Genomic DNA, 117,570 nt, shown 5'->3' on the forward strand with positions numbered 1-117,570 from the left:
GTGAGAGTAGCCAAAGGAGGAGGAGGAGAAAGAGGGAGAAAAAAGGGAAGTGAAAGGTAAAATGAGATCCATTGGGAATTGCAGGGTGAGATAGAAACAGGAATAGATCCCTTCTCAGGTGGTATTTCTAGGCCGATGTGTGTGTGTGTGCGAGTGTATTTATAGAGCTGGGGGTGGATGGTAATCGATAGGCTTATTAAGTCCTCCTGGTAGGAACAGTTTGATAGAAATGCACACACTCAGCTCCCGTCGCCGTCTTTGAACTCGTCTGCTTCCACGTGGCTGTGAGCCTCGCTGTCGCCTCGTTCCTGGAGAAGCCCTCAGTTCCGCAGAGCGGCCAACCTGGAAACATGGGAGAGAAAAAACGTGGGAAAGTTCAATTGTTTGGAGCTTTTGTGAAATGAGATACAAGCTTTGGAAAAAAAAAAAAAAAAGATCTCCCCAACTGTCAGTATTATGAACTACGGCCAAATATGTGGGCCGTGAACGCAGCACCTCTGCTACAAGGACGGCTCACACTGTTCATCTCGATTTTGGAGGGATGACAAAAAAACACTCTCTCTAGATGTCATCAGAATTAAAGTCTATCTCAACACTAAATTACATCATATTTACTTAGATCTGAATGGAAGCTCTTGTGGGTTGCCAATCAGGAAGTTAGCATCGTGCTGGTTTGCTAGACACAAAGCTAACGGGCATTATTTTAATGGGTTATGGATTATTGCAGAAAATAAACTCTGTCACAAACAAATGTTTATGGTTCTTTTGTATTTTGAAAGATAATCTTAACAATGAACCCCACTTTAGGATTTTTGAAGCTTCAATAGGATCTTCAGAAGTAAAAAGCTAACGTTGGTCTATAAAGGAACTACACCGCGGTCACATGACTTCACGTCAGCATCACTAAGATGACGTTTAGTTGTCTCGTTTTGGACCCTTTTTTAAAGAAACGTAAAAGCATGACTTATTTTTTTACCAAAGAACAAAATGTTAAAATCTCTTCAGCTTGTTTTAACCACAGAGCTTATTTCAAGGCATTTAACTAAAACACAAAAAAAGAAAAAAGCAGGCAACAACCACTTCAAAACACCCCGAGCTATCCCTTTAGAGCTTTAAGCTGTCCGCCCGCTGCAACATGAAGCCAGAACAGCTGACAGAAGCCTGTCAATAATGAAATAACAACAACACATCCATGTTCTAACGCCGCCTTAATGAGCAGCTGACAGGTTGGCATGTGAAAGCTGGTCGCTGTGTTGAGTCCTAATTATGCTTTCTAGAAATAACTTACAATAATACGGAAAGACGGTAACGACAGCAGACAACAAAAACCTTCACTGACATCAACATCAGTGGAATTATTTTGGAGCAGCTTAAAATTATTTTATCAGTCAATCTGTTGACTATTTTTGATTCATCACTTGGTAAAGAAAGTAACAGGAAATAGTGAGAAAATGTGCATCACAATTTCCCAGGGGCCACAGGGACACCTTCCTGAACCAAAACATGGTGTGGAGGTGGCAATGGGAGAGTCCTGTAACAAAAAGGCGCACAACTTCTAAACGGATTCCCATACCACGACCAAACACATGAACCGCTTAATGGTAGACTCTTCTTAGAGGCTTTATTGCACTCAGCAGAGACTTCCTCTTTCAGGCTTGTTCAAAAACAGTGTTCGGTTAATCTCACCGAACAACCGCTCAAAGTTTTTTTTTAGTTAATACAGGTTAACAAATATGTAACTCTTAGATAACACCATAAACCTTCCCCAGTTTATTACATAGATGAAGGGATTCTTTTTGTTTATTACAAATTTCAATAAGTTTCAATATGCAAATTAAATAATAATTTAAAAATATATGTGCTAATTTTCACACATTTCCAGAACAGAAATCTGAACATTGGAATAAAGCCAGGTTCAAAATTCTCGTTTCATTTTGACGACATATTAGAGTCAAAGGTTTTTAAAGAGTTTTTGGATATCTCTTTTTTATCACTCCATAAATCCGAAAAATACAGTAAACAACCCATACAAAATCTATTTTCTCCGAATTTGTTTTACTAAAATGTTGTATAAATGAGGTTATGAATGATATATGAACAAACTCCTGAGTTCAAAGCTTCAGAATACAGATAAATGAAAATGAAATGTAAAGTTTGGTGTATGTAAGTGATACGGTGGAGATTTATGGATCAGAGTCTGAACTAAACTAACACAACTAAGTTTTTTGAAATGTTATGTTTAAATATGCAAATGAGGCATTATCCTAACCCTACCCACTACGAGGAGGCAGCACAAGAAACCATTGTATCATCAGAATGTCCTTAATAACATACTGTACTACCGTTTTGACTGTGCATACAAACAGCTATCTACTCTCCTAACCACAGTCCATTTGACTAGTTTGATAACCCATATCAGTATCTTCCTTCTGTCTGGGAGATGTAGGTGGTGTTAGCTTGCTGTGTAATCTCATTTCCTGATCTCGTGCTCTGTTCTTACTGCCAGTTCATGTACTTCTCGTTAGACCGGCGCCAGAGAGTGAAAAAGAGTTCACCAGCTGAAGATTCAGTGTCTTGCTTTAAAGGCACACTATGCAGGACTTTGATGCTTACTGTTACAGAAGCACACGCCGCCCTCACAAGAACACGGCCTGGTGCACCATATGCAGCAGCACACACTGCATGGAAAGTGTCTGTGTGGTGTTATATTTACTATTTGCGTTTTTTCCGACGCAGTGTCTGCCCTATTTGCCGCCTTCACTTGGATGCGTGCTTGTGTATGTTCGTTTTTTACACTCAGTGCCCAAAGGTTGACGCCCAGAAACGTCCCGAACTATGGCTGAACCCACAGTCTGTCTGTAAGACGTAAAAGTTAACGTCGTAACGTCACCCATTGGTTTGTGCCCTGATGTTGTGCCCCCTGATGGCCAGTAGAGAGAATGCAGGTTTAAAGCACTTCAGCATAAACTTAGCTGGTCAGATTTGATGTTTTTTCGATCGTTTAATGTGTTGATTCTTTTCCCAAGTAGTTGTTTGGTCAAAAAATTGGGGAGAAATATCCCAAAACTGAAAGATGACGTCTTCAAATGTCCTGTTTTGTCCACAAATCAAAGTTAGTCAGTGTACTATCAGAGGAGTAAATAAACTAGAAAATATTCACATTTATGAAGTCGCAATCAAAGAACTTTGACTTTTTCTTTTCTTTAAAAATGACTCAAACTTATTAATCGATTATCAGAATTGTTGACGATTAATTTAATAGTTGACAACTAAATGATTAATCGTTGCAACTCTATCCCGAAAAGCAAAAGAAGAAAGAAGAAAACGCTGCCACAGACTTGTAGTGGGTCATAAATGATGATTGAGATATATTACCCTTCTAGAAAACATAGGTTTCTAGGAAAATCCTGGATAGTGTACCTTTAAGGACACATGACCCCCCCACGCAGATGTTGCCTCTAACCCGTTACCCTGCTAGTTATGTGACTCAACATGTTGGCCACTGGTCCTTACCGTCGAGACAGCTGGTCCTCCCTGTCCTGGCTCCGGGAGCTCTCCGCTCCCACTGAGGTGGCTCCGGCGGGCAGCTGGCTGAGCTGGTCCATCACCTCCAGGCCGCTCTCCTCTGCTATCTGGTGGATCAAGTCGTCCACCTGTTCCTGGGGCGTGGTCAGCGTCATCGCCGAGCTCATGGAATCCTCCATCACCTGGTGCAGGGAGGGACAGGGATCGATGGAGTGGGGGTAGGAGAAAAGGAAACTTAAGGGAGTTCAGGACTGGGTTTTTCTAAAAGCATTAAATATATCAAAATACATGTAGAAGAACAAATGCACATCTTCTGCAGTTACTCACTGAGGTGTGGACGTCGAGGTTCTGGACTTGGCTTTCAAACTTGTCCATGACAGCAGAGACCTTCTGGAGATCCATGGAGCCCAGAGCTTTGTCCAGAGCTTTGGTCACCTGGCCCATGTTTTTGGTCACCTGAGGGGAAAAAAAAGAAAACCCTTTATGACACATTTGTGTCATTCTAGAAAGACAGAAAACAACGTGGTAATATGAAAATAGCTTTTTAATCCTGTATGGGTTGAGCTGATGGAACGCAGTGACTTACCGCCTTCATGGTGACGGCGGTCTGGACTTTGGAGGCCACCGCGTCGACTCGAGACGACATGCGCAGCCAATTGAGGCCTTCATTTTTCTTCCGGATGGCGTTCTCTGCGTACACTCTGGCGCATTCCACGTTTTTCTGCTGTAAAGCCTGGCGATGAGACAAAGACTCTGTCAACGCTCAAATAGCTGCATTCGTAATTCACCTTTGGTAAAGCTCATTTAGTTAACGTGTGTTCATATGTTAACGTGTTGAGACTGACTCATCTGACGTTATCTTTAGTGTCAACATTGTACAGAAGTTTTTATACATGGAGTCAACAAAGGCTGCAACCAGGCGGCAACCTCCGATTCTGCCGAGTGAACAAAAGGCGCCATGATACAGAACCGTTTTTCATTTGGTTTTAAAATAATATTAAAAAGGTATATCAAAAAAGAAAATATGACATTGACAAAAGCAGGCGACGCTTTGCATTTGTCAAGCTGTTATCAGCATGTGTTTAGTATTTGTACCAGATAAATATATTCAACAGTTTATCAACCAAAACCAATGATTTTAATAACTCACTGATCAGGCTGTCCAAGTTGTAGCTTTTGCTGCATGATAACAGAGCAGTAATCTTTGATACCACTTTCTTTAATAATGGTTTAAAACGAACCAGCAATGCCTAATGACCTTATAGCTAAAATAGTTACCTTTTAAAACAATTAGCCGTTCATGATAACATATCATAATAACAGTGATGCATTTGTTTCACATAGCCCAGGCACTTCTTGTCAATGATAAAGTTGTACTGCCCCCTGCTGAATGATGAGTAGTACTCCCTGCTGTCATTTGACCAGAAGAATAATCAGAAATAAATAGTTAAGTATTCAAAATAGAGTGTAAAAAGAAAAACATATATTGTATTTGTTTGTATTGTGTATATTATTGTATTGAACCCCCAATCTGTTGGTTGAAATTTTTTTAAATATTTTTTTCCTTTTATCTCAAATAAGTTGCTGAGATATTAAACATAATATTAAAATAAAACATTATTCACTTTATGTTGGTGTATGTAGCTCAACAGAAAACAGGAGCTAAACTTGTATCACAATATCTCGATTTTTGATTTGATCACGATATGATTCCATTGAAAGGCAATAAATTATCGTATTAAATTAACCCCAAACCCTAAATAAATCTGGAAAACAAAGACAGTTACCGGCAACAAACCCAGACATTATCTTCACCCTATACAGACCGACTGCAAAGATCACGTTATAAAACTGATAAAGAGGGAAAGGAAAAGAAAAGGTATGACATGAAACAAAGGGCTTCCCTATACGGCATAAAACATTGTAGGACATTGTGATCACAGCATATGTATGGCATATGCATGTCAACCATTCGGCCTCCACATTAAGCTTGGGCAAGTCCGCTCACCTTCTTGACCTTGGCCTGCTCCTTTTCAGACTCCTTCTCTGCCTTCTTGGACAGTCTCTCGAGCTGCTTGGAGGTGAACTGTGAACCACAGAGGACGACGTACAGGAAATGAGTAAATAATGCACAAGTTGTTATCAAGTTTGATACGTATTTAACAGATACATACCTTTAGCTGGAAGAGTGTGTCTGTGGAGACAGTAAGAGACAGAGTTATGTGGTGCATATAGTGTCGACTGTCACAAAGGATTATTACATTACATTACATTACAGTCATTTAGCAGACGCTTTTATCCAAAGCGACTTACAATCAGTAGTATATTACATGTCATTCACCCATTCTGATGACAGGGCTACCATGCAAGGTGCCACCATCAGACTCTAACTAACATTCATGCAACATCCAGTCCACACCGATGGCAAGCCTTCGGGAGCAACTTGGGGTTAAGTGTCTTGCCCAAGGACACATCGACTGCCGAAGCCAGGTATCGAACCACCGACCCTCTGATTATCTGTCACGTACTTATATGTTAACTCTTAATTACTAAATCATTAGCTTTTCATCCTCTGAGATTGATGACAAAGTGAGAGGGAGTTGTCTGGAGGGTAAGCACATTTTCACTAAACAAGTGAAATCAACTAATCATATCTAAAAAAATAAGATGTATAAAGGCACCCTCTACTTCTGACCAACTGCCTACAATGTTACATAGAGCTTCCTTCCTTCCAGAATTGTTTTACTTAAACAACAATAATAAACAATGATATATGTTTTGCATTTCTTGTTCAATGTGTGAATTGAACTTCTGTCCCCTTGGGGCCACTTATGACTCGTGGGAGCCTCGGGTGCTCTTTATCAATAAATAATGTCGTCAAAAACTTTTATATACACAGCGAAGCAGAAGAAATTGTTGTAATTTAAAATCACAAAGGGTGAAATACAGTCAAACACAAACCAAAACTACAATAAAATACAATCCAGAAAAAAAAAGTTAATAAAGTTTTCAGTTTCTGGAAGGGCTGTTACGGTAACTCCAGAAATGGCAAAACGACAAAAAAACCATTTTAAAAACATTTCCCCATATGATTCAATAAGCTACTGGGTATTTAAGTTTTAAGCCTTCATGATTTTGTATGTGCACACCTAAAGAAGTATCTAGGAGTGTCTACGTTGGTCGAAGCTACACTAATCACATTTGAAAAGGAGTGTGACATTCCTAATGTGACAGTCATTTGCTAGGAAATGATTCAGTGACAGTCAGCGTTAAGACATAATGTTAAATCAAACCCAAGGGCAAATGTAAAGTAGGTCTACTAACTACAGTTAGATATTATAAACGAATGAAAACAGGTCTGACAGCTAACCTAGCTAACCAGCCACCCATGCTAACAAGCTAATGCTAGCTATCTGTCCTTAGAGTGGTGGTGTAGCTAAAAACAGATGCAACGCCTATCAAGATGGACCGTCCAGCAGTTCAAACACGACATACCCTCCATGGCGAGACTAATATGATTCAGGTAATCACAGGGGGGGTGGAAAGTCGGCTCCCCAACAGTCTCGTTTTGGTTTGTTTTGATAAAGCAGTGGATCCAACACCGCACTTCCTGGTCGGTAGAGTAATCACGTGATCTGAATTCCTCGTCTTGCTTCTTCTTCATCTCCTCTATGTTTCTTGGCTGTTGCCAAGCAACATTACCGCCATCACGTCGAGTGGAGGGTGGATTCGGAAATAAATAAACAAATGGCTCACTATGCTTTTCTCGAGTTGTTCTATATTCAACTAAAAACATTCTTCAACAGCTCTTCCCAAATCCGTTTACCTGAATTGATTCTCCAATGAATCAGGTGACCTTTAACCCCTAATATAAAATGATCGATCCTCCGTCTACATCAGGTCGTAGTCCTTCTGTTAATAAAAAAAAGTATAGACTCTCCCTATTAACTTTTAACACGAGCCTCTGTACATTCCAAAAATATCATCAGCAATATTGCTATCTTTAAATATATATTCACAAAAGTATATTGTTTTGATTACATTTGAAAGTTCATGATCTACTATATATACTGGCTGTATTAAGATGATATTTTTGAATATATGTTCCAGTTGTTAACTGTCCTCAACAACCTTCTAGCGCGTGTTTTCTTTTGAAGGTTGTTTCCAGGTGAGGGGCAGCTTGGCTACAAACCGCCCTTGTTATTGAGTGCCGGGCCTGGCCGGGACCCTGACAATAAGCTGTGATATTTGTTGTTGTTGTCATAGCCAGCGTCTCAGGCATGTCTCTGTTTGTTAAGCTGTTTGGAGGAGGAGAAAAGGTGAGAAAGATGCCCGGCCAACAAGAGGAGATGGAGAAACTTCCAGAGAGAGAGGAGTTACTGATGAAGAACAAAGAGCTCCTGAAGGTCAAGATTGACCAGGAGCTTCTGCTCGCCAAGAAAAACAGCATAACTAACAGAAGAGGTGGGGTTTTATTAAAGTACTATGTTAAAATGTGTTGACATATGCCATGTATGATTCTTAAATAAACATTTAAGATACTTTAAGATGAGCCAAGGGAGGTAGCGTTAGCTATTGAGCTAGCACATCAGCCAAACCATTTTAGACTAACAAAAGTTTATTATGTATTCTTCACAGCTGTGATACATATTTATAATAACCATTCAGTTTAAGGACAAGACATTTTCACAGGTCATCGGAGGAAAAGCACAGATGTGAGTAGCTAGCTCTTGATAATATAGTAAAGTTACATTTTCTGAGAAAAAAAAATTGTGAACTTTATTTTAATCTTAGCCTGCTTTTATTTTGTTGTTTGGATGTGATAAACTATTATATTATGTATTTTTGTTGTGTTTTTTCCCAATATTTTTTATTTTGTCAGCATTTACTAACTTTCTGGTAATCAGCATTGTTAGGATGGTTTGACTGTCATTTTCATGTTTTTCGAGGATACATAAATCAACTTTTGTACCATTTGAAATGAACAAATGCGTCAGTTCATGGTTGCAGGTATTGTGCACGATGACTCACTAGAATGGCTTACTGTAATTATTAATGCACTGCTGACCAAACGCTGATTTAAGATAAGATAAGATAAGATAATCCTTTATTAGTCCCGAAGCGGGGAAATTTGCAGGCTTACAGCAGCATAGAGTAAAGTGCACACAAGAGACATAGTAAAAGAAAGACAAGATAAAAATAAAAAATGAAATAAAAAAAACAAGTATTATAAATAAGCAATAAGAAACAGTAGAAAAACAACAATAACTGAAATATTATATTTACAGCTAATTAAAACAAGTTATCGTAGCGTCCAGAGCATGCAAACTGTAATATTTCACCTGAAATACTATGCCATTCGCGTACTATTGGTTTCATACTAAGGTTATAGACATACTATAAGATCTTAAATACTGTTTAGCGTACTATATAGCATGGTAGTGTGGAATTTTGGGCACAACCTTGGTTACATATGTGCTTTTCCTCCTGTGAAAAGGGTCTACAACTAAAAGGCTGGCAATAGGGAATACTGTATCTTAATATATTAGTTATATATGTTATAAATTACACTATAGTGACTGCAATGTCTGTCATTACTTTAGAATATGTTCTCAGTTTGTCAAGAAACCTGCAGACCTCCTGTTATTTCACACTTTTTTGAAAGAAAACTAATTATGTGCAGTAAAAACTATAGCTGCAAATAAGATAACATTGCTCAACAATTCTGCTCTCCTCACAGCGGCTCTGCAGGCGCTGAAAAGAAAGAAGTGGTACGAGAAACACCTCAAGTACGTCGACTGCGCTGTAAAGGCCGTGAGGTCGGCCCACGAGCACATGTAAGGGAAACGACGTCGGCATGGGAGGTTTAATGAAGTGTATGAATGTCTGAGAGAAATGGAGCAGAACAAAAAGTCAGCAGTTTTTAAGGATAATTTGAGGATTTTTCTAATGCTAAGTGAGTGTATGTCGATGTTATCTATCTTACATCAAATATTATAGCATTCTAACTGACACGGGAGCTTTCTGCTGGCTGTTTCAGAGATGTCGTCAACAAAGTCAATAACCTCATCAAGGACATTACAGAGGAGCACGGTCTGACCCAGGACATGTCAGACACCCTCCACACGTCTGTCAGCCTTGGAGTGGAATTTGATGAGGTACGATGACGGTAATTCCTTCGGGGGTTTTCTTAATTTAACTGTGACTTTTTTTATTTCAGGCATGGACGTTGTTTATTTAAAAAGAAAATTCCATTTTGTATTTTTTGTATTCGTACGTGATCTTGATCAATATTTGCTATATTATGATATATGTCAGTATCAAAAAAGTTCTTAAAGTCCCAGTGGAAACCTCAGTTAAAGCGTCTTTAGCTTCTGTCCGGTTACATTTTCCCAAGCGAAACAGAATATTTGAGTGTACAGTTACAAGAGGGATTAAAAAATCCTTCGCATGGACCTTGATGGACAGCTAATAAGTGGGCGGGGTTAGCATGTTGGGCAATACGGAGCTACAGACGACTGTGGCGCCACACACACCTCCCGTGACGCTAAAAGTTACTGATTGTCTGATGGATGGATGCATGTCATAATGTTATTGGTTGAAATTGGGTGGTACTAGCTTGAATAGCTTACAGGAAGAAGAAAAATTGGATTTCGTTATAAAAATACGAAGAAATTGACTTTTAGCACTATTGTTTTCATTACGTTTTTCGGGTTTTCAGTCTGTCCGTTCGGTCCATTCTCGTTAACGCCTGGAGGGAATTTCTTCAAATATGGAAAGGATTTTGGTGGTCAAAGGTCAAAGGTCAAGGTCACCCTAGAAAACACTTTTTTGAATATAATTTAAGAATTCATATGCTAATTTGACTGAATGGCAGAGACATATAACCTCGAGGCTAATTCCAGTTTGTTCCTTTTTTGCATACATCATCAAATATTTGTATAATATGTCTGGGGATGTGATCTAAAAGGGTTAAAAAAACTTTTTTTCATTTCATCTCGGATTTGATGTCGCAAGAGTGAGTTCAGCGATTTCAACCGTATCGCCTGTGCAGTCAGCCAAGGAAGATGTGATCTTGGTAAGATCTGTGGTGAAGATGTGTATGTGTGTGTGTTTCCCTCAGGATGAGCTGCTGGCAGAGCTGGAGAGGCTGGAGAAGAGTCTGGACGAAAGTCTCTTTGAGGGGGACAGATCGGAGGACAGAGTCCCCTGTCCCAAAGCGTCGTCTACTCCATCACCTCCCCAACCTGGTAAGACCTGAAGATCCAACAGTGTCTACTAATTCATGAGTATTGAGTCTTTTGTTTTTTCTTTCCACCAAAGCCGAGACGGAGGAGGATGAGCTGGAAGATGATTTCGAGTACCTGAGGCGCTGGGCGAACGAACCCTCACAGACACACCGTCGTCCACAACACACAAGCATCAACAACAAAAGAGGAAAGGATGGAATAAATTAGCAGAAAAAGACATGTTATAGTTCAGGAGTGTTTTGTGAATAATAATGTTTATGTAAATATTTCTCTTCTCCACATCAAAGTGTCAAAGAAAAGATTTCTTTTTTGTTTGTTTTTGTAATAACCTGTTCATTACGCATGACAAAAACGACAGGATTAATATTGCAGTAAAGTATTAAGAGCTCCGCGACGCAGTATTATTAAACTACATAAGCCAAATGAGTTCAGTTGTAGCATATATCTGACAAAATAAAATGTAACTTTTAAGTGCAAGTTAAGTTTTTAAGAAACTGGACACATTTGGATTTTTTTTTACCATACATTAGAATATATAAGGAAATGAAGCACATGGGTAAAATAATAATAACATAACAATAGCAATAAATTTGGACCTGGCCAATACATTTGTAATATATTGAGCTTATATTAATTTCCCCAAACACTACAAATAATGAATTTTCAACAAAGATGATGATATTTTTATGCAATACTGATGTATTTGATCAGTATTGAACATATGTAATCAAATAGGGATTTATTATCACGTATACAATCATACATAGTACAACCCATAGTGACATATTTTGACGTCTTGCTCTAAAACAAATCAAACAAATGGATAAATAGAATAAAAATGAATCTAACAAATAAAATATATTATAGCCACAAAAGTGCACATGACACACCTGTTGCAACTCATCATCAAGATATGTATATTTTAAAGAAATGCATAGGGAGTATATCAAGGCCACATATAGTATAATATATAATAAGTACATAAAGATGATGATGGATTATAAAGGAACATACCAGTCAAAAATATACCCTCCATAATAAAGTACTCAATAAATCCCTCTGGTAAATATACACAGCCCTGAAGCAAATACATATAAGGAAATGCAATAAAGGTGCAATATGCAGGATTCAGAGCACTAATAGGAGCAAAGAGCTATTAGCTCAATAAAACACTGTAAGCTCTGTCAGCTGGTTTGCCATAGTGTCCGCTGTAAGCACTGTAAACTGCGAGCTGCCGGCTCCCCTGCTGAAGGGGCAAATAAAAATGCGCCTGATCTCATATAAAACACCTTTAAAGCAAATGCAGGCTTTATTACAATAAATACACGAATATACAACAAAGGTACATGAAGAAAATCACCTTTACAAAGGGAATAAACTAAATATACAAATCATCTTGCCTCAAAAGTTTGTATTCCATAAAGGACACAGACCTTGTAGTGTCTAATTATTTCTATTGAAACAATGAGACAATATAAAAATATTATAATTAATTTCAAATCCTTTGGCATACATTTTTATATTCTAGTTCAGAGGTAATCAGGTGGCGACCCCTGAGGTGCCATCTGGACAAAGCATGCACAGTTATTTGTTTTTCACAATAAAACAAAGAGTTCACACTATATATATATATATATATATATATATATATATATATATATATATATATATATATATATATATATATATATATATATTTATATGCCCTTAAGCTGCAGTGTCTCTGCACTACTGCTGTGAGCAACCGCACAGGATTAACGCCCGTCACCCAGACAGAGCCGGTGACGGAGAACTGTGAAGGTGTGGCTAAAAAAGCAGTTGCCTCAGACGTAGCACATACAGGCTCTTAAATGCACATTCTAAAATTTGCTGTAGTGTAGACTGGACAAAATGTGAGCGCCGTGCATGAGGACATGTGAGGACTGTTAACACAGCTGACTGAAGCTCTAATGGGGGCTGGAGCAAGCCAGAAGGAATATTCAGGTATGGAATCAAGTGACACAGGAACTCAATTGACCTCAGTAGAATCTGCGAGCCTGTGTTGCTGCTTTAGGAATTAGTTCAGTTTTCATCAAGATTCTTCACAATATTCTGCATGTGTTTATCTTAAAGGGGCAGTTCAACCCCAAAAATACATATTTTTCCTCTCACTTGTAGTGCTTTTTGTTTGGTTGTTGGTGTGAGTTGCTTAAAGTATCTTCTGAGATGCAGATCACCACTTGTCTGTATTATTGTAGAATTAATGTTGATCAGTTTTAGTAACTATGCCAACATACTTCATTATGCCTCCGCTCCCTCATCTACCACCGTACTATTGTGTTCAGCAGTGTGAATTTTTTTTTCCAGAGCAGTTGAATATATTAAGATGCTTAATTATTAATGTTGTTGACAATAATAAATGTTATTGTGGCACAGACGCAGCCCTAACGCTCTTAAGAAATTACCACAATCCAATTTAAAGGGTGCCAATGCTCTTTATACCAAACAAAAACACTTACCACACACTGAGCGCACACACACACACACACACACACACACACACACACACACACACACACACACACTGCTGGAAATCCTCCATCGTCAGCAGGTTTACTTCACCTCACCTGACTTGCAAGCCTTGTCCCAAACCAATGGAACTCTTGTATCACTGTGAGGACTGAATCCACATGTAGGCCTATGAACATATAGATGTAGTTGAATAGCATCTTTCATGAGTTTATAGGGTTGATTCATGTTCCTCCCTAAAAACAATGAAGAAGCTGTTTTATTGGGTAAATTCTGTAGTAATATACTAACACCCTGTTAGCCAGTGTGTGTCCTCCGCCTCTGACACCCCTCCCAGTTGCAGAGAGTCCCCCCTCGTCACAGTCCAACGCCGAGGCCAACTCAGTGGGCCCCTTATCGCGCCCACCAGTCATCATGATCACCGCTCCGTCGCAAGAGGACATCCATGCCTCAGCATCTACCGTGACCATAGCTGAAGCTGCCAAGGAGCGGAAGCCGTCCACCACACCTTTTGTGGTGGGGAAGAACCAGAACAGTAACTAGACATGTCGTGCCACAGAAGGTAAAAATGGGAATCAAAAGTTTTTCAGCAACAACTCTGAAACTAAACAGTGTGGGAGGAAGTTTTCAGATCCTTTAGCAGGAATAGAATTTATTTTTCCTCCTTAAAAGGACATGATTAAAAGTATAGCAAAATTAGCAGTAAATTCTACTCTAACATAAAAAGTAATGCCCTTACTGTGCAAAATATCCTTCTTCAATGTCATATTATTATGCACATTATGTGCAGGAGTGTTTGGGCGAAGCATTAAATTAGCTAGCTAGCTTTCAGATTCCACCATGCTTTCATGCTACAGTTACAGAACATTAAAAAGCACCATGCAAACTGCTGGGTTTTGTCTGTTACTTTAACATTTAGTATATGTAGAATTCAAATACTTTGCACTCAAATGTCAAAATTTGGACCAATTTCAATAATTGATTTTCTCATTACAGAAGGACCCAAGGATTTCACAAATACTTTGTCGCCATACGGAACTCGACTGTGCAAACTCCGGGATAGCTCTTAGTTGTCCTATCGGTGACAAAACACAATGGCGGTGCCCATCCAGTTAACCGAGCTGCAGCTGGACGTTACTCTGGTCTTTTGAGGCTTGAAAACGAGCTTAATTTGAAGAATGGACGCCGTAGGAGACGACGAACCGGACCCCATAAAGCTCAAGTCTATCAAAAACAATAAAACATTCACAGTGCCTCAAAGTGATAGGGTAAGTGAATTAGCTCCGTGTTGTGGGGAGGTGGTGACGCCAGACTCTGTTTATAACTCTGATAGTTAAATTATACCCTGGTCATCAGCAGCGACACGTGACTCATAGATCACAAGTTAACACTTATCAAAACTCCACATGGCCTAGTCTGAAACTCGGCATATGTACCTGATACAGGTAACATTAAACCTTAGAGAAAAACGTCTCTGTGTAGATCTCTTCCCCTCAGTGTATATTGAAACACAATCTGCATACAAAACTGTGTAAATCTAATGCTAATAGCGAACAAGAACATTATCTGCTACTGTAAAAGTAAATATAGCATCTCTAGGCATGCATTAAAGCTATCAGCGATGGGCCTGTCAGTGTTTATTTATAAGCAAGGCAGTTATTAAAATTGCTGATATTTGATTGGAGTTTGGTATTATCTCCATCTAAGGGAGCCCGTCCATCTAAAAAGGCTCGCTTTTAAAGCATTTAATAAACTACCTGAGCTTATGAAAACACATTGTGTAATCACACAATGTGCTTTCATAAGCTCAGGTAGTTTATTAAATGAAAGCACATTGTGTGATCACACAATGTGCTTTCATAACCTCAGGTTAGTGAGGCGCCTTTGCCATATAGAGTCACTCAACTTCCAAGGTAAGTTAAGGTCTGACTGTGCACTTCACTACTTCAGTCATCGTCTCGAGCAGCAGCCAATCTCATTATTGGCTTCCAATAACACATACGCCAGCAAGTTATAGCGCCCGACTCTCTACGTCATCCAGTGATTGCTCTGTGAACCATTTTAGTGTGTCCTCTCTTCCTTCAGGGAACCTTTTTAAGACTGAGTGAACTTCTTCGCCAAAGTAATCACAAGCCGTCCCAGATTTGTTATCTGATTTGCATTGGCCCTTTATTTCCATTTAGGTAATGGCAAATTCCTCTTGGAGCTAATTCTTCTTAGTGGCTCAAGGTGCCTGCCTGGTTTGATTAATCACCCATTAGATCCCTCTGTAGATTTCTTGTTGTTCATCATTTCAACTTCACTAAATGATCACCTAAGTGGTTCTGAAAACGTCACAATTGTCACAAGGAGCTATCCAGAGAAATAGTACATCTTCCAAGATGGATGTAGGTGTTGTTTTCAAACTGCACTGTTAAATCTTCTAAACTACTCCTGGAGACAAGGGTGATGCAATGAAGTATATAACCTCTGTGTCACCTCCCTCTTTTATCTTTCTTTTTCTAGTTTGGGAGCTGCAGAAGTGTTAGAGAGTTCGAGAAATTCAACCGCATAGGAGAGGGAACTTACGGCATAGTGTGTAAGTCTGAAACAACACATTGGTTCGACAAGGAAATAAAAAAATAGATCATCTGAACTGCTTGGTGGATAAACTGTCTCCTCTCCTTGATATAGACCGAGCCAGAGACACCAAGTCAGATGAGATTGTAGCGTTGAAGAAGGTCCGAATGGACAAAGAGAAAGATGGTGAGATCGCCGCTCTAACGCGTGTTTCTTCATCATATTATTGATATGAACCCACAGTTTGTTTACGGCTTTAATTGCAGTCTAATTCCTGTTTTTTCTTATCGTTTCTGTAGTTTGCTTGTTAGAAATGACCCATAAAAGCTGTTGAACCTGTCGATACCCTTCTATCCATCCTCTGTCAGGGATCCCCATCAGTAGCCTCAGAGAGATTACCCTGTTGCTGAGGCTGAGACACCCCAACATAGTGGAGCTGAAAGAAGTGGTCGTCGGCAGTAACCTTGAGAGGTAACACATGCATACGCACACCGCCACGATGGCGTCAAGTTTTAAGCTTATCGGTGGATTCAAGAGCAATAAAAAGAAAATATTCTTCTCTGGGTGCAACGTAACTATTCAGAACCCGTCATGATTACTGCTGCCTGTTTTGCTTAACATCTTTTTTCCTGTAATTGTGTTTCTCGTTCAGTCTGTTTCTGGTGATGAGCTACTGTGAACAGGATCTGGCCAGTCTGCTGGAAAACATGCAGACGCCGTTCTCTGAAGCTCAGGTAGGACAGAGTGACGTTTCTAAATGGAAACGTTTAAATCACACCTTTGAACTCGTTTTGGGAATTCAAAACTTAATTTCAATGGGCCTCGTGCAAGAAGCACTGGTACGACCAGAGCCATTCTGCGTTCAGTGGTTTGTACCAGATGATAATCATTTACCAATTTTCTTGCATTTTTAATTTTCTCCCATGTGCAACCATAGACTGTATATAAGAAGTGTACGTTGTCATCCATTGGTTTGTGGACTGCTGTTATGAAGCCTCAAGTTCTGCAATTTTGCCATATTCGCAATCTTGGTTTATGGCCGTCGCCATTTTTTCGCAGCCAATGAACAGAAGTTACCATATTTGAATTCGGAGGAGTGACTTAGTGGCACCCAATACATCTCTGGTAGCGGTAGTGACCTGTCAATCACAGGAAGCCCGCCCTAAAGCATACCCTGCTTTATGGTCTATTTCACTCTAAATGAGCCATTATTTACTAAATGAACATCATGCTGTATTTAAGAGGTTTTCTTAGCACTAATGATTTGAGCCACGGTCACCACTTAACATCACCACCACTAAGCTAAAGGAGGACTAGTGTTCTAGTGAGGACGTTTAGTCCTCTTATTTAGTCCCTTTTTTAAGACATGTAAAAGCTTCTACCGTATATATACCGTAGAACAAAACGTTTAAATCTCTTCAGCTTGTGTTAACAACAGACCTTATTTCAGGCATTCAACCAAAATTACATTTCTAAAAAAAACAACATTGACTTTGAGCAAGGGAACAGGAAGTGATTTCCATGTTTTAAGACTCATTCTTGCAGAGCTGTATAACATTGACTTGGCCCATTGAAATCCCCTTTGTCCTGCGTCAGGTTGTGTCGTCTGCATTAAGATCTTTTCTCCTTCCTGACATCTTTTTCCAGGTGAAGTGTATCGTCCTTCAGTTGCTCAGAGGCCTGGAGTATCTCCACCACAACTTCATCATACACAGGTCGGTCACAGACATTTGCTGGAAACCCCAAAATATGGAACTCTCCAACTTTTTTTTTGTACTTAATATTCCCAGGAAAAAAAGTTCAAAATGAGATAACACACATATATTTCAACCAGCAACAGCTGCAATACAGGAACATAATACATTAGTGTTCATATCATGTCAGCTTGTTAGTAGGTGGTCAGCTAACCGTTACACACATCACGTAGATGCTAACATTTGTTGCTAGTTGTGTAATGCTAGCATGGGTTGCTTTGCTCCTGTCTGACTAGTCAGATGGTAACCATTTGTTGAGGTTTACTAAATTTACTTGAAAGTACAATATCAGTGTCTAGAGCAGCAAACTTGGGCAAAATGTCCATCACAATGTTTTTGGAAATTCATACATATTTTTGGAAAAATATTTCTTTAGGTGTATGGAAAAAATATAGAAAAAACATTTTTACCAAAATCCCATAAGCAATAATTCCATTTTAAAATAGTGAAATTGTATTTAACGCATGCCAAGTGGAGGATTGTGTTGCGAGCGGAGGAGCGTGGTATCCTCTGGATCATTATCAGTTTTAATCTTGTTATCAGGGACCTGAAGGTGTCTAATCTGCTGATGACAGACAACGGCTGCGTTAAAATTGGTGAGTCATCACTTTTAACCATAACCCCCTCTGCAGCCCTCACTATAATCCCATAATTCCTACACTGATATACATCCCAGACTCTGCCAGCACTGACCTTTGACCTCTCTCTCTGTCTCTTTTTGATTTTTACAGTAATAGGTATCTTTTTCTTTTGTCAGTTTGTGTAATACTTTCTTGTTTCACATATTACATTTTTTTGGTCATTTTCTCTTTATTTTTTAAATCTTTGGGTAATGTATTGGCAAAATAATCCTAACCCAAGGTCTATTTACTATCTGTGGAACTTTTAACTGCATCCCACCGACCATCAACGGAGTTTGAACCTAATTTGTGGTAGTATTTTTATGGATCTCTTTCTTGTTTCTACTGTCCACAGCTGATTTTGGGTTGGCCAGAATGTACGGCATTCCCCAGCAGCCCATGACGCCCAGAGTGGTCACACTGTGGTGAGTGTCTGCCAGGCCTCTCAGCATGTCTACAGTAAATAGGGCTTTAGCCTGATTCAGCTCATGTCAATGTGCGGATGAGTGCGCTGTGCACTGCAGGTAACCCTTGTGCTGCTGACGTTGTGCTTGTGCAGCCTCAGTGGAAAGTCCTCCTTTTAATCTCTCTCAGTAATCCCCATTCATTGGCTCGCAGGTACAGAGCTCCAGAGATCCTCCTAGGGACCAAGACCCAGACTACAGCGCTGGACATGTGGTGAGGCTTGATGTTCATTTAGTAAATTATGGTCCGTGTAGAGTCAAATAGACCATAAAGCAGGGTAAGCTTTGGGGCGGGGCTACCTTGTGATTGACAGGTCTCTAACAGAGACGTATACATCTTCTCTACCACAGCGTAACTCCTGTGCAAACCAAATACGGTCACTTTGGTTCACTGGTTGCAAAAAAACAAGATGATAAAACAAGATGGCGACTGCCAAAATGCCGAACTCCAGGCTGCCAATTTGGTGACATCACGAGTAATAAGTCCACATCTTACATACAGTTTATAGTTTTGTTACAGTCAGAGATAATGCAGACTTTCTCTCCCACCTCATAAGGAGCCTATGGGAAAAGTATACAGGATAAGTTGATAAAACTGAAAATTCCTTGACGTTTTCTTGTTTGTTTCTTCACAGGGCTGTCGGCTGCATCCTGGCTGAGCTGCTGGCTCACAAACCTCTGCTGCCTGGAACCTCTGAGATCCAGCAGGTGGACCTGATAGTTCAGCTGCTGGGAACACCCAATGAAAACATCTGGCCGGTGAGTACTCCGACTCGCTATATGTTTTCGGCATGAATTAAACCCTCTGTGACGCTGATGGTAAAGGAATGGGCCAAACTGAGTTTGTGTGTGGTCCAGGGTTTCTCTCAGCTGCCCCTCATCAGTCAGTACAGTCTGAGGAAGCAGCCATACAACAACCTGAAGAATAAATTCACCTGGCTGTCTGAGGCTGGACACAGACTGCTCAACCTGCTCTTCATGTACAACCCACAGCGCAGGTAGAGACGCACGCACACGCACACGCACACACACACACACACACACACACACACACACACACACACAATGCCTCTTTCCTCATGAAACATCTTTTGGTTTTCATGTTTTTTCACATCACAATGAGGAAAATTGGAAATTCCATTGACACGAGTTCCAGTTATGATTTCGGCCATATTAACACACATTCTACCCAAGGGATACAAGGGGGGGTCATCACCATTCATATCTATGCCAGTGTTTCCAATAAGTTACCTAGACTGTGGCGGCCTGCCAAAGTTAATTTTGTGCCGCCACAGTTTTATAAAGATCCGAAAATATTTTTACACTTCTCTTCAGGGGCATTTGTTCTAGCAATGGGCAGCTAACGGCTCTAGCTTGTGGCTCTGACCTTGAGCTTTACGCTCAACACCAGCGCGTTATTTCCCTGGATTCCATATCATAAGGCTTTAAAAGTATCGGTATATTTATCAATAACTGTTTATCGTCTGTTTTTTGCTGATCCAGAGCTACCGCCAAAGATTGCTTGGATAGTTCCTACTTCAAAGAGAAACCTCTACGTGAGTAAAAAAAAGTATTTTTTGATATGCATCGCACCCCGTCCTTTGAGGCACTGTAAGTCATTATCCTTGACCCTCTGATTCTCTGTGCAGCCTGTGAACCAGACCTGATGCCAACGTTCCCTCACCATCGCAACAAGCGAGCCGCTCATTCGGCAGACAGCCACCCGAAACGGATCAAAGTGTGACAAAGATGGCAACGATGAGGCTCGAGACGACCCCCGTGGTGGTGGCGGCGACGACATTCTCGGGAATGAATGTTGGTTTCTAATCAGGAGGACGTGTTACCCTAGGATGTTGAGCAAATGCGAACTAGTTCAATTAGCATCCATTTCAACACAGCTAAAGCCAACAAACTCAAAGATCATGTAAAAATGGCTGTTAGCGCACATTCTCTAGTGCAGATCCAGTTGTTTGCAGCACTGTTGCAGTGTTTACAGGTTTTCAGACTTCCTAATATTCGTATTGAGGACAAAGTTGCCTTGTCAAATATGCTGAGGCGTTTTGTCCTTTTGTGTCGTATTTTAGATGTTCTATAAGAACCGTCTCTGCTATTCTGTGATCAGTTTGGATTCCTAACATCAAAACGATGATAAATGTAAAAGTAAAAGTAAGTAAGAGTAGAAACTGAACCAACTTACTTGAACTCAGCCCACAGTTCCATTGGGTCTGTGTGATGGCCTCTCTTAAGAGTTTTTTTTAAACCGCATTGGTGAAAATTTTGTCTTTACAACTCAAAGAAAACCAGAGTTTGGCAAATGGAAGCCTTGTTAAGATCGTAGGTTTGGTATTCGCAGCCATAAGCGTGTGTGTACGACCAGCTGTGTGCCCTGTCAAAGTGTCCTTGAGGTGAAATGCTGAACCCCTGAACTTGCTAGCTTATTGTTAGTTAATTTAGGAAAAGTTAGACTTTTTTTTTGAAATATGCTTATTTGCTTTTTTTGGAGTTACATGAGAAGATTCAGGGTTCTCACCCTTTTCTAGAGATCATTTTCCGGGACACTTGTCACTGACTCTTTATCAGTTTATCACAACATACTTTAGCCCCTTTACTAGTCATAATATGAGTCTTTAAGAAGACTATTCACTGCGAGCTACTGCTACAAAATTTAAACATCTCATGCCATTTTATGGTCGTATTCACCTTCACAATGCAGCATTGTATTTATAGAGACAATGCTGGCACAGTAAAAAAAAAGTACCATTAGCCAGTATTTAGCTGGTGTTTTGGGCTCACATTCATTTTTCCCATTCATCATTATCCAACTCTCTCATCACATTTGTAACAATTGCTCCTATTTAAGTTGAATCATAAACCTTAAACCTTTGCTGGCAAAACAAGCAAGCAAGCATATCAACTTTTAGCAAATTAACCTAACAATGCTATCGTGAAGAGACTTGTTTCTACCAAAATACTCTTGAGCCATAAACTACCATTAGAACGTTAACATGATCCTGAACATCATTTTTACTCTTTCAGATAATGTTATCTGTTTTGGGGAGCTCTGTTAGTTAGCTTAAAGCTATTTATCTCCTAAAGGACAGTAGGAGAATGTTGAAATCATTTTCCAGGACAACACAAGATTTTCCAGGACATTTGACTTTTTACTCTTATTTTTCAGGAATTTTCAATGACTGAAAAAAAAAATGTGTTAACTGTTTTCTGGGAAGTGGGGTAACCCTGTTGATACCTCTCAGATATTAGCAAGCTAAACATGTAGCTGAAGCTGGTTTCATTAGCTTTCTACATAATGTACAGACATGAGTTGTTTCAATCTTCTCATCTAACTCTAGGCAAAAAGAAAAGTGAATGTTCTCAAAATGTCAAAGTATTCCTTTAACAGCCTGAGCTTCAATGCCTATAACGTACTGTAGCTGAACATTAGTGTAAACCACGGAGTCGTTACCCGTTACAATGGCAGTGATTTGGACTGATACTAAGTGTGTGTGATAAAATGAAAGTGTAGAGCCTCTAAATATGTAATAAACATGTACAACCAAAAACTGTGCCTTTCTTTTCATTTTAAATGTTTTATTAATGCAGGTTAAATTAGTAGTAATGGTTACATGGCCAGTGACAGGTTAATAAGCCCCTTACAGGGACGTTGATAACTGACCTCCCACTGAACCAGTACGTACCTTCACAAATACAATACACGACGACGCAGAGCTGAGCTATCGTGTCACTTAGTTTAGCAGACAGTGAGAGGTCAGAGTTGTTGCAGAACAAACATCCAATAGCAGATTTTAAAAGATAATTTTAACCTGACTAACTGTGTCGTCCTGCTGCTCCATAGCAAGCGGGGCTAGCTTTCCCATGTCTGTTAGCTGACAACAGGACAAATACTATTTACCCCATGAGAAGGAAAGCCAGCCCCGAACAGACAGTAATGAAACAATATGGTGGCGTCTGCCTCGGAGTAGAACTTGGTGTGTACATTTGAATCCCAAGAAAACAAAAAAATACTTCATCCTGAAACAACAAAATAAATACTTCAAGTGTAAACATACCATATCTCCATTATGGTCAGTCAGTTGTATAAATAGTGTTCAGTAACACTGTTAATGGCGGGGCAAACTAAACAAAATGCTCACACTTAAAGAGATGGGCTTGATCGATTCTCTTAAACGGAAAGAAAAGGTACTTAGGTTCTGAACAGACTGCAACAAACTTCAATAACAAAAAGGGAAGATTTCACAGTATGGCTCACACTCAACTCACAACTGTATTCTGGGAAATGGAGTGCAGAAAGCTGATTTAAATAGAGTAACCGGAGCTGAGATTCAAAGTTCATTCTTGACCTTGGAAATGGCCTTTGAGAAAACAATCCTTGAGCTTTTTAAATCAAATCACATGGTCTCCATCAGCAGATGGAGTTTGCATGTCATGGACAGCTTGTCATCCACGTTATTTTAGGAACTGTGGTGAGGAAGATCATGTGATAAAATCAAAAGCTTCAGAATAGCTACAAAATGTTTCTCAACCTCAAATGTTAAGCCAAAGTAGTTCTTTAGTAAAAAATGGTCATTTTAACATTCACAACACCATGACATATTGGCAAACCTCATCTGCTGAGGAAGATCATGAGATATCCCAAAGCTCAAGGATAGCTACTAATTGAACCTTGTGGTGAGATGTTATCTCAAGAGCAACTAGAGGTTCACAACTGAGTTTTTAAATAAAGTTTATGGATTGAGGAAATGTTTTGTGTCGCTCTTAATCAAGCACATCTCTTGTATTGTAAATATGAAACATGACTTCTGCTAGCACAGAGGTACAGCCTGATGCAGACACACAGAGCTGTGGAGGGACACTGAGGCAGTGATGCTTCAATAATTTAACTCTTCATCAAATAACAAAATAACAGGGCTCTCGACATAGAGACAAATACATTAAGACACAAGTTTCATAAAAACACTGAAGATGCATTCACACACACGCATGCCTGGCAGGAGAACTGTCTTCTTCTTTTGTTCCTTCTTCAAACGTCACTGTCCTTCATTGCGACCCAAAGCAAAGTGCACAAAGGCAAAAAACAACAAAAAGTACAGTCCTTCATTCTGATAGAATCGGCTCAGAGAGGGACAAACTAAATGCATTTAGAATCAAATGCAGCTTTCCTCACGTCAATGCAGGTTAGATAAAAAGTTCTTGTAGTGAATACACTGTAGCGGCTGCTTTGTAATGCAACATTGTCTGAAATGGGGGAAAGACTTGGACTCTATTGTCCATCTACCAAAATCACACCAACATTTTCTATTGTAGGATTTGGTCAACTTCCTCCAAGGATTCAAAGACTTCTGGCTCGTATGATGAGAAGTCAAACAGACCGGTCCTTTATTTTGAAATCAGTGAGAGGCAGTGAACCAAGCACTCAGCTGAGAGATGAAATCCTACAGGACAGTACAGCAGTTAGGGGGGTGGGGGGTTGATGGTGTTGTTGGGAGCAGTTTGACCCTTCTCGTGGACCGGGGAGAGGTGGGGCTCCGTCTCTCAGCCCTCCATCCCAAAGTCGTCTGTGAACTTCTTGACCTTCAGGAGATCTTCAGTGTTGACTGTGGGACGGGTGGTGGACAGAGAGCGCAGCATGTCCGACTGCAGAGGAGAGGACATACAAGACATTATACGCCTTCGTTAGTTATATTCAATTTCTCCTCCATCCAGGGTCCAAGTTTACAAGTGTGGACTCTTCTGTTGCTGTGTGTCATGCTATAATATAAACATGTTGACTGATAGGAGCACTGTGGAACAACAAAGATGAGCAGCATGGTATGACATCATATCATCAATGTGGAGAAGAATTTGTTGGGCAAATATTGTTCCACATTAGGATTAAAATGGGATTATTGTGAAAATACTGTAATTTTTTTTATTTGATTTGAATCATAAAAATAAAAAAATCTAATCCAGGTAGCATGAACAAGTGCAAAATAAAACAGACGAACAGACCTTATCAACCATTAATTTGTTCCTTAAAGCAATTTAATTAAAAAATATATACTGTTAGTTACTCAGTTATACAGTGTTGTGTTTTGCTTGGATTTATTCATAACAATCCATCTCCCTATATAAACTTAAATGTAATCCATTTGTTTTTTTAGACATGTTTAAAGTTCAAAGCGCATATATTTATTTATATATATATATATATATATATATATATATATATATATATATATATATATATATATATATATATAAATTTTACATTTGTATCATGATAATGTTATAATTTCCCAATATCATTTTTTACCGAATAGAGCATGAACGCATCATAATAATAATAATTAAGCCTTTATTAGTCCCACAATGGGGAAATTATTTCTCTGCATTTAACCCATCCCGGAGGAGCAGTGGGCTGCAATGAAGCGCCCGGGGAGCAACTTGGGGTTAGGTGTCTTGCTCAAGGACACCTCGGCATGTTGCCGGTAGAGGGGTTTGAACCACCAACCTTGTGGTTACGGGACAAGCGCTCTACCTCATGTGCCACAGCCGCCCCATCATATTGTAACTCAATGCAACCTTTGTCAACACTAGATGTTAGCTCCGTTATTTAGCTGAGCAGGACTGTGCTGCAGACCAGCTGCTATCAGCTAACGCTAACTGGCTTTCCTCCTGCTGATTTATTGTTCACAATGAAGCATTATCAGGAAAATATAGGGTCCATGTACTAGTCTGCACAGAGGCATTTCTGATACTGGTATTGGATCGGAAACATTTTAGAAACGACAAGCTGCAGCATTTTTTCATTTCTGTGATGCTCATTCAAATGTGTGTATCTCACCATGCAGACTATGGGCTCTAGTAGCTTATCACTAGGCACATCCATCCAGGTCAGCTCTATGGCAGCGGGGTCACCAGGGGAACAAGGAGTCAAGAGGTCATCCACCATCAACTGGTTGTTGCTTCTGGATGGACCGCGAACCTGCAGGAGTGAGAACAAGGAAAAAAGAAAAAAGCTCAATAGTAACTGGAAAATAATGGACAATAACAGAAATATCACTGACGAGGGCTATTGGAGATCTAACATGTCCGTCCCCCGGATTTCTAATGAGCTCACCTTTTTGAAGTGCGTAGCAGACTGGACCTTCCTGACCGGCTGCATGAGAGCGTCCCTGACGATGATGCTGATGTCGGCGCCGGAGTAGCCGTCTGTTTTGTGGGCGAGCTGCCGTATGTCGGCTTCGCTCAGGCTGTGTGGCGTGTTGCCCAGGTGAAGACGAAACATCTGAGACCGAGCCGGCTCCTCCGGCAGAGGGATGTAGATACGCTTCTCAAATCTGACACATGACAGAGGACGAGATCCATTCAATCGCACATTAATCAGTACGTCAATCAAATTATTTCTTTCAACTGATTTTATTCATTTAAAGGTTAAATTAAAATGATTTAAAGGGCCAGTGTGTAACATTTAGGGGGATCAATAAGCAGAAATGGAATATAATATTCTTAAATATGTTTTCATGAGTGTATAATCACCTGCATTATCGTTAGCTTAGAATGAGCCCTTCATATCTACAAAAAGGGGCGGGTCCTCTTCACGGAGTCCGCCATGTTGCCGCGCCATGTTTCTACAGTAGTCCAGAACAGAAAAACCAAACACTGACTTTGAATTTTTACATTACTTAAAGGCCACCGTAGTTCTCCAACACACTTGTGAAAATGTGGTAACGTAAGCTGTATAGTGTAAAACTAAGGCACCTGTTGCTCCTTAAGTAGCGTTATTATGGTATGGATGTCATCTGAGCGAGGCAAACGACATTACCACGTTTTTTCCTCAGTTTGTTGCAATCTGCAAACCTCAATGCTAGACAGGGCTGCAAAGGATCATAAAGCTCACGGTTCGGATCGTGTCACAGATCTGATCAGCACAAAATGAAAAAAGGAAGATACTGCCACCGATACTAATTGCTGATCATTGATGACCCATTTTGTCAGATAGAGATTGATTTTGTTGTTTTGTTTTGTTAGAGCAGCTGGTCTACAAGACTCAAGACACCCCCCACAATCACAAAAATCCTTTCATGAACTCAGTTCAAACATTTCTAAATGGTATCCTTTACTTTGTTATAGTCATCTATTCTGTGTTTTGCATTAACACAACATTCAAATGGATAGGGAATAAAATATTGTATTTTTATTGATAAACATATATGTATTTTCATTAGTAGTTTTAATGTTGGATTATAATCTGTTTAGAGTTAGTGTTAGGAAATTAAAAAACTCATAATTCATATCTGATATCTACTTATGTTGCTGGGAAAACATCTCCTTTAAACTATTGGATTTAATCAAGTTTCTCACCAAAACTACATTTTACAAGATTACATGTGAACTCATCATGATAATGTTAGAATATGCATTCGCCAAATAATAATTTTCATTGAACAGAGCCTGAACGCATCATAATGTAACTGAACAGAGACTTTGTTTGTTAGCCGTTAGCTGTGCTCCTGTCAATCTAAATACAGATTGGTTGTTTAGTTTGTCTGCTCTGGGCTACCGTAGAAACATGGCGGACACCGTGAGGAGGACCCTTCTCCACATGTAGATATCAACAGCTCATTCTAAAATAACGAAAACACGACGACTCTTCTTTTCAGGGGATTATACACTAAAGAAACAAATCTATTAAAATAATATTAAATTTATGGCAATGGTTCCCCCTCAATGCTACACACTGGACCTTTAACTTAAAGACTATGACCATGCTCCAGTTGCCCTGAATTATAATGTATTTACATAGTGTACAGTGAAAAAGCTTCTGACTGACAGAGAAGAATGTGCTTCTCTTAGGGAAACAATGAGGTTATTTAATAACAATTAAACAAAGTCAGGGTAAAACAAACACAAAAAAAACATGAAGTATTGAAGTGACCTCTGACCTTCTGCGAATGGCAGCGTCTAGCACCCAGGGGATGTTGGTGGCTTTTTCGTTTGACAGGTCTATCCGGAAATTTCCCCCACTCTCACAACCAGATGGTGAGCTCCCAGCACCAAGATACCATCGTTGTTGTTTCCCACACCTACAAAAACAGAGAGCATCAGTCAGCTCTATATGAGTCTTTTCTGCTTCCATGTCCATCCAGGGTTAAGTATTTGCATATTTAAGATGACTTTGTAGTTTCTATTGTCACTTATACAGCCTGTACAGAATATATTGATCTCATTTTATTTGGCTCACCCTGCATCTGGACCAGGAACTCCGTCTTGATGCGGCGGGCGGCCTCACTCTCGTTCTCGTTCCTGGAGCCGCACAGCGAGTCCACCTCGTCGATAAAGATGATTGAGGGTTTGTGTTGGCGAGCCAGGTCGAACAAGTTCTTCACCAGCCTGGGAGACACAGGGAGATATGGAGACAATGAGAGTCACATGGAAGAGACAGGTGGACGGCTATGTTAAAGGAGGCGCGCTCCAAATTAGTGACAGCGAGTGAAAAACTGTCTCCCTTCAAATGGAGGAGGCAGTTGAGGTTCTTGTTGTGCCTTGTCTGTCAGGGAGGTGCTGCTGTGTGACCGGCTGAGGTCATGAGCGATGTGCACATCAAGAAACTTTGTGCTCTTGATTTGCTCCACAAAGGATCCAGCGGTGATGGGTGGAGGGAGCTGAAGTCAACTGTCATCCCTTTCGTGTTATCGACGTCGAGAGACAGGTTGTTATTCTGGCTCCACCTCCCCTTTGTTCTGTCTCATCATTGTTGCTGATGAGGCTCACCAGTGTCATGTTGTCTGTAAACTTGATGAGATGATCAAAGTTGTGTGTCATTAGTGCGAACAGCAGTGGGCTGAGTACACATCCATGGGGGGCGCCGGTCCTAAATGAGGTGTCTGTGGAGGTGATGTTCCAGATGGCCACTGTCTTTCTCTCTCTGTGAGAAAGTCCAGGATCCAATTACAAAGGGAGGTGTTCAGACCCAGGGGGCCCAACTTACCATAGCAGCTTCTTGGTGATAACTGTGTTGAATGGCGTTTAATGTATTTTATCATGATTTACTTGTTATAAGTTGTAAACTCCTAATAAAATCAACATCTAAAGCGGATAAAAAAAAATCACAATCTGCTATATTTGTATTACTAAAATACACTTGTCTTTCCCTGTGTAAAGCACAGCTTAAGACAACAGAAGAAAATACGTACTTCTCACTCTCTCCCAGCCACTTGGACATGAGGTCTGAGGAGGAGACGGAGAAGAAGGTGGAGTTATTGGCCTCGGTGGCCACGGCCTTAGCCAGGTAGGACTTCCCCGTCCCTGGAGGGCCGAACAGCAGGATGCCTCTCCACGGAGTCCTCTTGCCTGAGAACGCAAGAGACCAGAAGTGATGTTGGTCACATGATGTCACACTGGGGTACAAATTCCCAAGGGTACTGTCCAACAAAGATAATGCAAAAATGCTATTTAACAGACATTTCAAAATAACTAAAGTGGCTTTTTAAACTAATTAGTAGTGATATTGAACTAGGGCTACAACTAAATCTATCTATTTATCTATCAATTCATTTTTTTTGATTGATATATAAAATCACAGAAAGCTCTGACAAATGCCCTGTCAAATATTCGTAGAGATCAAGCTGACATCCTTTAATCATTGTTTGTTTTGTCTGACCGATAGTCCAGAATCCAAAAAGATTGAATTTACAATTACATAAAACACAGAAATGTATCAAAGTAAAGTAAGAGAAAAGTAGCAAATCCTTACATTTGATAGCCTGGAACTAGAGAATTAATAAATAAATGACTAATTTGTTTCCAAAGAATATTTCAGTTTACTTGTCAGAGTAACATTATTAAGCTGTATTTTTTTTTTGCTGTAAACCAAATCAGAGTGGGTACCGGCCAGCAGTACCTGTAAAGAGGTGAGGGAATTTGATAGGCAGGATGACAGCTTCTTTCAGAGCTTCCTTAGCTCCTTCCAGTCCGGCCACATCGTTCCACCTGACATTGGGCTTCTCCATCACAATGGCACCTTGACGCAGGCAGAGCATGATGAAGATTGACAACGCAGATGGAAGAAACTTATTTAAAGGTGATTGTACACGTGTAGCCCCAGTACAAATACAACCTGCCAACCCCACTGACCCCCAGACTACTAGCAATATATAAATAAAAAATTATGTAAAGTAACATTCAGTCAACACCTTCATTACAATCTTTTCAGTTAAAGATATAAATAAGCAGTGTGGGTTTTTACACAACATTTTACTCACCCATAAGTTGCTCCTGCAGCTTCTTCTTCTCTGGATTTTCGCCCTCGCTGTCGCTATCACTCCTAAAGCGGAACACAAACACAGAGTTTGACACAAATACAGCAGAGCCCACAGACTATGAACATGTTTTCCTAGACGGCGGGCGTAGGTGGCGTACTTGTCATTGCTCTGAGCCTCCTTCACGGGCTTCTTGCCCTGTTTGTCTTTATTCTTCAGATAGTCTTTCAGCTTCTCCGCCCGGTCCAGGTACTGCATGCATTTTGCTCGTATGCTCTCCTTCGCCTTGTCGCTGTGGGCCTCATCTGAAGGGGGCAGACCAAATTCCAAACAACAACATGATTGAATACCCAACAATGTTTGCACCAACAGGAGGGTGGAGCGCTTACTCAACTACCCTGCAGAGGCTGCAGCACTTACATTTGATAGCATGTAGGAAATACTCCACAGCGTGCTGGTACAGTCGCAAGGCCTCCTCATAATTCTTCGCCTTGTCTTCCTCTGTGGCTTTGGTCACAAGATCAATCGCTTTCTGCAGCAGATGCAGAGGACAGATGTGATGTAGATGTGATATGGGTTGAGGGTGGAGACACAGAAATAAAGGGCAGGTCAGTCATCCTCACATGGGTCTGCACATGTCAACACTGGAGCATCAATTAAAAACAAAGCAAAAATTACAAATCTAGCAAAAATAGATTTTTGTGCAAAGGGATCCTAATAGTTTCACTGATTCTACAACAAAATATCACTGTGCTGAGGCTTGAGGCAGTTATAGATACCAGACTGAAACGCTCCATAATGTATATCTTTATTGTTTCCATGTTCCTATCTGCCAGCTGACGGTGAGAGCCTGATACCGTTAGAACCGTTCTCCAGCAGAGGCGAGACGCTAGGTAGCCAAGCACAGATTCATAAGCCACACCATAATTAGAAATAGTATAGTATTTATTCTATATAGTTAACCAGTATAGTAACGTTAACAATAGATCGCTAACGCTACTTTTATTTTCAAGGCACTGTCTGTCAACATTAGCTTGCTTTAGCGTCAGCTAGCAAAGTGAGCTGGGCGACGCCAAGTTGTGGCTAGCTAACGACAGCATACCTGTAATGTTGACGTTGTCATTTCATCTCACTCTTAAACTCTCGCACTCAGATTGATATCCTCTGACTCTTCCCAGAGGCGGATACGTGAACAAATCAACCCGTTAGCAGCCCTGTGTTGCGAGGGGACGGGTTGCTCTTGACATGACAAACAGTGCGTTAGCCAGCTAGCGGCTAAGATGACAGCTCTGCCCCGACCCAACAAAACCACAGCAACAAGGAGGCTGCAGGCTCCTTCTTCTTCTTCTTCTTCTTCTTCTTCTTCTTCTTCTATTAGGTTGGCAGCGCGCAACCGTTACTCATGGGATGAATACCGCCACCTACTGTACCGGAGTGTATATGTTTATATATATATATATATATATATATATATATATATATATATATATATATATATATATATATATATATATATATATATATATATATATATATATATATATATATATATACTGTATATATATATATATATATACTGTATATATATATTCTATATATATATATATATATATATATATATATATATACTGTAAATGTAATATGCCAGGCTAAACACACATTCTCTTTGTTTGAATCTTTTCATTTTTTTACTCTTTTTTTACTTTTTATTCTCTCAGGCAAAGTCTGCAGAAGTAAGGCCCAATTCCAATGTCCCCCCTAAGGCCTTAAACCCTGAACCCTCAGGGACTGAACCGACATCGCCTGTTAAATGGTTGAGTGTGAGAAGCTGTAAGGGCTTAACTAGTGTAAATACAAATGGGACAGCACTTTGCTGCTACATATCACGTTACCTTGACAACTTTGATTTGAACACCTTCCAGGCTCTTTTCTAACAAGATGAGAGGTAAATGTCAAATAATCTATTTACTGTCAAAACAGCTTTAATACCAACATTATCTTTCCTTAAATTCTTCTGCTATCATGTGTTTTTATGGACCATCTTTAATCCTTAATGTTTCTGAGTAACTTTAATATGCAACGCTGAACACCCATGTGCCTTCCTCTTTGTTTACCTCTTTTTTTTTTTTTTTTTTTTTTTTTTTTTACATCTCAGGCTGCCCCTGGTACCCCCAGTGTTTAACGTCACAATGCTATGAATTGTGGGAAATTCCATAAGATAAGATAAGATAAAATAATCCTTTATTAGTCCCGCAGCAGGGAAATTTACAGGATTACAGAAGCATAGAGGATAGTGCAAACAAGAGACATAGTAAAAAAACAAGATCAAAAATAAGTATTATAAATAAGCAAATGAGCAATAAAAAAGCAGTAAAAAACAGTAAAGAATCCACAGTAACTGAAATATTATATATACAAAAGGAAAAGCTCAGAGGTGAGCAGGAGTTGCTGTAAAAGGCTGCCACTCACACGGTGCCGGAAGTAACAATCAGGCAAAGTCTGCAGAAATTAGGACTTACAAAAACTGTTCATAAAGGGCTCAAAATGTCTGGAGAGAGCCCTTGAGCATGCGAAGATTTGACAGAAGGACAGCCCTAAACACTCACGGACTTTGCGAGGAACGCAGCTCAAAGTCTGTGAGTTCTTGAATATGGACATTGAGATTTTGGCTTTACCAAGGCCCACACTACATCTCCCAGAATACCTCACCCCTGTCCACGGGTGCAGGCGCTTGAGCCTCCTAATTGAAGCAGCACTGAGGAGCTGCACAGAGGGACAGATTCAGGAGGACAGAGAGCACAGGGCTGGAAATGGAGCAGGGAAAAAACAGATTGTGGACTGCCCACCATCATTCAGGAACATAGTTGACACTTGATGTTGAGCACTGTTGTGTACATTTTTCCTCCTCTGGGAGCCTTTAGGTTTGTAACCTGAGTTCCATGTAAACACCCTGACTGTAGAATAATGCTGCCACTTCTTTTGAATATTCAATTTTTACCTGTTTGTTTTCTTTCAGTTATATTACACTGACTAATGAGATTTTGTGGGGCCACCAAACAATGTTTTGGTCAGATTCAGATCAACTTTATTATCCCCCATGGAGGAAATTCTTATTTTTCTTTTCTCTTCTGAGAGAGGGGACGACATGCAGCAAAGCCACCGCATTTTTGGAACATTACATACTAGGGCCTTTTTTGACTTAGACATTGCAGTCTTTGGGTGTTTCCCACTTGGTGTCTAGCGTTTACCATCCAGAGTCACAAGGTACACTCGTTTGATGGCATCAGACTCTGAAGTCTATGCTAAGAAAGTACTGTTATGACACCGGGAAAGACTGGAATGAGTGTGTACTTTATGTTATCTATGCTATTTGTGATGTAAAGCAAGAATCCTTTGGGTTCAGTCCATCTGAACTTGTGTTTGGTCATGAAGTACATGGCTCATTAAAGTGTTTAAGAAAAAGTTGCTGTCTAGGTCTTCGCCCTAAACTGACGTTTGGTGGGGGAAGCCCTTTCCTCCTCCCAGGACAACATGGAGAGAAGGTTTGACTGACTGCTGTTGTGTGACAGTTTAAGCCTGATGATAAGGTGCTAGTTCTGTTGCCATTGCCTGGTTCTGCCCTCTCTGCACGATTCTCAGGTCCTTATGAGGTGGAACGAAAAGGGTCCGACACCAACTCTGTCATCTGCACACCTGAGCGCAGAAGGAGAACACGGTTGTGCCACATTAACATGCTCAAACCTTATCTTTCCAGAGAAGTTAACAAGGGGGAGCCAAAAATACTGTGGAGACTGCTGCCTGTTTGCATGTTGCATTTTTCGTACCCTCCCGAAAGTCAGCGAGTCGATGTGAATCATGTATGGTGTATAGATATGGGTGTTTTTGGCCAAACTGTGGTTTGGTTTTCTGGGAGGGGCTGTTTTCTCTCTGCTCTCTGTCTCTTTTTTTTTTCTCCCCAGTGTCCATTCAGGTGCCACCCTTTTCCCTTACTAGCAGCTGCAGAGTGTGAGCCTACTCGGCTGGGCTCAATCAATGATCATGGTGGTTCAGAAGCCAGGAGAAACAGAGAGACAGCAGTGGGCCAAGTGGCGTTTGTGTGTGTCATAGAGTTGGGTGACCTCCTTTGCTCAAGCTGTGTGGGCTTGTGTTGTTACCGTGACTTGATAGTTAGTTTGATATTGTGGTGATCTGAGTTACTTTGGTACTTCTGTTAATTAGTGTCGCTTTTCTTTTTAAGAAAGTCGTTTTCAGTTGTTGCATTTTGAGCATTTAAGTTTGTCGTTAATAAAATAACTATTTTTCTTTATTCATCCGTTGCCTATGATTCTTTTTCCTTGGATTATTTCCATTGTTACTCCCCATATCCCATGGACCTTATTGGGGAACGTAAAAACGACTATACTATGACTTCTTTGACTTTTTTCAAAATACTATTCTATGTGTATGTCGGTAAAAAAGAATTAACATACAATACTATACTTTTTTTTAAATACTATACTTTGTCTTTTATTGTCATTTTATTCAACATTCTTTTTGTCTTTTTATGACTTTCAACAAACAATACAATGACTTCAAATGTACTTTTTACATACTATACTATGTCTCTATTTCTTTTTTACTTTTTAAAAACATTCTATACCCAAGTTCTTTTTTAAAAACTTTTTTCAACATACTATACTATGGCTTTTTATGAATCTTTTTCACATTTTATGCTCTTACTCTGAAATTACTTTTTGATATTCTTTATTATGCCTTTTTTTAGACATACAATACTATGGCTTTTTCTTGAATAATTTCAACACACTACTACATCCTTGACTTTTTTTTAACATTCTGTACTCTCTTATATTACTTCGATATTATGGCTTTCAAAAGATTTTTTTTCGATATACTATAATATGATTTTTAAATGACTTTTGACTTGTATACTATGGCTTTTGTTGAATATTTTCGACATAGTACTATACTATGACTTTTTCATAGTTTTTTTCCCCCATGTTATACTATATTTTTTATTTCCTTTTTCAACACACTAAGCTATGACTTTTAAATTACTTTTTAAATACTAAACTATGACTTTTTAGATAAACTGTACAAAGGCTCTTTTTACATACTGTACTATGCTATTTTTTTTAGAAATACTATACTGGTGCTTTATTTCTTGATGTTTCTGATAAATTATGTTTTGTCTTTTTAATCACTTTTTCAACATACTATACTCTGACTTTCTAAATCCTTTTTTTCATACTTTACAATGGCTTTTTAATGACTTTTTTGCATAATATACCAAATTTTCTTTTTGAAAAATTCTATACTATGGCTTTTTCATTGCTTTGTTTTTCAAAAATGTTCTTTATGAGTTTTTAATTACTTTTTTGCTCTAAAATTCCCACTTTCCAACTATTATTAATGCTTTAGCTGCTTTTTAATGCAATTTCACCTGTTATCTACTGATTAATACTCCATTCTAAAATAAAAATGTTCCACATCTTTCATACATTAGTTCATACTCCTTCAGCTGCTTCTCTATCCAAATTAAAGCCATCATTCAGCCTTTCAACAGCCAGCATTCACATTATTGAATTTGTATTGTATTGTATTGTATTGTATTGAATTTGTATTTGTTTACAATCGTCTTCAAAGACAATAGCATTTTCTAGTGTTTACTGATACTTTTAGTTAAGCCTGACCGATGGCGAAGAGGGAGATAGATCAAGGGACTGCTGCTGCTCCCATCTAGCAGTCCTATTGGTGCTGTAGCAGTAGTACTATGGATGTTTGAGTAGTACTCCCATAATTAAAAAGACACATATGTCTAGAATACATAAAATGAAAAGTACATTTTGTCTATATTAAAAACATCAAGCCTAGATAAAATCTCCACAACAAACCACACACCACTTTAAGTTTTATTGGTAGGTATTTACATAGGAGAATATAACATTGTTATCATACATTGTATATGGTATCTTGGAAGGAAGTCTAAAATACTTTGCATATGAAAGGTTGTTGCAGCAGTGCTTTGTCCCGTTGTGATTCATCAGTTCAATGATTGTTTTTGACGCAAGCTGCCACAGATATTACCTTTGGTTCCAAAAACCCCTTCTTTGAAGCATTGCTTTGCATAGACAGGATAGCCTCAGATCATAAGGAGGTGAAAATGAATCATTGAAAAGGAAGAGGAGGAGAGGTGTACATTCACAGATTAAAATGGGTTTGATTGGTTAGTGCATCAAGCTGAAAGAGGGACGGCCTGCAGCTTGTACAAGGTTGACCGACTTAAGACAATCAGATCTGTGCACTGGGTTAGATCTACAGAAAATGGAAGCGTGGTGAAAAAGTAGGATGATGGAGTGCAACACAGGAACACGACATACCAAATGTAACTTTTAAAATCATGACGTTTTAGGGAAGTAAAGTCTGTCTGTCCTTTTTGAGCTCTATAAACTGTAGCAACTCTAAGAGAACACATTTTAGCTCTCATGAAAAAAAAAGGCAAAACAAGTTGTTCGGACCCTCACAAGGACATCAGAGTCCAAAAACAGAATGAAGGCCATTGTGTTCCTTATCTGAGGACAGAGGGGATATCTTGTTCTCCTGGGTTGCACAGTCAGTGGACACAATGGTACTTTGTGTCCAACAGAGGCTCTACTGAAGGGAACGGTTGCCTTAGCGACGGGTACCATGAACCGATTGAGGGTTATGAAAATGTGTTGATTACAGTCACGTTGAACCTCGTTAACGAGTCGAGTCGCAACACAGGCACTGGACAGATGAAATAATTAGGTAGCTGACTTCAACCCACCTCCATTTATGTGACAGCAAAAACAAATTAATTTATGGGTTACTGTACCTTAAAGCAGAGTGTGAAATAGATAAACGGCTGTTTTGACGCTAAATACTTTTGACAGAATTTCACAAGATCTGTAATGTTTTTTCTTAAGAGCATAAAACTTTCTTCTTGAGCTCAGAGAACTGTAGTTTGACATAAAACCTCAACTCTAGGGTCCATTTGGCTTCTTCCAGAGCTTTCAGCTGCATATCACATGACATCGCCTTTGCTACTTCGTTAAAACAGCGAGGCCTTCACATCCTTCACTCTTACTCCTACACGCAAACTTAGACCACTTATACTAATAAATCTGAGAGAGCTGCAAAGATTTTTCTAAGTTGGTTTGAAGTGGATCATTTAAGGCTACAGGACGTCATTATATGTTAGCAACATGTATGTAGGTATGAATGGTTCTTTTAGCCCGTTTACTTTTCATAACTTTATTTATTTTTCTCAGGGCTGTAAAACAGCTTGGTTTTTATTTTGTAAATGTTCCTTTCCTGCTCAAGTTTGTTTTAATTTAATTTCCATTTCAGCCAATTTCTACCTTTTTAACATATAATAAAAATTATATAAATATTTTAAAGTGTTTTTGAAAGTATTTAAAAGTTAATCGCTACTGGAAATGTTTTACACAAATAAAATTAACTTTTAAAGTTAAATTGTATTTTTTTGCAGAATGACATACTGCTTCATTGTCTGCAGGAGAGAGCTGAAGCACTTGATCTGACAATGGGACGGCCCTAAACTTTGTGGGAACACGCTTCAAAACTCCTTGAATGTCAATGTTGGGATCGGGCCAAACACCAAGGAGGTCACATCTGCTACCAGAGACCACCTCTCCTAATATGCAAACACCTGTTATGCAAGTTACATTTCATACTAAAGTCACATGATGACAGCCGAGTCATCTCCACGACGTCAGAGTCCGTGAGATTCTGCTGAAAGCTCCAAAAGGAAGCAAGTTGATTGAGTAAAGGTTATTTTCTTAAACGTTCACGGCTTTCTAAGACTTCAATGGAAGTAAAAGACCAGAATACTGATCCGTAGCCTCTCTACTGCAGAGGTTCATAGGAGGTGAGACGTATTTGACCATCACAGATCATTCAAACACGATGGTACTTGTGTCATGTTTTGGCCCACATAACAGTCATTAGCCAGAGAAATGTCGCTCTAGGAATGGTAACAAGACACCGGAAACCTCAAGAGAAGTGGAATGAGACGATAGCGACGTGGTAGTGTAGGTAGAGGAGGGGGAAGTAACACATCGTCATATATCATTATCTGATACAGAGTTCACTGTCAGGAAGTCATGCTATCATGAGATACACACTTAAAAAACAAAGTAACACGGTTTACACTATAAGAGTAATACTATTGCTTGCACATGTCGAAAGCTTAAAGTTCTCTTATGGTGTGGAATTAAAAAAACAAAAGAGGAAACAATACAAAGAGCGTCTTGGACTACAGGTCAAAAGGCACAGTTGGCACTCCTGATTACAACAGTAGTTTGGGATAATGTGCTAGAAAGGTGAGTCTGTCAGACGGCAGGCACGCTATCAAGCCTACAGAAGCGCGTAATACACACACACACACACACACACACACACACACACACACGCACACACAGACCTTTCTTCATTCACACAATCTCTGCTCATTAGACTGCATTCTGACGGTGAAACGCCGTCTTTCACTCACGTGTCTAAACAAACGCATTACGAAGAGCCCATAAGTACATTGGAAGGCTGTCGTGGAATGAAGGCATAGAGTTCATAACAGGGAGCATTCACTGATCTGTTTTTGTATTTATTGTCTAAATTGCCTTCCTTTCCCTAATTATATTCCAGTAGCACTTTGCTTGATAGTCATGGAGTCTTTAACATCGTATCAGATAATCATACAGAAATTCAATGGAATGTTCTTTTATTTTGTAGTACTTTTTTTTTGTGTAACCGTCTCCAGACACCTCATGACTTCAAGCAAAGCGCCACTTCCTTTTTCCCGACCTCGCCATACAAATGACCGCAAGAGGCCGAGTAGAAGTTGGAAGAGAAGGCACAATTTAGAGACAATCAACAGTTGGACTCTACCTACAGCTTCAGCGGTGAATGGAGAAATTGGAAAAAAGGGAAATTGAGAATCAACCCCCGGTATCAGCGTTTTGGGGGCGTCTCCCCTCCCCCCTCCTCGCCGTTTCACGGCCCGTCCTCTCTCCTCGCCCATCGGTTGTTTCACGTCAGCAGGCCCATACGGGTGAGCTTGGCTGACAGGAAGGAGTGGAGGACGAACACCACCGGCTTTGGACCCGAGTGGAGGTCAAACACCTGGAGGACGGAGAGAGGAGTTGAGGGAGGAGAAGTTGTCATGATCTATTCCCCTTGCATTTGGGGAAAGGAGATAATTTGCAATATGTTATCCCCCCACCCCACCCCACAATTTAAGCAACTGGTCATGTGATCCCAGTCTGTAGTTGTTTTTGTATGTTATTATCCCCCCCATGCTCTTTTTCTACAAATAAAAACCTATGCCAACAGAATAATTCGCTAGAGTGAGATGCTAGAAACACTTAAAAAGTCATGTAACAGTCTTTCGTTCCATTGTCTCACCATCTCTCCCTCTGGACCCCCAAAGTCAAGGTAGAGGTTGCGTATCCCATCGTCAGCAGACATCTTGAGCTTCTCGTAGGGGTATCTGTACAGCACAGCGCCCCCCGCTGGTTCCGCCGGCTCCCTCATCACCGTGAAGCCCTTCTCATAGTGCAGCGTGAGCCGGATGTCCTGCCTGTTCAACGTGCAACCTAGAAGAAAGAGAGACAAATGAGCTTTAAGTAAAAGCAGAAGTACAGGTCAGTGGGAGGGTGACTAAATCTACGTACTAATTACTTACACAAATGGCCAGTGTGTAGCTTTTTGGGGGGATCTATTAGCATAAATGGAATACAGTATTCATAATTATGTTTTCATTAGTGTATAATCACCTGAAACTAAAAAAAATTGTTAGCTTACGATGAGGACTTGGTCCACTTCACGGACTTAGACGTTTTGCACCCATAGACTGTTTTTAAGAAATGGACGTGGTCATGGTGACATCACCCATTGATTTGCAGACTGATGTTTTGAATCCTCAATTTTACCTTCGCCAGATTATGGCCGTTGCCATTGTTTTTTGCTACCGATGATCGGAAGTGACCATATTTGGAATGTGGAGGAGTGACGTAGAGACGACTTATACAGCTTTTGTGGAGACCTGTCAATTACAGCAGCAAGCTAATCCTAAATAATACCCTGCTTTATGGTCTATTTGACTCTAAATGGACCATCATTTACTAAATGAACATCATGCTGCATTGCAGCATCTCATAGACTTCTATACAACCAGAGGAGTCGCCCCCTGATGGCCAGTCGAGAAAATGCAAGATTTAATACACTTTCACATCTGCTTCACTCGGCAGTACAGGAGTGGTTGCACCGCGATATTTCTACAGTACCCCAGAAGGGACAAATCAAACACTGCTTCCAGAAAGAGTTAGTTAGTTCTAAGTTAGTTAGTTCTCTGATGCGATTGTGAAACCGCGGTAACATGAGCAGCCGAGGCAAACTCTTTTACCATGGTTTCACACTCGGCGGCTAACAATACAATCTGCAACCACGGTGCTAGATGTCACCAAATCCTTCGCACTGTCCCTTTAAATAACCCAGAAGTCACACCATGCGTTGACAACGTCTGATAGGTATGTTGTGAACTCCCTTTAATAACAAAAGTTCCAGCAGGGACTTATTCAAGTCTGTCACCTGAATAATATCTTACTCAGACAAACTTATTCCACAGCATCTAAACAAGAGCCTATCTTCCATGTAAAAATCCTGCTGCTGCAGCTTAAACCGTCACGTCATTTGATCCCAAAGCACATTTCCATGTGTGTTACTGTAACGTGACTGGCTTTGAATGTTTCTGCACAACTAAGGACGAGGGGGGGGGCTTTCCAGTGCTGTTCTGGCAGCCAACCATTGTTCTGCACAGAGTGGAAACATTCCCCTCTGCTGGCTCCTACTTCTGCTTCTCCCTCACAGAGCTGCTGCACACGACTAACAAGCCAGTTGGTGTCAGGAGCTTCCTGTCACAGTCAAAGCACTCTGACATTTAAAGAAAACACATTTTTATCTACACTAGCTTACCTGGAACTTTTTTTTATTTCCAACCATCTCGTCTCCAAATATGGGGTTCAGTTTGTTATTTTCTCGAGAAAATTCATTAGAATTATAGTTACATGAATAGAAAGGTGAACCCACATCCTCTGGTTAAGGGTCTGCTGACTCACTGCTGCTAACCTGTGTGTGCTGACTCGTACCATACACGAGCACACACACATTTGTATGAATGTGTGCTATCACATATGTGGTATTGTCTGAGATTGTAGCCTGTGGTGTTGTATTGTATCGCACCTCATTATGAAATGTTTCCTGTGGACTAAAAACACCAACACTTGGAATGACCTTGAAGCTAAAACACTTGGAATGACCTTGATAAAAACACCTTCAATCACAACATTTTATGTTTATGTTTATATATATATATATATATACATACTATACATATTTAAAGTACAGATAGTTTAAGGGTATATATACCCTTGAAATGGCAAGCCCAACTCTGTAATGGTTTTCATTTAACGGGGATAAAGTAGTCAATACCAATCTATAACAAAATGATACGCTTATTATATACAGACTATAGCTATAAAAAAAAAAATCAATCAAATGATTATTTTCGTATTTTCTTTGGTATTGTCATATACAGTGACATGTCATATGCAGTGATGATTGCTGGGTAATATGTATGTCAATGTTGTCAAGCCTCTATTTAATCATGTAGTAAAAGACTTCACAGGTGATTATTAATTCTTATTTGATTGTTATTGTGTGAGCAGCAGCATTTAAATATTGGAGCTCATCGAGGGTGAGCTAATTTAACTTCTTTATAATACTGCATGGAAGTTAAACCTCGAGCAGTGCATCATATTTTATAAACTGATCCATGTTTTGTATGAAAACTCTTACTGGGAATCCATATCAAAAGTTAGACATAGCATAGCATTGATTTACCGTTTCTGTCTCCACTACTCATATCTCCACTAATAACCGACATTACAGTAGCTTATAGTTTCTAACATTCCTGTATTAAACATTTTGTAATCCAATGCTTCCAAACCCCATCCGCTATGCTCTAAAACAAACCAAAATCGTATTCTTTTTTGGCAGGCTAGGCTCTACTTCGGCTCTAGTTTACTCGAAAGTCCCAAATCTGAGCTGGCAGAAAGCCAATCATAACTCAGGATAAAGAGGTGGCCAATCAGATTTTAGTCACTCATTGAGGTAAAAGTGAAAATACTTAATTAAAGCACAAGTGCGTTAAACTTCTGCAATGAGCCTACTTGGGAAAACCAATGTCCACAGGGGAGTTTGGTACTGACATTAAACTCTTACTATAATCACCTATTGCAAACACACACGCACACGCACACTCACACTCACACACGCACACGCACACTCACACTCACACTCACACTCACCAATGGAGACTTCTTTGATGAGCTCAGCAGCAGCGTGTGCCCCCTGCACGAGGGCTCGTGTCCATGATGACAGATCCCAGTGGGTCTCCACTCTGAAGATGTGGGACTCGATGCCCCGCCCAGTGCCCGTCCGAGTGGCGAACACCAGGTCTGAACCCTGGGCAGGCGAACCCCGGGCGCTGCCGGAATGAACCAGTCTGGAGGGAGAGACGTGAAAATACAAGTCCTTTAACGTTCGTGTTGATAATCTGCATTGGCAGAACTCCTAAATGAAATTGATTAGTTTTAGCTGTTTATTAGTTGGCGAGGGGTCCTGGTCTCTGATGTGACCTACAACCTTGGCTGGTCTAGTTAGTGTCATTTTCTAAACGGGAAGAACTGGGTGATGCCATTAGGGTTCTTTCCCTTAGATGGGGGTTTCCAGTGCAAGTTCCCCCCCCCAAAAAAAGCAAAACATTTTCACTGTAATTTTAATGGGTGCTAATGTAAATTTCCAGGTACTTACCATGAATTACACTTTGTTGAACATATCTTGGTGGTAGATTTCATGTACAGTACAGAAGTAAAAGCATGCTAAAAAGGTTCCTTTTACAGTCAGCGGCTGCCTTGCAAAAATGGCCAATCCAATTGCATTTTATCATAAAAATATTTAACCATGAAGAAATTATAAACCTTTATGACAATATTGGTGACAGTGGACTGTTCTGAGCAAAACGGTTAAATCCTTAAACGAGTAATGTTTGATAAATTTTCTTGTTGTGACTTTGATTTGTCTCACTGTGTCATTGTGAGATGTTTCCTGATAGACAGACAGAGGACCACTCTGGTTAGATATGTATTCTGGCTACAGCTGGGTGACCCCTCTGTCTGTCGTCCTCACCTTGTGGCTAGCAGCGGGTGTGTGAGCAGAGGCATGGACCAGGACTCTCTGCTCCACGGCACCGATTCAAACAGCAGGATGTCCTTCTCCGTCAGAGCCATGACCACTGGTTTGTACTGCTGCCGTCCTCCTTCCAGCTGGACCTAAAAGAAGAAAGCCAGGTGGAGATGTCAATACTCAAGGTACTGATAGAACTAAATAAATCTCCTCATGACATTTTGTACAACATGTTCTGTCCACTAATTCTACCATTAGGTTTATTGCAAAAGTCAGCAATATACACAGTTCCCCAACCACTAGTCAACTTCCTCCTCCATCCCTATGAAAATGTTTTTTTTTTTTTTATTATAGGTAAGCCTGTGTATGTTAGAAAAGTAAGCAGATGTGTTCTCTAGTTCCAAAGTGGATGACGTATTGATCTCATTACTCACTTTATGTGTAAAATATAACAACATTACTGAACAGACAGAGTACAGGTTAAATGATGTAGTTAGACAGGGTACAGGTGGTGATGTAGTTTGATGAGGTACATTATTAAAGAAATTCCTAGTACCACCTTCCCAAATAAATTGAGGTAAAAACAACATCACACGGGTGATTGGTGAATTGATTGATTCAAATTTACCTGGTTATTGAAGCTATGTTAATGACTACGTCTACATGAATTCTTAAGCACATTCAGAAATAAACAAATAAGTAGCTTTGTAAATATTTTTTCTAAAATTCTAACTATTTGGCAGTGCGGACCACTAGAAGGTGTAGTGATATTCTTTAACAGTGTAGCAGTATAGTGATGTTCTTTAACAGTGTAGCAGTATAGTGATGTTCTTTAACAGTGTAGCAGTATAGTGATGTTCTTTAACGGTGTAGCAGTATAGTGATGTTCTTTAACAGTGTAGCAGTATAGTGATGTTCTTTAACAGTTGATGTTCTTTAACAGTGTAGCAGTATAGTGATGTTCTTTAACAGTGTAGCAGTATAGTGATGTTCTTTAACAGTGTAGCAGTATAGTGATGTTCTTTAACAGTGTAGCAGTATAGTGATGTTCTTTAACAGTGTAGCAGTATAGTTATGTTCTTTAACAGTTATAGTGATGTTCTTTAACAGTGTAGCAGTATAGTTATGTTCTTTAACAGTGTAGCAGTATAGTGATGTTCTTTAACGGTGTAGCAGTATAGTGATGTTCTTTAACAGTGTAGCTTTAACAGTGTAGCAGTATAGTGATGTTCTTTAACAGTGTAGCAGTATAGTGATGTTCTTTAACAGTGTAGCAGTAGTGATGTTCTTTAACAGTGTAGCAGTATAGTGATGTTCTTTAACAGTGTAGCAGTATAGTGATGTTCTTTAACAGTGTAGCAGTATAGTGATGTTCTTTAACAGTGTAACAGTGTAGTGATGTTCTTTAACAGTGTAACAGTGTAGTGATGTTCTTTAACAGTGTAGCAGTATAGTGATGTTCTTGAACAGTGTAGTGATGTTCTTTAACAGTGTAGTGATGTAGTTTGACGGGGTACAGCAACAGAGGACTTAAGTAGCTCATCCTGACAGTCTGACCTAAATTTTGATAGCATTGTGATAAAAATAGGGTGGTGTGTTTTTGTCTGAGTCATGGCTGGATAGAGTGCTGGTGGAGTTACAGTGAAAAGCAACGACATCTAAACCAGACGGTGTGTTTGTGAAAGCGGCCATGGTGAGTAGGTGGGCTCTACAGGAAATGGCGCGATGCAACGGAAACTTGCATCCTAGTTTCCTGTGTGAACCCGGTCAAGATAAACACAGCCAGACATCCATGCATTCAACATGACTTTGAATGAGCACTTCATCAAAGTGAAAAGATATTATTCAGAGTGAATTAAGAGTGGTTGACTTTTCAATAGACATGTTCAAATTTAGGAATACAGCTAATTCAAGAAAACACACTCTTCCTGTGTGCTGCTGCAGAGCAGAAATGCCAGCTTATATGTTTGATGTGTCTGTGCAGTGATTTAGGAGCAATGAAACAGGTACTGTGGCAAACTAAACGGAAAAAACACTGATACCATTTCCTGTTGAAAGCAACCTGTGTTTCAACTTTATTATTATTTATGTAACCTGAAAATGTACCGATGCATCAAAGCATGTGCTGATAACCAAAAAAAGTACTTATAGTATCATTATCTTGGCCAAAAGTTTATCTTAATATGTATAAATAACATGTTTTTTAATTATTAATATAAATAATTAAAAAAAATTGTGTCTAAAATAAACAAGTACTTCATACAATCTCAAACCAAAAGATGCCTTATTGACACTTTGTATTTTGTTTATGAAAATATAGAAACAGAAATGTGTTTGTTTTGGTTGTAGGAACATCTTTGTGTTGGAGCTCCGGTATTTTTTGACCGAACTGGAATCGTGGCTGTACCTGGACCGTGGACGTGCATCCTGCTACGGCCCTGCTGACACCGACTGCTACCACCATTATTATTACTAGTCACATTACCATTACTATTACCTGTACCATTTTTTAAGCATTTTAGCTTTACTTCCACCCTGAAGCCCTTTTGCTTTCTCGTTCTGCAGGTTTCCATGAATCGTTGTGGTACCTGGACCGTAGTCGTGCCTCCTGCTGTGAGCCGACTGACACCCACTGCTACTTCGATTATTATTATTAGTCACATTACTATCCCTATTTTCATGGCTATAATTCTACTGTAATAATTGCTGCTGTTATTATAAGTAGTCTTATTATATGAATCATTTATGTCATATACATCGAATGTGTTGTATCTCTGTTATGCTGCTCATTCTGTACACATGACATCTATTGCATTCTGTCCATCCTGGGAGAAGGATCCCTCCTCTGTCGTTCTCCCATAGGTTTCTTCCTTTTTTCTCCCTGTTAAAGGGGTTTTTTAGGGGAGTTTTTCCTGTGCCGATGTGAGGGAAGGACAGAGGATGTCGCATGTGCACAGATTGTAAAGCCCTCTGAGGCAAATTTGTAATTTGTGATTCTGGGCTATACAAAATAAACTGAATTGAATTGAAAATGGCTATGTGCAGCATTCCAAACGGTTGGAACATCATCAAAACACAATAAGATAGATAGTTTCACGCAAGAAAAAAATATTTGATCAGAGATTTGTTAGCCTCGGCGTTTAGCAAATGCAGATCTAAACCTTCAACCAGATCTAAAATGAAACAAGTTGTTGTTCCCCAACTTTAGTCGTGAATGTATCAATAAATAGCTTTCCAAATAAAAATAGTTGATTTCCTGTTGAAGTGTATGTGAATGACATCAGCTGGACAGCTAAACACAGAGCCAAGCCATTAAACCAAGGTACCTGTTCGGCCAACCAGCCGATGTGTTTGAGGTGGGGGTGCGTGGTGGACGAAGACGTGGCCCCCAGGTAAGCGTTGACGTGAGCCAGGGTGTGCGGCAGCAGAGCGGCAATGTTGGTGTGGACGGCGGTGAACCAGGAGTTGGCAGTGGGGCCGTCTTTGCAGCGCAGCACTACCGTGTGCTGGCCGTCCGGGGAGTGGAGCTCCAAAAGTCTAAATGGGACATGCATGAACTGTATCAGCAACCTCCACACAGGAACGACACTAAATAATGTAAAGTTCTCACTGAAAAGAACCAACCACAATCCAACAAGGTCATTATAAAGGTCAGCATTACTCCGCTTTCTGAGGTTTTTTTATGAATTAAATATCTTTTGGGGTATATTTAATTGAAAATACATTTTATTCTTTGAAATGTACTTGAAACAAGCTATATCTAAGCTATAGCTAAATATATAATTGTTCTATGTAATCTCCTTTGACCTTCCTCTGTATCCTAGTACAATGAAAGGAAATGATGGAATATTAAAACTTGACAGGTTTAACAATTCATTTGGGGCCTAAAATGAATAGGGATGCCAGATATTATTTTCAGAAGTCACCCTGGAATGCAATCATTTGGAATGTGAGTGGTACTGAACATATTCTGTGACAGTTTCTGTTAAAAAACAAAAAAGTTACTAAAAAGACATTTTCATAAAAGTTGTCACTGCTTTTGTCATGGAACCGATATATATGTATTATATATTGAGGGCTCCGGACTAACATTTTCCACTGGGAGCAGGAAAACTTTAAGGAAGGAGCAAGCACAAAATGTAAGAGCACTAATTCACTGGCATTCTACATTCATATTTTTTTCCACTGTGGTATTCTAACTGTGTGACAGATAATAATTGGTATTAACTTGCGGTTTTATCTTTAAATGAGGGGACATAAAGTGAAGTAGGGCTTTTGTTAACAAATATGAATAAATTGTGCAGTCGAGTCTTACGGCTACTCCTATAAAGGTTCTATAATTGTAATCGATCGAATTGATTACAGTAAAATAATATTTAATTAATATTTTGGCATCTTGTTCCATCAGTCTCTCCAGAGTCATCCAAACTGATCTATCAATTAATTATTAATAAAATCATGTCTGTAATCTTAGCAGTGGTGACTCTTTTTCTGCATACATTTATTAATTGTACTTTCTCTCTCTCTCTCTCTCACACACGCAAATACACACTCACTTTCTCTCAAATAGTGTGTTTTAAAGCTGCAGACCTGCCAATCAAAAACCTGATTTGACATGTTAAATAAAGGGTTTAGATAATAGTGACAGCAAATGAAAAATATAAACAAAATGCAATGACAAGAGTTAAAACTAACCAACAAGGATATGACTGATATGTCATATGGCTACATATGGCTTGGCATACTGCCACTGGGAAATGTAATATGAGCCACCTGTTGTAGAAATGTTTGCAAAGGGGATTTCATTCAAATTTAATGTCCTTTATCAAAATGTGCTTATGTTATTTAGCCACTTATGCATCACTTTTTGTATTTCTTTGATCTTTTTCATGTATTTAATTTCCACAAACAACAGCAATTCCTGAGGATCATTATCTCTTAAAGAAGTTAAAATACAGGGGAAATAAAACAGCTACAACTCCTACACACTCAGCTGTTTCACACCAACGTCTTCACATGGTACCTGTTCTCCAGGTCGGGCATGGTGAGGTTCCTGCTTATGAAGCACATCTTCAGGCTGATGACTTTTCTGTCCTTGGAGGAGGAGGGACCGCAGTGTTTGGGCGACCCGGAGTCCTCGCTGCCGCTGTAGCTGGGCGACTGCGGTCGGACGCCGTCCCACGGCAGGTCGGCCACCAGGGACGGCTTCTTGAAGAGCGGGGAGACCTCGCGGATGTACTTCACTGTGGGGGAAAAAGAAGAGGATATACTGTATATCAACCGATGTACATCAGAAACTCGGCCAATACAAGGTGGTTATTGACACAAAATAGAATATCAGAAATGGTATTTACTACAGAATATGCCATCGCCCTGTTGTTTTTGTGCAACCAATAAACCATATTTGGAATGCGAGGAAGTGACGTAGAGACACCGTGTATGTCTCACAGTAGCTCCGCCCTAAAGCATACCCTGCTTTATGGTCTATTTGACTCTAAATGGACTATCATTTACTAAATGAACATCATGCTGTTTTGAATAAGACTTGAAATTAAAGATTGAGACCATAAACTCATGTTTACAATGTTTACTGAGGGAATAAATCAAGAGAGTAGAGTCATTTTCTCATAGACTTCTATACAATCAGAGGAGATGGCGTCTGGTGAAAGTTAGAGAGAACTTTTAAGACTGCATTGGCTCCCACCAGCAGAACCGTTGGTTGCCGCCTGGGAACAAAAGAACACATGTAGCTTGCTAACCGATCCAGATATCCGTTACTCCTCATGTGTAACTCTCAACAGGGCCGAGAAGGAAGCGAGGTGGCTCACTCGTTAGCCACTTCCATCGTGTTTGTTTTTCCCACTAACAACGATGTTCATTAAAAAAGATGCTCTATCTGTGATATTTAAAAAAAAAAAAATGTGAAATACAATGATTCCAGTATTTTTTTGTGTCATTTTAAGAGTTTTAAGCATATTATGATGATCATCGGAATAATATTGTTAATCGTAATTACTTTTGGCCAGGATGATCGTGACATTAAATTGTTTATAATGTCCCAAGCCGAAATGGAAGAAGCCTAATTTTGTAAAGCTACAAAAGAATGAGAGTGACAGTGAATCCAATAAGTTTTTCCTAGGTACAACAATCCTCCTCTGAACCGGCCAAATCAAGCAAAAACCCTTTACAAATATGTGAGATCCAAAGATATAAGTCTTATGGTAGTAGAATAAACACGTCAGGTTGGAGTAGTTTGTTAGGACAGCTGTTAAACATCCACGGATCTTGAAGGAAACAGCGTGTTGATAGTTTTGACCGTCAGTGGGATTCCGCCCAATAACACCCAGTCACTCAGGATATATGGTGCGGCCAGCCGTAAAAGCAGGCCATAAGGAAACACTCTGGGAAGTTTTTCTGGAAGAAGGCGGCCCTTAATCTGCTTTTAAATACACTTTGGGGCCCCGGTTGGGGTGAGACTTTTCAAAAACACGGTTGCAGAAAGCTGTGGCTCGATTCTGTCGGCACTGAGCTTGTAAATTCAAGTGGGACAGAAAACAGATCTTGTGTTTTGTCCAAGCTGAAGTTTAAATGGTACCTCATTATTCATTCGACAAGTTATTCGGATGGGAAGAATACTGGTCACGTTACGGCCAAGAACTCGGAATGTAAACAGTTCCTGCTATCTTCCAATAGGTCTTAAAAGGACATAGTGGTCCCCTGTGTGAAATTATCTTGGAAAATACGAGTGGACTTGGCCGTACAGCTGTGAGCTTGGCGGGTCGGCTCCGAAGTGATGGATTCACTTTCCAAATTTGGTCCTGCAAGCCCCCGTTGCACTCTTTTATCCTCCCGCGCAAGTGCCCACTTCATCTTCTCCGTTTTCTCCGATGCACAACGTCACATTCTACTCGTGTGAGAGTGAATACAACAATTGAAATAGATTGTCTGGATATGTGTGTGTGTGTGTTGGACCGTCGGTCCTTATATGAAACCCGACTCTCAAGAGGTGATGTCACTCTCTAATGACTAGGGATGCCCCCCCGATACCCGGTTCTAAACCGGAACCGATAAGAAAGTAGTAAATAGGCGGGGTATCAATAACAACAACAAAACCCTCAAAAGTACCGGAGGAAACACCAGCAATCTGTCAAAACATTTGGCAAACACACATAACATAAATGTGCTGAAATGTTTTCTGTTTTGCTAGCAGTCCATCCTCGTCCACTGCAGATTACGTTAGCGATGTCATACGGAGTATGATCATAAGAGCTGGCTAATAAATGAAAGCTAATCGCTGAGCTGATTATCAAGCTGTGCCTGTATTTTGGAAATGTTTGACACAGGAGAGGCTGAACGAGTGTCACAGTTACACAGTTTATTGTGAAAGGCCTGCACCCATTCTCAACAGTGGAGTCAAAGGGATTTGGGTAACAAGTCAGTCAGTGTATATTGAGTTGTTTGATGCATAGTTATTAATAAGGGGAGCAGCTGTGTTGTTATAAGTTAGTGTTATAAGTTATAACACTAACTCATTACAACACAGACTAGCAGCTTTTAATAAAGCAATGTCATTCTTTTTTAATTAATTGTCATTTTTTTCACACAAAATAATTAAAAAGAGCCGATAAGTAGTATCGATAAGGAACCGAACCGATAAGCAGTATCGATAGTAGTACTAGTATCGATAAAAACCTAACGATACCCATCCCTACTAATGACGACCTGGACATTAGGTTTGCCGTGTGTGAGCGTGTGTCTCTAGAATGAGCTCAGCAAACACAGTTCATGAGTGAACTTAAGAGGGGGAGAGGCGACGCATGACTCCCTGCATGCTTCGTGTGTGTACATTACACTGTGTATGACTCAAGAGTTAAAGGCGGGGCTGGTAGTAACGCAGAGGCAACCGGCCAAGAAATCAAAAGGCCTGTTTCAGCGGCCCTGACAAATGCTACGCCCGCTCAGACAAGGTCTGGGATCATTTCTGCAGACGTAAGTGGTTTTGGGTAAGTGAGTGAGTGTGAGAGCATTCCTGAATGCCCATGTTCATGTCTGAGGATCGTACTGAAGAGGATGTCTCTGCTGCGAAGCTTCACTTTCAGCCTAATAATTTGATTTGCCGCAGAGATGTTCTACCGAGGTATTTCCGTCCACAGCGCAGACCCGGGGCTTCTGTGGTTGTGCATGTTTATATCTTCACATATCAGATGAACTGCTCCAGAGCATCCCTGTACGGTGTTCACGTCCTCTGTTCACAGGTCTGCAGTTGTTTGCAAAAGTAGTAATGATCCTCCTCATAAAACTGTCTCAACGTTAATGACCACACTGTATTAAGAACTGGGATGTAGTTTACAGGGAATGAAGAAATAATCAATCCTAGCAAATGTCAAATTTACTACTGCTGCCCAAAACCTTAAAGTTACTGTGAGGACTGTTTATAACTGGTTATGAAACAGCCTAAATGTAATACTGAATCCTCCTTATGACCTACATAAGTAAACAAGATCATCAGCGAGAAGATTGTCTATTGCTATTAAGCTGTTCTTAACGCCACTGGGTCCGATTCACTGCTAAGATTAACGGCACCCTATGTTTACATTTTCACAGGCAAAGTTTGGCAGTGAGTTAGGTAGATAGATACTGGGGCATTATCAGCAAAGAGAAAAACGAGAATTTTAAAAAGCTTAAGAAAATTAAGGGATTTGAAATCATAACTGATCCTGACCAGGCAATCTTCGTCCTAGCCTCGAATGTAATATGTCGATTTTATCAATGAAATACATTGGCTGTGATTTTTCCAACAGTAGGGGGGAGGGGAAGGTTTTGAGTTTGCTGATCCCAGACCGCCTCATCAGATCCAGCCTGTTATGATGGTGGAGATAAAAAAAATGCAGTAAACAAACAGAAGAACGTGGTAGAACCCAAAATGCTCCGGCTTTCTCCTTCCTGTGGACAATGCTTGGTTTTGATTCAGTTGGTTTCAACATGGTGGCTGGATCGCAAACATTCTCATTTTACGGCTAAACAGTACACTAAATTATGTTTCTGAAAACCTTTTAGGTGAGATATAAACAAAGCACTAACCAGATCTGGATTCTTATTTGATCAGCTCTGCCTAGTTTGACACTTTGATCTTAGTTTCTCGATCCACCGTGTTTTGCGATGTATGGACCTTATTCGCATAAAATTGAGATTGAGTCATGATTATGCAAATTCAGTCACGGCATATGTGATTCTGTGATTGAGCATGATGACCAACATGCAACAGGCAATGACAAAAGTGATGATACTGCATAATCAAGTGTACTGAGAAAAGAAGTAAAGGACCCAGAGTGGCTCCCTGTGGGACCCCATTGTAGTAAAATAACCTCTCCACATATGAAATCAAATGCAGGCTTGTGACGTTCATTTCTAATATCTGTGCCTGGTAAATTAGCTCAATATGTGGTAGATGCAAAATTCATCACATTATTTGTGTATGTAAATATCTAAAGGTCACGAACTTTGTTTGAAAACGATGTCTGGAAAGTTATACCCATGAGACATAACACATACACGGTACACCTACACTCTCCGCAGCCATCTATTTAATGTCAGTCCTAACTGAGCTATGGCTACTTTAACTACGTACAGACTAATTTGAGAAAAATAGAGTAGAACTGAAAGCTGCATGTGCATACATGTTAATGTTTTACAGAACAAGCCTTCTAATCAGCGGCACAGGGAAAGAGGATATGGGAACAAGTCGTTTCCCATTACAGGCAGGGAGTTTCACAATGATGGTTGTTTTCTGTAAAGGGGAACGTGAAAGCAGGCCATCATCATTGTTAAGAGTGAGCACTTACAAACTTCATATGAAGAGTTGGTTAGTTTTTCAGAATTCATAAATATTGCCACTGGATTTTCTGAAATTGTTGGTTGGCAACCTCCAGCTGATGATTTCCTAACTAACGTTTACAGGGGTTCCACTGAGTTACATTATGATGCTTTTAAGCTCCATTCAGAAAAAAAGATTGCATTTTGTTTTTAACACAACGGTATCGTAACGGTACTCGGTATCGGCCGCTATGCAAGTTCACGTATCGGAATTAGCATCAGGAAGGAAAAAATGATATCGGAAAGTCTCTAAATGTGACACCATAAATAAGGTGCTGACAAACTCGTCCACAATTTTCTCCATTTCTCTGGCTCTATGATTTTAAAATAATATTTGCAAAAAGGTTATTATCATATCTTTCAGTTTATGTTGTAAGATAACTCCACAAACAACAAAAATGTTCTGCTGCCGTGGAGCTCGTGAATGCTCTGTTGTGTAATGTGTTGTTGGCAGTGTGGACCACTGTACATCTGCTCCTATTCAAGTTTTGTTTGGCTAAATGAAAGGGCTGTGAGCGGTCGCAGTCTTTGATGTAGCCACAGAAAACAGATCCTTCGTCATGGGATGTAGCCTCTCCTAACAGCTGAGATGCTCCACACACCACAGGGTTATCAATTGTCCCTTTTCTAACGGCTACATTGTCTCCATTTTCCCACTAGATAATAACTCATCTTCTTCACAGTCTCTAAATCTGAGATAAAATGCTTTTTTGGCCCTTTCCATCCTCACAGACAGATTTAGTGCTTCCTGCTGGCATCACATCTCACTATCTCTTCTTACTTTGGTGCTGTAAAATGAAGTCATTAGTTCTGTCGGGCCTTTCACTCAGCTCCACTTCTGCTTCTAATTAGGTCTGTACACAGAGGACTACTGGCTCAACGTGTATGTGTGTGTGCTCACACACTTTTGCCTCTGTGTATGCATCGACAAAAATGTGTGAAAAGGAGATTCCCCAGACATGCCAACCAACATCCCATTAGGCCAGCTGTTCTGCCTCCCTTCTGTTGGGTTACCTCTGTGTCTTTATAATGCAACCAACTGAAAACATTTGAGTACAAAATATTCCACACTGAAATAAATAAATAAATAAATAAATAAGGGTTGACAGTAAAATTATAGACACTGCAATCAAAATAACGTAGTATAGATGTGCTTAAAATTTATTAATGCCAAAGAAATAAAAATATTGATTCTAAAATGATTAAATTAATTTAAAAAATGACCACATCTTTCAGTTTGGTCTCGCAAATCAGATTCAGCTCAACAGCAGATAAAACTTTTGGATAAACGTTAATACATTTTAATCACAACCTCGTTTCACCAACAACAATAAAAAAAAATGTTTGCAAATCCAAAATTTGCCCAAAATACTGAAAAATCAACGATTTAACACAAAATATTGATTAAAATACGTATATTTAGTATAAATATATTTATATTTTTGTAAAAATGTTCTGGTTGATGTATGATAAAGACACCATACCCTTCACACCTCTGGTTGCAGCAACAGAGGGAGAGAGGAAAACAGGCAAGAGGAGGACGGACAGAAGAAAAAAAAAATTTTTACATGTAGAAGAGGAGGAGTGCAAAAGGCAGAAGAGTCTGACTCGACACATATTTGATTGTGGTGTTAGTCGTGGTGAAAAGCTATCCAAGAAACTACCCGCCTTCCACTCTCGTCTCTCACCACACACACACACACACACACACACACACACACACACACACACACACACACACACACACACACACACACACACACACACACACACACACACACACACACACACACACACACACACACACACACACACACACACACAATCATCTCATGGCATGGCCAAAATAACGAAATAATAGCTTGCAGAGCAGGGAGTGAGGCAGTCAGACCCCAGCCTCTGTATTTTCCCCCAAAACTGCCCAGAAATTCCCCTGTGGTTTGGCCTGCTGCTCTCTCCTCACTCGCTTCTCTCTCACTCTCCTCCCTCCTTTCTACTCTATCGACAGGCCTCCGTCTCTTGAGCTGTCCACCTATCTCTCATTTTCTTCATCCCTTTCCTCCATCCTTTCCCTTACCTCTCATAAACTCCTACCTCTGTCTTTTCCTTCTTGATCTTCTGTCCGCTCCCTCTTTCTTTATTTCTCCTTCACTTACCCCCTCCCTCAAAGTCCCTTTGTGCCAGAAACCTAATGAGAACAGTATGTCAGAATGTGTGTGTGTTAGTGTGTGTGTGTGGTGGGATACATGTCCTCATGGGGTCCCTCCTCTGTTATCCACATGTGAAGACACATTCACAATAGCATTATGAACATGTTTAAGGATTTTACTGTTCATTTCTCTGGTTCAAACCATTTAATACTTGTACTTATAGTTAGTTATAGAGTTGAAAAGAGTAGTTGAAAAATGTATTAGTTGATCAACAGAAAATCTGATTTCAGAGCATATATATATATATATATATATATATATATATATATATATATATATACATACCCGCTGTATATATATTGATACTACCAAAGACAAAAAATGTGACTTGTAAAAGCCAATGTAAGAGGGCAGATCAATATCAAAAGCACAGATGTTACTAATAACATTAATGATGGCTGTTTTCTATTCAAGTGTCCCAGTAAGCCATGACAGTGTGACAGCAAGACGACATGAACAATACCTGGGACCCTGAAGGGATCAGTGTCAAGAGTCAGTAGTGCTTGTTGTATGGTCGAAATTGCTAAATCCTGCCCCTTGTTGATACTCCACTAAGCCGACAGAGCTACATTGCCATGGAGCCCACACTGTCACTAACTGCACTCCCTGAATCATTTTTGAAAAAACAAGTGATTTCAGAGAGAAGCAGACAGAAGGGTCTACAATATGTGTTTGAAGGATAAATCCAGGATGTTAAACTGATTCAGCAGTTAAAACATGTTAAAAAGATAAAGATAGAAGCTAAAGCTACAGATCACGGTGAACCACCACATCACCTGGAGAGCAAGACATAAAAAATGAAATTAAGGATAAACATTGTACCTGTAAAGCCCGGTAGGTCATTATTCACCGTTACAAAAATGTAAAAGCACACATTCAGTATACCTTCAGTAGCTAGCGTAGCATAGACGTGCTAACGCTAGTTTATGATGTGCTTATGTCCTCTGCTAATGTTAGCTCAAGTACAAACGTAACATTTTAGAAAGGTATATCTCCTCTCTAGCTCTTTGCCCAAAAACAAGTATCAATATTACAGCTATCAGAAATAAAATTAAAAATGAACGAGGGCCTACTTCAGACTAACTATAAACTTCTGTATCGAGAAATCCTCAATATGAATTGATTCATATAATCAGGACAACTATATTAATCTGGATCTCTTCAAATTTGTCACCGGTGACTATTTTATGGCATGAATGACTAAATGACCCGCAAAACCCTGAGCAAATATAATTCATAAGACTGTATATATAATCGCACACACAATGAGTCCAAAACCGGATATGAATCAGCACTTCCTGTTCTTTCGTCTCAAAGTCAATGTTTTTTTGAATGGATTTGTGGTTCGATGCCTGAAATAAGGTCTATAGTAAAAACTAGCTTAAGAGATTTTAAGGTTTTGTTCTACGATATATATACATCAATACCCCACTCATGAATTTTGAAGCTTTTACGTGTCCTTGAGATGTCGTCACTAGAACACTAGTCCTCCTTTAGGTTATGTGATAGTAGTTGGTTCCTTTATACACTAACGTTAGCTTTTTACCTTTAGCAATTGCGTTCACGCTTCAAAAATCATAAAAGTGGTGTTCAAGTATCATAAATGTTTATTTGCCACAGCTCATTTTCTACAATAATCCAGAATGGATCGAGGGAACCAGTGTGATGCTAACTTCCTGGTTGGCCTACACAAATACATCAACCCTGCATCTCTCTATTAAGGACAAACTATCTCTAACACAGAGATCACAACCGGAATCAAGTATTCCCTTGATCCCTTAAACTCAGAGTCACACCTGCTCCCTCCTCTTTGTTGTCCTCTCACCTGAATCAGAGGAGAAGCCTTTGGGAAATCACACTGTTGAAATGTGAACACTCAAGTGTGTTTATCTGCAACACCATGAAATTACATAAGTCAGTTTTCTAAAGGCCAGTGCGTCCAGTGTATGTGTATTTTAATGTGTGTCAACTTTCTACAAAGGATAAAGGAGATTATGGACAAAAAATAATCACATTCATCATTCTCTACTGTAGTGGCTGTTAAAGATTACAAATGTCCCCACAGGGAGGAAAAGCTGGATGCTTTCTGCTATGGTGGAGCAGGGCTTCAGTAAAAATATGCGATCGAGAGGTCGGCATTAATAATTTCTAGTAGCTGATTCCTCGATAATGCTAGATTGTGAACAAATCAGTTTAAATCGACAAGAAGGGAGCTAACGATAGTTAACGTTGTAAGCAGCTGGTTGGAAGCATGATTCTGCTTGGCTAAATGACGGAGCTAACAGCATAGCAGCATTTTGGCAACTAACTTTACCAGACACGTATTGTAATTCATTCCTATCATGCCGCTCAGATAAATCACAGTGAACGCCTCTTCTGTCGATAGCACACCGTATTAGCACAGTGATGCTCTCAACGGAGCTAACAGCTAATGTACAGAGGTTCCACGATGTTACATTACGGCGCATTCAAGTTCCAAACAGTAAAAATAAGTAATGGGCAGATTACATTTCATATGTAATCGTGTAAAATGTAATTTGGGGCTAGAACCTAAATAAATCCAGTTGTTTGAAGGAGACGTTTTCACACTAATACAAAATATATGTTATTGTCTACCTTCCTAACACAAGCTTTAAGCATCTTATAATACAACATTAAAACTACTAATGCCCACCAAATATTAAAATAAAATACATCATTTTTTATTTATTGCTAATTCGAATAGTGTGTTTTATGCAAATAACCACTATAGTTGTCAATAACAAAATTAAAGGATAACATTTAGAATGTATTATTTTTTATCTGCGATAAATTGTCCAAATCACTCTATATTTTCCATTTTCAGGCAATAAGTTTTGTCTATCTTGCAAGTGAAACATCTCAGTTGCTTTCCTTAAAATCTTTAATGTCAAGCCCCGTAAAGTTTTACAAACTAGGAGACTCGATAAGACTCACCTTCCTACCTGACACAGGATACGGGTCTTAGGTTAACAGTCTTTATACTCAAAGTTAACGGGGCCAATAAAAGTCTGTTAGAGAGTGAGACGCAACACGGTGCAGGTTGAATTAATTAAGCTATTTCTTCTCTAATTTTGTGGCTGTAAATTAGGGTTGCAACTTACAGTTAATTTGATTATTGATTAATATGTGGATTTTATAATTTATTCTTGTCTAAGAAATCAATAATTTTTTGGAAAATACATTCATGACATTCGAATTTTATTCTTACGAAAACATACAATTCACTTTGAATTTTTTTTCAGAAGAGGGTGTTGTCACTAATATCCCTACCGGATACAACTATTACAATGACTCATAATTCATCGCTCATAGAGGCGTTCAATGGTTTCTTGTCTTGTTTGTTGAGTGGCCAAAAACGTTATAATCTACATCATATGACAAATCTCAGTCACAAAAAAAATACATTAACTAATGTTTATATGCAACCCTTAAGGTTTAATTAGATTTGAGCTAAACTACCTTACTTCACAGTGTTTATCATCTCTTCTAGAAACACTTGGTTTCATTACATAACGCTCTGTTTCAAATGTTCAGAGTATTTAGGTTCAAAAGGGTGATGCACCAAGTGAAATCCGCTCTGTGGGAGACCAGATGTTTCTCCCTGGCGGCAAATGAATGCTACTTCTGAGCCAGTTTCCACTTTGCTCAACTACAGGACAGCTGGTTAAAGCAGCTCACAGAGCATCCATCATAACAACGCCACAGTAACAACATAAATACTAAAATCTTACTAAACTATACTCTCTTTAGCTTAAGGGGACAGGCAAATAGGGTAAACAAATTAGTTGTTTCTATTGCATGGCCATGAAATTTCCCTAAAGGATTACTTACCCAACTTTTCTGAAATTCTATGTTTAAATATTCGAATTGACCATTATTTTATTAAATATATGCTAATTTTCATACATTTCCAAAACAAAAAATCTGAACATTGGATAAAGCCAGGTTCAAAATTGTGTTTCATTTTGTTGACATATTAGAATCAAAGTTTTTGGAGATATCTCCTTGTATTACTCCATATATATGAAAATACTGTCAAGAGCCTTTTAAAATCAATTTTCTCCATGTTTCTACTTTTAAAATATTGTATATATAGGGCTATGAATGATATATGAACAAAAAAAAAACTTCAAAATAAGAATGAAAGTGGAAAGTTCAGTGCTTCTGAAGTAAAGATTTCTGGACCTCAGTCTGAGATACGGTAAAGATTGAACTAATAGATATCAGAATGAAACGTCACCATTTTATGACTAACATTAAGACAATTACTTTTTTTTAAGTTGTCTGAAATATTATGTTTAAATATGCAAAAGAGGCATTATCTTAGAAATCTACATCACAAAAAACAGACAAAGTAGTAAAAATAAACAGCTCAATGTGTATTTTGGATGTTTTCTTACTACTAGTCTGAAAGGAGACCTGATATGGAACCAAGGGTCTCAAAATTGATTAAAGAAACCACTGTTTTTGCCTGTAGTGTCTTGCCTTAAAGTTTAAGTAATCTTTTTTTTTTATTTCCTGTCTATGAGGAAGTATAACTCCACAACAAGCTTGTTTGACATATTATCACCTGTTAAAGTTGTGTTAGCAAACAGTACACATAAAGCAGATAGAGAGGAATATTAGCATACATTTGGAGTTGTGTGTCTGCCAACAAATAAAACAAGTCCAATACTCACTTTACTTTTAGCTCTGATCTTCCGCCTTTGCTCAGCTGCTAGCTAAGCTGATAAGCTTAATGGAATTAAAGCAATGAAAACTGACAACAGAAACATTGATCTGGTTTCTCAGGGTAATTCTCTTACTTCACTGTGAACCGTTTTCATTGAGTTCTTTTTAAAGAAGAAATGGTCCCTTTGACTCTAAACATTTTTCCATAGTTTGAGCACCGTGCGTTCTCAGAAATCTGAGACGGAATCATTAAAACACTATATGTATTACTGATCCATGCGAAATCAAAATGGTACGCTACCATACTCTTCATACTAAGTCTGATGTCAAATTGAGTATGTCGTGTAAAATTGGGTGAACTGACCCTTTAAGTAAGACTTGTGTCTTAAGATAACTGTTGTTTGAAACCATTTAAATATTGCAGATTTTAATTTAGTTGAATTTGTGTTGGTATTTTTGATTCCATCCTCAGACAGGATTAAAAGTAATTAGCTGACTCCACGGAGCAATAATTTGTCTTTCATGTATGAATATATTTAGTACTAACAAGTATAAAGTTAGTTGCAAACTAGTGCAAACTAGTCCGTTTCTTTCACATTCTAGGAGTCCATTTTAAATTCCCTGGCTGGACACCAGAGAGATATCTGCGGATGGACATCGGCGCTCATACTGAGACAGAGCTGACGGACTGTCTTGGCCTATTTGAGGCAGTGCAGACTCACAGGCCCCGTGGCAGAGGGACACGGTGAGCAGAGGGTCAGCTGGTGTTGGCCTTCTGAACAAAAGAAAAGAAGCGCTCCCCGTCAGGAGTGTCCCCGTTTTGGTCAATGGCCCCTGTGTCTGGTATGTGCTGTATTTAGTCCTCCAATTACCCACACAAAGGGCTCCTTCCACCAACCAGCAGGATAACCCAATGAGACACCAGCCTCAACTAATCATTTGGACATATGGGATATTATGTCAGTCAGCTGGTGAGGGGGATTAACCAGCAGTGTGTCAGTCTGGGATATGTCATGTGTTAATGCGGCAAAATAACTCATATTCATTCAATCCAATGGCCAACAAACCTTAAGTCTGAATAGGGCAGGGAGATATATCATGATATTTTTTACCAAATACCTTCATGTCGATATTGCAGGGATATTGTCGGGTGGTTAAAATAAGATTTTTGATGAATAATCATCAGTAATGTGGATTTATGGCTAAGTGTGTAAAGTCAAATAATAGAACAGCGAGAACAGTGTGGTGAATTCAGAAAATATCATGACTTAACTGTAATTCAGCCGTTAAAAGCAGGAACATACAACACTTACAAAATTGAAGACAGTATCTAGTCCCATATCACTATATTGATATAATATTGATATATTGCTCAGCCTGAAGATGAAAGCCTACATGCCTGCATGGCAAGAAAACGTTTGTCTATGGCAAACAAATAAATATAATCCATCATCATAACAAGTGATTTGCCTTGATTAAGAATTGCAGTACAACTAGTATGAGTCAGTTTTAATATTTTAATTAACAGAACAAAATTAACCAAACATGATTCAATTTGGCTATAATCTTTTACTCTTTTACCATGATCAGTTTATTCAGTATTGTATTTTATTAATTTAATTATTTTTTTTACTTCATTTGGTGTGCATTAGTGAGTTCATCTTCCCTCTGTTTTCATCATTTTTTGACGTATTGTTAATCATTTGTAGAGCACTGTGAATGGCATTTGGTTGTTTGAAAGGTGCTATATAAATCAAACTTGATTGATTGAACTAGTTCTCTCTTTAAGGACATCTCTGATATTATTGAAGAAGGTTTAATAATCTAGTGTTGCTTGACAGGATTATCTATTTTGGATACAAACAAAGAAGATTGGATCAACCTAAATAAGATAATTTGACTCTCTGGAATCGAGCTTTGTACTGCGAAGCTTTAACGGAGAATAACCAGACATGATTGATACCAGTTAGTTGATTTCCGGTGTAAAAAAAGACAAATGATATTATGCTGGATATTTATAGCCGTGTGTTTATATTTGGGCCAAAATTATATTGACAACCTATTAATGACATGGCCTGCTGCATCCATCACCTTCTCACTATGTGTTTCTCTCTTCCTTCATGCAAGAACCAGCAATAAAAAACCCTGAAAGTGTGTTTCCAAGTGTGGAGCAGCACGATCCACCCAAGCCTCCGCTGCCGCCGGTGTTGACCTTTGCCCTAAATGTGCACATGCAAGCGGAGGTCAGGAATGTGGGGCTCCTAAGCTAATTGTGAGAATATCTGGGGGGTTATGTGTTGTGTACGCGGCAAAATGGCCTGGAAAACTCCAGCCTCGTTCTGTTTCATTCTCAGAGCTGTGGGAGTGGAGACAGAGACAGAGACAGGGGGGGGGAGGGAGCCGGTCCACAAACAGCAGTGCTTGCCCTACTGTCAAACTGACAAACAGTGACAGGCAGCTGACACATTCTTCAGAAGGGGAGGCCCCCGTCCTCCCGTCTGCACCCCAAGAGTATCTGCAAATGATTATGTTCTGTACCGATGATGGTTGCAAAATTCTGAATTCCCCGATAGTTTTTAAATTATACTCTTCCACTGTGTAACATAATGTGTTAGCATCTGCATATGTAGAGATCTCCATCAACCATCTGATAAAAAACTGTTAAAACACAATATGTGGAGTCATTTCTGATCAGGTGAAAACCTGATGTTGATACCATTTGTTGATACAGAGCCTCTCAGCACAGTGGAGGGCTTAAAGATTCTAGGACAATTCACCTCGGTTTATTTTGGGAGGTGCAAAAAAAAAAGGCCCTGTTTTGTCTGGAGCGGAAATGTGCCGCACATTGATCCGTTCGTACAATTCCTGCTCGTCAGTATTCACCCGGCATTCGTTTCCAAACCATTAAACGCTGCATTTAGCTGTTCCTGGCCTGAAGTTTCCAAAAACCCCTCAGGGCTCTTGTGGAACTCTCTCCCTCCGATTCCCTCTTTTACCACTGTTCTAAAGATGGAACTGTTCTATATCAGCGCAGTTTGGGATCCCAACTCATCTCCATGGAGCTCTGTGCAGTCCCATAACGAGGCCAGTACTCTTCTCCTGGTGAACGCATTTCTCTTCCTCCATCTACAGCACCTATATGTCACTATGGATGTATCATGGTCCTTCCATCTGAACTTAAAAGCAAACTTTTAGGTTTTTTGATAATGAAAGTTAATAAGTAATATAGAGCAACATTCATTTGAAGTTGGGTTTGTGGCAATCTGACAAATTGAAGTCCAATATTAACCCTCCTTTTAGCAATGTTTTGGTCTCCACCACATCCTGAGAAAAACATCTGGCTCTTTAGCTGCTGGATGTTGGGACTGATGATTCCTTGCAAATTAAGCAAACAAACTTCCCCTTTACTTCTGTAAAAAACTACTAACTTTCCCCAACGTTTCTGACATTTTCTGGCACTGTCCATCGTTATCCTTTGTCTTTTTGGCTCCAACACTGTCACAAAGTCAACTGAGGTAAATGTTTTCACCGACAACTATTCAATGTAGGTCAAAGAGTTGTTAAAAATGGCAGTGAACACTGGACTTCAATAGAAATGTATTAGAAATTTGCTCAAACCATATCCTAGTTTATCTTAAAATTTGAAATCCATTTGAAAACGGGAAGCGGGTCGCAGTTGGCCCCCTCCGAGCTGTAGTTTGGGCCCCCATGATTTAAGGTCATTAAGCGGTTAATTTAAAAGGCCACAGTGGTTTCATTATGTTCTGTTTTGCAGTCATATTGGACAATAAACTATGAAAATCAAGACTGAGAATCTACAAAGTAGATTTAAAAAAGAAGCTAATTCCAGCCTCAAAATTATACTGGACTTACTTACAGATATTACTTCTTAAATCTGACACTGGCCAACATGAATTACATGTTGATATACTGATACATCATCTAAATTCAGTAAGAACACATTTTATGACCATATGGACCTTAACTTATCTTTTCAAATACAATATTCCATCTATTACGTGGTGGGATTTTTTATACCCTTACATGTTGTTCTTTTGGAAAGTTATACTTTAACACACTTCTGCTTTCTCTCCTGGACAGTATCAGATTTGTCTCACAGAGACAAATCTCATCTGCGTCTTTTTTACAGTGACCTCTTTATCTTCAGCAACCCACAGCCATTCAAATATACAGAGTACGTGTATCTAACCTCGGACTGTGACCACAACTGTGGTTACTCTCCTGTTACACTAATCAAAGGCTTTCTGTTCTGTTGATTTGTATTTAAGCCCTGCTCCTCCTCCTCTGGTCATAGATCAGCCTTGACTGTGAGCCCTCTGCTCTATGGCAGTATGTCTGCTGTTGAATCATGAAGGTGTTGCAGTAATGCTTTTTTGTGTGGTGAAAGTTTAAACCCACAGAAGGCGTGGAGTGTCTATGAAGGTCACAAAGCTTTAGTGATGGCAGTGTCCATCCTACTGCTCTTATTTTAAAGGAACCAATAGTGAGGTGCTGATGAATGCATTATCTTGTTATATTGTTAGTACAGCATCTTCAGAAATGATTGTATTTAATGTTTACACTTACAGTTCTGGGGACTGGGGCAACTACTGTTATATATATAAATACATTTGTTGTTCTTTTTATAAGTTTGAGTCTGACTGATTTCTGAGTCTGAGGATCAGGTTAGGCTCGTGCGGATATGAGTTTATGTATATTTATTAAAAGTAAAAGTAAAAGTAGCAAACCCAACTGCCGCACCCGCCAATAACTTCTATGAAAAGGGAGTCATGCAAGGAGGTGTGTAGCCGGACCACATGAGTCCAATCTCGGCCTTTGCAAGTCCTCGCCCTCGCGTGGGCCAACTTACCCTCCAGCGTCACTTCTTTCCCCGCCTTCTTGAGCGCCTGGACCGCCAGGTCGTGCGTCGCCTCCCGGAGGTCGTTCCCATTCACCGACAGGATTGCGTCGCCCACCCGGAGAGCCCGGCTCTGGTCGGCGGCGAGCCCCGGGAAGATCTTGGAGATGAGGATGGGCATCCGGTTCTCGCGCCCACCTTTGATACTGATCCCCAGCCCGCCTGACTCCTGTTTGACAACTCGGACTTTCCGCACCGCCTCCGAGGAGCAGTCCAGGCTGACGGGACCCTCGCCCTGTCTCGACCCGAAGCTGGACCCGGGACTGCCGTAGCTGGACCCGGGGCTTCCAAATTCAGAGTTTGTGCCGTTATTCGGGTACTTTCCGGAGCTGTTCGGACCGTAGTTGCCGTCGTATTGACCCCGGCTGACACCCCCGCGCCCTGGGCTGCCGCTGCGCCCCTTCCCCCTGGTTCTGGTTCTGGACCTGGTCTTGACCCGGGGACAGACCGCGGCCAGGGTTCCCCGGACTTGTTCCCGGGTCGTTTCCGTTCGACATGCCATTTCGCAGGCCCGCCGAAGAGTTGTTGTAGTCCCAGTGATTCGCCCCGTGCCCGGTTGCCTCCGCCTCGGCCGTTAAAGTCAGTGTTTCTCGGGTGAGTTCTGCGGCCACTCGGATCCAGCGGTCCCGGAGCAGAAGGTCCAGTTGACCGTTTTTGTCCGCTCTGGTCCAGACTGCCATTCCTTAGACGGGTTAGCCTGCTCCGAGGCGGGCCGCTTTCACACTAAAGTCATCATCAACTTTTTTCCTCTTTTTTTCAGAGTGCGCACAAGCAGCGACGAGGCTGCACTGGCCCGCGTCGACACACCCACTCCCACTGTGACTGCAGGCAGAGCGCGAGGGAGAAAAAACAGAAGGACTCCCTAAAAAACACGAGGGAGAGGGGAGAGAAAAGAACAACCGGCTGTGATGGGCCAGCCGGAGACGGCTTGTTGTTGAGTTCAAGCTCTAAAGCTCTCCGACTTCCACTGGAAAGTTAGCGACAACGAAACAACACAATATCTGCGCAGATCTTTCAAAATAAAACATATGACCGCTAAATTAGTTTTTGGGTCAACATTTGGAGGGGATATGTGCTACTTTGCATAAACCCCCAGAACATAAATCTTAAGATTGGACAAAGCTGTGTTCAAATTTCTTGTTTTTGTTGACATCTTAGAGTCACACGTTTTTATGGAGGGAATATGCGTAATAAATAGGAAAATACTGTCAACGGTCATTAAAAAAATCTATTTTTGCCATGTTGTTAGCAATAAAGTGTTGTATAAATGCGACCATGGATGATATATGAACAGACCTCTCCGCAAAAACCTTCAGAATATAATTAGGAATGTAAGTGGAAAGTTCGATGTGCTGCTGAAGTGGAGATTTCTCAGAGAGTCTGAGAAAAAACATTCAGTATATGTATTATAAAAGTTCATACATTTGCAAGGTGTAAGGTAAAATAAGGTATAGGGTAAAAAATTAAAACCTTATACATATGACCACAAATCTTTGCCAGTTCATTACTTACAGTAAGGCAATTTTGTATTACAAATTTTGGTGAATTTAGGGGAAATCTACTGACGAAAATAGACAAAAGTAGTAAAATATACAATTTAATGTATATTAAAGTTTATGAAGGAACAGTTTAAATTTCTCACATTTCATGCTTTTAATTTGAAAGCATAATCGCCTAACTTCCCGTTTCGCTCTATTTCACTCATTCTATCTTCACGCAGCTCGTCTTTCTGAAGTGAACTCAGAGCCGGATGACAGATGGAGAGAGCCAATAGACGTGTCGACCTGTAGATTATTTATTCATGATGGAAGAGGCGGGGCGTCCATCGACGCATTATGGATCCACTGACCGGGGACAAAGCCTACTTAAGTTCACCCACAGTGTTGCATCTATTAATGGATACAGCTGCCTACTATTACCGTTGTTTTCATATTCTGTAAGTTATAATGCCATTACCCAAAGTAGAAAGTCAACAGAACTGCTTTGGTCCTGAGTTTAACTCTCATGAGGGCCAACTGTCAAGTTGGAACTGCTGGAATGTCAGTCTCTCTGTGTCCACATTAGAAAACTTGTCTTCTTCTCATTCTGTCATAACCAATCTATTCCAGAACAACCATTTAATAGTCATGAGGAATAGTAAGGCTGTGATATTGAGATGACAAAACATTCCCACAAGAAAGTTAGTGACAAGTGTGTCCTGTCTGGCCTTCCTAAATCAGACTGAAATGTGTCTGTTTTCACTTTTCCTTTGATCACAAAATAACATGTGACAAAGAAAAGGTCTGCTGAGTCCACAAAATATTAATGACGTGATCTCAAGATTGTTTTCTTGCTCATGAATTATTTTGCTCGTGATCACAATAGAATAAATAATTCACCCTCATCTCTCCTGTGGTGTGATGAAGTGATTTCTTGAAATTAAAGGTGGCCAGACAACATCACATGGTTGTTAATGATTATTATATTTTAAACAATGTCTCCTGGATGTAGCCTTGTGTAAATGATCATATGGTCACCAGGTGTTACTTAGCTTAGATTCTGGACAAGCTGAGTAAAATAAGATAGGCTACCTTCCATTTATTATCTCTGCCAGGAGATAATGATATCAGTCTTGTGTGTGTGTGCATTTCTGTGTCTGTCCCCGGCTAATCTCGCATTCTGCTGCACTGAACTGCATGATATTTTGTTTGGCCAGTTATGGCTGAATTCTCAAGGAGCTCTCGTGGTTGGGGTGTCTCACACTTTTTCAAAACACCTTTTATTACCTGTTTTATTCTCGCATTGATTGCCCTCTGACTCTTCACTTACTACTCTTAACCGGCCCCCAGCAAGGAGGGCCAGATAGTGATGAAACAGCTGAGTGCATCGCTGCTAGAGGACGGGACGATAATGGATTTTTCAATGGATCCCAATAAAAACATTAACATTAATTCCATTATTGGGATAACTGTGAATTTACTCACTCTTGTAAAGAACTGTCTAGCTCTCTTTCATTGTAATGAGGTGAAAAAGTTTAAAAACCACATGACCTGACACAATATGGCTTTATTTTATTATTCATTTCTCCTTTATTTATTCAGGGGGACCTTATGATTTACAACGTTATTTGAGATTGATTGACACTAAAAAAATATGTATATTCTATCTGTGATGCAATACAAACATTTATATCTTAACAAAATTAAGGATGAAGTGATTACAGTATGTTTTAGTTTTATTCTAAGAAATTTAAGAATATTGTTTATTATTATCCCAATAATATTGTGAATCGCAATGATTTCTTGCCAGTATAATCTTGATTTGAATCCCATGCCTAATCCCTATTTTGGCTACCAGCTAATGGAACATACTTGATGATTTGAGTAATTGAAAACCTAACTTGTGTGTTTACTGGACATGTAAATGAGCCTGGCTGTAAATAAAATAAACATAGGGGTTATACTGTGAATCCTAATCCCATTAGCCTGGTTACAGGCCTCTGAACTGCCGACCACATCTGATTGACTGACTCAAATGGGTCTAGTGTTGCGCTAATTAATGGCTGTTTGCTCCAGTTAGAACCATTGGCGCTCTGTTAAGAAAGCAGACATCGTCTTCCTTTACAGGTTGGTAGCCACAGAACTACAGTCAGGCCTGGTTGGTAAAAAGCATGAATCAGATTGACACAGTTGTACAGGTCGTCAATCAGTATGCAGAAATTACTCCTCTTAAACGGTAAAATTTATTTGATTTGAGTTGTTGACTTAAGCCGCTCAACAACTCAAATCGATGAAATTTTACCAAAGCATTAAGTTAACCAAGCAGTATTACAAATTACGTGTCAAAGATGACGTTAGCAGGACGGACCTTTAATGTGAATGATTCAGGGGGCCTGAAGCTGCCACATGAATTCTTATTAGATATGGCCAAAAATGTGATTTGTGAGGTCACGGTTACCTTTGACCGCCAAATTCTAATCAGTTCATCCTTGAGTCAAAATTTGTGCCAAATTCAAAGAAAATCGCTCAACGTGTTCTTGAGAGATCATGTTCACGAAAATGGGACAGACGGCCGGACGATCCAAAAACGTGCCTCATGACACGTCTGTCGTGGAGCCATAAAAAAGGAATATACAAAATTATGATTCCATATATTGATAAAGTGCAGCTCTGCAACCACCGAGGCTGTTGTTTGGCGACGCAGACCAGCTGAACACAGCAGGCAGTAGTGAACAGTAAGCAGACGCAGCACCGGTCGTGTTTGTCATTAGATTTTTATTGCAGTTGAGGTTTACTTAGTGTTTACAAAACCAGAGCAGATTGCAAGCGTCCACAGGGAGTGTGAGCGGCGGGAGTTTCATCTGCTCGCTTCACATCAGCATCACTGTTGCTGCGTTGGTTGAAAAAAAAAAAGGTGCGGTATGCAGTCATGCCCCGATACATTCACAGTGTTGCTGCCGTCGCACCTCATCCAGCTGCACCCGGGGCTTTACAAGCACGTCTAAAAAACCCCAAAAGAGGCCTCCTTATGCAGCAGCCACTCGTTAAAAATCCCTTTTTTAGGGTGATTAAAAATTAAACGTTTTTACGCAGTGTACAAGCTTATCAGTTTACAATTCCTTCTCTGAGTTCTAAGTTACATTCATGACAAAAAAAAAACAAGGCAACCACAGAGAGCTAAAATGCTAGGGTTACATGTTGACTCTACGACCACCACCCCAACACCACCTCTGCATGCTCTCCCACGGTGCATCCTTCCCCGACCACCAGGACTCTCCTCATCGGCCCTCTCCTCTAATACGCCTGCCTCACAGCAGCTGACAGAACGGTTTCTTATTGAAACCTTATAAAGTGACTGGGGGGGGGGCTCTTTGAGTGAGTTAGCACATCTGCTGGGTGAGATGTTGAGATTTGGAAGAAAATTGAGTTGGGCACTGGATGATGGATGAGGTGATGGTTTAGAGTCGCTACAGTCTGATTAAAAAGGGTTCTACTAAGCCCCAGAAAAGGTTTATATATCGTAGCATAACTGTTAAATAACGTATTTAATGCAATATTTAAAGAAGGACCCCCACTGGATTATGTATTGATATCTATTTGATGGTTATTTCCTTTCTGGTGTGCATGAAACCACTAGAACACTTAAAGACCCCTACTTTTTCTGTGCATGTGTGTGTATGTTTGTGTGTGCACACAGTGTAGCGCAAGAGCATAACTCATTAAGGAGAGTGTGTGTGTGTGTGTGTGTGTGTGTGTGTGTGTGTGTGTGTGTGTGTGTGTGTGTGTGTGTGTGGCAGAATGGGATAAAAATTAAGTCACCAGAACAGGTTTATGTATCATAGCATAACTGTTAAATAACGCACTTAATGCACCACCCGGCAATATTTAAGGAACTTTGATTGTGCAACTTTGTGTGTGCACACAGTGTAGCGCAAGAGCAAAACTCTTTATGGAGTGTGTGTGTGTGTGTGTGTGTGTGTTTGGGCAGAAAGGCTTAAAAAGTAATTCATCTATTCATTGGTTGAGGTTGGTGAGCGTCTTGGGGTGGAGATGCGGCGAAGGGGACGGCGATGACGCGTAAAGACCCTGCTGTTGATGATGATGGGACTTGGGAGGCAGCTGTGGGTGACACAGTGGGTGAGGTGTAGGGTGGCACTGAGGGTAACATTGAGGGTGAGGCTGAGGGTAGGTCTCGAGGTGTGATTGACGTTGCAGCTGTGGTCTCTGAAGGGGGGCGGCGGCAGCAGCACCTTGGGCCTCCCTCTTGGGAGTGTTGTTGAGGATGTCCAGACTCCGGCGGCTGGAGGAAATGACGTCGGCGACGAATTTGGTGCATTCGGCGCAGATGTCGCGCAGCGTGCAGCCGTGGGCGTACAGGTGGGGGAACTCTTCCTCTACGGAGCGGCGGGACAAGCTGCGCAGGGACCTGCAGAGGGTTGGAAAGGGTTGGTTTTTATTATGACTACAGATGGTGTAACACTGTTGTGACTATCAATGTATGGAACAAATTCATCAAAGAGATCCCACTCTGCATCTTTGGTTTATTCTGACAAAACAAGTTTAAATGGTCAGAGCATAAAACATTTAAAAAAAGAAAAGGTTGGGAGCAGAATTTATTCATTTCAATGGAATCTCAAGTCACTAGGAAAAAGGGCTAAAAATAATTTAGTCAGGTTCAACTTTCGTGAAATTTGACATGTGAAGATGCATTGTTTACCAAGTTGACGACTATCAAAACTGTCTTGCCAGTCCTGACCTTTACGGGAATTAATAAGCAGAGTCTCAAACAGAACAAACTCATTATTGGGCCTCATGCAGGAAGCTTTTATTTTTTATTTTTTTCTTATGTTGTTAGTACACATTGATTTCTGGGATTCACAAATATTTTCTTATTTTTGCTCTTTTCTAAAAGGTAAGAGACATTTGACAAGTGGTCGAGAGCACTGTTTACAAGATTAGAAAAAAAAAGGTTAATTATAATGATTGGATGATTAAAGAAACACCATTGGTCTATTGATCACATTAAGACTCTAAACAAACCTTGGATGATATTGCGTGCATTCAGCTTACATACTGCTCTTCAGTTGTAAACTTACTGATCAGATAGCAACCATGCTACGGTAGCTAGCTTCTTAACAGACAGTTATCAAGTAAGTTAGCTTATAGAGCGGATTTGACCATGGTTGTTCCCCTGTTTGTGAGCTTGTTAGCAACAACGTATGGACTAACTCTGCTGCTCTTTCTGGATTCTTCTTATGAAAAATGCTATCCAGTTAGTTAGCATTTTTGAAATCAGGATATCTTGGTCTCTGCTTCTTTGGTTTTGGCCATTTTGTTATTTTAAAATATGTCTAGTGAGTCCCCTGATTTTATGGAAGCACCAAAACTAAAATACAAATATTATATTGTTGGGAGTAGTTTAAGTTTTATTAAAGTTCAAATACGTTTTATAAAACATAAATGCCATTTGCTCATATCCCTCGTTGTTTGCATTCAACATCTTCTCATAGCGATCGACTGCTCCATAAATATCACACATTAAGTTTCTTATGAAAACAAAATCCCACAAGACTGCCACTATAGTTCACCTATTTGGGATTGGATTGAGTAGTCAATTGGTTGAGGTGAGCTCAGAGGCCGTTTCTGCCTTAGGTTTGACAAGGTTAGCAGTCAATGGCAGACTTAGATAGATTTAACCTGTGTTCCTAACCTAGAGCTGGGCATGTGTCCTTTGATTGACCATGGATAGTGATTGGATGGAGGGACTGTGGGGAAACCGGGACGGAGTGTTAAGCCAGCTTTACCTTGAGAGAACTTTGGAAATGACACAGCGACTTGGGTGATCGCCCTGCATTCCCTTTAGCCTCACCATGAAGTCGTTTTTATTTTTTGTAAAATGTCTTAACAGCTGTTGAATGGAATGACATTTGGTACAAACATTCTTGTCCGCCTCAGGATGAATTGCTAAAACTTTGGTGATCCTCTAACTTTTTCCTGTGGCACCAGGGGACTGTGGCTCAGTGATATTGCTGTTGTAATAATGGGTATGATTGCTTAGTTAGTTATTATGGCAGCCCCTGCTGCCATCAATGGGTAAATGATGACATGCAGTGTAAAAGCACTTTGAGTGGTTGAAAGACTAGAAAAGCGCTATACAAGTACAGTCCATTTATCAGTGATCATCAGGGCAAAATTGTAATTTGTCCACTACTTAAGTTCAGTCAGGAACAATCACGCCATAGATTTTTATCCATTTATTGCAACAATGGAAATACAGTTATACTTGGCGCTGGTGGCTCCACTCTTAAAATGCTCCCTGGATGCATAGATTACATTTCAACCATTTGTTATGCATGATGAACTCTGGACCAAAAAGGGTGGAGGCTGGGGTGGAGGAGGCAAACCTTTGCCAGCGGTACGGTCTGTAACAGCGTTGGTGTAACAAGGATCAGTGAGAAGAGTCATATTTAAATGGACTGCCTTTAGTGAGAGTCGGCTGTGATTGGCGTGTGGCCGATTAGAAGCTATGATTCAATCAGCTGGCTGTTAGCTGTTTACAGCTGGGGGCGTATGACTTCTGTGTCCTGCATGAACTAACGCGATGTTTCATTTTATGACCAAATACTTGCAAGTCTAACAACATTCCCATCAGCTTCAGTCGTGTAAGAGTCATGATGGTGGCACTAGAGGGAAATCATATAAATCAAAAGATGTATCCCCCTAGGAGCACGAACATACACATCGAATGCTTGTTTGTACATTAAATTATGAGATATGATGTCTAAAATGTGGAAATTTCCAATGGAGAATCCAAAATGGAAAGGGTGCATCCTCTGAGGAGTATGCATGTGATCAATAAACCTCCTGACAATTTGACAATTTAAAAACCAAACCTATTCTCTACTTTCTCATTCAATTTAATTGAAACCCCTCGGATATAATCAAAAGTGTCTAATGTAGGAATGAAGCCATTCTGCTAGCAAAGCAAAAACCTTAGAAAATCTTTATTTAAAACATATATTTTTACTGATTGCCTTTAGTCAAATTTTTTGGCTCTCTTATGTACAAATTTAACATTTTATGCAATATAAGTACAAGAATACCTAGATTATAAATACCCATATATAAACACAGACTCACTTATAGACTTGGCTCTTGCGTCCATGGCTCTTTGGAGTGCTGTGGAAGCCGACGGTGTACACAGGAATGTGGGCCATCTTCTTGGAGGGGATCTTCATCTTGAGCGCAGGGAGAGTAACAAGAGGAAAATAGTGAGACAATGAAGAGAGGCAGAACTGTAGCGTGAGGAGACGCAACAGACTTGAAGGCAAAAATACTTTTACAATTACAGCCAATAAATTCAAAATGCACAAACACAAAGGACTCCACGCTTTACACAGCAAACCACCATGACCATTAGCCGTCCCACAGTCACAAATGAACATGTAACAAAAACAAACACATGTCTTTCAAACCACGATAAATCAACACAAATGAGTCACAGCACCCCCAAATACAACAGCAGCACTACACACAGCATTTAGAACCACACAAAAAACAGCCTGAATCTCAAACCTACGGAGCACAGAACCAGACATCCAACACACTCTGGGGCCGAGGCAACAAATGAACACCGACAAAAGAACAACAGAAGAAATGACGTCAACAGAAAACCAGCCACTTCGCTTGACAATGTACTTGACAAATTGAAATAATGTTGCAAGTAGGAACTATAATCCCATTTAAACTCTCTGCAAAGCAATAAATAGACAAACAGGCACAGAGAACTATACTTAAAATGAAAAGCTAAAAGCACTTTATCAGGGCTTAACAGTAAGCGTTGCCGTTGGCAACCATTTTGAGAAATTGGCGACTAACTCTTTGCCTTTGGTTCCCATCAGTGGCAACCAATTTTCAATACATTTTTAGTTTTCGTCGCGTTAGTGATACTTGAATATTGTTTACATGTAACTGCATAGTATCTTAATTACTTGAAAATATAACGATTCAAATGGCAACCAAAAGCTGATGCCTGGTTGCCAATCTGGCAACAACTTTAAAAGTTAGTGTTGTGCCTTGTTGATGATTGCCATCACTAAACACCACAAGTTCTTAAAGGTTACCTTTGCACTGCAGGAGCTGCAGACAGATCTGTAAGAGAAACACAAATGAATCAATACACCCGTTTTCCTGAATTTAAAGTATAGATTCCTACTAGCTTGTGTCCTAAAATGACTAAAATAAATCTGTGCTATATTATTTTCCATTTTTGTGAGACTAATGGCGACAACCATTTTGGAAATGGGTCCAGTATTGAGGGAGAGGTTCTCTGTTTCCTACCACTTGTAGGAGCATTTTTATTGTTTTTCTTCATTTCTAAGACTATAATTATGCACATAAATAGAAAAATAGAAATTAAAACTGTACACAGATTAATTCAACAATTGATCGTTTCTGTCTAATATATTCATCTTCTCTGGCTGAAATGTCACTTTCCTGGTGGGATATACAGCAGGTCTAACACTGAAATGACAGAACAACATGGATGAATGAATATCACAGCTTCATGTTAGCTTCGATGTTAGCTGAAGAGTGGTATCTGCCTTAAGAAGCAGTAAGTCAATCACAGTTGACCTTTTTAAACTTAAACCCAGTAACTAGACCGTTTACTGCACATTTTCATACTGAACTAAAGCGTAGAAACACTGCTAAATGTTCAATTGGATTACTGTTAGGGCAGCAAATACATCTTTTAGACAGCATGTAGACCTATTATGAAATCTTATTTACAGGAAACATATTAATGAGTAGTTAATGAAATAAATAATGCATCAGAGTCATACTCTCAGTATTACTTAGAATCTTGGGACAAACATCAAGTAACATTTAAAGATTAATATTAATTAAACATTTCAGAAAACAGATGAGAGGAAAGTTTTCTCCGATACCTTTTACACAGTAAGCAGGTAGACGGCCATGAAAAGAGAGGGAATTTCACCCTGCAGCAGCAGCAAACCTGAGAACACACACACACACACACACACACACACACACACACACACACACACACACACACACACACACACACACACACACACACACACACACACACACACACACACACACAGATTTAATTAACTGTAAACACAGCAAAGTGAGAAAAAAAGCATGAGTGAAGCTCCAATCGGTACCTTGCCTCTCTTCAGGTTATTGTAGAGTTCTTTGTTCTGAAGAAACTTCTCCATCTCTGCTTTCACCAGCACTCTGCGCACGTTGATGACCTCATCCACCGTCAAGGCGAGACTCTCCACAGGGTGGCTGAACTCCTCCTGAAGAGGAGAGGAGACCCATCAGTCGTAGTTTACTCCATAGTGAGCAGTAGGTTGGTAGATGTCGAAATTAATTCATTTTTGGGCTGAATAATTCCATTAAGGTGCTCAGAGAATTAGAGATTTTAACAATTACAATTCCATGACTACTGAGAAAACTCCCCCCTGCTCATGAAGACCATGTAATATGACAGAAAGCTCCAGAGCAGCTTCTAAATGGACCTTGTGCTAGGATAATAGGAAATAATATTAAATTATTTATTTCGCATATTGACTTGTTTTGAGGATTTTCTAATATAAGTGTAATAATTCTGGAATCAAGTGCATCAAATTATAATTTTCTCTGTTCTGAAAAGTTCTTCTCCCAAAACATTTTGGAAACTGGATATAATAATAATGGCAATTTTCTTTCACTCGTTTTAAGAAATGAGTCTTTAAGGACCCTTTATAGAAAAAAGTGACTTTGCAGTGCTTTGCCATCACCAGTGGGACCACTGAGACTTCCCATGAAGCAGAGGACCCACCAGGATTCTAACTCACCATCCACTGCTTCTCGTCTCCAGCTCTGGAGCCAGTCCGAGTTTCTGATCCCTCTGTGGTCTCGTCGACTGCACTCAGAGACAGGCGGGCCGGAGAGGGCGGCACCCAGCCGTGAACCGGGTAGGAGGCTGGGGTGGGGTAACGGATGAAAAGGGAAAGAGACGGAGAAAAAATGATTGTCCACTACTTAACAGGGTTACATTGAAATGTGTGTCCCATGTTTTTGCATCTAAGCTACTAATCGGGACAACAACTGATGAAATTGGTCCAGTATTGAAGGATAAGTCTGCAGACAACAGCCGCTAAATGGGCTACAATGTACAACATTATGAAAGAAAAGCAGGCGAGGTGATGTGTTGCCGAAAGACAATAATAATAATAATCAATCCTTTATTAGTCCCACAATGGGGAAATTATTTCTCTGCGAGGTGATGTGTTGCCGAAAGACAATGGTAATTGTGGATGAGGTCTTTGAATTTGATGGCTGCCCATATTCATTTTATTGTTATTATAGCCGTCTGACAGCATTATGGAAAGGACCCCACAGAGAAATAAAACCTTTTTTTTTACCTTTCGCTTGTTCCAGTGTGTTTGTGTATGTGTCATGTGACTTGTTGCGAGGAAAACGGTGAAAACGTGAGTGATAGTCTGAGAGATGAGTGCAGGTGTTGTCAGAGTTTGTTGTGTTGGAGACAGAGAGCGTATTTTAGTGTTATCTAAAATAATTTCAAGGTTTAGCTGATTTAGGAAATGTGGATTCATCAAGAGATTCCAGAACGAGACTTCTCGGAGCAAAACACACTGACCGGATCATGTTAAAGTTTAAGAAACATATTTTTTCTTTATTTCTCTTTAGGGTCATCTCCATAATGTCCACTTCTTTATAACAATCTGTGGCAAAGTGGCAAAAAACAAGCACTTTTAGTAGATGTACATTGATGATGGGCAGTTGCCCCGTAGGAGTTACATCAGGGCCCGTTTAGCAGCCTTCTCCTTCAATACAGGACAGCTTTAACAATTGTGGTGCCCATTAGTCACTAGGGTCCAGGTCAAAATAAAACAAATGTATTTCTCAACAGGGGAACTTAACACGACCAAATCTAATAGGGACAAACGTCAGACAGTGATTGAGAGAAAACCTCAAATCCCAGTCTAACAGGTCCATGAATTACACATCAGCCTCTTTCATTCAGCTCCATCTCAGATCTGTGCGCTTCAGAGTGCTTGACGATCGACTCTCCTGCTTTCATGTATTATTAATCTGATTTCAGTGGAGTGATTCGGCCCCTGCTGCTACATCTGTAACTTAGATCCCAGAGAGAGGTCTGCTCGGCGGCTGCTCTCAAAGAGGAGCTCAGAGGGGGCTGAGTTAGCCGACGGTGGGAGGGGCTTCAAAAACAGACCACACACAGCTGAAACTGGGTGCCTCTTCGATCCTGCAAATGGAAGGTGTCAATTTGGCTCTAATGGAAAGTAAACAGGCCGGAACAGGCCGGTAAACATCATCAGTATGTCTAATTTGGATCAGCTGCTGATGACAGCCGGGGCTTACGTCCTCACAGTCACAGTTAAGCTGGAGAGCCCCCAGTTGGCAGAGTTATGTACTGCATAATACATTATCGTTTTAGGATTGTGGATGGATTACTGAACGTGTCTGTCCCCAACAAACCCAGGGACCAAAAGTGTCAGGGGCCCTTTTATTCAAAGAGACACAAAAAGACTACAAATAAGACCAAAATCATTAAAAAGAGATGCAGAAAGCGGCAAAGGCACTCAAGCGGACTCCAAAGAGAAACAAAACTTCTCCAAAGAGACTCAAACTGACCACAAAATGACACCAAACAACAACAAAAAGAGTCTTTACATCTATAAAGTCTTTCTGTCTTGTTCCTATGTAGGATAGGTGGCGGGGCCTTTTTTTATGTCTGTGCCCAGGGGCCCATTGTCTCATAATCTACCCATGTGTGGCATGCAGCTGGGTGGATCGGCTTGCAGACTGAGAATGGATTCGGGTAGCCTCTGGATATGGACGGCCGGGCTGCTAATGCATGAATCATGGCCATCAAACAGATAACATCCTCCCTGTGGCTTACGTTCAGCGCACATTTCAAACCCATTAGCTTCCACCCTCCTTCACTCAGTTAGGCTTTATCAGCACATCTTTAGATTTGATTAGAATCCATAACAACAGCTCCATGACAGATGTAATCCCTGTCAAATCCCTGTCAGCAAGGACTGTAGGACCAGTGATGTGGAGTGACGTGTAATTCAGCTCTGATTTCAGTGAGGTAACTGTAATTCAATGAGGTTAGTGCTTGAGGTATAACTGAGGATAGACTGGAAGCAGTGGGGACAAAGAGAACCCTTTGATTTAAGGCTGAAAACCCTTTCCTTTTAATCTAATAGATATTCTACAGTTACAAGACGTATGGAAACAATCAAAGTAGTTGTTGGGTTTTGTCACTAGTTAATGCACTGCTGCTTTCCTTCCAAGCCTCGAGGCAGAGGAGCTGGAAACTTTAAAAAGGGTGTATAGGCTGCTAGCCGCTGTATCGATGATCTAAGTGCACTCAGTTTAACTGTTTGTGGGGGCTTGGGTTTGAAATCAGTTTATGGCCAAATCGCATGTAAATTCACATCACAATCACTATATCCACAGACTGTACTACTGCCACTGTGTCTCCTTCTGTGGGATGAAAGTGAGACAATACAGCCAAAAACATTGCTTATCACGCACTGGTCAACTTTGAGATTTTGGTCCATTTTTCTTCCATAACATGTCTTCTTTCTGACCTGTAGAAAGAAAACTACCAAATACACATTCAGGTGTTTATTTCATTCCGTTGTCTATTTGCGTCTGTAGATTTCCCCTAAATTCGCCAAAAGTTACCATTAGATAATGCCTCATTTACATATTTAAACATAACATTTCAAGAGAAAGTTGTTATAGAAAAACTGCATAGTCTTAATGTAAGTAATCAACTGGTGAAGTTTCATGGTGATATCTATTAGTTAATTTCTTCATCCTATTCCCCTGTAGTGTCTTCAAAATGTCTGTAACATATCTTTAAAGGCCGTTTTCTCTAAATGAGTTTTTTCTCAGACTCTGATCCAGAAATCTCAACTTCAGTATCACTTACATACACCAAACTTTACAATTTCATTCCTATCTATATTCTGAAAGTTTTTACAGAGGGGTTTATTCAAATATCAATCATATCCTGATTTATAATACATTGTATTGCTAAAAACGGATGGATTTCTTTATAGCTGTTGACAGTATTTTCAGATTTATGGAATGACACAAAGAGATATTTAAAATTGCCTCTCTAAAAACCTCTGACTTTAATATTTCACCAAAGTGAGACAAGAATTTTGAACCTAGCTTTATCAAATGTTCAGATTTATGTTCTGGAAATGTATGAAAATTAGTACGTTTTAGATAATGTCTCATTTGCATATTTAAACATTTCATCCAATTTGTACTTCCAGAAATAATTGTCTTAGTGTAAGTGATCAACTGGGGATGTTTCATGGTGATATCCACTATTTACATGTTTTAACCTTTTCACGTGTATTGTCTCCCCTTTAAACAGCACTAAGAAGAGAGAGAGAATCATCTGACACAGAGGGCTGCAGGGTTCCAATGCAAGCAAACACTACAGCAGCTGATCCCAGATCCCAGAATCTAACTGATAGAATGAGCTGCAGCAGTGTTTGGTTAGGACCAACTTACATCAGACTCCTGGATGTCAACAAACCTGTTTTAGAATCAACTGTAAAGAAACAGAAGTGCTGATGTGTGCAGCTATGTTACATGTAGAGCAAGTGAAGAATACAACAACTTGTTGCAATACAGCATTCAGCCCAGCCCCGAGTGCAGCTAACAGACTCTCTATTTGCATGAGACATTTTAACTTGACATAGTCGGTGAGCACAGGTCTGTTATATTCAAATGTCCCAGTAATGCATGACGGAGACAGAGAGCCAAGAACAACTGATGTGTTTTTAGTAGCAACAGTGCCACCATGTGTTCATTCATGATGCCCTGCATAGTTTTAATTCCCAACTCTTGGATAGTAAGATGATTTGTCTTGGAATATTTGGGCCTCCGTTTGCCAGCCAAACTGCCAGATGTTTTACACATCAGTCTCTGATGTCCCAGCTATACTGACGGCTGAACTCGAGCGCACGATGAGCTTCTTCTTCTCTTGTATTTGACATGTCTGCTGAAGCAGCATCACCAGTTTCTTTTCTTCGCTGCCAAAACAATTATCCATCTTGTACTTTTGCTTTCTGTAGACATTTGTGTGAAATCATTATAGCTAGTATATGATTTTTTGAGTTATGTTAAAAAAGTCTGTTTTGAGAGGTCACAGTGACCTTTGACCTACAATTTCTAATGAGTTCATCCTTGGACAAAAGTGGACGTTTGTGCCAAATTAGTAATTCAATTCAGATAAGGCACACAGATCATCCACGCAATCCTACAATAATTTAATGGCAACGTGTTTAAATGGCCATAGATCAGATTAGGGTGACTCACTCATTGGTCATTAAGGAGGCGAATTTTAAAAATTAATCTGAAAACATTTATAATGGCATAATAAAAGTGACTAAAATGATTCCCAGGGTAAAAAAAAATATAAAGCATGATTTTAATATTTAGTCTATATATAGAAATTACTGAAGTATGAAATCATACCTAGGATAATCAGCCTACTCTCACGCACTTACCTCTGTGATAAAGAGGGGGTCCGGCCCCGGTCAGCGTCCTGGACCGGGGCCTCTCCCCCCTCAGCCTGACCGCCCCGCCTAGCTGGGCCGACTCGGAGAACGAGGGGAGCATCTCGGCACGCAGCAAGGCCAGGTCATGTTCCGAGAAGGACCGGTCCCTCTTCAGAGGGGTGGGGGAGCTCTCCGTCCTCCTCAGCTCCATGCTGTCTGGGGACTCCTCCTCCTGAGACGGAGGTTGGAGAGGGGAGGGAACGGGAAGGGTTAAGAGAGGGGAGGAAGAAGAAAAAGGAAATGAGGGGTCAGAGACAGTGGGGGGCGTTAGGAGGGGTTGGATGTGAGGGAGGAAAAAAAGACAAAAAGGTTGAGTGAAGGACAAAAGGTGACTCATTAATGCCAGATGTAAGTAGGGTCAAGAAGACTCTGGATGGAGTCTGGCAGATAGATTGGCTCACTGGTTCAGTCTGAAGTGGAGCTAAGCCTGAAAGCTACCCAGATCAGGACCAGGTTAGTCTGGAGGGGTGCGTTTCCCTGGTAACTCAAAGGTTTCTTGTGGAGTTTAATATCTCTAGTGGCGCAGCGTTTTTATAAATCGTTTCCGGTTTCGTTTCTCACATGCACCTGTGCCATGGGAGGATTATGAGACAATGGCACAGACATGTAAAAAGCCCCAACACCTGTGCTACACAGGAGCAAGACACACTGACTTGATAGTTGTTCTGACTCTCTTTGTAATTGTCTTGTGTCACTTTGTGGTCACTTTATAGTCATTTTGTCTCACTTTGTAGTTGCTTTGTGTTTCTTTGTGTTTGCCTTGGGTCTCTTTGTGTCTCTTTCTGGTTGCTTAGTGTCACTCTGTAGTTGTTTTAGTTTCTCTGTAGTTATTTTTTGTCTGCAGGTATTTTGCCCCCTTCCCTTTGTATTCATTTTCTGTCTCTTTGTAGTAGCTTTGTGTGTCTTTGTGGTCTGTTTGCCCCTTTTCATTGTTCTCATCAGTCTCTTTTTGTCTCTTCACAGCTGTTTTGCACCTCTTTATGGTTGTTTTGATCTCTTTGTGTCTCTTTGTAGTCATTTTTAATGTTTTCTTTTTGGTCATTTTGTGTCTCTCCCTGGTTTCTACGTATTTCTATGAGTGACATTTTGTAAGTGAAGGCCAAGGGCTGTTCAGTAATCCATCCATGACACACAGATGACACGATACACAGTCCCCCCCAAGGGTGACGGCATCATGCCAAGATAAACTGCAATGCATCAGCAAAGGCTGAAAATAAGAATACTGCAAGCTAGAAACTTAGCAGCTGCTCCACCAGGAAATATTTGCATAACTGAAAGTCCAACTGCCCTACGTTGGTTTGTTTTGGGCCAGTGAGGGTACTTCTGAAGATGCTAGAGAGGATTCATCTCAATCGCTGTTTCACTTTCCACACCCTGTGCCATTCTGCACAGAGGCATCTAACCCACTTAGGCTGGAAAACAAAGCATGTGCTACTGTTGAAGACACCAGGCAGCCCTAAGAGGAGCCAATAATGACTCCACCCAAAGAAAAAACATTTGTCAGTGTTGCAGCTCCCGCCCGGCCTCACCTCAGATATGTTCATCTCCTCCATCTCGGCCAGAGTCGGAGCCTTGAGCAGGATGCGGGGGCGGGACGGGGGGCGGGGCTCCGACACGGACAGGTCGATGCATGACGTGGATTTGACGTCGCAAGGACAAGTCTGAGCCAGGCAGGGCAGGGAGCCAAATGCTGAGGGAGGAGACACCGAAAAGCACAGTCAGGGAACAAGCAGCTCAGACACTGAGAGATCAGAGGTTAGAAATCCTCAGATGAAGCCTGTGTAGCATTTTAGCATCAATAACTCTTAACCACACAGTTTAATTACTGTAAACCGCCATCACCAGGTTAGTGTTAAAGCTACACTTGGACAACATAGCTCTTCTGTGTTTAAGCTAATATGATAAAAAGTTTTTTTTCTCAAACTTCCAGAGCTGTTGCGGTCGAGTCAAAACTGCTTAGTTTTGACTCGACCGCAACAGCTCATAAAACTCACGGTTTCATTTGTATCTGTGCTTTAAATCACTGATCAGATCAGCAGAAGAAAAAAATAGGAGCAAATATATATTTTGTTTGTTTTGTTTTTCGTTCTGTGATAGCATCTGGTGTATAAGGCTCCAGACAGTTCGTTTTTCACAAATGTCCTGAAAAATTATTTCAGCTGCTCCAAAAGTCCTTGAAAACCGACAACAATTATAAATGTTATTGTCATTTTACTTTGTTATTGTCATCTTTAGCGGGTATTTGCATTATAACAAACAATTCAAATGATAGGAAATAAAAGACAAAAAAAAAGATAAAGAATGAGCAGCTTATTTTCCAGCTGAACGGTTACTAAAATATACATGTTTCTGAAAACATTCAAGGTGAGATATAGACAATGCAGTAACAGAATCTTGCAAATATTATTAGGAGCACTAGAAAGGAGGCAGAGGAACCCAATTTTTTTCACAGATCATCTTCAGGATAAAGTGACAGTTTTATAAAAAATAACTTCCTATCATATAACTGCATATTTGGATATTTCCTGTTGATGGAGCAAAACAGGGCTTAAAGGAGAGAATATTGGATTGAAATCTTCAAAGTCAATTAATGCATCTTTAAACTTTCTGTTGAATGACAGATGGTTAAATAAGTAAAAACTGGTGGGGAAAAAATCCCAGTAAGTAAGCTGAATGGGAAATGGGGTTTCAGTAATGAGAAACACTATGACTGATTCTACCATGGTTATTTGCTTTTGGTATTAATTCCAAATTTTCAGCATTGACAATAATAATTATAATAAAAGTTGATCTGTATAGCACTTATCAGCACTTCACTATGTCATTCTTGGTTGTTGTTTTTTTTTACCACCACAAACTACAAACAGATGTTAAGGATCCAGTGCAATCCTCCTGCTCATATCAGCAGGTATGAGGCTTACTAAAACAAAGGCTGAAGACCGTCCCTCTAACCATTAGGTCAATTATAATATTATGCTCTGGCTATTAACTCATTTACAGAGACTCCGTGTTTTCACAAATAACCCATACCGGCTCCAAACAAAGCAGTGTGTCTCCTTATTCAATGACACTGACCTTGATCTGGAAATAGCTGGTCAATATTAATGAAATGCAATGCCACCTCCACATGTACTGTAGCTCTAAATGGATAAATGCTCTTGTTTCAAACTACAGCTCACAGACTTGTATGCAGTAGCTAACTGTAGTGTGACCCTCACAGTCTACAGTACACAATGTACAGACTTGCATTTCAGCCCCAAATTCATTATTTAGCATTTATTTTGTGGATAGCACAGCAGAGCATGACAAAAGTTGCAATGAAGGTAAATGGTAATGACTTTATAAAGGATCTTAGATAGAGATCAAAGTTCTAACATTTACAATGTTAAGTATCAAAGAAGTAAAATAAGGTTGTATTTAGTCTCTAATTAATCATAGGTGTGTTTTTGGCATTACATGAATCAAACCAATCAGAGTGTCATCTCCCATTCTCTTTAACAGCAAGTTAAATGGAGTGTTTGTTTCTGCATTGAAAATGTTTTCTCTGTGTGCCACTGACTTCAGACCAGGTTTTTGTTGGTCAATGGCAGATACGCTTTCCTCTACCTTTTAAGCGCCCAACAATGTGCCTGACCAGCCTTAATTCAGTTATGGCGGGGTAAAAAAAACAAACAGTGGTGAACAATGGTCTCTTACGTCTGGAGCTGGGCAGGACCACCGGTCTGAGCTTCCTCTCCTGCTTGATCTCAGCCAGGACCTTTTCATGGAGGGACTGCTGCTGCGGGGGAGGAGGGGGGAGGCTGCGCTCTGAAACCTAACGGAGAGGAGAAACAATAAAGAACATAGTTATGCTTCTGAGGAATCTAAACGAGGCAACTACTGTACATACATACACGTACATGAATGGATTAACCATGTATGATGTAACCACCCACAGTGTTTTTTTAACTGGGTGTAAACGCTTTTGAAACAGTGCTTGGATTATCATTAGACAAAAAAATAAAATTTAACTTTTGAAGCTTTTTGAGGGTGATTCAATACAATGTAGTGAAGCAAACTACCATGACAGGTATACAAAAAAAATGCCAATCGGTGAGATCGATTTACATTGTTCTCTATAATATCAGATTTACTGTTTGTTTAGTCTCCACGGTTGGGAGAGCGTGTCCGCTCGGCGTTTGCTAGATTGACATCGTACCGTGTTAGTGAAGAGTGTTCCTGCTCCCCTCTCACTGTACATTACATTACATTACAGTCATTTAGCAGACGCTTTTATCCAAAGCGACTTACAGGAAGTGTATTCAACATAGGTATTCAAGAGAACTACTAGTCACCAGAAGTCATAAGTGCATCTCCTTTCTTAAACAAGCATCTAAAAGCATAAACCAGAGCAAAAGTATAGTGCAGAAGCAAATTACTACGAAAACAGTAATTGCAACAAACTAATACGAATACAATAAGTGCTACAAACTAATATGAATAGGATAAGTGCAATAAACTAATATGAATACAATAAGTGCTACGAGGAAGGCTCAGGGTAGTACTTCATGAAGAGGTGAGTTTTCAGCCTGCGCCGAAAGATGGGCAGCGACTCTGCTGTCCTGACGTCAGTGGGGAGTTCATTCCACCACTGTGGGGTCAGGACAGAAAAAAGCTGTGACCCGGTGGATCGGACGCAGGGACCTCTGAGCGACGGGGCAACCAATCGCCCCGAGGCAGCAGAGCGAAGTGGTCGGGCGGGGGTGTAGGGCTTGACCATGGCCTGGAGATAGGAAGGAGCTGTTCCTTTCACTGCCCTGTAGGCTAGCACCAGAGTCTTAAACTGGATGCAAGCTCTTACAGGGAGCCAGTGTAGAGAACGGAGAAGGGAAGTTGTGTGGGAGAACTTGGGGCGATTGAACACCAGACGAGCTGCAGCTTTCTGGACAAGCTCCAGAGGTCTGATGGCCGACGCCGGGGCTCCGGCAAGTAGTGAGTTGCAGTAGTCCAGGCGGGAGAAGACCAGAGCCTGGATGAGCACCTGCGCCGTCTCGTCAGTGAGGAAGGGGCGAATCCTCCTGATGTTGTAGAGGAGGAATCTGACCGATGCAATGTTTGCTGAGAACAACAGTTGGTCGTCCAGGGTCACACCCAGATTCCTCAGCAGTTCACTGTAGAGTTATACACTGTCGCCTCTGGCTTTCACAGTTAACAGAGTGTCCTCGCTCAGGCTAACCTGGTGAGATGCTAGTCCTAAGATGTTATTGATATTGTGTACATTGACTTTGTGCATTACTGCTCTCACAATTAGCATATTGCTCTCGCTTAGGCTAACTTGAGGGTGCGCTAATTTAACAGCTCCCACAATAGTGAGTAGAGTGTCCTCGCTCCCCTTTCACTGACTGACTGTTCTCTGGCCTGTTTCCACAGTAGCAGAGTGCTCTCGCTCGGGCTGGTGGGACACCAATATTTGCAGCGACTGTTCTAGTGAAAAGAGTGTTCTCGCTCCCTGCTCACTGTATAAACTGTTCCCTGCCTGTTTTCTTCGCAGTTAGCAGAGTGCTAGCTCAGAGTGACTGAAATCCAGCCCAACCTACCCAGTTTAAACATCGGCCCTCTGAGACTGCAGGGTCTCCCTCCAAGAGGGCTTATGCCAGGTGCCCCCGCCCCTAATGTCGGGTCACAGATTACCTGCTTTCCAGGGCTTATGACATAGCAGTGCATTGGCCGTATCGGCAACTCCCTCTCTCACCTCATCTTGCCCTCTCAGTTTCTCTGCAGCATGCTACTTTCGATGCTTCCTCTACCAGCCTCAGCGACACTTCATTGCAGGCATTTGCGCTCATGTCGAGGGAACTTGGGCGTCTTATGTCCACTCTGGTTCAGACTCGCCACCAGGTTTGGCTGGCGCAGTCACCCCTGTCGGAGACAAGTAGCAGGACCCTCCGTACTTTCCCAGGTGTTCAGTTCAGCTGCTATACAGGTGCTTGAGCAGAATGTTCAAGCTAGTCAGGCCAGGCAGCAGTTCACTGGTCTTCGCAGGGACATGCCCCCACCCCGCTGGCCTAGGAGTCCCACATCAGCCCCCCGAGGCCACTTTCAGCCCCCAGCTCACCCCAGTAGCAGCCATTGGCCCTAGAGCCCTGCTGAGAGGCCGGTCCGCTACCAACGCAACCCTACCCGCTTGCCCTCAAGGAAACCTCCCCACATGTCTGTCGGTTATTTCACCAGCAGCATATCAGCTATTGGAGAGCTCTTGCTTCAGGCCCCTGGGTGGTTTCCACCCTAACCCAGGGGTACAAGCTTCAATTCCGACACCGGCCCCCAGCCTTCAGCCGGGTCAAAATGACCATCATCCCAGACCCAGAAAAAACAAGAAGTGCTTCATGTTGTTTCCAGAGGAGAGGGGTTTACGTCTGTCGACTTGAAGAATGCCTATTTCCATATTCCCATTGTGCTTCACCACAGACAGTTTCTCCGTTTTTCCTTTCAAGGCGGTCACTTTTAGTTCAGGGTGCTTCCATTTGGACTCTCCCTTCACTTGGACGCCAAGTGGCACTGGCACAGTACAATAGGGGTATCACAGCAGTGCCTTCTGGCTTTATCCCTGTGGAGGGAGAGGGCATATCTGTCAAAGGGTGTCCCCATGGGCTCCGTTCCATTCCGCCGGGAGGTTGTCACAACAGATGCCTGCCTCTCAGGGTCAAGATGCCCTGGCTCACACATGGCCAGAAGGTCTTCTTTATGCCTTTCCACCGTTTCCTCTGATCTTACCAACGCTTCTCAAAGTGCTTCAACAGGGCCACAGACTTCTGCTGGTGGCCCCCTTATGGCCAGTCAGGACTTGGTTCTCCCTGCTGCACAGACTCTGTTGGAGGACACCCTGGCGCCTCCCCGGCAGGAGAGACCTCCTGTCTCAGCTAGGGGGTCGGATCTGACATCCCGATCCCAGCCGCCTTCGACTGTGAGTCTGGTCGCTGGAGGGCCCGACCCCCTGCTGATTGGCTGTATAGAACCAGTCAGAAAGACTATTCTTAATGCCAGAGCGCCATCTACCTGTCTCAAGTACGAGAACAGGTCGAAGTTGTTTTCTGACTGGTGTTCGATTCAGAACAAGGACCCAGTACAGTGCCCTGTGCCTGCCATTCTTGAGTTCCTGCAGTCGCCTTTAGATAGGGGCCGGTCTCCCTCTACCCTGAAGGTGTAAATGGCTGCCATTTCATGGCAGCATGCTAGGGTCGACAATAACACAGTAGGGAGCCACAGGCTGGTGTCCCTCTTCCTAAAAGGGGCTCTGCGATTGCGTCCCCCGAGCGCCCCAAAGGCTCCCGCATGGGACCTACCCCTTGTACTGGACATCCTATGCTTGCCTCACTTTGAACCCCTGGCAGAGGCAGAGCTGAGTTGGCTGTCGGCCAAGACGGCTTTTCGCCTTGCCATCACTTCGGCAAAGCATGTGGGAGAGCTACATGCCCTGTCGGTGAGTGAACAATATCTCCTGAGGTTAGGAGAGGAGAGGTCAAGGCTGCTGTGCCCGGTGCGGGCCCTCAGAGCTTGTTGAAACCACAGCCTGCATACGGCAGTCGTAGCAGCTCTTTGTCTGCTATGGCGGTCCTAAGAAGGGCTGTGCTCTCTCATAAAAGCACCTGTCTCACTTGATAGTGGAGATTCACCAGATACTACAGAGTGAACATCGCAACACCCCATCCACTGGGTGTGGTTCTTCTGCCAAGTTCCTCTGCCTCAGCTATTTGAGGTATGTACTTGGGATTCCTCGTGACTCTGTTGATATACTCATACAGTGTTAATCACTGCCTCTGGCAGTCAGTAAGGATGAAATAGAACGAAAGTTACAGATGTAAATACGGTTCTATGAATCCTGGATGACCGCCAGAGTTCTTGGTCTCAGAATTTCGTGAACTCGCGAGAAGGTTCCGTAGGACTGATCTCAGGGATGACAACGGAACTTATATCCGGCTGGGGTCTTCCAAGGTCACACATGACTTTGTTGATGTAAAGACTTGACCTGCGTGTGCGCGAGACGGAAGATATTCAGTGTTAAGCAATGCCTCTGGCGGTCATCCAGGATTCATAGAACCGTAGTTACATCTGTAACTTTATATCAAATCATAGAACAGACTAAACTAGTTACATGTAAGCTAACATTAGTACAATAATGTATTACAGAAATGCTTGTATCAATAACAGTTTTTTCTAAGTAATATATCAATTATTGTATTAATTAAAAGCTATTGTTATGGGGTAAATAGTCGCATTAATATTTGGTTGCCTTTCTAGCAGGCTGTTAACCTAAACTAGTGTTACTGCGTCACAGTTGTAAGCCTCAGCCAAGCAGTCATGTTGCAGTTTACATCCATGTCCGTCCAGAATGTCTTCATATCGTCATTTTATCCTAGTAGATATTTGTGTGAAATTGTCATAATTAGCATATGAATTCTTGAGTTATCCATCTACATGCCTGGATTATTGCATCCAGCATTCTCTACTGCTCCTGTATTCTACACAGTCTCGATTTTGACCGTATACTTTCAATGGCGAGAAAAATTGCACGCATGAACCCTCCTTGACATTGCTGTGGGGAACTTCTATTCAAAAAAGCGAAAACCACTCACCGGTTTAAGTGGAGGTCTTGATCTGATGAAATCCAGTATCATTTCATGGGCATTCCTCTTTACTGTGGTGGGAATGTCACCATCCACCTGAGAAATTTTGAAGAAACACTGACTGTAGTACTTTTTCTGTAAATCAATACAGTGATCATGCGGCGATGCAACAAGCTCCGATCACAACATTAGAATATCATCACTTGATAGAGTTGAGATAGCAAAGATGTTTCCCTTTTGACACATGCAGAAATTCACTCTCCTTTAAGCTCCACTTTGGTCTCCACCAACGCTTCTAAATGGTCCATTGTGTTCAGACTGAACCAAAATGGTAAAGTTGAGGCCGTGAAACCAAAACAAAGAGCTGAAAGAAGCTGCAGTTCTCCTTGGAGCTGAGGGGAAATGCAGAGTTGGCTGATATTTCTCTGTGCAACTGCTGTGAGGACAGAAGGCAGTGAGAAGCCTTCATTAATATTTGTGTTCTGAGGCTGAATTATGTATCTGCCCGTTGAGAAGGCCTCAAGGTGACTGCCTCATGTATGCCTCCTACATAACAGTTCCTCCCTGTAACAGAGCCTGTACAGTACGTGATGCAGTAGACTGCCTGATTAAGAGGATGGTGGCTTCAAGGACTTGAAATGATAAACGGGCGTCTCAGTCTCACACAGTCTCACTCATGTCTGCCCTCAATGTTTTCATGCTCCATTTAATCAAAGTCAAGTGATGATAAAAACGTTCCTCGCAGAGTTAAGATCTCAGAGAAGACAGAAGTATTTTGTATTTCCACCAGAAGATCTGCGATGCTTTGATTTAGCTGCTTCAAGCTAAACGTCTCTACTGACATTTCAGCAGTTTTAAGCGCTTACTTTACCACTGACACAAGTCTATGGGCTTGTGTCAACAACAATGTACAGTGAAGACACTTCTATTATCTCCATCACTTAATCTCTAATGGGAATTTCATTGGCTTTAATTCTTTACAGTTCAACTGTGCTCTTCATTTTATTCATCTATGCTCTTCAACTGACATTTCAACTGCTTTCATCTCTTACTCTTCAACTGACATTTCAACTGCTTTCATCTCTTACTCTTCAACTGACATTTCAACTGCTTTCATCTCTTACTCTTCAACTGACATTTCAACTACTTACATCTCTTACTCTTCAACTGACATTTCAACTGACATCTTCAACTGACATTTCATACTCTTTACTCTTCAACTGACATTTCAACTACTTACATCTCTTACTCTTCAACTGACATTTCAACTGCTTTCATCTCTTACTCTTCAACTGACATTTCAACTACTTACATCTCTTACTCTTCAACTGACATTTCAATTGTATTTACCTCTTGCTCTTCAACTGACATCTCAACTGCTTTCATATCTTGCTCTTCAACTGCTTTCATATTTTACTCTTCAACAGTCATTTCCACTGCTTTTTTATCCTACACTTCAACTGACATATCAACTACTTACATCTCTTACTCTTCAACTGACATTTCAACTACTTACATCTCTTACTCTTCAACTGCTTTCATCTCTCGCTTTTCAACTGACATTTCAACTGCTTTCATATCTTGCTCTTCAACTGCTTTCATATTTTACTCTTCAACAGTCATTTCCACTGCTTTTTTATCCTACACTTCAACTGACATATCAACTACTTACATCTCTTACTCTTCAACTGACATTTCAACTACTTACATCTCTTACTCTTCAACTGCTTTCATCTCTCGCTTTTCAACTGACATTTCAATTGTATTTACCTCTTGCTCTTCAACAGACATTTCAAATGCTTTCATATCTTGCTCTTCAACTGCTTTCATATTTTACTCTTTAACTGTCATTTCAACTGCTTTTTTATCCTACACTTCAACTGACATATCAACTGCTTTCATCTCTTACTCTTCAACTGACATTTTAACTGCTTTCATCTCTTAATATTCATATCGTAACTAATGCTCGGCTTGATTATTCTAAACCGGGTCTCTCACCATGACTTTGCGTAGCTGGAACTTGCGAGTCCGTATGTCCTGCATCAGCATCTCAAAGGGTGTGAGGCTGAACTCGGTGGGCAGCAGGTTGAACGGCTGCTCCTGCACCTTCTTCAGCTTCACTCCCTGCCTGAGATCCTTCATCAGCTGCACCCACAGACGTGCCTGGGATGGAAACAACAACAACAACACACACACACACACACACACACACACACACACACACACACACACACACACACACACACACACACACACACACACACACACACACACACACACACACACACACACATGCGTCAACACAACAGCACTGCTTTCTTTGGTCAAACATACTGTTGCATTGTCCTCCCTGGGACACCGTGCTCTGACTCGTCTCGGCTCACCCAGTCTCTGTGTTTCAGGGCGTCCAGCTCAGCTGTAGGCCTGTCCTCCACAGTTTCCTCTTTGGTGATCTTCTTCAGCATCTGTGCAACAAAAAGCGACGCAGACACATGTTTTTTTATTGAAAGCTACAGTTACAACAGTTTAATTTCAAACACTTTTTGTTTTTTTGCCACAAAAATCCAATTTTAAAAGGATTGTACTCAATAATTTTATTAGACTGTAGTATTGTAATGTTGAATGTGCTATTATTTCAAATTATTCTAATGGGATAAGTTTGTGTGTATCTATTTTTCTATGTATTGCTTTTAGCATGTGTCCCTGAATCAGATGATTGTACCACTGGGGGACACCAAAACTATATTTCAGTGATCAGTGACAGTTGGTGTTGGAAGAAACCTAACATAATGGTGGGAAAGGCAGGGAGGAAGAAGACTACGAGCTACTGTAGCAAACATGGATGTTAACGAAGCAGAATTTAAATAGTCAAAGTAAAATAATCAGTTTTGCAAATGTTTTATGACTAATGTAATGCATTCAACATGTGTTAAGCCTGAAGGATACGCAGATGTTGCAGTGAGAAACACTAAATGTAAACAGAGTTTTGTTTTTATGGAAACTCAGGGAAGCTGTTATGTGGTGAATACAATATTATTATTAGTGATGGAAGCAATGGTCAGAGCTATAAATTAGTTGTAATAATGAGAATAATCCTTAAAAGTCAACGTAACCAAATGAGCCCATACCTGAATAACTGTGAAGAATCAATATATTGGTGCCTTGTTGAAGAACACGTTAAATAGCAAACATTTTAATCAAACTCTGATTTTCTACTGAACGTTTTGTTCAACAACTGGGAATCCATCTGCTAAATGACAAAGAGCAAACCAACTGTATGAACATGAACAGTCTAACAAAAGTAAACCAGGAGTATGCCTGTCATTATAATCACGTTATTGACTTATCGTACGATATATGGGCATAGCCAATCATTTTCAAGCTATAAACTTATCGTACAATATAGGGGCACGACCTAAATCCTTTCCACGTTATCAACTTAGCGTACGCTATATATATATTATATTGCTCATTTTTGCATTATAGACTTATATATGATATTTGGAAATTACCTCAATCCTTTCTAAGCTATAAAGTTATCATGGGATATATCAACATTTCCTCGACTATTTTTACGTTATCGAACTATCGTACAATATATGGAGATGACCTCAATCATTTTTTTGTTGTAGACTTATCGTAAGATATATGGACATGACCTCTATCCTTGTTGAGTTATCAACTTATCGTACGATATATGGATATTACCTTGATCATTTTTACGGTATCTACTTATTGTACCATATATCAACATGACCTCGACCATTGTTACGTTTATTATGCTACTATATTATAATTATATCAGTGGCATGAAATCATATATCTGCTAACAAAAGTATTCCTTGTGACAGGCCTAAGAGTATAAATTGTAGTTGAGCACTGGAAAGAAACTGTTGGGAGGAATCTTCAGAAGCATTTCAAATTCAAAGAGTGCACACATTGAGGTTCAGGCCACTGGAGGCAGAAGTAATGATAGTCCACAGCTGAAAAGCAGCTCATGAGTCGATTTTCCTTTATATGTTCCCTAAATTATTCCAGCTATCTGGCTTTAAAAGTAAACCAGGTGTTACCTTAACGAGGACATGGCTACCTGACGTACCTCCTTAGCATCTCTGATCTTGATGAGGAAGGTCTGCAGCTCCAGAGTCTCTACAAACAGAGCCCTACAGACGGCCTGGTAGTGTTCTGGAGCCAGGCTAGGGTCAGCCAGCCGGGACGCACACAGCGCCGCCACCTGGCGTAACGTGCACACTGGCCTCATCGCCCCCTCCCGCTCTTCCTCCTCCTCCTCCTCCTCCTCCTGGCCACTGTACCCTTCGTCTGTGCTGAACTTCCCCACGGTGCAGACGCCCTCTTCGCCCTGGTCCCCCCCAGCCATGCGTTCGATGAGGCGCTCCAGCTGGGGGCTTAGCTCCCGCTCCTCGCTGTCATCCAGCCCCCAGTCCAGAGCTCGGTAGATAGCCACGCCCAGCGACTGGACCAGCTGGAGGGACAGACGAGGAGATATAACAGGGCGATAAATAGCTTGACCTTTACCAAAAACAGACAAATGTAAATCCTGCCAAACACCCATCTGGACGTAAACTAATCCACTCAGACAAAACTTAAACATGAGTTTAGCATTACGGACTCTTGTGGTGCATCTGATTGGTGAAGATGATGTGAGATTGTGTTGAAGGGCCTTTTTGTGTTTTCGGAGAACTGGCAGTAGTTAATTTGCAACCTAACATTCTGCCAAGAGGGGAAAGATGCCGAATGAGATGTCTTTAGAGAGGTCAAGTATTAGGTTTTATTCCATATTTCTGTTCTGTGTTGGAAAAAGAGGGACAACTGAAATTCATAATATGTCAAATCTAGTTCATGTCCCCTGGTATACCCTGTTTGAGTCAAATAAAGGTCTTTCTTTCTCACCTGACGCTCCGCAGTAGGTGGAGGAGGAGGTCCATCAGTGTCATCTGAGGAGACAAATGAGGAAATGCACTACAAATTAGGACCTGAGACACAGCACATTTAACAAAGGACACTTGTTTTTTTCTTACTTTTTATTCCATTCAAATGTTCATCATGACAGTTTCTGCATCTGATATTTCTGCTAAAGTTCTAGAGTTAATTCACGTTTGGTCAGTCCCACACAGGACAGAAAAGAACTCTGAAGACTTAAACATGTTAATAAAAGGTCTACAAACTTACAAAAAAAAAACATGCTGCAAAAGCATACACACTTCCAAAGCATACACACTTCCAAAGCATACACACTAAATATATATATATATATATATATCATAATATATATATCAAATATGTCAAGCAGTTGTATATTTTCTTCCCAGTTAAGCCAATTATCTTTCTCACTGCATATTTTCACATTTTAGGTGTTCCATTAGAAACTCAACTTCTGTCTTCACTTCTGTTAAACTGGGAACAAAAATGTACTAAATCTTTCTACAGTGACTCGTTTTAATAATTAACCCTTAATCACCAATTCTGTATACAAAAATGGTTGTTGGGGTGACTAAATATGGGGCGAGCCAAAACTGTTTGTTGAATGTGAGAACTTTCCAGTGTTTGAAGGGAGTGGATCTTTTTCCCAGTGACTTAAACAGGCCCTATTGTGCTATTTTCCAGATGCATATTTTTATCTCAAGTTACAGTAACAACATGTTTACATGCGTTAATGCTCATAATCCGCCTTGTTTTTCTCATCCTGGCTGTCCTGCTACACCTCTTCTCACCCTCTCTCTGAAATGCTCTGTTGTAGCGCTTGCTCCTCCCTCCAGAAAGCAAAGTCTGCTCTGATTGGTCAGCTAGCCCACTCTGTTGTGATTGGTCAACGTTTCACATTCTGGAGCTTCAGCTCCGTCTCTCTCTTTTGCTGTTTGAGGGCCAAACTAGCTGGAGAGTTTTAGGTGACTCCCGTTACATTGTGACCTCATAAAGTTATGGAAGTGAAGGAGAGAATTCAATGGAGCCGTTTCAGGCAGCTCAGGAGCTTCTGAGGGGGAGGGTAACTCCTTTTAGGCGTGGACTTCAGGTTTTACATCTACGGACCTTTTACATGTAAAACAATATATATATATATATATATATATATATATATATATATATATATATAAAAATATATATATATATATATATATATATAAAAACACAAGAGGGAGAAAGTGGAAAAGCATAATAGGGCCACTTTAAGATCTTGTCCTATAGATGCAGAGGGACTTGGATTTATATAATGCCTTTCTCTGCCTCCTGGCCACTAAACATGCTTCACATTACACGTCAACATTCACACGCACACACCTGCCCACCAGGATCTAAACTAATGCACAATCATGCTCAGGCAATTACGCATTTGGAATTCAGCCAGGGAGCCTACTCTGCCTCAGAGCCCACACTACTGAAGGGATATTGTCCTAATTCCACTCAGCATACAAGGTTTGGACGGTTTCTGTGAAAGTCCAAATACATTTTCTCTTCTTCTGGTTAGTGTCCTATTTTACTTCTTTAATTAGTGAGCCCCAGATTCTGCTGCCATATTGAAGAAATAGTTAAATTACCCATTTAAAACTTTCATCCATAGTTTAATTGGAATGTTTGATTAGAGTAGTTTGCAGCCCCCAATGCTGGAAAATGCTCATGACATTTTTTCTGCCAAAGCAGTTTACAGCCTTATTAAAATTTCTTGCACTGATTTTAATATGAGTGTTCACATTTTGGGACAGAGAAGAGACAAAATGTGCATTACTTATGCTTTCTGCTTCCCTGATTTTCATGATTTTCTCTTCCCAAACAAAGCTCGGCACTAACAGCTGGCACTCTCTACAGTAATGCTCAGAAGGGAGATTTACACATCATGTTAACTTTGATTTGTCACTTCCTGGGGTTTGGAGACAGGAGCAGCTTTAAAAAACAAAAATCAGGAATGCTTCCATATTGAACCGGTTGATTAAATCAGCAAGTTGTTTGAAGAAAACCTGATATTTGTGCCACTAACAGTCGTGCTGTGAACTTTATAGCACCAATACAATTAAATAAACAACTCAGTCAGCCTGTTTTCAGTCTTCTACTCAATAAATAGCGGTACTCCATATGTCCCAGTCATAACTTGGCCGTGCATTATTGTGTCGCAGCCACGTTTGCCTTGCCTCATTATGCGTGTGTGTGAGTGTGTGTGTGTGTGTGTGGGAGCTTCCCCCGCCTCAGATGTCAGTAATGACACCCGAGAGGCCTGAAACTCCTCGATCAGCAGCTCTCACTGCAGAGAAACAGGAGAATGGACAGGAGAGACAGGAGACGGGGACAAAGACGGACGGAGGGAGGGAGCCAGTGGAAACATCAGAGAGATGAAGGAGAGAGAGATGAGAGGTCAGTGTGGGGGCCTACCGCAGCATCCTCCCCTGTCAACAGCCGGACTCGAACCTTGGACCAACAGAGCGTCACTCTGTTCCCCCGTGTGAACGCAGACGCTGCTTTAATCTGCAACAAAAGGGCAGCACCTGACACTGAGGGAGGGGCGATGAGACTCTGTTATGAGAGACAACATGAAGCCCTGCAAACCTGCCAGACAGGTTCAAATAATGCTCAGCCCGGTCACGTGATGTAACCCTGATGATACCTCCGTCTCTTTTCCCACAGCTACAGGTCAGTGAGAACAACGGAGGAGAAAGGAATCCGCAATCGAAAACACTTCCAAGAGATTGGATGTTGGAAAACACACAGTAACCCAGTTAGATATATGGACAGGATGTTTGGCACTTTGAGCTGCTGCGCTTTTCTAACTGGTACCACATCAGTTTTTACAATAAAAAAAAATGTCTATCTGTGCAGAGAAAGGTAAACAATGTTAGTTGTTAGCACTATTAGCGCCATGTGGAGAGATAGAAATACTAGCTAGCCCCCTACAACGGTTGCAATGGCAATGGGATACATAGAAATGGCCGCCGCTCTGACCATCCTGATACGTCCTTTTGAATGGGAATGTCCAATTTACTCCTAATTATTTTCTATGCCTTAATATCTGCATAGGCAGCGGGTCCTCTTCACAGAGCCCACGGTGTTGCACATAGACTGTATATAAGAAGTAGGCGTAGTCATCATGGCGTCACTCATTGGTTTGTGGACTGCCGTTTGTAAGCCTTGAGTTCAGCGATTTTGCCGTCGCAATCTTAGATTACAGACGTCGTCATGCTTTTTTTTCCCGCAACCAATAAATGGAAGTTACCATATTTGGAATGCGGAGGAGTGATTTAGAGACGCCTTATACGGCTCTGATAGCGACAGCGACCTGACAGTCACCATTGCCATCTGTTGCCATGGTAGTAAAAAGGTCTGAGAGACTGAATTCAAAAGGAACCAGAATGAGACAGAAGAGAAACTGGGCTGGCAGGAGCAGAGTTATAAATGGATCGGAGAGACTAATCAATTTCATTGGCAGCCCTCACCAGTAATGACCTGTATCTCCAAGTACACATTAGGTGTAGTAAGGTTTAGCACTTTGACCTTTTCCTGCACGTAAAGTCAGCGCCGACCTTTGCACTTACTTTCAAAGATAACAAAAATCAAGGGGGGGAAAATACCTTAAATAACTTATATCTATTTATATATTTGCAGGTAATTTCTATAAAAAGACAACGTTGTGTGTTACGTGAGGAAGAGTTACATGTTCTGTAAAGTGACTGCCGTAAGAGAAATTTGGCATGATCTCTTGAGGAGCAGAGTGATGCTGTACTGGGAAAAGCTTGCGAATCAATTTGTCAGCGAGCCAAAAAACTGCTTTTGTCTTTCATCAGTATAAAAAAAAAAAAAAAAAAAAGAACAGTTGACATCTGGGTGATGCAAGCTATTTTTATCTGACAGCAGCGATATGTATCTGGACTTTGACTTCCTGCTGGCCTTAAATTCACTCAGAGAATAACCTCACCCTTTAGCATTTGTCCTGCAATGTAATCTGACAGCCTCCAAACAGACACATTTCATTTCAACTGGAGTAAACTGCTGCTTATCTAAAGTCCTTCCACAGCTCATCCCTTTACTCTTTCTGTTTACTGTTCACGGATTAGGATGCAGTCCAGTTGATACAGGAGGAAGATATCCAAAAGATAAATAGATGACAAATCGGGAGCTTCTCAGCGCCTCGTACTGTACCAGCACAGTCAAAATGAGCACTTTGGAATATATTTATAATAAATGTTGCAGCAGCAGCAGTGAGCACAGTCGTTTTTTACGAGGGACAATACGATGTCCATTAGGCCCCCTTAGTCATAAATCTATTAATGGGGATAATGGTACTGTGCCATTAAAGTGATCCAGACTCATGGAAGGACAGTGCTGCACTGGAGGAGGGAGGGAACAAATGTCCTCAGTTTTACAAGAGAGAGTTGTGTTCCCATTTGGGCTACAAATATCAATTATTTTTATAACTCCTTTATAAAAATAAAAAAACAAGCAGAAACAAAGTTTACATTTCTTAAAGCAAGGTATCAAAGATATATTGTTATCGGAACTGAAACATGGGTATCATGACAACTTGAAAAAACCCAAGCCTAGGTATAGTCCCCACCATGTTATTAAATTATTTAATGGATACCAACTTTGACGGAAAGAATAAAGGCTCTTTGGTATTATTGTTTTATAGTGTATGAATGTATGTATATTTTCTGTGTACATTTACATTTGTGAATGAATGTAAGGATGCTGGGTCAAAAATAGGTTTCCCCAAGAGGACAATATAGTATATCTCATATCATCTTATCAACCAAAGCAGAAAGAGGACAAAGTTCACAGTTTCTCAACATCAGAGATCTGTTGATAGAAATATTTTAGTTATGTTGAAATGTATCATTCTTTCCATTTAATTTGTTTGTTCCCCCATATGCTTAAAATGCATTAATCAATACTTTATATCACTATGCTGCTGTCACTATACCCTATACTGCTGTAAATCCTGTAAATGTCCCCGCTGCGGGACTAATAAAGGATTATCTTATTAAAGCTAGGGTAGGTAATCGTCAAAAACATTTTTTCTATGTTTGTTAAAATTCTCTTAACATCCCGACAGTCCCAGGACTGTAATAAGCTAACTCGCTACCTGCTTGCATTCTGCCCGTTCACGTATTGCGTGTCTCCCACAAGCTGCTAGCTTGACCACTGTGAGTGCTAACATTAGCCATGTTCGTCTTTTACGTTAATTATGATAACTTTGGGGGAGTGGCTTTGGAGGGAGGCCTGAAGGGACAGCCTGTCGGTGCCGACTTTCTCTATATATTCAGGGACTTTTGGAGCTAGTGTTTCTAGCTACTTTCATGAAAAAGAATTGGCAACAATGGGCAGGGACGTTAAGTTGGCTAATGTTTTAAATCCAGCATCTACTCTTGCTAGTTTCTCAAGATAACCAAACCTAGCTTTAAATAAATAACTAAGGCTAAGTGAGCTGTTAGACCTGGGGCTAAAATAACTTTCACACTGGCACAATCCTAGCACATTGCAAAGTGGGCTAGCCCTGATTTTAGCCCAGGGCTTGCTGGCTCTACTACAGAGCAGGGTTGGCACCATATTTGTCGGGGGTTATCGCCTGAAAATTGACTGAAAAGGCTAAATGGCGCTAAAAGTTGCACGTGTGAAACAGGGCTAAAGTAAACAGTGGAATAGTTTGAAATCTAGAATTTGAACATTAGTGTTACAACGGACATTTAACCCGGGGCTAGCAGATGTGCAGTGTGTATCGTATAGCCCTGGGCGTGGGTTAACCCTGGATTAATAAGGTGTTTGTTAAAAGGAAAAGTTATCCCAGGGTCAACTCTTTGCCATATGTGTAGTGTGAAAAGCCCATGATCCACTTTGTAGCACCTCTCCTCTTCTGGTAGAGGCTGACCGCCTCCCCCCTACCCACATCCCCTATGCCAAGCAAGCAGGTCCCTGACCAGTCCCTCCAGAGCCTAAAGTGCTATTAACCCTTCATCAAACAGTTTTTATTACAGTTGTTTCAGGTCAGATTTGTGCTCTCTCTGAAGGGGTTGACTGCCACATAGTCGCTGCAACCGCTGAGGTCATCGACATCAGAAAACTGCACACACTCGTCATCACCCGCAGGGACGGTCTGTCATGTTTCATACCGAAGGAGATTAAAGACGAGGACGGGGAAAGCAGAAACACTGTTGAGTCCAGCTTTCTGTTGACGTGGTGCTGCTCGCTGCAGGTTGTCTGCTACCAGACACCAGAGTGTTGTTTGGCAAGCAGAGTGAATGTGCTGCCCGTCAGTGAGGATGAGGTGTTTTTTCCTCTGTTGCAGGGTCACGTATTGACTCAAGCTGATACGTTTACATTAAAATGCTGTGTAGTGCAGCTTTGGTCCCGGCTCATATTTGGATTCACATTAAACTTCCTCCTCCGTTGAAGATTTGATCAGGGTTAGAGCTCCAGGAAATAGAAAGTTATTTGAGACTGCCCAGGATACGTGCTGTGAAAATTAAGGTTACAATAGACTATATATTTAAATATTACTAAATGGGCAAAAATGTCACCTTTTAAAGTGACATCGATAAGACATATTTCAAGTGCCCAGAAGAAAAAGAAACATCCACAATTTCATGACAACCGGGCAAAGTACACCTGCTGAAGAAGACCATGTGATGTGACCGAAAGCGGCGGAACACCTACTGAGTGGAACTGGTGGTAAGATTGTTTTCTCAAAAACCAAGGTTAAATTGACAAAGATCACGACTATCGGTAAAACAATTAGTTCATTTATCAGTTAGTAAGTCTATCAACAGTAAAATCAATGGACCTTCATTTAGATGATACATTTGTTTACTTAATTTCAAAAGCAAAAATGTCTAGTATGGTCTGGTTTTGAGTATTTGCTGCTTGTCTCCTGTTATGTAATTCCAATTTTTAAGAAATCTTTTTGGCATAGCCGTTTTATTGGATAGTGACAACTTGGAGACAGAAAGGAAAGGCATGGGAGAGAGTTCATTTAAACAAAAAATCTTTATTTTCTCTGTGGCACAAATCTGTTCATGTCCTCAATGTTTAATCAGAAAGAGATATACTTTTAACTATGTGAAATGAGGCCCAGTGGTAGGTTTATGCAACCCTTAATGTGCTTGCATCAGTGGTACAAATATAAATTAAAGTGGTAAATAAAAATACTCTGCATTAATAATGAGGCTTGGACCTCAGATGATAGCTAAATACTAGTCGTTTCCTCCTGCCCAGCTGTCTAAAACCGGCAGGATAGTTTGGGAATCTGTCCGCTTAAACAATGCGATGGGTCCTCTAGCTGACTGGCTGAATTACTAATGTAGATAGACTCGCTTGAATAGACTCATTTCCTGGCTACAAGGATAAACAACTGTGCTAATGAGAGTTAAACATCTCCTCTGTGAGCGCTGACAATTAATGGTCACAGCAACATGTTTGCAACTGTAAAATGGCAAACGTGGTTTGCCGGGATCTTAAGTAGTTCTCCCACAGACAGCTTAATGACCAGGCCTACCGAGCACAGGCTCAGGGCCCCCCCGACAATAAGTGTTCACAGCAAAGTGCCCCCCCTGGCCTTCACTGACAAAGACTAACTCAAAGAGACACTACCAACTAGGAAGAGACTCAAAATGACCCCAAAGAAACAACTACAACCATACACAAAAGACCAAAACAACTTTGCGATGCAACAGCTGAAAAGAGACTCACAATGACTATGAAAAAGGCCAAAGCGGCTCCAAAGAGACACACAGCAACAACAAAGTGACTTAAAATGACAACAAAGAGAATCAAAGCAACTACAAAATAACTACAAATTGATGCAACAGTTGCAAAGAGACACAAAGAGACGCAGAGTAAATATGAAAATGGGCAAAGCTACAAAAAAGAGACACAAAGCAACAACGAAGATACTTAAAACAAATTCAAAGGGACACAATGCAACTACAAAGTGACTTAAGGACAACAAAGAGACATAAGAAACTAAAAAGCAACTACAAAGAAACACAAAGCAACAGCAAAGATACTTAAAATGACTACAAAGCAACTACAAAGAGACTCCAAACAACTACAAAGAGACTTAAAACGACAACAATGAAACATAAAGCAACTACAAAGCGACTAAATATGACTACAAGGGACACAAAGCAACTAAAAACACACTGTGAAAAATATCCACAAAGAGACAACAATAAAAAGAGCCTTAACAACCTTAAAGTCTGTATGTGTCTTGCTCCTATGTAGGAGAGGTGGTGGGGCCTTTAGCCTTTCTGGGACCAGGGGCCAATTGTCTCATAATTCGCCCATGCTAGTACCAATGTCTCCCCCGTGGTCCATGAGGGGCATCCAATGAGTCCCCAGCCAAATGGTGAGCACTAAAAAGTCACTATAGTCTCACTGAATAGAATACAAAGTGAATCATTATTAGAGTCTCACCACTAGTACCTACTCCCTCTGTAGACAGTATTCTGCGTTTAAATCGACTAATGGGATATGGGTCACAGGAGTCATTTTATAGTATATGTATAAGTCTAAAGTTACACAAAGCATGAATTTTACATAACGGTTTAAGATAGATCGGCGTAGAATGCTGTCGGATGATTCTACGCGAAAACAAAAGCATGAAAGTGTGTTTACATCTTGTTGTGGCGACTTGTTACATACTCAACAAAAGCTGGGGCTATCCTGTTTATTACTGAAATTAGAGAACTCACATTCCTGCTTCTCTTAATATTTCTCACTGATGTGTTTAATATTTATCAGGTCTTCTCTGGGACTAAGCAAAGGGAAATTCCAATATTCGGGCTATATGTTGCTTTAGGGCTAAGGTGTAGCAAAATGAACACAGAATATGACCTTTGAGAAACTTCCTGTAACGTTCTGAAGGTTCGGGGCAATCAGCTAAAATCAGTTTCTGGAAATAAAAGCTGGTGCAAAAAAAAGGTTGAGACTTCATTCTAACAAGTGATATGTGGTTGATTTGATTTATTACAAAGTGGCTCTCAATTCTCAAAGCAGGTATCCAAATGAACCATAGGCTAGGAAATATACAGCCCAACTAAAACCTTCTTTTTTAAATTAGGTTTGGCATGAAGATGTCTGTGCTGCTCTGACTTCTGGAACAGGTTTCTTGGGCCCAGCCCTCAGTGAGGACATAAATACTTCACATACAGTGGGATATTATGCAGGTACGGGCTACAATCAGTGGGGGGAAACACCTAGAAGACTGCATAAAATCCTCCGGGCTTCCATCCACCCTTTGAAGTCTCCAAAACAAGAAGGGGATGCTCGGGTGAAGCTGCTCTCCATGAATAATTAATCATTTACCGGCATAATACAAGTCATCCTTGTTGGCATCAGGAGGGCGGCATTATAACGACTTAGCTATCCACATTTCTAAATACTGTGTCGGTTTGCGTTAGGTCAGCTCCATGATCAACAAAGTTATCAAATAATGTAGTTTAATGTCGAATACGCAGGAATATTAAATGTTGTATGGGACGGGAGAGCACAAATGAGTCCGTTTCTCTCCTCAGATGTTCCTGCGTACCAGACTCCCTATGAGATGCGGAGGATTTCAGGCGGCACTGCTTTTAGTTCAAGGTTTCTGCGAGATGAAACATGGTTCAATATCTTTTATGAAAAACTGGAAGACGCTGCTAAATTCCGCGCTGATGTTGTCAACCAAGCAGGATGTGTAGTTTAGTATAAAAATGTATCGTGCACGGTTAAGTTGCCGGCTGCGGCGGAGTGGTTTGCAGGAAGAAGTGCTGCGGGCATCAGGCGGCCCAGGTGAACAGGTCGATATTTGACTTCGAGAGACGATTCAGGGACGTCACCTTACGCCGAATTGAAAAGTGGCTCCTCATCTTTAAATATAATGTTGTATCAAGCGGTAAGAGCTAACCTACCACGAACAGCACGGACACACTCTTATCATTCACTTATGTCACAGTTGAATTTTGTCAAAGCTTTTACTAACAGGCGGCAAAGCAGAGGCGAAGTTATTGCGTCCTACCGTTGCGTCGCGGCTCCCGCTGCAGTGACACGGTCCCGTCCCTCTGCAGGAGGATGGAGGACGGGTCCTTCACCCGGCGGAGTCTCCCGTCGGGCGGGCGGGGCACCCTCAACCCGCTGCAGCACTGGTAGCACACCGCCCATGCCTGCTCCTCGTTAATGGGCTGCTCGTAGGACTTCAGCACCTCCTCCAGAGACAGTTCCCGGGGCTCGGCCAGGTCCCGCGGCTCTCCGCGGTCAGTGGGGGCGGTTACCCGTGAGCCCCCGTCCTCGGCGCTTCTGTTGGTGGATCTGGCCATGGCCGCGATATGGTGGAGCCCATTCTTTACTCCTTAGACACCGGGGCCATTGATGTTGTCCACTGACTCCTGTCCGGCGCAGTCTTCCTCTCCTGTCCTCCTCTTACCGTCTAGCGCTGCTCAAACTACCGCAGCTGCACCTCGGTACCACAACAGTGTGAAGGCCGCCGTGCTACACGCAGCAGTTCCTGTTCAAGTTTTCCACAATAAAGCCAGTGTCAGTCAACACGTAACTTTTTTGAGCAACGTAAAGTAACACAGTGAAAGACAAATGTGTAGTTCATGAAAATTTAGTTTTTTCCCCTGAATGTTTTATGCACCCTCAAAACCACATTTATACGGGTTTACTTAGCATATGAGGCAGACTGAGTTTGATCAACAGCAACCTGAGGTGCAAGGCATTGAACTACCAATTTCTAGAGCCCAACATCAGACCACTGTAATGGTCTTATTGCAATTCTTTAGTGTATGTAGTAGACGCTTCGTCATCGTATAGTGGAAAACATTTTCCCATTTAGTTACATTTCAAATGCATTGTATATTTCTGCAATATTCTGTGTTATCTGTTTCAGACACGTAAGAAAAATGTTGGTTACAATATAAATGTCTAGCCATTTCTTTTTCTTCTTTTTTTCTTCTTCATTTACAAAGGAAATAAAATAGGTGGAAATACTTACTGTTATAGATTAACTCTTTTGCTTTTATTTTGAAAGTAAAGCCACTAAGCTTCCGATCGAGGCCTGGCTAATTCTGACGGACTTTGAATTACCTTGTTGCCATATCAGCAAATGAGGGAGAGTGGATCTGCGAGAAAATGTCAATCAAGGCAGAAAGCATCCTCCCTGCTGTCGCATCGTCCATCTGCTGTTAGCCGGGAGAAGGAGGGGAGGACAAGGGGAAGTTGTTGGGAATGTTTCTCTTCAAACTACTATATATAGTAGTTTGGGCTCATTCAATTTCCCCCATATATATATATATATATATGCAACATGTGTTTAAATCGAGTCAATTAAACACTTGATACCATATAACACCTGTAAACATAAAATTCCATTCATATGGTTCATTTGGTTCGGATGTAGTTATGACTTGGTCGATGTATTAGCAGGATGCACCTTGAAGGCAACTATTTAAATCATGTTTCCCAATGCACTGATGCCATGTCCACCCTATAGGACAAACAGTGATTGACCTGGAAAACTGAAATATTAAATCTAATGGAATGATTTAGGATTTGAAATACAAATTAATTATTATTGCATTAACAAAAGTAAGGAAATATATTCAGAAGTGTGTTGTTGTTTTGCTGACCATTTTCCCAAGTCTTTTTAGAAGGATATCCTACGTGTGTGGCAGAATTTGTTTCCCCTTAATTGCATTGTTGGTAAAATTACATGACATGCTGAGAAATCAAAAGGTTCATTTTCTCTACACGCATCTCATTTGCATATAAAGTTATGATGGCTCAAATGTCTTAGATAATGCAAATAGCTATAGCCACAATGCATTTAGCTTAAACAAGTATAAATATGATAGTTTTTACATGATCATTTTTTAACAGGGTATTATTGAAAATTAACATTATGACTAATTTAATTTTGTCAGCATAAATTGTATACTTAAAACAATTATCTGCTTTGTTTCGGCAGCCAAAATCTCACAAAGATCCAGAGGAGGAATGAGAGAATGTTTTACATCATGCAAGTTTTTAATGCTTCATGGACCTGTCAAGTCTTTTATTTTGAAGGCAAAACCAATTTGTTTCCTGTTTTTAATCTGCCTTCTAGTGTTATCTTGTTGCAGCATCCTTTCTCTGCAGTACCACTCAAACTGAACCTGCAGGAGCTTCAACCAGTTCACTGAACATAAAACAGAAAAAGACTTGTATTTGTTACATGTGTACATTCCAATATTAATCTATGATATTTGTCAAATCTCAGATTATACACAAATCTGTTTTCAGAAGACATTTTCTCATTCAGGCCTCATTTCATTTCTGAATTATTTTTTTGTAATTCCGTCATGGAAAAACGAACACAAAGAAACATAAATCAACCACAAAGAGACACAGCAAGACTACAAATAGACCAATATTGACCATAGTCAATGTAAGTGTTTGTGTGTCTGCATCTCTGTTGTTGTTTTGGTCTATTTGTAGTCTTGCTGTGTCTCTTTGTGGTTGATTTATGAGGAAAGAAAACCACAACAATCAGTACAAAGAGACAAAAAGCAACTACAAAGAGACACAAAATGACTAAAAAGGGACTCAAAATGACTACAAAGAGACAACAAGCAACTAAAAGAGATGTCGGCAAAATTACTACAAAGAGATGCACAATGACTACAAAAAAGGGGGAAACAACCACAGACAAAAATAACTAATAAGAGACAAAGTTACTCAATACAGTTACTGAGACACAACGTGACCACAGAGAGACACAGAAAGACTATAAAGATACTCAAAATGACTACAAAGAGACAATAAAGAAGAAGCTAAACAACTATAAAGTCAGCGTGTATTGCTCCTATGTAGAAGAGGGACCTTTAGCATGTCTGTGCTCAGGGGCCCATTGTTTCATAATCAGCCCATGCCTTCTGTTCCCCAGTACTGATGATGATATGAGTCTTCTTGAGAAATGTGGAAGTAGAAATAGTTCAGAGGTCCTTGCTCTCCTACCACGTGGTTTTATTTTACATATTAGGAAAAAGTTCTGGTATATGAATTTGGAAGACGTGGGTGCAGGTGTCATACCAAGGAATTCCCTTTATGTGTTTATCCAGGCAGTTCCCTTTGAGGAGGCATAGTAACACAAAGAGGGGATTCAGAACAACTCTTTGGTATGACACCTGAACCCACGTCTCCCAAATTAGGAAAAAATAAATAAACTGACTGGGGATCCTCAAAGCTTTGACTGAGCTTCAGAGGTCATTAAGCTGAATTTAAATTTACTTATGTGTCATATTTCACAGCCACTCATGTGTGTATTCATTTATATGCAGTATGTATTTTTAAATGACGCTCAGTTAAATATGTACAATAGGCTAGAGCCTAGTGTCTTAGTAAATGTTGATGTATGTACCTACAAAATGTGTAATATATTATAAGTATATGTAAGAACATACATCGACTAAATACAGGCTGTATTACATATATCAATACTGTAGCAGGATTGTCATAAATGTATTATTCTACTTGATTTATGTTTTGGAAAAGTGGCTTTCTTTGAAAGAAACCTCAGCCAACTAACACAGCGAACATTGTGGTGAGTGTGGTAAGAAAAAATGATTAACTCAAACTATTGGTTTGTACGTTTTTCCTAATCACTAATGCCATACAGTAAATATTTAGTGAATATTTAGTGACAAGATTTAACTAGACTCAGCCAGCAGATGGTGCCCAAACGTAAGTTCTGTGCTGCTGTCATCTTCTCACACACTGTGCAGCCAGTTTACCACAACCAGGCTCCAGTTAAAGGCCACAGAACAGAAACAGACACAGGTTACATGTAAATGTTTATTGCGGTTATTAGTACCATAAAGTTTCTGCTACATAACTATAAATACGATGAACACCAAACCCCTCAGAAAGGCACCATTGTTGTCAACTGACTCTTCCCCTCTAACCCTAAAACATAGTAGCAAAGGGTCGACCACACACCAGTAAACTGTTTCACATTGCACAGGGACAACATGTCCACTGTACACGGACTTTGTGAAATCAGTGGCAAACCTTTTTTTCCCCAAAACATTTTAATTATTCCAAAAATAAAAATAAAAACACAACATGCTGGCATCACTGTGCAGAAGCTACATTCATCTGTGTTCACTCTTCAGTACCGGAATCACTGAGTAAAAGGCAGTATTGGTGTAAAAGGGAAAAACTCCCTAAAGAGGAATTATATCCAAAACACTGTTTTTAAACATTGTTTAGTAGAGAGGGTTCTGTTCTGCTCCCTCCTTTCAACACTAAACATGTGGCTGTTAAAGCAAAGGCAGGCCAGAACGCAATATAACACTCTGTCTGCTGGGAAATGCATAAACATTTCTGCACACACACACACACACACACACACACACACACACACACACACACACACACACACACACACACACACACACACACACTCACACACATACACACTGAGAGAACACAGTGTACTAAGCAGACCACTTTGTTCCATATGTTCCATATGTGAATGTTACACAAGGCCTTCACACAGACAACGAGTAAGCAACATAAGAATGCAAATTCCTCAGCCGCAATATCATACGGCTAGGTGTGAGAGGGAAGAATGGAAAAGAGGCGATCAGGTCTGCACTGCCGTTGTCAAGGGTGAAAGGAGCAATAAAGTTAGCCTTCTTAGTTTCTTCACCGCATAATATTTGCAATCTGTGTGAAAGAACTCATGCCAAAAACAATAGAAAATATATATGATGCGTCTAATTTGCTTGAAAAAAAAAAAAGGTTTATGATTCTACTGTTTGGGGATTAGCTGTGCTCCATCAGGACCAAGACCTCCACCAAAAAAACACTTTCTTCCCCTCTCAGTTGGGTTGATCCATAAAGCCCGGGACACTTCCATCTCCAGAACAACAATCTGTCACAGTTAAACACCCCTGCACATCTTGACACTTTAGTAGTATAATATACTTATTTTACAGTACTCTAATTAGTTTATTTGTTTACCATATTATATTGTATATTTTCATGTTTCTATTTTAAAATGATGTCTTTATTATTGCACTGTGTTTGTTGTTAACTGTTACGCACCGATCAATCACCTAGCCAAATTCCTTGTATGTGTAACGTACTTGGCAATAAACAGCTTCTGATTCTGATTCTGATTCTCTGGAGCCCTCGTGATGTGACTCACATTCTATATGTTGCCTCTGGTGAAGTCCTGTTTTCTTTTCTTCATGCAAGCTGCTCTGTGGCTCCATCTGTGAGAGTTTTTCTCCTTTTTCTCTTTTAAGAGCTGCCTACTCGAAACGATCTTGGTAAGCCGGACAACTAAAATGATGAGCTAAAAAGACGCTAAAACTCTCTGTAAAGAAGGGCCCCTTTCACATTACACACATCTGTGCCAGGGTTACAATATTGATTAGTGTCGCTTCAAGTTTACACATTTGTCATTTTAAAATGTGTTAAGGGTACACCTCAAATCTACGTTGATGTATTGTATACTAAAGATCTTTATATTGGTCGTCTGCAACTGGGACATGGGTCAGGTTTGCCTAATTTTCAAAGGTACTCTCCTCAAAACACAAGTTTTTATTTATTTATTGCATCAAGAAGAAAGTGTTCCCCTGTCAAGTATGAGTAAGCTACACCACTGTCAGCTACAAAGGCTGCGTTACCCTTGAGGAGTTTCTAGTGGCAGTAATAAGTGAATGTTTGAATTTGTTCAAACATTAGCACATAACAGGAAGCAGACGTCCCCTGTGTGTAATGGGATGCAGGTTAAACCATTCGTTAGTTCCAGTGGGAGAGGATTGCCCAATCGGTGGCCACACAGACACCTGAAATTAATCTGGGGGAACAGGAAGTACCTCCAAAATTGTAGACCCACTTTGAAAATAGTGGCTTTGCTGAATCCAATTCAGTACATCAAGATAAGCAGCAGGCTAACAACTAAAGTGTGCTTCCTGACAGATGTCGATCCATAACATTAGCAAACAGTCAGTGGCCTCTCCTCCTCTGTGGGAGCGTCACAGCTGATCAACAGTCTCCTGGTTGGACAGACCGGCTTTCAGGGGACGCTGGCATGACGCCCAGCTTCAGACAATGCAGGTTCAAATGGAGTGAATTCACATTGGTTCTCTGGTACACACTGACTGATGGCAGCAGAACTTGCAGAGATTCTTGTGTCGCATTTACACAGCACTGCTGAATATGCTCTGACTGTGCAAAACCAAGAACCTGATTCACTTTCAACTGCTGGTTTGAAGAATAAAAATACAGCCTGTTTGTGTTCGTCCTGATCATGTTATTCATTATCTGTCAACTTCCTTATGTCCCTCTAGCCATCCATTGTATTTTCTGCTTATCTGGTGCCAGGATGTGGGGGCAGTGCAACGTCCCTCTCCCCAGCAATGTTTTTCCAGCTCTTCCTGGGGAGAGACCATGGCCTCAGACTTGGAGGTACTGACTTTCATCCCGATTGCACACTGACCCCAGTGTGTGCTCAAGGTCCCGGTCTGATGGAGCAGAGACGCAAATCTGAGGTCCCAAAACAGGACAATCATCCCCCACCCTAATTTTCCAACTGAATAAAGATTACAAATACATTGTAACGCAAACTCACCCAAATTGTAAAATCTTTTGAAAATATTTGTACGGACTGGGTTGGGCCGTCAATCCAATTTGTATATTGATCAAAAAATGTTCTTTTAAACATGAGCCAGGCAAAAAGGGTAAATGTCAGCAAATCTTAGTGGATCAAGTAATGTGTTTCCCAGTTTAGTTCCAAATGTAAGGGATACAGTGTTTTACGCCCTCTGTACAAAATCTATTGTCTACATTTCTGATTTTTTTACCCTCTCGATCCACTGATAGTGTAAGGTTTATTTTCGTGACAAATCAATGCTTTAACCTCGGACATCATGCCAGTGTTCCCTCAGTTGATATTCATCCTGTGGTAACACTCATTACAGACGTAAACAGCCAATAAAAGCCTATAAAGAATACAGACCTCAGTCCAAAGTAGTCTTTTGGTGTCTTTGTCATTCAAATGCAATGTTAACCATTACTAGGACGCTCTGTTTTATCTGGCAACCAGCTGAACTGGTACGGTTCCAGTGGCATCAGTAGATCTAGGTCAAGTCTCAGCTGTTCCTTTTCACTGTTTACTGTCCTGTACCCGAGCAAAGACATGGCCCCTTTACACACCGACTGGACACGTGCGACCTTGTTGTGTGACAGAATAGTACGCCAAGCCTGAGCGACATCGGCTGCGTTCCGCGAGATGATTTTGAAGGCATCTTTCCTGGTGCCTTTGCCTTTTCCGTGAGTCACCCTGTAGATCCATTCCTCCAACTGGCTGTTTGACTCCAGACCTACAAAGTCATACATGGCAGTTATCTCCTCAAGTGGGTTGAGTGCCATGTCCTCATAGCGGACCCTTTTGTAGCGGCCTTTTAGAAACGGAGGGGGCGTCTGGAAGGCCCTCTTATGAATGCGCTCGTGGCTTTGGCAGAGCTCCTGCATGACTTGATACTGCACATCTTCTACTGGTAGGAATCTCTGGTCCAAGACCATGGCACTATCCATCATTAAGCCTTTGGCTGCCTCCTCTCTAGACTTCAACACGGCCCGGGGGTCTCGGACCAGGTGGATGATGCGGAGATCTAGGCTTGGGTCCTGGAGGAGCGGGTAGAGGGATTCCAGGTCAAAGAATCTCACTTCTTTTAGTACCACGTGACTGTAAGTGCCACAAGCCTCCTCCACCTCCTTCAGGCCACCGGTATCACAGCTTATGGCGCACTGAGAGGAGTTGCTGAACTGGCCGCGTGGCGTAAGAGGACAGGCCGGCGGTGAGCACAGGGCTCTACTTTGACTCCACATAAACAAGTCGGACACTTTGTGGTTATCTGGCATGTAGGGCTCCAACGCAGAAAAGTCACACTGGAATATGTTTCGAAACAGATCCCTCACGGCCATTCGGAGAACCCGCGCGGTGGACTTCTGCAGTTTGCTCCACACATGCCATGCTGGCTCCATAAGATAGAAGACAGATGGGTGCTGGCTGAACACCTGACCCATGAAGGAAGAGCCTGATCGCCACGATGACAACAGCAGAACGTGAACTTTGCCATTGGAGGGGGCAGGGACGCAGGGACTGAGCTGGATGTACCAGCCGTAGAACAGAACCACTGCTGCCCCCTGCAGGATCACCAGGAAGATCATGGTGCTGAGGTTCACCCTGCAGCGGAACATCATGGCAGAGGATCAAAGTCAGTCTCTGGTGCTCGGGTGGATATTTCTCTTTTTCGTCCTTGGTGGAGCTCGGCTTCTGCAGCAGAAAAACCCTGGGCTGAAGGTGAAAGAGAAGGAGAGAGAGAGAGAGCAAGATGGATATGTTGAATAGTAAATATGTTTTCCCACAAAGCATAAATATCCTTGCAAATCACCAATAAGCAAAACTTACTGTTGGTATAATAAAGTAGATCATGAACATACATACACTTATCTAAAAAAGGTTTATTTAAAAAAATCTGAGACCCTAATACAAATTGTCTAAAGTGTTTGAACCAGAAGCAATATAAGCAATATACCTGGACAGTTTCAGAAGCAGTCTTGGTGTATTTATTTTAAAAAAAAAACATTGTTGTAATAGTGAGCTATTCAAAAAGGTTTTATCTTATCGGATAATCTCATCTTGTCACAGGTCATATATTGGCTCTTTCACTGGACTGAGCCACCATTGTTATACATTTCCTAGATTGTACATTTATTTGCTATTCAAACCAGTCACATTCATCATATAACTTTACAGCAGCTTACATCCTCAATGAAAATAAATATTGAGTTACTGATTCCTTGTGTTTTGATTGACTGATGTTGCTACCTTTCGAAATGAACCGTCATAAAAACAGGCATCTAAAAGTCCTGTTAGGCAGTTTCAGTCCTTGTGAGTTGCCGCATACCAATTACTCTCAGTGGGTGTGGCAGCGATCCATAAGGAATGGATCCAGGAATTGGGTAGTTTCAACTACATAGGACCTATGTCCTTGAAATCCAGACCACCTTGGATTGTTCAACAGTCTGTCCAGCTGGAGGAATTCAAGGTATCGGCTACCAAAACAATCCAACAGGGGACAACTTTCCATCATCACTATCAAAGACAGTGTCTACTAGTTGCCTCATTTCAAACTGTAAGGGTTTGAGGATTCAAACCCTTATATCAACAGAAATCTGCATGCCTGTCAATTCATATCCCCAATTAATCAGTAACTAAAGTCAGTGAGGGTGGCAGAATGAATCGGGGCCCCTGTGTGCTGTGGAAATAAGCATTTCCCTGTCATTGCACTGAACCAGATCCACGTTAACTGCACACTCAAACAATTGTGTTTTTTGATGCTGTGGGTACATTTCTCTCAAGATACTGATTTAGCAAGGAAACTGTTCTGGAGCTGATCAGGCAGATTGAACCAAAGGGAAAAAAGTTTTTTTACTTACTGTGCTATTGTCCGTTGTTTTATCTTCTCTTATTTGAACTTTTTGCCCCATTAAATGTCTAGTGTGTAGGATATTGCGACATCTAGCGGAGAGGTTGCAGATTGCATCCAACTGAAACTTCACTTGGTTGCAATCTGAGTAATGCTAATTTTTCTCACTTTTTAGCTAGCTAGCTGGCAAAAAATAAAATATATTGTTGAGGAATACCGAGCTGATGGCAGTTCTTTTAAACTCATGTTTACAATGTTTACTGAGTTAATAAATCAAGTAAGAAGTAGAGTCATTTTCCCATTGACTTCAATACAAACTGACTTATTTTGGCAACAAGAGGAGTTGCCCCCTGATGGCCATTAGAGAGAATGCGAGTTTAAGGCACTGCACCCCAAAACCTTCGCATTGGCTTTACTTTTTCAGAACCAAAAGTTGTCGCCTGAGGGAAACGGCAAGTCCGATAAATATTTATCTACAGTCCATCATGATGAAGAACTAGATTGTGGCATGTTTGACAACTTGAGGGGGATGAGTGCTCCGCCTCAGCCTGATACACCCTAGATCAGTGGTTCTCAACCTTTTTTCAGTGATGTACCCCCTGTGAAATATTTTTTCGGCCAAGTACCCCCTAACCAGCGCAAAGCATTTTTGGTTGAAAAAAAGATGTAATACACAGCGCTCTGCCATCAGTGTCTGATTTATTAAACTGTCAACACTGACGATTGCATTGTGGCATTGAATTCAGTTCATGAACTTACACTTATATTTTATTGAATATTTATTAAATAACTATTTTGAAAGGATTTTTGAATGGATGCTAATTTTAAATATATTCTTAAAAAATCTCAAGTACCCCCTGGAGTGCCTTCACGTACCCCCAGGGGTACACGTACCCCCATTTGAGAACCACTGCCCTAGATGGTATCAACAGAACCCCCTCTACATCTTTATCAGGCCTTTCGATGCAGCAACACTAGCACTGGTTGGTTGGGATGCCTCCTCTGGGTGCAGTTAGATGTGGGAATTCCATGCATGTCTTCCACGGGACAACAGTTGTGGTTAGCATTTCGAACAGAAATTGGGCAAACATGTTCATTGGGGGGGGAAGATATTATGTGTAGTGTACAAAAAGGGCTAAAAAAATGTACTTGCAAGAAAGCATACCGTATATTTTTACAAGGTACCGCCCCCCTCAGGCTGCTGCAAGCCTTTTGTTTTCTATCTTATATCTGAGAACACAAAAACATTCTCCGTTAAGCTGCTTGTCGGGCTCAGCTGTCTAAATGACCTAACAAGCTCCTCAGGGTGGTTCCAGGGTGTCACGCAGCGGCACGGAACGGCCACAAGTATCGGTGGGAAGAGCACTTGTGCTCAGAAGATAAATAAGCCTTAAAGCCGGGCAGTCTTCTTCAACAACGTCAACTCAATAAACACTGTGCAAATACCTGGATAATCATGAGATCCGGCTGCCGGTCATAACACTACAAATATTAGGGCTGGGTATATTTGAACACAATGTTGGTTGTAAATATTGCGATACTTCATTCAACCACATAGGCTATTAACCACACACTCTGAGTCAACACACTTCATGACAAGTACAATCTCTGAGCCTCAAACTCCCAGGACACCCCAAGGGCAGTATGTGAGGGTGATCCAGGGAGGTCTCCAGCAAATGTGGAGTTATCATTTTGTAGTATTTTAATTAACCTTATTTCACATCTTAAGGACAATATTCTTGCAGTGTGGGCCCCCGGGTAAAGTGACAGAACCTCCCGGAGCTATAGATGTACAGACCCGGACGGAAAGGGTCTGTACATCACACACACACACACACACACACACACACACACACACACACACACACACACACACACCCCACCCGTCCTCCGTCCGTTTTTAAGAAACTCTGAGTTTGGTTCGAGTAGAAGTTTTTGCATGCGTTTAGCACCAACGAAATGACGTTTTCCGCGCGTGCCTGATTTCTTTTTTTTTTTTTTTAGGAGGAAAAGTGCGAATCTATAACAGGTTTGTCCTAAAAGAAAAGAAAAAAAGTTCGTTCTGCTCGCTTCTTCCCTCCGGTCCCGGACGGAAATTAGCTTATTTACTCGAATCACCAAGGTGACCAGAAGAAGAAAAAAAACTGTCCAGGTTACCAGGTGGTTATTTTTATTATTTCATCCCTCATTCACCAACATTTATCTTACCTTTAGCTATGTTTGTGTCGTGCTGCCTGGCGACGGAGCCGGAGCCTTCGCCCGCTGTCCCGTCCCCGAGATACTGCTACTCTGTCCCCTCTCCACTCCTCCTTTCCTTTTATCTCCCCTAACCTACTTCCACTACGCACGGAGCGAGTGATTCTGAGACGTTGAGACGTGGCCAGCGGGTCTCTCCTGTCTGACTGGCCGAGTGGGCTGTGCTGGGCTGCTGTGGGGAGGGGGGGTGCAGGGTGGTGGGTCGGTGGGTGGGAGTTGTTGAACAGGCGGGACCTGATTGTCAGGGACGGTCTCAGCCGTCTCAGCAGCAGGACAGGAGCGCCTTGCTGCGAGTCACACGAGTTAACGTGATGCTGCGTTCATCGGTGGACGCTGCGTGACGTAAAGATTATTGGGCTGAAATGACTTATTATGCAAATTTGGTTTGTGGGTTTACAGGAATGGTTGCTTGCACAAGGGAAACGTGTATGCTCTACAATGTGAGCTTGTAAAGTGTAATGATGCGATGTTTAAAAAAAAAAAAAGGACCATTGTTCACGTGACTTAAAAACTCAAAATACTGTACATAACTTTACTGTGCTTTTTACAAAATCATCTGGGATTTCTGTCACAACAATTAAAGCAGACAGTAGATAGAAATGACAACACAACAAAAGATCCAGGATAGTCTAATGTTGTAATTACGTAACATTGCGAAAATCAGGCAAATCCTGTCTCAAAGCGATGCAGAAAAACTAGTTCATGCATTTGTTACCTCTAGACTAGATTACTGTAACTCCTTATTATCAGGCTGCTCTAATAGGTCTCTTAGATCTTTACAGTTGATCCAGAATGCTGCAGCACGTGTTCTAACAAAAACTAAGAAAAGAGATCATATTACTCCAGTATTAGCTTCTCTGCACTGGCTCCCTGTTAAATCAAGAATAGAATTTAAAATTCTTTTACTTACCTACAAAGCTCTAACTGGTCAGGCACCGTCTTATCTTAAGGAACTTATAGTTCCATATTACCCAACTAGAGAGCTGCGCTCAATCAATGCAGGGTTACTTGTGGTTCCTAGAGTATATAAAAGTAGGATGGGAGCCAGAGCCTTCAGTTATCAGGCTCCTCTTCTGTGGAACCAGGTTCCAGTTTCAGTCCGGGGGCAGACACACTCACCACTTTCAAGAGCAGGCTTAAGACCTTCCTTTTTGATAGCGCTTATAGTTAGGACTGGTTCAGGTTCGCCTTGGTCCAGCCCCTAGA

The 117,570-nt window shown here is 40.7% G+C and overlaps 7 protein-coding genes across 9 annotated transcripts; 2 read left to right on the top strand and 5 right to left on the bottom strand.

The window, feature by feature from the left end:
- Nucleotides 1-233: 233 nt before the first annotated feature.
- On the bottom strand, nt 234-7,195 carry chmp1a (charged multivesicular body protein 1A). Its single transcript, XM_054619611.1, has 7 exons — nt 7,021-7,195; nt 5,700-5,719; nt 5,534-5,611; nt 4,112-4,258; nt 3,853-3,981; nt 3,514-3,707; nt 234-342 (listed from the first exon to the last, which is right to left on the bottom strand). The coding sequence occupies exons 1-7, from the start codon at nt 7,187-7,189 to the stop codon at nt 321-323; spliced, it is 759 nt and encodes a 252-aa protein (XP_054475586.1). The 5' UTR covers nt 7,190-7,195; the 3' UTR covers nt 234-320.
- A 610-nt stretch (nt 7,196-7,805) lies between these two features.
- On the top strand, nt 7,806-11,167 carry LOC129107992 (charged multivesicular body protein 4b-like). The gene is made up of 5 exons (XM_054619612.1): nt 7,806-7,989; nt 9,266-9,362; nt 9,566-9,683; nt 10,649-10,775; nt 10,849-11,167. The coding sequence occupies exons 1-5, from the start codon at nt 7,806-7,808 to the stop codon at nt 10,980-10,982; spliced, it is 660 nt and encodes a 219-aa protein (XP_054475587.1). The 3' UTR covers nt 10,983-11,167.
- Nucleotides 11,168-12,645: 1,478 nt separating this feature from the next.
- cdk10 (cyclin-dependent kinase 10) lies at nt 12,646-22,257 on the top strand. Of its 3 annotated transcripts, XM_054619306.1 has the most exons (15): nt 12,650-12,758; nt 13,585-13,845; nt 14,280-14,551; nt 15,789-15,861; nt 15,957-16,028; nt 16,211-16,313; nt 16,495-16,576; nt 17,490-17,557; nt 18,140-18,192; nt 18,572-18,641; nt 18,835-18,894; nt 19,316-19,439; nt 19,539-19,678; nt 20,184-20,236; nt 20,330-22,257. In XM_054619306.1, exons 3-15 carry the CDS (start codon nt 14,462-14,464, stop codon nt 20,422-20,424), a joined length of 1,083 nt encoding a protein of 360 aa, XP_054475281.1. In that variant the 5' UTR covers nt 12,650-12,758; nt 13,585-13,845; nt 14,280-14,461; the 3' UTR covers nt 20,425-22,257. The 3 variants fall into 3 exon arrangements, with proteins under 3 accessions (XP_054475283.1, XP_054475281.1, XP_054475282.1); XM_054619308.1 differs by lacking the exons at nt 20,184-20,236; nt 20,330-22,257 and adding an exon at nt 19,032-19,156 and having other exon boundaries at nt 12,646-12,758; nt 19,539-19,625; XM_054619307.1 differs by lacking the exon at nt 12,650-12,758 and having other exon boundaries at nt 13,331-13,845.
- A 4-nt stretch (nt 22,258-22,261) lies between these two features.
- Nucleotides 22,262-31,258, bottom strand: vps4a (vacuolar protein sorting 4 homolog A). The gene is made up of 12 exons (XM_054619309.1): nt 31,041-31,258; nt 30,359-30,470; nt 30,099-30,243; nt 29,942-30,003; nt 29,581-29,700; nt 28,874-29,030; nt 27,922-28,070; nt 27,727-27,763; nt 27,623-27,667; nt 25,798-26,017; nt 25,522-25,662; nt 22,262-24,332 (listed from the first exon to the last, which is right to left on the bottom strand). The coding sequence occupies exons 1-12, from the start codon at nt 31,059-31,061 to the stop codon at nt 24,231-24,233; spliced, it is 1,311 nt and encodes a 436-aa protein (XP_054475284.1). The 5' UTR covers nt 31,062-31,258; the 3' UTR covers nt 22,262-24,230.
- A 4,571-nt stretch (nt 31,259-35,829) lies between these two features.
- Nucleotides 35,830-66,283, bottom strand: sntb2 (syntrophin, beta 2). Its single transcript, XM_054620607.1, is given in 8 exon segments — nt 35,830-39,097; nt 39,380-39,570; nt 42,343-42,539; nt 43,223-43,365; nt 46,546-46,756; nt 48,243-48,462; nt 64,865-65,319; nt 65,321-66,283. Coding segments are annotated over 8 exon segments (1,782 nt in total). The 5' UTR covers nt 65,593-66,283; the 3' UTR covers nt 35,830-39,004.
- A 3,913-nt stretch (nt 66,284-70,196) lies between these two features.
- On the bottom strand, nt 70,197-105,092 carry spire2 (spire-type actin nucleation factor 2). Its single transcript, XM_054620242.1, has 15 exons — nt 104,643-105,092; nt 94,562-94,605; nt 93,750-94,133; nt 92,035-92,115; nt 91,649-91,813; nt 89,660-89,746; nt 84,744-84,861; nt 82,577-82,737; nt 80,997-81,219; nt 76,260-76,387; nt 75,582-75,719; nt 75,339-75,406; nt 74,514-74,541; nt 73,531-73,628; nt 70,197-70,816 (listed from the first exon to the last, which is right to left on the bottom strand). Exons 1-15 carry the CDS (start codon nt 104,938-104,940, stop codon nt 70,405-70,407), a joined length of 2,433 nt encoding a protein of 810 aa, XP_054476217.1. The 5' UTR covers nt 104,941-105,092; the 3' UTR covers nt 70,197-70,404.
- A 6,587-nt stretch (nt 105,093-111,679) lies between these two features.
- Nucleotides 111,680-112,876, bottom strand: chst6 (carbohydrate sulfotransferase 6). The gene has a single exon (XM_054620773.1). It carries the CDS (start codon nt 112,874-112,876, stop codon nt 111,680-111,682), a length of 1,197 nt encoding a protein of 398 aa, XP_054476748.1.
- Nucleotides 112,877-117,570: the final 4,694 nt, after the last annotated feature.

Source organism: Anoplopoma fimbria, chromosome 19 (genome assembly GCF_027596085.1).
Source record: "Anoplopoma fimbria isolate UVic2021 breed Golden Eagle Sablefish chromosome 19, Afim_UVic_2022, whole genome shotgun sequence".
Lineage (NCBI taxonomy): Eukaryota > Metazoa > Chordata > Actinopteri > Perciformes > Anoplopomatidae > Anoplopoma > Anoplopoma fimbria.

Excerpts from the sequence above, each read along its gene's own strand:
- chmp1a (XM_054619611.1), bottom strand. The coding sequence starts at position 7,189 with ATGAAGAAGAAGCAAGACGAGGAATTCAGATCACGTGATTACTCTACC. Across the intron at positions 5,720-7,020 it reads TATTAGTCTCGCCATGGAGG|ACACACTCTTCCAGCTAAAG; the intron begins GTATGTCGTGTT and ends CTGTCTCCACAG. Across the intron at positions 3,708-3,852 it reads ACCTCGACGTCCACACCTCA|GTGATGGAGGATTCCATGAG; the intron begins GTGAGTAACTGC and ends TCCCTGCACCAG.
- cdk10 (XM_054619306.1), top strand. The coding sequence starts at position 14,462 with ATGGACGCCGTAGGAGACGACGAACCGGACCCCATAAAGCTCAAGTCT. Across the intron at positions 19,679-20,183 it reads ATGTACAACCCACAGCGCAG|AGCTACCGCCAAAGATTGCT; the intron begins GTAGAGACGCAC and ends TTGCTGATCCAG. Across the intron at positions 20,237-20,329 it reads CTTCAAAGAGAAACCTCTAC|CCTGTGAACCAGACCTGATG; the intron begins GTGAGTAAAAAA and ends TTCTCTGTGCAG.
- vps4a (XM_054619309.1), bottom strand. The coding sequence starts at position 31,061 with ATGACAACGTCAACATTACAG. Across the intron at positions 29,031-29,580 it reads ATTCCCTCACCTCTTTACAG|GCAAGAGGACTCCGTGGAGA; the intron begins GTACTGCTGGCC and ends TTGCGTTCTCAG. Across the intron at positions 26,018-27,622 it reads GACGCTGCCATTCGCAGAAG|ATTTGAGAAGCGTATCTACA; the intron begins GTCAGAGGTCAC and ends GTCATGTGTCAG.
- spire2 (XM_054620242.1), bottom strand. The coding sequence starts at position 104,940 with ATGGCCAGATCCACCAACAGAAGCGCCGAGGACGGGGGCTCACGGGTA. Across the intron at positions 75,407-75,581 it reads ATAACCTGAAGAGAGGCAAG|GTTTGCTGCTGCTGCAGGGT; the intron begins GTACCGATTGGA and ends GTGTGTTCTCAG. Across the intron at positions 74,542-75,338 it reads ACCTGCTTACTGTGTAAAAG|ATCTGTCTGCAGCTCCTGCA; the intron begins GTATCGGAGAAA and ends TTTCTCTTACAG.
- chst6 (XM_054620773.1), bottom strand. The coding sequence starts at position 112,876 with ATGTTCCGCTGCAGGGTGAACCTCAGCACCATGATCTTCCTGGTGATC.
- LOC129107992 (XM_054619612.1), top strand. The coding sequence starts at position 7,806 with ATGTCTCTGTTTGTTAAGCTGTTTGGAGGAGGAGAAAAGGTGAGAAAG. Across the intron at positions 7,990-9,265 it reads CAGCATAACTAACAGAAGAG|CGGCTCTGCAGGCGCTGAAA; the intron begins GTGGGGTTTTAT and ends CTCTCCTCACAG. Across the intron at positions 9,684-10,648 it reads TTGGAGTGGAATTTGATGAG|GATGAGCTGCTGGCAGAGCT; the intron begins GTACGATGACGG and ends TGTTTCCCTCAG.